The sequence below is a fragment of the Tyto alba genome, unplaced genomic scaffold (assembly GCF_018691265.1).
Source record: "Tyto alba isolate M040663 unplaced genomic scaffold, T.alba_DEE_v4.0 Super-Scaffold_5, whole genome shotgun sequence".
Lineage (NCBI taxonomy): Eukaryota > Metazoa > Chordata > Aves > Strigiformes > Tytonidae > Tyto > Tyto alba.
This window is the reverse complement of record NW_024881326.1, coordinates 23,053,773-23,197,951: the sequence shown is the minus strand read 5'-3', so window position 1 is coordinate 23,197,951 and position 144,179 is coordinate 23,053,773. Positions and strand designations below refer to the sequence as shown.

At 41.3% G+C, this 144,179-nt stretch overlaps 1 protein-coding gene across 11 annotated transcripts; it reads right to left on the bottom strand.

The window, feature by feature from the left end:
* Positions 1 to 56,989: 56,989 nt before the first annotated feature.
* KLHL13 (kelch like family member 13) lies at positions 56,990 to 142,736 on the bottom strand. 11 transcript variants are annotated; one of them, XM_042807152.1, is made up of 10 exons: positions 142,622 to 142,736; positions 132,559 to 132,623; positions 123,893 to 123,951; positions 114,104 to 114,175; positions 79,177 to 79,318; positions 77,099 to 77,231; positions 76,652 to 76,848; positions 68,290 to 69,085; positions 60,584 to 60,697; positions 56,990 to 58,581 (listed from the first exon to the last, which is right to left on the bottom strand). In XM_042807152.1, exons 3-10 carry the CDS (start codon positions 123,910 to 123,912, stop codon positions 58,094 to 58,096), a joined length of 1,962 nt encoding a protein of 653 aa, XP_042663086.1. In that variant the 5' UTR covers positions 123,913 to 123,951; positions 132,559 to 132,623; positions 142,622 to 142,736; the 3' UTR covers positions 56,990 to 58,093. The 11 variants fall into 11 exon arrangements, with proteins under 11 accessions (XP_042663086.1, XP_032847723.1, XP_032847725.1 ...); XM_032991832.2 differs by lacking the exon at positions 142,622 to 142,736 and adding an exon at positions 133,766 to 134,072 and having other exon boundaries at positions 132,528 to 132,623; XM_032991834.2 differs by lacking the exon at positions 142,622 to 142,736 and adding an exon at positions 133,766 to 134,072.
* Between the last annotated feature and the right edge of the window lie 1,443 nt (positions 142,737 to 144,179).

The following is a 144,179-nucleotide window of genomic DNA, read 5'->3' as shown; positions in this document are numbered from 1 at the left end:
CACAAGTGGCCTCCACTTTGCTGCTCTGGTGCCAAACCTAGTTTTTAAAACCAAAAGGAAAGCCAAGGCAGGGAGGGAGAATGAGCAACCCAGCTCTTGGTCTGAGCGAGCTGTGCAGCACAGCCGGCCTGCCCAGCCCTCGGCACTGTACTGGGGGCCACGGCTCCCCCCATGCCTGCTGGCTCACCGCCCTCCTTTAGAGGAGATTAGGTATCCAGAAACAGAAGAGACTTTTTATTTGCTACTTCTCTGGAGAGCTCTCGAGTTGCTCTCTGAGCAGCACTCATTTAAGAGCTGGCATGGCAGCCATTCGATTTTTTTTTTTTTTTTTTTAAGCAATCAGCAGTGGAGGCAATTTTAGAAAAGGAACGTAATTCTTGTAAGAATAATTTCTGCTTGGGCAAATGCTGCTGTCAGTAGTGGCACAAAGAAAACCAGGAAAAGAAACTTCTGCCTCTTGGGTGGGGTGGGAACAGCAACGGCTGTGCCAGCGTGCTCTGCCCCATGGCTTGTGATCTTCCCAGGACCACAGCCACGCTCACAGGACTAGTGAGCTACCCTGGGACATGGAGGTGGCATCTCATCCAACAAACCCCACTGCATGTCCCACACGTCCTTCCCCTCTCAGAAAGCAAGCAGATTATTTGGCTTTCTTTTCCACCTTTCTTTCATCGCCATTTCTTTCCTGGTTTTCTTTCCCCAGCAAGGAAGCAAAACCTTCACAGCAGTGCATCAGATCTGGGGGGGTTTTACCCTTTGCACCATGGGCCATTTTCAATCATGCTGATTGCTCAGACACCCCAGGGAATGACTGGGTTGCAGAGCCCCCAGGCTCCCTCCGAAGCACTTCTCTCGGGAACAAGAATCACACAGGGCAATACAGCACTGTTTCCACCCTAGTAGCACTTTCTTTCATGCTTTGACACAAACACACTGTTCCCTGTTTCACAGCCCTCTCATTCACTTGCCACATGCTGGTGGCTGAGAGTCCAGAAGAGCACCTTGCTGGTGGTACAGGTCTGGATGCAGCAAATAAAAAGGATTTTAGATGATTAAATTCTTGGCGGATTATGGGGAAATATATATAGATATAGTTATGCATTTTACTGATTCCTTCATATTATTTTTAATGAATATGTTGAAAGACAAGGAAAAGTAGAGAAATAAATGAAAACTGCAGGAAGAACTGGGTGTGGTATTGATGACACGAGAAGGGACTGTGCCATGCGGCACCAGGAGAGAAGCAATACCAAGAGCAGCATGAAGCCCAGCAAGCTCCTCCACTGGGGCCCCGCAACCTCCCGAACAAACAGCCACAACAGCCACTACTTGCAGGGATGGAGCCGGCACTGCAGCTTTCTGAGAGATTTGAATCAAGCCACTGCAGCTATCTTCTCCTAGAAACAGTGCAAAGAGATTTTTAATCAACACATCCGCCTGGGAAGGAACAGGGCAGGAAAGAAAAATTGCCCCTGTAGAATAGACGTTAATCCCCCAAGGGCATGGCCCCGGGGCCTGGAGAGACCTTCTGGCACTTGCAGAGACACCCTGACTAAGTAAGCTTTTGTCTTTGCTGTCCTTATTTTCTGCCTTCATGACAGAAATCCTTAAAGGACAGAAGGTAAGGGGAGAATGGAGGGGAGTTTGATAGAACCTTGATATGCAGAAGCCCCATCCTATTCCTTCTTTGGGTCCATTCTTATCCCTTCATCACTTGACAGCTTCTGGCTATTATCAAATTCAGCAGGTAAGAGGACAGATCCTCCCTCCCCCCTGTCCAAAAGCCTGACTTCTAAAAATCTGCATAACGAGCTGAGAAAATAAACCTCAAGACATCACATACCACTCTGATCTGGGCTATGCTGGAAGAGAGCTCTGCCAATGTCATAGTTTCTCCTAATAAAGTTTTGTAATGATGCAATTGCAACAAAAATATATCAGGCCCCAGGAAAGCACTAAAACTGCTTAAATCACTGAGTCTCAAACATCCACATTTTCAAGGCTAATAGCTCTGAGAAACAGAGCACACTGCACTGTAGAGCAGACAAAAATGCCTGACTCATGAAGCCCGACAATGAAAACCAGTTTGCAATTTCCCTTTCCAAAGGGATTTGGAGATCGCACTGCAGAAAGGCCAGGGGAGGAGGAAAAAAAAAAACAAAAAAAAAAAAAACCCTTTCTTTCCCCTTAAAATGCATGGCTCTGGGGATCTGACAGCGTCTGGATCCATCCAGCAACAACTGTGGCCACTTGGTGGTTTGTGAACCTGCCGGGGCTCAAGCCTTGCCCTGTTTGCAGTGACCACCAAGCTCTGAACCCTGTTTTGGTGTGTTCTGGTTGTGGAGATCTGCCCCCCATCCCCAGGCCCCCCACATTTAGCAGATATACTCCTAAAACCACATTGGAGATTTGGAGTTTGCATAGCGTTTCCTCTCCCAGACGTCTCTGTGAACAAGGAGGGCTTTGGCAGGGAGTCTGAGAGGGGCTTTGCCTCTGCTTAGTGCCCTCATTAAGCTTATCAGTGAGTCCAGGAAAGATCTGGTGTTCGCTTCGATCCTTCCCTTAGCACTCCGGGGGCCAAGGGAATTGGCATCTCACGCCAGGTTTGCACCAGGCTCTGCCAAGATCTACCAGTGGTGGAATTTTTTAAAAAAAATACACTTGCTTCTATCTGCCACATTTCTCTGCTGGCAAAACATGTAGCAGAGATGCGTAGCGCCAGCATGGATTGCATTTGCCAATTGAGCTTATTTTGCTCGCTAAAACAGCTTAGAAACTGTTTGTGTTTTGCTACAGTGGCCAAATTTCTCAGCACAAAGCTGAATTCCGGGCTCCCAGCTCTGCTGGGGTGCAGGAGTGGCGCTCACCCTGCAGACCCCGGGGCAGCCAGCGAGGCTCTCCCGCTCGTGCCCCCTTGCACAGCTCCTCTGGTTCCCAGCTTCCCTGCTCGTGCTGACAGGGAGAACAGACCTCAGATGGGTCCATTCAAGAGATGGCTTTTCACACCGTGTATTTCACCTTGTAGTTTTTATCAGCTAAAAGCTGACTTTCTAGCAATTTGGAGAACTAAAATATTACCCAGCAAAAAGCAAGCATGACTCTCTGTTAATACAATCGCAAACACATTATCTTTTTTAAGGAAGGCTTCGAAGTGAAGATGTATTTTAGTTATAGCAGCAAGGACAGTTTTAATCAACGTTGAACAGTTTGGTTTCTCCCCTAATCCTTGATTAATGAGCATGAAATACCATCTACCTTGTAACTACTCCCAAACACCTAAGTATGTTAAACAGCCTTTTGATTCTCTCCAGCTTTATGAGTGTGTGTGAAGCTTCAGTTGAATCCAATTTGTACCACCAGCAACTGGAGTTATTCTGCATTTGTCACTGTTGGCATTACATTCCTCTTAACCGTAATGAGGTGACACTGAATTATAAAACTTTTTATACTGTTCTAATACTGTGATCGTTTGAGTGTTATGCTCCTGTAGGAATGTTAAGGCAGTTAAGCTATACACCTGCCCGGATGAAAAGGCAATAGTGTTTCCAATGATTTTTTGACCAGATAAATTTAATCATAATTTAAGACAGAAATGGCTCTCCTGCACCTTCTCTGCAGGCAGCCGGGAGGGTGTCTTCTGAGGGACTTGCTAAAACTTCTCAAATAAATCTCAGCCATCAGTGGGAGCAAGACAGGCATATGGAAAACAGCTTTTGTCCAGAGACACTGATGTCTAGTGAAGCCATGCTTTCAGAGGGTGGCTAAAGACACCTCTCTGACAAATTTAGGATCCAAAGGCTTGCTGAAGGTGTAGACTGAAGCCTTGCTAAACCCCAATGATGGATGCCCCTGACCCTAATGGCAGCTACATCCTCCCACCCACCTCCTCCCAGCTTCTTTCACCCTTTGGGCTTGCAGCAGCCTTGGGTGCTCATCTTTCCTCTGGTCATCAACCTGTGACTCTCCTTTCCCTGGCACACAAGAAGGGTCAGGCATTTGGAAAGATTTCTCCAGTGCAATTACAGTCTGGGCTAAACACGGTGTGCCCGCAAAAGGGCTCTTGGCAAATTCCTGTCCTCTCCTGTGCTGTCCTGCACAGGAGGTAACATGCAGTACACCAGGTACACTTGAGCCAAAAACATCATGAGCACTGTATTTTGACAGTCGAGAGATGTTCCAGGATAGAGACAGAGTTAAACAGTGGACAGTCACAAACACCTGCATGAACCTCTGGCCACAAGCACAACACACCCTGCACATCCAATGTGCACACAGATGAATGGGGCATTTTTAAACTTTGTGGCAAGAAATAAATCTGCACTGTTGTTTTACCTAGAAGAGAATGCAAGCATTCATGATAAAGCATGAACAAAAAAAAATACTAAATATTTTAAATAACCCAGTCATCATATGAAACAGAAGTAATTTTCCCCTCTCGGGGCTGCATGGATGGGTGCACACTTGCTGCCTGATGTAGCAGTGATCATCTAGTTAGACTGTTTTAGCTTAATAGCTAAAATTCAGCTCTTTGACTTCCTGTGCTTAGGAAAGAAATTTATATATATTTTCTAAAACCTTGAAATAGAAAGAAGCTAGTAATTTCCACAGAGGGGGAAAAAGAAAAGCATTCTGTATAAAAAAGACAGACTAGGGTAATCCAGGATAGGTTTAAGAGTGTTTCCCCTCATATTGCCCATTTCTTTCACTCATTTAAAATCTCTCTTTGAAGATCTCCACAATCCTTCCCAAATCTTTGTGTTGTCTACATGATGGTTATGTTATTCCTTACCAAGATCATTAAAACAGCTGTTGAGCAGCGTGGTACCCAGGGCAGGACCTCAAGATCCTGGCTGCCAACCTTTGCCATGAGGAAAACCAGCTATTTCGTCTCAACCTTTGCTTGCCATTTCCTTGTAAATTTTGATGTGCATCTTCCACCCTGTGGGCTCTTTGTTTCTCCAGCACTCCCTTCCCAGCAGGGCTAAACACCAACCTCTGCCACAGTCCTTGTCCAACAGCAACTCAGGGACCACTGGTCCCTACCACCCCAGGTATTTTCCTCTGTAAATAAAAACATTAGAGCTCCTTCCCTAGCTTTTTGACTACTCTCATCTAGCTTTCTTTAATCTGTGCACGTATTTTCTAATATTTACTGTGTGCACATGAACAGTGTGAGCTCTGCTTTAAAAGCTTTAATCTTTCTGTTAATCTAACTTAATTTTTTTCTGTTCTCATCTGCCTACCTTTTCCCCTTATGTTGCCAAATAAAGAAAAGGAACAAGCAAGAACCTGCCACCCATTAAATGACCTTGACAGCAGAGAGCCTGAAAACAGTCAATCCAAACGCAAACTAGAGGACAATTCATTTTCATCATTACTAAAAAACAAATGAGGTTTACCAGTATGGTAAATCTTAACTATTAAATCCATGAAACTAGTTAAGCAATAGATGAGAGAGGGAAAGCAGAGATCCAGAAAACAGAGGAAAAAATGTATTTTCAGACGGAATACAAAAAAGGCATAGGATATTCCCTAACTTTGGACTGCTTTCAGACGTGGTGTATGCAGTGAAGCCATCTCAACCCAATTACTGCCCCACTGCCCCCCCCAGCTCCGGTGACACCTCCAATCAGCCCGTAACACTGCAGAAATAGTTGGCATCACTTTTCCCCTGTGCAAGGCACTGACTTGCACATTTAACTGGCTGCTGCCAAGTGGAAAGGCCAATGTGGGAAATGAGGGGCTTATCTAAGGAGAGGGTTTCCCTTTCATTTTAAAGACACACATCAGACTTTATGTTTTAGTTGCCAGGATGGTAAAAAATTCCACTGCAGAATCACAGCTGCCAACAGCCTGAAATGAGCTTAAACAGCCATGGGCAACTAGCAACCTTACATTCATTACCAGGTTTATGATTTGTCATATGACCTTTTTTTTAAATTTCCTCTTTATTAGTAAAGTCAAGTGAGATAACAAATGCAATGAAAACTAAAAAACAAAACAAAACAAAACAAAACAAAAACAAAACCAACAAAAAAAACCCCACTACAGGCTGCATTTAGAATAACCAGAAACTGGATTTTTAGATCTCCATTTAGACAAGAATTGTGCACAAATATTTGCCTGCATGAAGTGCACACAAACTTCCATCATCTTGCTTTGCTGAGGATAGGGAGAATGAGGATGTCACAGGATATATTTCAATTACATTCACCCAGAGCTCATGTATGTCTTACCATTATTACTTATTCAAACTTGCAGTATTATAACATAGATTGGAATAATAACTCAGACTGGAAAGTACTTTTGGAGTTCTCTAGTCCATCCCCTCCTCACAGCAGGGCAAATTCAGAGTTGGACAAGGTTTCTTGGGGTCACACACTCAGACAGAACATTTCCATTGGCATCCTTGTTTTTGGCCGTATTCAGACAACCATTTCCACGTTTCAGATCTGGCAGATGTATTACCAGTCCAAGCAGATTTTCCATCTCACTACTATGTTCTTAGCAAATTTCCATACAGGTTGAATAACAGAGCAGGAAGAAATGCAAGACTGTCACCAACCAAGATGCTTTTTGCAAAGATGAGAAAAAACCCTACCTGAAATGTGACTTCTCACAGAGCCTTTGGACAGCAGTCCAGAAGAGACTTAAATACCAGCAGGGAACTCGACTTAATGCCCATCTCCATGAAGATAAGTGAACCTGAAGATATAGAAAATTAACTTCCATGGAAATGAGATATAACAGCGGCAAATTTTGGTACAGTCTGCCTACTCCTGAAGTCAGTCAGTGCTTTGTCATTGGCTTCATTGGCAGCAGGACCCAGTTCTCAGTTTGATGTGAAACCCCATACCAACCCCGTGCCCCTGGGCTCTGGAGCTGTGCCCAAAGCAGTCTGAGCCCTGGTGTGGGGACGGGGGACAGTGCCACATGTAAATGCATGTCACAGATTGCTGGCCCTTTGCCCTGGTGCTCAGCATCACCTGGACTAGCTCAACCCCATCTCATGGGCTCTCCAAGGGGATTTACTGAGCCTCAGACAGAGGCCATGGAGTCCCTGCAACCCCCTGCCTGGGAACGCACCTTTTTTGGCACCTGCATGACAAATCCCAAAATGCAAAAATACCCAAAGCAAAGCCCTTCATCCTTCAGATGGAAAAAACAAACAAACAAACAAACAAACAAAAAAAAAAAAAAACCAAACAAAAAAAAACAAATGCATCACTTTTTCCTTATTTGTTTCCCATTTCCTTTGTACGTTTCTTCTTTGGCAATGTCTCCAAAGTCAGGCTTCCCTCTCAGATTTTGCAGCAGTCCCAGTTCCTGCCAACAGCAGCCAGACTGGCAGTCCACAAGGGAGGTGGGACTGAGAAGACTGAGCAAAAAGCACATTTAGGGCTGGCTGTGCCTAAAACTGGATGTTTCCCTGGTGACATGGAGAACTTGGTACATCTCGTGACTTGCAGAGTGCATGGATTTCCTCACTGTAACATCAGCCCAGAGAACTGCAGTGAACTACCTGGAAACAGTAATTTTTCCAGGTGCTGCAAGCATCCAAGCACCTCCAGCCCAGCGTGAGTCGAGGCTCACTGTTATGCACTCAACAGCACTTGGGGGGACACAGCCCCCTGCAGTGGCATGTGTCCTACAGAAGGGCAACACAAAAACCACAGTACTTGCAATGCTCTTCATCCCAGCACACAACAACGTCACAAAATCAAGAAAACATAGCAGCAGAGCACAGCTTAAATTAATTTCCATTTGAAAAAAAAAATTACATATAGTTTTATTTCAAGGACTTTGAAACCAACAAGCCACTTGGCTTTTAGTAGAGCAAAGCCTGTGAGAAACACAGACCCCAAATCCTAAAACTATACAAATGAAAAACTCAGGCATGTCCTTGCTAGGAAATTTTCTCTAATTCCCACAACACAGCTAGAAGTGGAACAACATCTCCTGACCCAAGACAAATTACACAGAGGCCTCGACCTTTGGTAATCAGTCCTGGCTTCCCAAGCTATAGCATCACAAGCAGTGGCAGTAAATGTGTATTTGGATTCAGTGTTTGTAGGGAAAAATGAATGTGGTACAACCAAATTGGTTAGAAAACATAAGAACTGACATAATGCTGTAAAAGAAATGTCCTGGGTTGAGTGAGTGGTGGAGTTTTTTGGTGGCAGGGGAGGGGGCTATCGGGGCGGCCCCCTGTGAGAAGCTTCTCGAAGCTCCCCCAGCTCCACGTCAGCTCCACTTCTGTTTGGGAAATTGAGCCAATCGGCTGCGCCTCTGCGATAACGTATTTAAGAAAGGACGTGGTGACGTGCAGTGGGACTGGTGAGGAGGAGTCGCTGCAGCTGTGTGAACACCAAGGTCAGTGGAGGAATGGAGGAAGAAAGGAGGGGGGAGGTGTGCCGGAGCAGAGACCCCCCTGTATCCTGTGGGGAGATGTCAGGGCGGCCCCCCCCGCCACCCATGGAGATCTATGGTGGAGCAGACACTGATTTATGGCCTGTTGCTCCTGCTCGGATAATCAAGGTTCTGTGCCCGAAGAAGGCCGGGGTCTCATAGGAAAAGGCAGCCCCGCTGCTGTAATTCAGTGCTGGGAGGATTGCAGCATGCGGGGGAGTCCCACGCCGGAGCAACTCGGGAAGGGCTGCAGCCGTGGGAGAGAATCCAGTCGGAGGAAGTTAGTGACCCATGACGGAGCAGTGTGGGGAACGCTGCGGCCCGTGGGAGGGACTCATGTCGGAGAAAGTTTGTGGAGGACTGTCTGCTGTGAGAGGGGGACCACGATGGAGCAGGAGGAACAAGTTTTGGACACTCCCCTCACCGAACATGAAGGAAGTGGCACCGCTGACTGCACCCCCCATTCCTTGCCCCTGCTCCACTGGGGGAGGAGGTAGAGATATCGGGAGCAGAGCTGAGCCCGGGAAGAAGGGAGGGGTGGGGGGAAGGTGTTCTCAAGATGTGGCAATGCTTCTCACTGTCTTACTCTGTTATGTGTTGTTAGTGTCTGTAATAAATGTATGTTCTTTTTTTCCTTCCCCTAACGAGTCTGCCTTTTGCTCGTGATCATAAAAGGGGGATTTTCCCCCATCCCAGTCCTATCTTGAACCCCAAGCCTGGCTCTCTGTCCCTTCTCATTGCCGGAGGGGAAGGGAGAGAGAGCTGCTGCATTGTGGTTGGCTGCCAATCAGGCCTAAACCACGACAAGAAATGAACAAAAAGGATCAAAAATCATCTCCTTTTCTGCTTCTTGCTGATGATATTTTAGTTCATTTTTCTTCAATACAACTCAAATTATCAGCTGATAGACCAATTATCTAACTAAAAGATTTAACCATGATTAAAGTCTAAACAATGTGCTGAACAAACACGTTCTCAGCCTCGCTTGAACTGAATTTCAATTCCCTGAACATTTAGTGCTTTACCTATGGATTTTTCTAGTGATCGGGCTAGCAGGGTACTAGGCAGCATCTCTTACCCTCTCACGCATAATTTACAATTCCTTGCATTACTGGGAGGACCAGCACACTGGTTGCATTTCTTTGGCCTGACCCAGTCCATGCCATTAGCTCATACCATGTTTCAGGTTCCCGTCTCTATGCAGTTCAATTCTCGCCCAGCACAAAATCCAGGGAAGCCTAAAACCACGTTGGTATGTACACAAGACATAAACTGCAACAAAACAACAGGGCACTCTAGCTATTTCTCTTAGAGGTATTGAAAAATCCCCTAACAACGCCTTTTTGACTATGTGTATCCAGTGGCTTGAAATGGAGGTAAAGAGCACTGAAATTCCATTTTCAGATAAACAGCAAGAGCAGACAGTAGGTGGGAAACAGGCAAAAAGGTGTGTTTATTGTGTTGGGGAGAGGCAGCACTGTCGGCCACACTTTAAGACCTGGGCAGCATCCCACAGCTGAGGGGATCCTGGCTCTTCCGTGCCCGGGGCTGTTACCTGCGCTTCCCTCATGATGCTGATGTAGCAGCACTGACCATTATTTCCATCTGCCCATATTTCACAGCTGGGTTTTGGGGTTGTTCTTTTCGTTATTTCTTTTTTTTTTTTTTTTTTTTTTCTGATAACTTGCAAATTAATGATACGTCAACAGAAAAGCCCGGGGAGTGCATGGAGAGAGGGAAGCAGGCTCACCTTTGCAATAGGGGAAGAAAAAGGGCACAAGGGCAATCAGCAGCACGGCAGGTGTCTTAGTTTGGGCTGAAATAGAGTTAATATTCCTTTTCAGGGACTAGATGAGTGCTGTGTTTTGGATTTAGCTTTGGGTTTGGTATGGGAAGAATGCTGATAGCACCCTGGTGTTTTCAGCTGCTGCCGAGACTTCAAGGACTCTCTGACTCCCCATGTCCTGCCCGTGCGCCAGGGCACAGGGAGCAGGGAGGGAGCACGGCCACAGCACCTGACCCACATTGGCCAGTGAAATATTCCATATCATGGCACGTCATGCTCACTATATAAAGGAGGGGTGGTTGGGAAGGAGCTCTCTCTCTCTCGCTTCCAGGATTGCGATTGTGGGATCTTGGTATCTCGGGGTCGCTGGCCGGGAACGGGCTGGGGATTGGTTAGCGGGTGGGGAGCAATTACGCTGTACATCGCCTGTTTATATATTTCTTTTTGTTTTCCCCCATCATCGTTATTGTTCTCATTTTATTGCCATTAATAAACTGTTCTTATCTCAGCCTGCGAGTCTCCCTTCACCCCTCTAATCCCTCCCCCATTCCCAGGTGGGGAGGGGGAAGGGAGGGTGACCAGCTGCGGGCGTTAGTTGCCGATCAGGCCCAAACCACAACAGCAGGGCATCCAGGGCTTGATGGGTCACTTAAAAGGATGTTTTAGGGACCCAGCCCTACTCTCACCACCTTCGTGATGCCAGTGGCACACCACGCACAGCAGGTCCCCTCCACAAAGCCCCAGAAGGTGGAGGGGTCTCAGCGGCAGCAGCAGGAAATTGTCCAGAAGGTTTTCATTTATGATCTGATGTTTAAATTGCTGTTTTCATTCATATAGAAATGGGGAGAGCAGTGTCCCGATTTCAGCCACACTCTCTTCAAGTTGGGATTTATTTTAAAAATAGTTTGTTTCAAGGAGCATGGAAGGGCCCAGTGTTTTCATATGGAATGTGGTAATCTTTTGTTTTAAGATGAAAAGTGCTTTTTTAATAAAAAAATTCTATAAATATTTAAAAATCTTGCAGTCACATGAAAAAATACTATTATCTTTTAAAGTTCATATCACAGAAAATTTAGAAGCTTTGATTTCATTCTGTTACAAGAAATTATGTATTTATTAATCAAAACTGAACAACAGTTAGTGAAAGTAACAGTTTTGGTTTCCTCTTATTAAGATCCTTAATAATCAAACCATGAATTCTGGTGACTTTAAAATTAGGTGGTGTAAACTGGATCCACTGCTCAGACTCAAAATCACTACGACCTCTTTACACAGTGCACATCTTAGGATTCTTTTGTTTCTTTGTTTGAAATTTTAACACCAACTCCATGTCTTGTAAATCCTACTTTGATTTGAGGTCATTCCAGCTGTTCATTTACCTGATATATCCACAACTCCTATGCGAGTGCTCTGCCATAATGACAGGAAGGAAGAAGGAGGATCGAAGATAAATTCTCCTATTGTTTGTACTCAGTAGTATCCAAACAATTAGATATATTGTCTACTGAATAAAAAACTGTTAAAATGTACTTGTTTCTTACTACTATAAACATGATAGAATATTAATTACCCTTATGTTAGTGCACTGATTCAAACAGGACACATCTGCAATAGTTGTAGGGAGGTATCGTGTTTAATACACACATCTAATTTTTTCTTTTTATTTCATTATCAATAAACAAATCATAGGATAAAACTCTTGTGAGTAGGCCAGTATCATACAGCAGTGAAAGATAAACCTGAAATGTATATGCAGTATATCAGTTGTGTAGACTTAATGGTATTACAATAGAAGTAGCATTTTCTAATTACACTTAATTTAGTGACAAAAGCAGCACTCATGATGGATCCATTAGCTCAGTGCAGAGGACATGTGCCCGCATGCATTTGGCTCTTTACAGTGCAGAAAATTTAATCAAATTAGAGGTCTATGAGTTGATAACAGGAATGGCTATCTTAGATTTTTAGCTAGGTGAACTCAAAGACTTCATTGTATTCTGATGGAGGTGCAAGAAAACAATCAGCTTAACTCCACTTTAATAAAGACATGCAGTAATTTTTGCAATTCTATTCAAAACTTGGTTTATAATGCTTTTAGATTATTTGATGAAAATATATAAGGAATACTATTAAATAAGAAATAAACTTCTGAAAATGCATGAATGCACTTATATAAAATTACATAATACTTCAGAAATTAAGCGAGAAAACTTCAAGCCCTCAAAATTTTCCTTTCATTAGTGATGGTGAAATCACGGTGAAGAGGTGAGAGCCACAAGGCAACCCACTGGGATAGAGAATGGTGATGAAAAATCTCCCAGTCCCATTATTGCTGAAGCAGCTAAAGCTGCCCTACACTTAAACCTTCAACTCTCTAGAAAATACAGACCTGCCTCCCAAAGCTAAGGCCCTGTGCTAAGGGGCTGTCAGCATGGAGGGGTACTTTCCAGCAGTCCAAGAAAAATCTGGAAAACTTTTTAGAGCTCCCATTATAAACCACAGCCCTCTGAGCTAGATCCAGATAATCACTGGTAGGTACCTAAACACCAGTGGCTCAGTTTATTATCTGAGTTTAAGCCAAAAGAAGACAAGCCACGCAGCAAGCCTTTCTTCAAACGTCTTTTCACAGAGCCATCATGAGAAATTTCAATGGAAACTTGTTCAGAGAGCAACAGAACTCAAATTTGGTGATGTCAACACAGCCGCACACCCCAGCAAAGGCAGGATGCTGGGAGCCACTCAGCACCCTCAGCGCCGTGCAGGGCACCCAGCTTGGCTGTCACAGCTGAAATGCTGCAAGGATGTCACCTGCGGCCGAGGTGACACTGTTCTTCCCATGGAGAGGCTGCAACGTTCCCTCTGTCCCAGCTAACAGCCCCCCACGGCAGCCGCCGCGTTCCATCACCTGTTCGCAGGGGTCCCGCAGAGCTCTGAGGATCCTTCTGGAAAGGACTATTGCATCTGGACGGGGGATTTCTGCAGAAAGGGCCAGCCTGCCCAGCTGCGGCCTGAAGCAGAAGACAACTGCATAACCCTGTGTAATAAACAGGATCCTACTCAGTGATGGCAGAAGGAGACAGCCAGCTCTCCTCCTCACCTTCCCCAGTGAGGCAGACGTGTCTGACCTTTCCATGGACAACAGGCAAATGAACCTATCAATTTGTCTGTGACAAATGACAGAATGTATTAAATTTAGAGTTTTACAGCAATGAAATGTCAATAAGCCAATAGGCACTGGTGGCTTTCTATATGACTGAACAACATGTTCACATCCAGAAAATGTCACTGTCTAGTGGCAAGATCCGACAGGCACTCAAAAGATGTTTATTTAGGGATCCATGCAGCCACACATCACCATACTCACCATTACCTGCCTCCACACACAGTTCAGCCTAGGAATACACCAGCAAAGAGCAGGGATAATCCCCTGCTGAGGGCAATAGGAAATACAAATGCAACCTGGGCCTATTGCAGCTGCTGGGCTAACTTTGAAGCATTTTAGAAAATGCTCAAGTGCTCATACCAACACAATATTATGCCATGGATACATCAGCTGAAAACAGAGAAGATTAAACTGACAGTCTATATTCTGATTTATGACATAAAAATGACAGGATCTTTACTCATTGGGCTTGATAAATAGTTATGCTGTTTGACTTTTTAATTAAATTGTGAAGACTATTTATTATATGACCATAAATTGTTTGTATAACTAGTTATGGTATTGAGGTATCCAAGAGCAAAGGCCAAATAAAATAAAAAGTAATAAAAATGTATTTTTATTATCATAAAATCAATAGTAATTTAAGCACGCTAGGGGTCACAATTCTATTTGAGAAAGATGGATCATCTCACAGGAAGAATTTTTAAATGTTTGGCAGGTTTCTTCCATTTTACTAGAATCACCTTCTTTTGGAGAACCAACAGCAAAATCATAGAAACCTAGAACGGTTTTGGTTGGAAGGGACCTTAAAGCCTCCCCAGTGGTACCCCCTGCCCCGGGCAGGGCCCCCTTCCCCCAGCCCAGGGGGCTCCCAGCCCCGTCCAACCTGGCCTTGAACCCTTCCAGGGAGGGGGCACCCACAGCTGCTCTGGGCACCCTGGGCCAGCGCCTCACCCCCCACACAGGGAACAATTTCTGCCTTCTATCCAATCTAAATCTGTCCTCTGTCAGTTGTTTTAAAAGTCACCCCTCATCCCATCCCCACCCCCTGACCCAGAGTCCCTCCCCACCTCTCCTGCCCCCCCTTTAAGCCCTGGGAGGCCGCTCGAAGGGCTCCCCGGAGCCTTCTCTTCTCCAGGCTGAACCCCCCCAACTCTCTCAGCCCGGCCCCCCAGGGGAGCTGCTCCAGCCCCCCCAGCATCTCCGTGGCCTCCTCTGGCCCCGCTCGAGCAGCTCCGGGTCCTTCTGCTGTTGGGGGCCCCCGAGCTGGCCCCAGCACTGCAGGACCTTGCCCTTGGCCTTGTTGAACCCCATGAGGTTTGCCCGGGCCCCCCTCTCCAGCCTGCCCAGGTCCCTCTGGGTGCCATCCCTGCCCTCCCGCCTGTCCCCCACCACACAGCTCGGGGGCGTGGGTGAACTTGCTGGGGGTGCATCGATCCCACTGTCCATGGCACCAACAAAGATGTTAATTATTGTTGGGCCCAACACCGACCCCAGAGGAACGCCACTTGTCACTGGTCTCCACTGGGACATCGAGCCGTTGACCACAACTCTCTGAGTGCGACCATCCAGCCAATTCCTCACCCACCGAGTGGTCCATCCACCAAATCCACGTCTCTCCGATTCAAAGACAAGGTTGTTGTGTGGGACAGTGTCAGACGCTTTGCACAAGTCCAGGTAGATGACCTCAGCTGCTCCCCCCTTATCCACCAGCGCTGTAACCCCCTCGCAGAAGATCAACCTCTTACTTTACATCTTACAAAATATTAGATATGCAAATCTAGGGACTAGAGCTTACACGGTCTCAGCTCATTTAGTCTTTGACAGGAGCATCTTAGAAAATGTTAAAACATGTTGATTTTAAAATGCTGGGCTTTGAAAACCACCCACATTTGTGCATATCAGGTAAGTGATGGGGAATATATAGCTAAAAAAACCTGCACTTAAGCTTGCTAAAAAAGGTGAAACACACCACAATGACATACTACATATTTACGTGCAGCAATAAAAGTAATTTATAATGCCTGTTTCCCCAGATATTAATTCAATGCCAGGTAATAAAAATCAATACATCATAGAAGAGGATCTACAGGCAAAATTACGGATCTTATTCTGTACCACTGGTATAAAAAAAAATCTATTAACTTCCAATAATGTTAGGAGTCTTTCATGCCAGTTGGATGACAGAAAACTGCAAGGAAAAACTACAGCTGAAGGAAGCTAATTATGGAAAATCCTGTAAAACATAACACTGAACACAGAAGTAAGGATAGTTTCCACACTTTTCTGCATTACAGATGTACAGATTTGTTTGGGTAGATATCTGAGAACAGGAAAGAGAAATGTGAGCATAAAAATATAAAATTCCTGTAAAGAAAATAAAAACTAGCAAGTTACCACTGGTTGGGAACACCTCCCTTTCCTTTAGCACATCCTGACACGTATCTTCCCCACAAGGACCACATCTTCACAGATACAACAGGTTCAATGTAATTTCTTATTTATGTGCACAAGTAAGTAGAAAGAGCCAGGGAAAACTTTATATCTTACGAAATATTAGCTATGCAAGTCTAGGGAGTGAAGCTTACAGGGTCTCAGCTCATTTAATCTTTGACAGGAACACTGAAATCATTACTGCAACTAAAGCCTGGAAGCTGTTATTTATGGGAACTGTATTTGAAAGCAAACCAGCTCAGAGCACTCACCTTTCCCTGGAAGCTATTTCTTGAGTTTGTCTAATACTTTCTATTAGAAATGATGCCTGCCACCTATTTCTGAGAAGGTCTTACACCTCTGCCATTTGCTGCCAGACACAGAAATTCAACAGGGAGAAAAGCCCCCAGCTAGACAAGTGCTTTTTCTTGGGTTTGTTCTGTTTGGGGCTGCTCGTGTTCCTTCTGCTCCTGGTGCCAACAGCAATATTTTTTTGCAGCCTGTCAAAACAGTGATTAAATCCAAGGCTGCAATCTAAACTCAGCCCTCGGTAGCCCCAGAGAGCCCCAGCAGAGGCAGCCGGGTCCTGCTTGCACCAAGAGTTTCAGCAGGCACCTTGCACAGGGAGGGATGGAAAAGAGGCAGGGACCAAACCCAGCAGCACGTCCCACCCCCCTCAGTGGGATTAATGTGGGATTAATGTGCTCCTGTAGCAAAACCCATCCAAGGGCTTTGCTTCTCCGTGGGCACTGAACCAGCAATGCTTTGTACCACAGCCTCGCTTCCCCTGTATGCCCCGCCATGTGTTGCGCTGCTTTTTACAGATTCCTGCCTGATCTATATTGCAACAGAGGAGCCCCAGCCATGCCCCAAGCAGTTTTCCCAGCTCACCCTTTGTGTGTGTGGGGGGTGTCTGAGATGTGAAGGGAGGTGGCAGGAAGGCAGCAGACCCCATGGGGGATGGAGGAAGGAACGCATTTGACAGCTGAACCTTCTTCAGAGCCGGGCAGAGGGTGCTGCTGGTAGTTCGGAGGAGGGCTGCGCAAGGCAGATGCAGAGACAGGAGTACTCAGAGGAATGTTAACTTACCAGCAGGCAGAGGCAATTATTATCTCTGCATGAAAAGGAGGGTCTGGAGATTGTAAACGTCTAAAACACACCTTAGTAACCTCTCAGGACGTGCCACCTGTGGCAAATTATTTGCCAAGAGCCCCAGCGCATGTTGTTGCCCGGCCCTGGGTGCTGAGCACACCCAGACCCCTTGGGCCCATGCATCAGCTCTGCACTGCTGCTCTTGTGCAGAGATGTACATGAAAGCAAATCCACCCGGAGCAGATACCTTTCCCAGGCCACAATGCTCAGACCCCCAGACCTACTCACTATCACTCCAAGGTGTTATCGCAGTAACAAAATAAAGCAGTAATGTGCTTTTGTGGAAAGCAAAATGAATTTTATTGCATCATCAGAAAGCATTGACTCCTTCAGATGAAAAAGCACCAACCTAACAGAAAGTGATGCTGTAACTTCCTGAGCTTCTCTAATATTTATGATTCCTCCGGTAGAACCTGGTGAGACAGCAAAGATTTTTCATTGTGCAGGCCATATTCTTTAACTAACACATCTCATTCAAAGGAAAGTGGATGTACTTCTAAATATTTTGAAGATATTTCTATATCCACAGTTGCATTATTGTTTATCCCTCTCCTTACAAACCTAATAATGTCAATTAAGTTTAAAGAGCTGTGCAAGCTGGATCAGTGAGGCTTAAAAATATTTTGGCTGATTAGGTTTGGAAAGACGCCTCACTTTAAAAATATTTTCCTTGTCCCTGTGGATAGAGCCAAAGGTGACACTGCTTTGCAGCATATTCCTGCTGAGCTCCAGGTAAGTGGGCTGCTGGTACAATAGGAGCTCCTAGAGAAGATGTGCATTCAGATACTTTCCTCCCAGACCCCGTTTCATGCTCCTTACACAGGCTAAGTCATGATTGTGCATGCATGAAGTCCCACAGAGGGACTTTTCAGCACAAGGTTTGCAGAATTTGCCCTTTGCTACCTGCTACTGATGTTTAAAAGGATATGTGCAAGCCAGAATTCTAAGGAAAATGGGTATAGAAACCCAGGACTCTCAGCATGCCAACAGGCAAAGCAACATGGAAGGGTCATAGATCTTGGCAAAAGTTCCATGAAACATGTCAGTGAATTGGCATTTTCAGAGGAGAAAATGCTTCATCAAGACATTCTCATTTAGCTGTAATGTGAAGCTACACCACAATAGTTTGATTTGCAACACATCCCTCAATAAAAAGTGCTGAGCTAGCAGGTCTGTTTGCCTGAAAGGTTATATGAAAGATTTGTACAAATGCCATCAAAGATGAAATAACATGTTAACTTCTAGATCACAACTAATCCCTCTGGAAATAATCATTCAGTCAGTCAACAAAATAAGATCAGTTACATTAACCTTGAAAGATCTAACAACTTTTCTCCAAGCTTCACGTACACCAATGATGAGGTTTAGCACCAACAGTTCCCAGAATCTGTTTCCTCACGCTATTTTCACCATAAAACAGAAAAATATCTTCAGGCCTTTTTACTGTTTTGCTTACATGGAATGAAATAACATGGAAGCTAATTTTCTTCTCCCATGCCCATGTTTATCTCAGGCTTGACTTCAGCAAAGTTGCTATACTTCATGTAAACATAAGTGGGAAAGCACACAGGGTTGCAATTTCTCCATGCAGCACTGTGGATTTTTAGGAAACCTAATTCAAAGACCCAGGAGTTGGGCCCTGTCTTAAGACACATGTACAATTTTACAGGCATTTGGGAGCTCTTCCCAGACTCACGCACCACCAGGTATCTCTGGTCAGACAACCAACACAGGTTTTGAGCTCCTTATGCCCCAAAAAACACCATGGAAAAGGGACTCACAGTATTTTCAGCATGTGCTGCTGATCTGCAGAGCATACAAACAGAAGTCTGGGAGAGGGACTTATTTTATTTTATTCTCCCTATCATCCATAATTTAATTGTACCATCCAGTGCAGTGTATTTCTGTCTCAGGGATAATTCTGACCGGAGATAGCGTCCTATGGAAAGTGTCACACTGTGGTGTCCTCTGATTCGTGTTGTGCTGCTGCTCCTGGGCAGGCAGTGCGGCACCTTCCCACACTGTGCCAAATGCCTGCAAAAGGAGAGGCTCTGCAGCAATCCCAAGCTCAGCACGACCATTTCTGGAGTGTGGCCATTCCTGGAGCTGGAGCACCCCATGAGCACCAAATGGATGGGCACTGAGATCTTGGATACAACCCGTCTTTATGTGAGCAGCATGCACGGCTCAGTGAGCTGGCCAGTGGGAGGGGCAAGGACATCCCCTCAGCCATCTCCTATTTCCAAGTCCTTGGGTTTTTTTTTCTCAGAAGGCAAATTCAGAACAAATGAAACAGAAAAGCTGATTCAGATCCCCTGGCAGGCAAAAACTACAGGAACATCAGAGCTTTTTGCAAAGCCAGGTCCATACCCTGCCAGAGCTCATGAGTGCTCTAGAGATATACACCAACAACAGAAATTGCCAAGAAAGGGTGGTTCAAGAGGAGCCAACAACCAACTGGAAGGCAGCACAAAACTGTGGAGTACTGCAGCCAGCTTTCAGCTACGCTCACAAAATTGCAAGAAGTCAGCTTTGCTCAGTATTCTTGTAAAGCAATGACATTTAGCTACTGGCTGTGAAGTGGCACCAGGGTGGCAAGGTTTCCTGGAGAGCTGGAATTAGCTGGGAAATGGTCACAAAAGTCCAGATGCATAGAAGGGTTTGAGTGCTGGTCTCCATTTTAAGCGTGGTACCTAGGGAGAGCAGGTTGCCACAGGGTGGTTTCCTCAAGTGCCACATGGTTACATACAGGAGCTGCCTGCAAAAGCGTGGAAGAAAAGCAGATGTCCCCTTTTGGCCAAGGCTTGGCCATAGCATTCAAATGTCCAAGTGCATACTGTAAATATTGAAAAACATTATAACTACGGACTGGCAGTTCCCCTGGAGATAGGCAGCAGCTGAACAGAGACCTGAATTCCAAGACTGAAGTCCAAGACCAAAGGCTCAGCTCCTTGGATGCTCAATCCAGCTCTGACTGAAGCCAAAAGGAAAGTTCATTCCAAGGCACTAAGGAGCAAGCTTTACTAGTGTTTATATTTATAAATATATTAATTATATTTTTATAAAAGATTCATTCGGGGCGCTCTGGAGAACAGCAACATCAGAAGAAAGCAGACTTGAAAAGAGAAAAGAGAGGTTGAGTCAATAACAGACTGTCTTTATCACCCATATATTTAATAACTGCACCTTTCTGTGTCATTTTTAAAAGAAATGACCCTCATCTGCTGTCTGTGCATTTGTGAAACACTCTTACTCTGTAATCCTCTAGGAAAATAATTAAATTTGATAGAATCCACTCACGTTTTAAAGCTGAGATGGAAAGTACTTATATTTAATAGAAACTACAGCTTCTAAATGATTATGGTATTCAATTTGCATTCTCTTTGCTATTTTAACTGCAGCTTTATTAGAATAGCATTGTTGGCTGCAGTGTTTATCTTTTACCACCATTGTCATGATAAGAAAAACACGGAAAGCAGATGAAAACCAGGGAAAAATATAAAAAGACAGAGCACGGGCAGAGTAGGCTGAATATTTGTGTTTGGGGAAAAAATATCTCAGATCTCTGCAAAGCTCAAATCCCCATTCACCCTCCCTGCGAATTTCCAGGAAGAGAATAGATGTAGGATGTTGCTGGCTCATTTCCATACCAATTAAACATCCTTTTGCTTCAGCGGAGAGGGGCAGACAGTCAGAAGGTGAAAATTCAGCCCCCCAGCCAGCTGTGCCCATTGGCACTGGTGGAAAAGGCTGTTCACAGCCTGCCCGTTTCCTCCATCCTTAGATCGTGGGACCAGAAATTCTCTTTTCTTACTCTGCTCTCCCTCTCAGGACCCGCTAAAGCTTTGTGGGTTGGACCCGGTGCCAGATGTCTGTGTTTCTCCACTTCAAATCCCCAGCCAGAAGATTACGCATGTCTGCACCGGCAGGATCATCCTGAATTTCTGTTAATGAAATCATCACAAACATCAAGAGACAAGGTTGTAACGCTGGGCCCAGCGCACCCAGAGTCTTTGGCAGAGGTGAATCGCGAATGGGGGAGAAGGGAGGTGGCTGATGGGGTGGGTGAGCCAGAGACCCCCTGCCCTCCTGAACCCCACAGCCCTGCTTCAGCCCCATCAGGTTCAACCGGAGGGTGATTAGGAATCAGCGGATAAATTGCAGAGGGGGAAAGGTGAGCAGCAAAGGTAACTTGATCACAGACCCCAATAATCACTTTCTGAGGTGGAACTGAAGTGGTGGATAATCACACAGGATGATAACGATGCTGTGCAAACTGAGCTGCAGCCTCAGCAGCCACATTCCCCTTTGCCACCTGTTCCGTACCCTTCCCCAAATATTTTTTAGAGCAGCTCTACCAGCTCCCCAGCATGTTCTTCCTCCCTGCTCAAGTGCAGATGCACCTCTGCCTGCTTCTGGCAGCGTAGCAGCACCAGCCCTGTGCAGGGCCTGTGGAGCTGCTAGGTAAGAAATATGGATGAGGCCGCTTCTCTAGAAATCAGCACAATCCGGTGCTAGGGAAAGGGCCATTATCAGTTGGTGTCCCCCAAGCCCTCCCCAGGCAGAGAGCAAGGAAGGGGTTTAAAGAGGGAAGTTGGGAAAACTCTAGCACTCAGAGCAGCACAAGACACTGGTGAAACCTGATATTTTTAAGAAACTGGAGCATCCACAGCTCAGTTACACAGGATGAACCACGTGCACGCACCAAAAAGATGGTCCCGGTCTTGAATCCCAGTACAGGATTCTGGTTAGAAAAGGAGGGAAATAAGAGGAAGGACCCTGGGGTTAATCAGCTCTTTGAATTTGAAGGAAACATCGATACTGAACAACAACAAAAAAATCATATAGGAGCCTTATCTGTGCTGATTCTGCAAAATAAGTCATTAAATTCTCCTTCAACTTTGTCCATAGGTAGGGGTTTGCTTGAATTCATTTAGTATTCTTCATCACTTGCCGGATGGAGCTCACCTCTTTATAGATGTCATTGAGTTTATGGCCCCATGAAACCATGCTAAGCAGGCAAGGCAAATGAATCTAAGTAATCAGATTCACACTAAAAAGTAATAAAACTATCATGATTTTTTTACCGGTTCTCTTTATAATAGGAAAAAGTTACTGCAGTGAGCTCTACTTCTGATGAATGACAGACTTATTATGAGAATAACATGTCCACTGATAAGATTTTAAGAAAAGGGACATGGGTTTTTTCGTTAACTGATGCTTTCCGAAGTGTCACCCTTTTGCTCACTTCAGTCATAAATTTAGACAAATTCCCACCAAAAAGCAAACTTTGATCCAGCATAACACTTACCAAGCCTGGAGCAGAGCCAAGGATGCCTCTGTCCTGGGGTTCCTGTGTTGCAATACATGCAAGACATTTCAGACACCATAATTCAGATAATATTTCAGGTAGAATAATTAATAACAATTTTTTTCACTAGCCCTTGTCAAACAATACAGAACAAAGCACCATAATACCAACCCACCAAGGCTGGTGCAGATTTTTTAAGATTTGCTCAAGCAGGTTGTCATCAGCAGCTCTGTCCTGGTAGAAAATTCAAAAAGAGGAGGATAACTGGAACATTTATTCAGAGACACATGAGCTTGCAGCTATTAAATGCAAACCTAACAAAGAGCTTACTAGAAAGGGCAACAGAGGTTCAAACCAGAATTAGCCCATATTGCCAACTGAGAACAGTTCTTCAACGGTTTCTCTGTGCCTGCTGAATGTCTCTCTTCAGCCCTTCTCTAAATATATTCCATGTCATCCTGGGAGATATATTAGAAAGGAAAAAAGACCTTCAGTACTTGTGCTCCTTCTTGTGAAAGGGCTGCTAACACCTTTACCCTCCTTCTTAGCTCTAACTACACAAATTGGGTCTGCTGAGGGGTTTTGCATAGCAAAATTTCTTAAGGTGATGATGCCAGAGCACAGAACGCAGCGGGCGCACCCCTGGCCTTGGCTTGCTAGCAAGAGAAAACAAGGTGCCTTCAGCTTTTGAAGTCAGTCAGTTCCTCTTTTTAAGCAGGTCGGTTCATCTGATCAGAGACAGGCTGGCTTCTTGGAAGTAGAGTTTGTAGGAGCTTATAATGGCAGAGAAATAACATTTAAATACCCCATTTCGATTTAATGAATTACGTGCAATTATCCAACATAATTCATCTGCAGTTCTGCCAGGATGGGACAGAGTGTACATTGGCACCGAGACAGACACGTGTGGCCTTAGGAGAGCCCACACCCGCCCCAGTCAGCCCCAGCAACCGAACTGGGAGCCTGTCCTGTCAGAACACAAACCCTGGGGAAATGCAAAAAGGTTCAAATCCTCATTGTGGCTCCTTTTCAGCATGGGGTGTGAACGCGAGGGGCCTTTCACAAAGGGGTGTGCGTGGTCAGGTTGGGCCCTACAGCCCATCTCTGATCTCTGGCAGCGCACCACATCACTCCACTGGCACGGATGAATGAGTCAAGCTGGGGGTTGCCATATGTGAAGATCATGTCTGGAAGGTGCCTTTCATCCAGAAGAAGTGTTACAATGCGAAAAGACCACATCCCATCGCACACCATTGCGCCAAGTCCTCGGATCATGACTGCATCTATCAGCCTCCAGCTGTACTTTGTTCTTTTCAAGCAGTGGCTCAACAGTTTGTGTTCCCTTCAAGGTGAGCTTTTCCTTCAGTTTTAATCTGACTGTGTCGGCATGTTTTTGTGCTCACATTCAAGTGAAGCTAATTTTACATGGCAATATGCCAGTTCAGGAAACCAATACGCGAATTCATAATTATTCATGCATAATTCAGGAATTATTTGCATACAGTAAACAGGCCATCATCCTGATGAAGTGTCAAATGATATAAAGTGCTAATGAAAGAAAAGAGAATAGACAAGAAGAGATCATGAGACCAAAAGACAGAGAAAGTGGGAGTGGAAATATATCCTCTAATGAACTTTTGAAAATCTCTGCAGGCACTTGCGCATGACGAGACACCCAAAACACCTTTAAGCACAGCCCCACATTTGTGTCCAGGACAGTACAAACATTTCCAGTTAGCAAAGACACATTTTCAGTCTGTCCCAGGGTTTATCTGGGTATAAATCAGATTTTTCCAATCAAACCATAAATTATTTCTTCCAAGACCTAGTAATTCAAAAGACCTGTCATTGTCAGAGGTGAAGTGTTTCATTATTAAAACGTTCCTCGGCTGTTTCAGGAGAGTACCTACACTCTTATTATGTACACTGAGATTATTTTAATCATTTCACTGCAAGAGCAAACATTTCCCAGCCTCATTTAAGTCTCTCTTTTGCTCTTATCATGATGTCTATGAGTGAGACAGAGTCCCCATCTCCAGCAACTGTGAAAATACCCTATAGTACTAGGAGTGCTTGTTAGAAACCTGTTATTCACTGAGGAAGAAAGGGAGAAATGGATTCACACTCTGATACTCCAGCATTGGATTCATTCACATTGTTTTACAGTGGAGAGAACTAACTCTTACTGAAAGCATGCCATTCACAAGGAAAAACAATCAAAGATTTTCACAGACAGTAAATTCTTCCTTTATAAGTATGCGGACTTCATTATTATTACTTTGAGCTTTAAAATGTAAATATTTCAGAAAAGGGCTTTTAGCTTTCAAGATTCAGAATAAATGTGCCTCATTTTTAATGTGTTTTTATGTAGATTAGTATTTCTACCAAACCGTAGGTATAAGTAGTTTCAACATTCATCTTAACAAAAACCTCTGAGAAAAATGTTTGGAAAATTGTTGAGAAAAGTATGCCTTTTACAGTAATTTTTCAATGTTTTTAAAAAAAAAAGGTTTTAAAATTAAACAGAATAGCTAACGAACAATTTGACAGTGCAAAAACAAATTAGAAAGCATGGTTCCTGTCCTGATTTACAGTGTATGACCCTGTTGCTTTGTGCATATTATAATCAGCACAAAAATAAATAGGAGTGATAATGTATCACACCTGGTAGTAACTCCTGCTAGACCGAATGAAGTCCAGCCAGACTGGCTTAGGCTCATGGGGGCTATTGCAGTTTCTAGCACTTTTTGTGTGTATGCCTTATTGGGTGGTTTATCATTGATTAAGTGTTATAAAAGACCTGACTTTGCTATCTGCTTCCATTGAAGTGGAAATCAGCGGTATCTACCCAGACTTGCTATAGATTTATTATACTTCCACTGAACTGAAAACATACCTATTATTAACGGAGGGGCAGTCGACATTGCCACTAAATACAGGTACCAAAACATTCATTATCTCTAAGCGTTTTGATTATATTACAGTTTGCTCATTTCTACTCTCACATCAAGAGCAGCCAGGCTGCATTCAGAGGACAAAAGGAGAGACAAGCTTTCTTTGTGTGCATTTTTGTTTGTTTGCTTGCTTTTTAAGCAGATAATATTGCCTCTCTGCAAAACCTATTTACAATCAAGGCTTCAGTCTTGCTTGCTTTTTTTTTTTTTTTTTTTTCTTCTTTTTTTTTTTTTTCCTGTGAATGGACTGCCAGGGGAGCTGAGATTGGGAGATAAATACATCGGCTGCAGGATCTCTTGAGAAGAGCTGACAATCAGCGCAGGTTTCTCTTTCACACTGCCGTATGCATGATAAAAAGGATCTTTTCTGGTGAAAATGCTCTAGGAGAAAATGTTCTAAGCATGGTGCACAGTGGAGAAAGAAGGAGGGAGACAAAGTCTGGAAAAAAAGGCAGGAGTACTTTGTGCCATAAGAAAAGATTTAAGCTTGTCAGAAGGAAAGACAGGCATTTTCAAAGTGCATAATTTTCAGAGAATTACATGGGACGTGGGTGGCTTCAAGGCTACAGTTCCTGCTCTGCCACAGATAGGTTTCAAGGTCAGAGTCTAATTTTATCCTGTGATATAACAGTCCGTATTACAAAGCTGCTGAGGCACGCCGGAATGCCTGTTGCCCAAAGTGATTAGCATCCCGGTTTCCTTATTTCTCTGAAGCTGCAGACAGCACGAGAACGGGTCACTTTGGGATCACTCCATGACTTTTCGCTTGTCATCCTCATGAAGTGCAGGAGTGACGTGGTCATAGCCACAAACACCGCTCTGAGCAGCAGCACACCACCATGGCTGCTGAGCTTCACATGAGCTGAAGGTGATGAAGAGGAAGGAATGAAAGCAGAAATTCCTGCAGTAGACACAAGCTATAGGAAGATGCCTTTTTTTTTTTTTTTTTTTTCATTATCCCAAAGAAGCCTCAGCTTGAAACTTAACCATTTCAGTGCAGGCACTAGAAGTGCAAGACAAGGAGACAACATTAGCAGTGATTTTGTGCTCACAAATTCAAGCGTTAGTCTCAAATGAGCTTGGCATTGCCCTAGGAGAAGCACTGGGATGAAATCTAATTTCAAGCAAACTTAACCAAAAAAAGAAAGCAAAAGAAAAAGCAAATTAAATGCCAACCAGACAGACCTTGAGGAAGCTGACAAGGATGAACACTTTTTTATGTCTGTTCCTTACAGAGGAAAAGAGGGACCAAAGGGCTGGATGGTTGTGACCTCTGGAAATTGGTCCATTAGGAATCCTGGGATGGGTTCCCTGAGATAAGGGCAGGCAGAGATCTTCATGTAGGTGGTTCCTGCCTTGGAGCAAGCACGGGACAAAATGACCTTCTGCATTTCCTGCCAATCCTGCTATTCAATCATTTCTTAATATCCATTAATTCCCTCTAATTTCTCTGGCATCTGCAATGCATCCCAACGAGACACAAGGAGCCCTGTGAAAGAAACTCTGGTTATGTTTTTTGGTGCTTAAAAGGTTTTGTCTGGTCCTCTGGAGTATCTCATGAGATAAATCATGTTATTGTTAATGTGGTTTCTGACAATGCGTTGACAATTCCTTGGGAGAAACTGGTCCTGTCAGCCCTCAGAATTTTAAAAACAACAAACACAAAAATATCTTGATTCTGGGAGACTTACTGAGCACCAGCAGAGAGATCAGCAAGGGGCTTGTGTTCACACACATTATGGATAGACCTAAATGAAAAGAAACAATCAATAATCCCCTTTACTCACATGAAAAATGACTGCTATCAGCACAGGAGCCAGGAGAGCTCTGTGGAGCAATTAGAAAAGGAAAAAAAAAAAAAAAGAAATAACTTCTCCCTTTGTTGCTGTTCCTATAAGAGACATATGTGCCAAAACTGAACATAATTCTTTTTTCTCTTCTTTTTTTTTCTTTTTTTTTTTTTTTTCTCCCCACAAAAATAAACCTACAGATTGCAGGGCTGTTCAGAAAATGCAGGAGATCTGAATACAACCCTGCAACCCACGGCTGCTGCTCTGCAATTGCCAGACAGAAAATGTCAGGTTTTGCTGTTACCACCACCACATTCCAGGACAGGATAAAAACACATGGTTAAACAGAAAGGCAAATTCTGGAAGGGTGATCCCTTCTCAGTGCAACTCAGCCCAGGGGGTGTGTGAGCACCCTTGGAGGGGTCTGCCCTGAGTACCCAGAGCTGCCTGCTCAGCCCTGGGCTCGCAGCCTCCAGACACACGTGGGTTTTTTCATACCTTGCAAGCCCTTTCTCTTCTGGGAGCTTACCCAGGCTCCTAATGACAAGCTCAGAGATTTTTTTCCTTGCCTACACAAGATCACTGGTGATTCCACCCACCAAAGCATTGACCACCACTGGGACGGGGTCATGCCTGGAGCAGTGAGACAACAGAGACCTGCAAACTGTAATAAAAGACAAATTAAGTCTCCATTGACAGTTCTGAGCACTACTACAAAGAGAGTTTTTTCTCCCAGCATAAGGCTTTGTAAAACTTTGCTAGACTGAAAAGAAAAACAACATATTGCAACAACCTTTGGGCAAAGAATGAGCCAAGGATGAAGCTGTTGCATCTGTAATGGCCGGAGATGGCACAGGATGATGCTGTGGGAGCAGCAATGGTGCTGGGAGCTGCACCGCCTCCTCTCACTTCTGAGACCACAGATCAGCTCAGTTTTTTGGCTCTAACCAAGCTGACACCGGCCACCAGCCCCAACAAGTTAGAGACCCAGGGCCATTGCAAACACTAAAGCATCTGACAATTATAAACCATAAACTCTCCTCTGAAACATTCTGTTAAAGCAAAAACTTCACTATCTTTCCAACACAGCCTACATTTATTTCACCTTATACCTCACCTTGTATTTAGATGTATTAAAATCATCATATTCTATACCAGTCCAGTGCTGACTATAAATTATGTTTCTGCTGATTATAAATTCTTCATGTTGTTGTTTTCAAAGTAGAAAAGATTCACAAGGTGGGAGAGTCTCTCCTATAATCTTTTTACCTTAATCAACTAAGCTTGTAAACTTATTATAAAGAAAACAATCAGAAAACCAGTACCAAATTTGTCTGACAAGGTTATCTTGCCCTCCTTTAATATTTTACTAGTTATGAAGTAGGATTTAAACTAAAGATGCCTTCAAGGTACCTTCATCCCTAGCAGATGGCAGAAGTCACAAGGCAAAAGCTGTAATTGAAAAATCAATAGCAGTCTCATCATTTACTGCCTCCTGCATCCGTGCTGGAAAGAAAAAGAGGGGTGTCCATTTGCTGGTGTCAAGTGCACCTGTTTTCCAGTTTGATGCTCCTCGCCCACGGCCTCTGCAGAGGATGCCCACATCCCACTGCAGTTTTGGATATCTCCAAACTGCTCATTTGTTTCCAGGACCAAAGCCAGGGGAAGATATGTCACTTTGCCTGCTAATGACTCCCTGATTGCTTTTCTTTAATGCCTTTGGAGCCGATTCATGAGGATTGGCAGGTCAAGGGCACTTATGCTGGGACTGTGCCTTTTGCATCTCCCCTGACATGTGACCAGGCTCAGCCCAGAATTTCCCTAACACTAAGGTGAGTGCATGCAGAAAACCTGAGTTCCAAGAAATGCTCCATGTGCATATGGGTTAAAACAATTTTAAGGCCATGCCTTCACACTATTTTTCTCCCCTGGATTTGTGTGCTGCAGGGCTGGCTCATGATCCACCCATTTAGGAGCTGTATTCATAAACCATAAGGATAAGGTCAGACCTGCATCCTCCCAGGCTGCTTCCTAAAATATCAAAGCTTTAGCAGCAACACGGAAATCTAAGGAATGAGTAGCACCTTGCCAAGATTTCTAGCAAAGGCTAAGACTAGCTGGTCTGGCTCAAAAAAGATGCAAAATTACCCAAAGCACTGGCTGCCCTTTGGCTGCAGTGTCCCCCCCAGACACGGGCTCCTGCATCTCTGCTTTTTGCAACCGAGTCCTGCCCTCTGGCAGGGTGGAAACCAGCCCCAGAAAAGGGGTACAGGCAAACAAAGAGAGTATCGTGCGGATGATAACAGGGCAAATAGTGCAGGGGTACAGGCAGCGTTCACTCAGGAGCAATTCTGGAAACGTCCCACAGAGTAGATAAATGCCAAGGAAAGGCATTTTCCTTTAATGGCTCCTTCATTTCTGTTTTATTGCATCTGAAGTATGCAATAAAATGAAAAACATTTGAAGCCATAAACAGCCACAAAGACACAGCCTGGCATCTCCTGAAATACTGTGCAGGCTTGGACCCATGCAATTTCTGGAGGGAGCAGGGTGTTGGTAGAAAGGAATAGTCTCAATGGCTCCATGCTAGGAGAAATCTGAATGAAAATCCCACACTGACTACTACTCCTCATCACTTGTTCTGCTCCAGGACACTCCCCCACAGGCTCCATGGCCATCACTGGGGACCACGATGCTACCTGGGGAAGCGGAGCTGGTGGATAGACACCGGGGTGCCTGCAGTGGGACAGCCCTGCAGCAGCACCACGCGTTGCAGCTCCCAGAGATGTGCCGAGAGGAGATGATCCAGGATAGGGTCTGTGCCACTGCACCAGCAAAATGAATAGTAATAATGTCAGAGCACCCCTAACTGAACTGCACCTCAGTAGCAAAATCTTGGCCCTATATCTGAAATACCAAGGAAAACTGTTGTTCGTTCCATTTTTTGGGTTTGGTTTTTTTTTTTAAAAAAAAAAAAAAAAAAAAAATAAGGTACCAAACCCCCAGACTGTGTGGGATGCTACAGGGCCCATCTAAGGGGTTAGGAAATCTGCTCCAAGCAGTACCTGGAGCAGAGCTGCAGGATGGGAGCAGAGCTCCAGATACTACAGCATGACACCGCTACAGCACAGTGGGACCAGAAAGCTCCAAAAGTGAAAGGTTTCAGATGAAACTCTCAGTTTCAGAAAGAGTCTGTGCTGATCTCACTAGCTGCTTGCAAGAACCTCATTTATAGGAAAGACATGATAAACAATTTCTCTGCCTATACACTTGGGACACTGCTGCGTGTAAGGCATACCTGCTCTCTCCAGCTCAGGCAGATACACCTTCTGGACAGATCATACACACTGCAGAGCTGAGAAAGGCTTTTGATTTGGGGAAATGGAAGCCTGGCTCTGCTGTGCTAATGAGCAGTCATTAATTGAAGATGCTAGCATCAAAGTCAAGAGAGAGAGATCCTGGAGCAGGGTGAAAGCACAAAGGTGTGTCAGGGAGAGGCACAACTGCTTTCCCTTCGGAAGGAGGGTGGTCTCACGCAAAGGCTGTGACAGTTTATCCTGAAAAGCAGCTAAAATGAAAGAAATGACCAGAGAAGGTAATGGGGAAGCAGCTGAGCTGAAGATGGAGCGGCTACGACCCAGCATTTGTAATTCTGTGGCTCAGCTCTGCCTTGAGCATGGAAGATGCTCACCGGCTCCAGGGAGGGGGAGCGGCTGCAGCCGGCTGAGCTGAGGACAGGGATTTGATCGGGGTGGCCCTGGGGCTGTGAAGTTTGATTTTCTCCCTCCTTCCAGCTGGACTCTCTCCTCATTTAGTCTGTGTAGGCCCACATTTCCCCCTTCCAGCAGCACTTTCAACAGAGGGCAAATATCTGTTACCCAAAACTCCTTCTCCCTCCTCCCCTTTATGCTAAGGGCTAGGGAAATCACAAGAAAATCAATCTGCAGCAAGCCAAAATGGAGCTGAAATCCTTGGTGAGAGGCAGGGGGTCTATGCCAGGAGCTCAGGTGGGATAGCCTCCAGCTCTTGGGCAAGCAAACAGGCAAGGAAGAGAAGGCAGGAGCAGGAGAGCCCTGGCCGAGGGGGACAGAGGGGGTTGAGGAGGAGGTGGGCACCTACACCAGGGATGGCTACGGAGAGGGCAGGTTACTCACTGGGGCTTTCTGGGAGAGCCCATCCACCCGGGTTATTCAATCCTACTGTTGTTTTGCTGTTAAAAGAGCATCATAAATCCAAGGAGAGAGCAAACAACATAATTAGCAAGCAAATTACACATTGCAACATGATGGAGAGTGAATAGGGGAGAGGTAACTCGCTGAGATCTATCTGCAAAAAAGTCTCCCGTTGGAGCAGGCTACATAAACAATTTCTCAGAAACTTATTACATCTGCATGAGTCAGAACTGGCTTGAAAGCAGGAAAAAAAGGTAAAAGTTCACCAAATCCTAATTGGCAACAAACATTTGTTCAGCCTCAGAGTTAGTATCATAAGTACAGTGACACAAACAATGCTGATTTTCCTATAAAGTGTGTAGAAAGATGTTAAATAACATCTACTGCGGTTTTCCATTTAGCTGGATGCTGTAAAATAATGCCAAAGTAGGGGCAAAAAAAAAAGAACAAAAAAAAACCCAAACACCAAACACCATCAACAACCCAAAAGACCAATTTCCAGTACTCAAGTGTCAGTAAGCATGGACATGAAAGAGTTTAAAAATAATATTTAATGTAGACATGCCTTATGCTATTGGTTGTCCAGCCAGCAATGCCTAATTGAACTAAAATTATTCACTCTGCATATCTAATCAGAAGGTACAATCTCAAGGCTGTGATACAATCAGTCACTCAATGTCAGGCTTTTATGCAGGACACAGCTGATGACACTGACTTGTGCGTGGCACGGAGGAAATGCCACTGCTGGAATTGCAGCTTTCATTTCCAGCAGATATTACTGTTTATGATAGCCTTGATCTTTTTGTCATAAATTTACGGATCCTACTGCTGTGCACAGATATCACACACTAAATCTATCAGAAAACATTACCCAGTATAACTCTTGGCAACACCAACTCCGCTATGTCAACCAGCCAAAACAGGGCTCTAAATGAGGAGAACAACTTGGATCATATGTTTTGCTAATTATGCACAAGAAGAAGATGTAAACAAGCTCCATTAAGATTATTATGCATGAGTTCATGTTTTTGCACAATTCACAAATTACCTATAACTGCTCTTCTCAGATAAATAATGTTGGAACAGTAAAGCTGACATTTTGTGCTGAAGACTATGACTTCATTGTGGCTTTCAGAGAAATTACCCTTAGATTTACGGTCTTATTAACCCATGACCGTGAAAAATGTCTGATGAGACTTGTTTATCAACCTAGTCTGGTGGCTGAAAACAGTCCTTTTCTTGATCCAGATGACTCAGTGCAGAAGCAGGATGGCTCTGAACTGAATCCTTAACAAGGTGATCTGAAAAAAAAAACAGCCCCAACTGTGTACAAGCACAGATGTCCCTGTTTTGCCTAGAGAAAAACTGTCTCAGAAGGATGAACACGTAGGATATCTTTCCTTTTCTGATTAAAATCAATCTTATACAAAATGGGAATGTTAAAAAAAGTAAAAGACAAAACTTCTAGAAAGCATTCGTCTAGCAGTATCCCCGGATCACACCAAGCTTGCGATGCTCCCGCAGAGGGGTGCCTGGAGAGCCTGCGGGGTCAGGACAAAGGGCTCCTGCAAGCAGCACCTCCACGTCCTGCACAAGCACAGCTCCAAATTCATAAAGCCACGGCCTCTCCCTGGGGCTTAGGTCACAACAAGCATGTTGCTTTGCAATATCATTCCCTATTTAAAGCCCTCCCTACTCAGCATTTCTGGCTTTCACACACAACTGCATGCTTGGTCAGGGTTTTCTGTTGAAAAATGTCGGGGAGCGACTGCACTCAATTTCTCAGTGCCTTTGTATTTTTTAACAGTGCCTAATCAAATCTGGGCAGACTTGTGACTTTTTAAATTAACCATATTACTATTTTGATATTATTTTCTCCTGGATTGTTAGATAACAGGAATGCCTTTCTAACCACATGTTACTCTGCAAATTGCTTTAATTTGTCCCTGCTAAGCACTGGCCCACTGTCCGACACTAGAAAGAATAAATTTGGTATGAAGAGACTGCCTGTTTTTCTTCAGTATCTCCTGGTAGAGCTAGAAGAAGGAAAATACCTCCCTTAGACGAGAATGATACAGGACAAGTACTTCATTTCAGCCAGCACTGCAGGCGGCTTTGTTGGAGGAGAGCAGTGGTCAGCAGGCTTCTTCCCATGGCTGGGCTTGTACACATGCAGGAAGGCTTAACTAACATTTGTTAGATCTGTAAATCCCTAAACGACCTTCATGTGTCTCTTTAAAATAGTTTTGAAGCACTGCCAGGTTCACTAACCTCGTGTCATTTCCAAAGTGATATGGAGACCGTTTGCTTAAAGGGGGAGTGGGGTAAGAACACCCTGTCCCAGCTGCTCTCGTCACACCTGAAAGGCTTTAGAAAGAGAATTTGAGGATTTCTGCAGAAATCTCATCCATTTTCCAAAACTGACCATCATGAGGGACACAACTGCTGTAAAACTGAGCACCCAAGGGACTGGAGGGCAGAGTGAGAGTCCAGATGAACCCAACACTAACCCACACTGATGAGCTGCCGCTAACGTCAAGTCAGAACTATCCTGGGCTTTCCTACGGATGCGTTCAGGCATTCGACTCTCAAATTCAGCTTGCTCAGGGGCTCCTGATCTGTGTAAAACTGTGCCCAGACCCTGAACATAAAGTTTGACATCCGTGTTCTCCTTGACTATGACATTCATAGCCTTTAACTACAGGTATTTTAGAATTATATGTCTCCTATATTATGTAAGGCAGATTAGACTTCTGTTCCATTTAATTTTGCTCATCCATCATTTATTTAACTTTGCACATTGTCATTCAAAGCAAGTATTTTAAAATCAAGGCTCCATTAAACCTATTCAATTATCTGTTGTTCTGGGTAACTGTTGTCACCAGGTGCAATAGCTTTTAATAACTGAAATAGAATGCTCTGAAAATAAAAATATGATTGTTAACCTTGCAGCATCCCCAGGTCCTCATTTTAAAGCAGCTCAGGCATTAATCCTACAACTTATAAATAAATGATTATTAAAAAAAGACTAGGAAAAGTTGTAGAAACAGACAACTAAGTGATATCTTCCACCATTGATTTTGCTTTTTTAAGCAGGTAGGTCTTTTTTCCATGCAGTACACAGAATGGCTTTGATGTTTTATGTAATGCTGTTGCTCACTGAAAGGCAACTTGGAGTTCAGCATAAAATTCAGACTGCAAGGCGAGTCTAACCTAGCAGTTCCTGCACTCCTATTTATGAAATGGTTTGTATTTAAGAGTATTAATACTTTTTGAAAACTATGTTCAGAAGAGACACAATTGTGGTGACTCAATTTTAATCACTTTGTAATTAGATGTGGGTTTGGTAACTTCAAAGTAAGGGGAAATATTGGTCTATTTCCTTACTATTCTTACTCGATGTCATGCTTGTAAAAGCTTCAAAGTGTTTAAAAAACCAGTCTGATTTCATACATAATTAGTTCTGGAACCCATACTTCCAAACAGAAGTCTAAGACAATAGCATCCCACTTTCTAGTATTTGGCAAGGAAGAAAACAGGCAGACAACAGCAAGGATTAAGTGATACCAGAAATCACCTTCTTGCTTTCCAGAGTGGGAAAGCTTAGGAGCAGACAAACCACATGGGCTTCTTTAGGCTTCTTGTTTGTACCAGGAGGTTAGCAAGGAAATCTAATGGACTGAAACATATGAAATGGTCAGAGATAGGTGGGTAAATCTAGAAACACATTTGAAAGGTGGAGGTGCAGGAGTAACATGCTTGAAGGGAAGATGCTCTCAGCCCAGCTTTCCAGAGACCGAGGGTACTTGGTACAGCATCACACAAAGTAGCTAATAACAAGGCAAAATTGTAAGACTGACTGTGAAAATTCATGATGCTTACAGCTGTGAGCTTTATCTGGGCAGAAGAATTAACCCAGGCCTCCTTGCTACCCTTGCTTTTCTTAATGCTGGTCAATCACTCAAAAAGCCCAAACCACTCTTCCACGGACAGCAGTGCTTGCACAGCACAGCCTACCATCACCTCAGCACTTCTCTGGTGCAAGAATCAATGCAAACTGCTACTGAGGCATATTTTTTTCCTGTCGTTCCTCCATCACAGTACAGAGAACAAAAAAAAATATCTTTGAAAAGATGTACTTACGAGATTAGATGAATTACAGGCAATATGAACAAGAGACGTACGTGGGTATTGACTAACCTTCTTGCTCAAAGTAATTATTGCAGGCTACAGCGAGGAAGCTGCAGTCTCACAAATACATTCAATCATATCTCATTGGCCTCCAGCCAGTTCAGCCTGCAAGAATCTTTTCAATCACACAATCCTATAAAAAACAATTTGGTTTCATGATGGTGATGAATCTGTCCTCTGACTAACCTTATTATTTGCTTGCTTGTTTTGAGAAGGCCCAGATCAGGCAGCTTCAGATTTATCCATACATTTTTGATATTTTGTTAATCACTTTGTTGCTTTATCAATGTTCCTATATCAGACAATTACGTCCGTTTGAGGAACACTTGCTAATTGCCAATACTTGGGAGGCTGGGCATTTGTGATAAATCTAATCAAGGGGGACGGCGTTTCTGTTGTTCTATCAGAATATAATAATCAGCTGTAATACAACAGGACAAAAACAAGTGGAAAACAGAATAAAATGCCGTGTGTTCTTATCCATGGGAAATCATGCCAGACCAACAGCACGTCATTTCTTGTGAGAAAACTACCTTGTTGGACTGGGGAAACAAACTTGTCCTCATCTGTCCAGAGCATGGCAGTTGGTGAAACCTCCCTGGGTGAGACATGCAGGGAGGTGGAGCGGTTGGGAATTACCAGCAGCAGGAGCCAGCTCCGTGGGGATTGCCAGCAGGCTGGGCTGAACCGGCGCTTCTCAGAGCAAGGACATTATCAGCGATGACAATCCTGTTCACCGTGGCTGTTAAGGATCCCGGTCCACGAAGCAGCTGTGATGTTCAAGGGACATGCCAGGCTCACGTTCAAGTCTTACAGAGGAAGAGGTAACATCAAACCTGTGTAAAGCTGCACTGTATTACCAAGCTTCTCTTTTCCTTTTTTTTTAAACCTTGAAACGGTCAGCCTGAGTCGGAGAAAAGGTGGTGGTATCAGAGGGACTAATACAGCTAAAGAGCAGAGTGCAGTGCAGACAGAGCTCGCCTCTGCTCTGCATCGGGCTGGTAATTACTGCCCCGGGGCCCCCGGGAAGGGAGGCCATAAGAACCGTGTTTCATCTCCTGAAGAATCAAGATCTGAAAAAAAAAAAAAAAAAACAACACAAAAAACCCCAACCCATGTAATCAACGGTGCAATTTGCTTCTAATTCAGAAACTTTCAAGGTCTGCTGCTGTGAAATAGTTTATAATGAAGCAATTTCTACCACCATGCTAAAGTGGAGAGGTGTATGGGCCAGGAACAAATCGAAAGCCACTCCACCAGAATCAACCCTCTTGAAGAGCCATCAGTATTGCTGCTGAAGTGTCTCCAGTGCACGTGACTTCGCATTTATTTATTACCCCTGCTGATGCTCTGCTAACCAGCCCCGTGCAGGCTGGTGTATCGCTGGCTCACGTCTCCCGTCCGTGCTGCGCTGAGCCTGGGGGCATTTGAGCTCCTCTGTGCAAGGAGATGTGCAGGGTCACCTCCCAGAAAAACTTCACGTCTCCGTAATCAAACGGTGGAGGAAAAAAGGGAATGCAAGTTTGCTGAAGGCTGTGTCTGCAAGGCCCCCGCCCCGTAGGGAGCACCAGCAAAGCCTCAGGGGTGCAAAGTTTTTAGTCCGCTCGGGGGTGACAGCAACTCCTGCACCAACCCCGGACCGTGGTCACCAAACCCCGGAAGGTTTGCAGGATTTCCTCAGCTCAGCTGGGACCATCAGGGCACAGGGGCGAGCAGGAGCCACAGCGCAGCCGGCCCCCGGGCCGCCGCTGGAGCACAGCATCGCGGTGAGGAGAGCCCAGCCCTCACCCTAATGAGCTACCAATTACATCAACAAACCGCATTAATTTTAATTCTCTCCCATTTATGCCAGAGTCATTATGCTTTTGCACTCCATTTACCCGACGGTGGCTGCCGAGACAACCAGCAGGTTGTTATTAAAGCAGCAGCATCTCCGAACCCCCCTGAGCCCCAGGCTGGAGGACCAAAGCTCATGCAGGACCTCACTGAGCACAGGGGATACAGGGGAGGGTGGTCAGGCACCTTGCTCGCTGCCACTGCTGCATTTCCCCAGGGAAGGAACAGTGCTTGGCTGAGAAGAGGCGACATTTCTGTATTCAAAAACATCCGGATCCCTCTGCAACTGCGAGGCGGCTGATAGACCTGAGCAGCATCCCAAGGGGCAGCTCTGGGCAATTCCATGGGCAGGCTGAGCCGCCCAGCCTCTCTCACCAAAGCACACATCTAATAGAGGATGTCTGCTCATCAGAAACTGCAGTTTTCACAAGGAGAAAAAAAAAAAAAAAAAACAACAACAACAACAAAAACTAAAAAAACACCCAGGTGGCATTTTTTACTCTTTCCCCATTGAATTTTTAAACTGAAAATACCCTGATTGTCAAAGATGACCAAAAAGAAAAAAAAAAATAAATTACAAGACAGTGCATAAACAGAAATTAGTAGAAGTATTTCCACAGGATTTTTAAGCATAAAAACGCTTTTATAAATATCTATGGAAAAATTACTGCTATTTTGGATGAGCTGTAGAGTCAGCATCAAGCAACAGACTTTGCTGAGCAACTGCTAGTCTAGAAATGCTTCCCAGGATAGAAAGCAAAACTCCCAGACTTCTCAGCACACTCAATTTGCTAATTTTGTCCAAGAAAATCTACCTACCAAACTGTTGCCTTCATGTTTTAGAAGGAATGGCCCCAAGGAAGACCAGCAGAGCCGCAGGCACTCTGGTCACCGATCAGCCCTTCGCGAGGCTGCACTGGACGTACAACACGGTGGACGTATGTTGGAGAATGGCTCAGAGACAAGGGTCCTGTGCCTTTAGCCAGTAGATTGCAAGCCTGCATGCCTAAGCTGTGCCTTGTCATGTATTAAGAAAATCTTTGAACGAACGTTGGCGCAGGCTCTGCTCATACAAAAAGAAAAAGGGGGAATTGTTGGAGAATGGCTCAGAGACAAGGGTCCTGAGCCCACCAAGCAATTGTATGATCAGAGCCTGCTCTAGCTGCTGATGCTGGGCCTCACTAGGGTTTGCCTGCAGCTGCTGATACAGGAGGAATGTCAAGGACGCTTCGGCCCTGTGTACCGTGGTGTGTCGAAAACAGGTTAAGGGGAATTAGGAATAGTGGTCTGAGAAACCTAGTGTTATGGTAACGGTGGTCTGAGAAACATTGTGTTACGGTACTGTCGTGTATCGAAAACAAGTCAACAGGAATCAGAAATAGTGGCATGAGAAACTTAGTGTTATGAGAAGCTTGTGCTGTAAGCTAACTGCAAGTAGGTGGACCGTGCGAATACGACCTTTAGAGCTTAAGCCAATCAGCTAGTGACTAGTAGGCATAATAATTATCATTGTCTGTATAAATATATGTACCCTGGATCAATAAACACACACGGTGATTGATGCACTATCTCCCACACTGAACCCGTCTCGGCGTGTCGTTCGTCCGCGGCTCCGCAGACATACAACGCAGCGTGTGTACAATGTGGTGTACATGGCCTGATCAGGGTCTGCCAGAGCCTTTCCTTGGCCAAATACCTATTTTTAACCATGTTAACATTGCTCCTCCCTGCAGCCCCCTAAGAGGTAAGAAGGGGCTGAAACACGGGCAAAGCGTGGACGGCGACAAAGCCGCTCAGAAGATGCTGGGGAGCGCTGAGCCCTCCCCAGGGGCCCCGGTGGGAGCTGAGCTCCTGCTTGGAACAAGCAACGGGAGTCAAACAGAGCGGGAGGAGTTTGGGGCGCTTCTTCCAGCTGCCCGGGGGTGTTCAGCATCACAGGCAGCTGCACTGAACTACAGCTCTCCTCAAAGAAAATCCGGCGGAGCATGGAGAACAAGACCCTTGAGAGAGGGTGGAACAAACTGCATGGCCATGGCTGTTGACTAATGAACAGCAGCTTATTATCCAGCTAATGATCAATTAGTGTTAAAGCACAAGGCCTGACCATTCCACAAGCCAGAGAGAAGCAGCAGCATTTTCCTCCAGAGCCTGCAGCACCCGCATACACGTGAAAAGGCCTTTCTTCATGGGAATTAGTAGCAAAACCAGCAACCGCTGCCACGCAGACAGAAGAGTAATAATTTTAAATAGTGGAACTAATGCAATTTGACCACATGTTTGGGTTTTTCCCCCTCCCCTGCATCGAGCCCTTGTATTATCATTTATTTATTAACATAAACCCTTACTGTAATTGTGATTAACCCCCTGCTTTGCACTGCTGGGAACTGAACAGACAGAGAGGACGTGGGTGCAGCACAGGGGACCCGTGTCCGAAGGTACCCGGCGTTTTGTGCAAGCTGCAGGGACTGGAAAAATTACCAAAATGGCACTGCCAGTCACTGGGAGAAAAACGGCATCAACGGTGTCCACGGATGGTGCTGGAGAGGTGCTGGCAGCCAGAGTTTCACTCCCGGGTTGGTGTTGCATCTTCTGGTAGAAGAGAAACGATGCTTCCCCCAAGGTGGGCACGATGCGCCGGGATCAGCCAGCATTTGTCCCGAGCAGCTCCTCCAGGCTCATCGTGGCCCACACATTCACCCACGTTTTCTGCCTACACCACAGTTAAAAACAACTGCACTGCTAAGAAACATCACCACATTGTTCACACACAGATGTGAACACAGGGGGAGGGCGCAGCTTCCAAAACCACAGCAGATTTGGGGCATAAAACCATTTTTGGGGACAGAGTACCTCAGTACACAGAGACAAATCTCCCCATCTACTGATAGAGTTTCTCTCCTGACAACATACAGTGTAGCAGAGGAGCATTCACTCTTAGTAATTCCAGTTAAATCAACGGAAAGAGCCAGAAAATAATTTAGTGCCAAGAGTTAGTTCATAGTCAGCCAGATGGGATGAACGACTGTGGCTCCTCACTTGTTTGGTTGGTTTTTAACAAATCTGGGTTTGAATAATAATCCACCGCCTCAATTCTTACTACAGTATTGATACATTTTTGGTCCAACCCTAAATCTGCTCAAGACAGAAAGACCGTTTTTGCTGACTTTGGGAGATGTTGGTCAGGGCTTCCCTCCTGGAGGCTGCGTTGCCCCAGGCACAAGGTGCAGGGAAGGGGTTTTGGTGCTCATCCACGTACCTTCCTGGACCGAAACCAGCACCCACCGGGCCCAGCTATTGTCCTGCAGAGCAGGAACTCCATTAAAAAAAAAAAAGAAAAAACAAAAAAATCATTAATTAGGGATTATACAAACATACTTATATTATTTTTTTCCATTTGCCAAAATTAACTCTGTAAACTGTCAATGTCACAGCAGAGGTCTGCAAGGCAGGATATTTGTAAAACTGTTTTAAAGATTTTAAAAATTTTGAAAGTGAGTAAAAAGAGTTCCAGCTGGAAACTTTAAAGCCAGTTCACCACCTAAATAATGCAAGGAAAACAAAAAATAATTAAAAATAAAGTTAGCAGGCCTTTAATACTTCATTTATCAGACAAGTTAGATATAGCAACATTAGACTAAAACACTGTCTTTAGCAGGCTTAAGTTTTCAACAATTTGCTATTTAGCATCTACACAAAATCACTCAGTACCTTGATTTTATGAAACAAAGACAAATAGTAAATTTTAATCTGTTTAAAGAAGCCCAAATCACGGTGGGCTAAATGTAGAAAAGGAGAGCAATACCGAAGAATGATGTAAAACCTAATTAAAGACCTTTGGCTGCCACAGAATTGAAAACCAATTAAAAACCTATTTTTGCCTAGAAAAGTCCCAGAAGAAATTCCTAAATCTTAATTTGCTTCTTTCCTTATCTCCATTGTGACAGGTCTCTGAATGCTCCTCTGCCAAGCCAGGAAGATAAGAGAGAAGCGAGCAGCGGAGCACCGGGTCTGCCTTCCCCCTCCGCAGGCAGAGCCGGCTGGACCGCGATCTCTAATAGGGTTTAAAAACCCTATTTACAATTTCATACGCAAGCCTGGGTACCTTCCTGCTAAGAATAGTCCTTGCAGACAATGAAGGATGATGTTCAGCCCAGGCCATGCCTCAATCGCACCTACTCCTGCCAGGAGTTTCAGCTGCTCTCAGCTCAAGACGCTCTGGGGACATCAAGGAGGCAAACCTGAAATTTTCAAGTTTATTCCACAAAAAAAAAATGACATAAGGATCAGCACACTTCTGTCTTGCAGCCTGGGGGTTGTGCCCCAACACTTTGCCAGGCACTTGATACCTTTTTTTGGTTTATTACTGCAGAGATTTACCAAGGAGACAGGCTGGGAACACTCAGAAAACCTTTTTACAGGTTTATATTTAATTTAAGAATCTAATCTAATTCCTTAGTAGCCTTTGCTTTTTGTTAAATTAATACTTAATTCCTTTCTTGCTATTTGAATGAATTCATATCTGTGGTCAACCAGAGAGGATGAAATTGGAAATTACAATTCTGGGAGTATCATGCTGCATATGAGTAATGAGAACTACGGGGTTTTTACGTGGATTTTGACATTTATTAATTTTCTTTAATACCACTTTTTGTTCTGTCTGACAATCTCGTTATAACCTGGGGTTTGAGATTCACAGCAAGCGCAGAGACCAGAGGGCTCAGCTCTGCTCCCGGTTCTACCCCCTGGGAAGACGCAGCCTGCCCCCGGTGTGCCCCCTGAGCACAGCCCTTGTCCTCCCGGGCATCACCAACACGAGGAGCAGAAATCCCAGGCCAGGGAGTCCCTCTGAAATACCATGTGGGAGCTGGTGCCGCGCCAGAGCGGGAGCATCGGGGGGCAGAGAGCGCACGGCGATGGAGGTGCCAGGGACCTGACGCACCCGTGCAGTGATACAACAGCATCTTTTCTCCTGCACATCTTCCCCTTTTGTCGAATGCTCCCTTACTCCTGTTATTGCACTCCTTTTTCCTTCTCTTTTTTTTGACTTCGAACACATTCTGTATTTTTATTCCCACCAATCCAGACTCAGTCTTCCCTACCTCTGCTGAGCCACGCAGCCGGGTCACCTTTCCCCGCCGCAGGCAGCCGGTGACCGTGCTCACACCGTCCTTCTGATGAGCTCTAGACTCACTTGGAGGAGGGGAATGAAACTTTTCTTAGCAAAACTACAAGATGATGGATGACTGACCACTGCGCTTTCCCCCTGGAGCTCCCACTGGCATTGCTGGAGCTGGCAGCTTGCTGGGATTTTCTTGTTTTAGTGTGTAGCCATGAGCTTCCCAAAGAGTGACTTGGGCAGTGCAGGCCCTTTGATTATTTTTCCTGCTGAAGCCCCTGGCTCCATCCAAGCCACCAGCTGCAGAGAAGCAGCCCGCACCTGTTCAGACACCAGGAAAAAAATAAAAAAATTAAAAACCACAGTGCTGGTATTTACCAGCAATTACGCAAAGCAGACTTTCCCCTTGAGAACATATTGACATTACTTAAAACTCATGCTGCGGGTGACTCTGCTCCCTTTGCTCGTGCACGCCGCCGCCGCGGCTGCAGCGGATCGCTGCCCAGAATGCGCCACATCACTGGCGCCCCGTTTTACTCCTGCTCCCAGCCCCAGGGCTCTTGCTCCCCACGGACAGGGCTCAGTGCTCTCCCCTCCACCCCTTTAGGACTTGCAGCTTCCAAAACAACTTACGCATTTGGTCGCTCGGCTCAAGACCCTCCAAAAGAGGGTCTTGCTTTCTCCCCTATGAGTACAACCTGCCAGGCCACGGTGGGCACCAAACCTGCTGGAAACGCTCCCTTTTGCCCAGGTGCCTTCCCCACGTCCAGGTTTCACAGCGCAGGTAAGAACCATCGGGGACTGTTTTGCCAGCACCCACCAAAGCCTCTGTGCGGGGTAAATGGCCCCCAGGCTTCCTGCAAGCTGCCACCCAGAGAAGGGACAGCCCCCCCCCCCCAGCAGGAAGGGATGGCAGCCATAACACAGTGGGGCACAGGGAAGATGAGCAGCAGGGCCCAAAGACCAGAGGCACTTCTATTACAGCTCACCTTGAGCAGCTAAAAATCTCTGCTGAGAACTGGATGCCAACCTGGGCTCTTCCCCTGCACACAAGGAGGAGGGTTTTCTGCTCATGCAGGTGTTCGTGGTCCCTGCTGTCATCGGGCATGCCCGGGGGGGGCCCGCCGTGCACGGGGACCTTGGTGCACACACGAGCCCAGCGACAACGGGGCTGCTGCTGCAGATGTTTGGGGGTGCAGGCTGCCCCCCTCCCCGCGCAGAGGGCAGGCAGCTACAGCTGCAAATGTTTACTCAGAGCCCAATTACTGAGCCAGAGGCAGCGATGTGCTGGCCATCAGCAACTCTCTTGCTCACTCATAGGTGTTACGCACCAAGGTGAGTCATGAGAGCTGAAAAACCAAACCTGCCCCTTGGGGGCCAGCTTTAATTGCAGCATCGTCCCTGCAAGAGAGCAGCCTCAGAGGGCAAAGCTTTTCCTCCTTCCCGGGGACCGGCTGTGATCCCGAGCTCTCACCCTCTGGCATGCTGGGCAACGTGCTCCGGGGCTCCGGTGGTCCTTTTGCTTCAGGTGGGTGCAACTGTCATCCCTTCGCATTTGCAACCAGCTCTCGAGGATCATTCCCAGGAACCAGCACAGTGAGTCATCTGGTCAGTTTGCTTACCATGCCAGGGGGCTTTGCTGCTTACTCCTTACGTGAAAAAAGCAGCTTTAATGCTGCTGGAGAAAAGCCATCAGGAGTCCACTGAGTGCCGTTCAGCAGGAGCTCTGCATGTTGGCTCTCACACCATCAGACACTTAGTAAGAGGCAACTCCAACTGACCCATTTTGCAGTTGCTGCTAAACCTCTGGGTTTAATTATCTTAAATAAAGTATTTTAATCCCCACTGCTGGTCTTTTCCAGACATCTCTCAGCCTCAAAGCAGGTTCCTTTCTACAGTGACAGCTTCAGGACCTTCTTGAAGGTCGGTTGGATCCAGAGCTCAAGGGACCCGATGGCATCAGACCCATCCAGGTATCCCAACACCATCAGCCTCAAGGGCTCTTCTACACATAGAAATAGGCTTTTGTTTGTTGGTTTGTTGGGTTTTTTTTCCCCCTCCCTCCACTGGTACAGCTAAACTTTATTTTCCTTTATGCTAAGCCTTTACTCCTGAAGAGACCGCCCTGAGAAGGATGGAGAGGGACTGTCTAGAGGTTTGTGTATTGTAAGGTCACAGCAGGCCTTCCCTGACGTAATTCTCTAATAGCATGGCTAGACACACTAAATGACATAAAAGTCTAGAGTGGACAATTAAATATAATTTCAAAGTGATACTTATCCTACTTGGAAAGAGCACTAGATTTACAACGTCTAATCCCTTGCAAAATGTCAGTATATTAAATAGCAATATTTAATGTGACCACGTATCCTCTTGGTGATCTCGTTAGTCTATCCCCTTGCTAAAAATACTCTTGGGAATACAGCAATTTTCTTTAGAAAATCATGGTTAGTCTCAACTAATACAACAGCACAGACTAATATACATGGAAAACACATCAAAGAAACTAAGTGATGGCTTTATGTCTTTCTGAGTGGTAAAAATAGCCAAAGAAATCAGTTATTTTCTTCTGAGATTATAACAGGAAAAAAGAAACCCAAACCACTGCATGCAGAAGCTAGCAATAATCCTGTGCATAAATGAATTAGACCGTGCACCTCACTGCGCTCAGACCATGCATCGTGGAAACACCACCACACCAAAGAGCTCTACATTTACACCAGGCTCATTTCAGTTTAAGTCGAAGCTTTCCATCGTTTCTTCATTACAAGAACTTGGCCCCTGAATTACAGGCAGTTTCTCGCTGAATTTCTCCCAAGTGGGTGTTGCTTTCACATCATCCCTGCAGAAGTACTCCTGTGTTGCCCTTTCACACAAAGGCCTGATTTGCAAAATAAATAAATAAATAAATAAATAATAAAAAAAATATTTTACAGAAGTGTTAAAGCAAGCAACTGGGAATTCTTGAGATTATACAAAGCACCTCTCACAAGCGTGCTTGGTCACAGGACTGGTTTGGGCTCAGTCGCTGCACAAATCTGGCTTTTCCTTCCTCCCTCCCTGCCTCTCGGTTTCCTTATTTATCAGCAACCAGGCTATTTGTTTAGATGACCTATAGGCAAGAGAAAGCACCTAGTTACCTTGCGAAATAGCATCGGGAAGATGAAAACAATCCCCGTCACTTTTTATTTTTATCATTGTAACAAAGATTAGCTACCCATCAGTGAAGGAATGTAATGAAGCTTTTTGAAATACAGGAAAGCTTTTTTTAGAGGGGTGGGGGTGTGTAAAAAAACCCCAGAAGTACTAATCCCTAAACCCCAGGTTTAGAGATTTTGTCTGGCAGTGGGACCTCTCTTGGGATCCGGTTAGACAGCAAATACCACTTTGCATGCAAGAGCTGGGTTTGCCTTCTCTGCTTCATTTAGCTTCTGTATTGAGGAAAAAGAAGTGACCGAAGTAATTCTCCTGTTCTCCAGAAGCCGACCAGGTTGGAGATCAGCCACTCCGGTAGCGCAGCTGAGCGAGGGGCAGCCCGGAATTGCCGGGCAGGCGGGCACTGACCTGGTCCCTCGGCAAAGCGGGGGGGCTGTGGCCGAGCGGAGCGTGCGGGGGCTGCAGGGGGGATGCTCCCTTGCCTGGAGGAGAGCGGGGAAGCTCTGGGGTACCAGGCAGCCTTGTAAAAAAAAAAAAAAAAAAAAAAAAAGGCACGCTCCCCTGGCCTCCACCACCTTTAAGCAGCAAAACCCTAACAACATATCAAAACAAGCTGAAAAGTAAGCAGCATTTTCACTAAAATTGCTTTAAAAATAAATAAATAAATAAATAAACATCACTGTAGCTTTCATAAAACTCTCATTTCACCAGTAATTTTATCATGTCTTTTTGGTAAAAAAAGCTCCCTCACTGCTTAGTGACAGTCACAAACAAAACTCGCACCACCCCGTGACTGTAGTAACGCAGGGAGAGCTCCCCACGGGTTTTTTTTCTGAGCCTAAAATTACTTGAAATAGCTTTTCATCAAGACACGTAAATCTGATCTGTGACCCACACACAAACATCTCACCTTGTTTCACATCGTTCAGTGGAGCTGGAAGGAAAATGGACCTTAAATGAACATAAAACATTGCATCTGAATATTTAGCATTGGATCTTTTTCAACTGAGGGAAACCAGTTCCCCTGTTACACCCTTCTTGTTTATCACTTTATTCAGCTGTGAACACACAATTATTGGTGATATTCTAATAAGTAAACAAAGTTACTTTTAATTAGTAACCAAAATTACTTTCACTGAACAAGAAAATTGTAAAGCTTTCTTGTGTGCCGACAGAATATATTTTCCCTTATATTGACTGCAATCATATTACCAGAGTCATCCTATTCTGCAAACCTGGTAAATGAAGCAAAAAAAAAAAAAAAAAAAAAAAAATCAGGCAATTTAAAAGGTCTGAATAGGATGAATGCTGCTGGCAAAATGGCTGATGGGGCTGCAGTTTCTAAGAACAAGTTGCCACGGTACTACCGCACCTCTTACCAGTGTCTTAATGATGGAAAGCAAGGGTGGGAGCTTGTTGGGAAGTGGTAAAGCACTTCCTACAGACAAGGAGAAAGAGAAGGGATGAAACTGTCATATATTTGCCACTGAAGTGGGCATTTTTACAACCAAATGTTGATGTGTAAACCATCATCCATCATCTGTGATGGAACAAGCACTAAAAAGGGAAGACAGAACCGTTAGCTGCTATTTAGACACTCAAGTTTTTTATTTAGCCATTCACGTGGTTTGATTTTTTGCCTTTTTTTTTTTTTTCTTTAACAATTCATCCCACTCCACCTTGATGGCTTGTTTGCGATTTGTTTCTAGGCGCAGACAGCTGACAGATGTGATGTGATTAGCAAGACAAGACAGCCTAAATACAGAGCAGACAGCACAGCAGAAGACACACAACAGGACTGCAGGATACTTTGCATGAATCAACATACCTACCAGCCTTCAAGTTTTCACCTGAAAATAGAGACGGGCATTAACCCCTACAATTCCAGGCAAGGTTAGGTTTCAAATCTGAACTCATTTAGGAGCGAGCTCAGTTTCTACTGAATTATAGAGAAAAAGCAGGTGGCTTTCTGTGGCTCGACTCTTTCAGACAGGAACATTTTCAGCTCAGCTCCACTATCGTTAGCAGAGTTACTAAGGTAATTATTGCGGTTCAGCTCACGCACTGGTGACCTTCTCCTTGATGTCCCCCCCACAGTGCTATGGAAAGAGGAGCCCGGGCAGCAGGCACTGCAGCGCCACAACTGCTCCGGTCTGCAGGGGCAGAGGTGCCTGTGGGGAAATACTTCCCCCCAATGTTCTGAGCTGTCAGACACGAAGTCATCTGTGTGTTTTCCAAGCGAAAGAGTAGGGACTGGGAGGAAGAGGAAAAACAAAGAAATTGCCTAACTCACTCAAATGAGTATCTCTGGGGTTAGTAAATCCAAATACCTGGGGTCTCGCTTGCTAGGGTCTTCATATCACAGGCTTTGGCTTCTCAAAAAAAAAAAAAACCCAAGGAAAAAAAAAAGACCCAACCCCAAATCTATCAACAAGTAACACGTCCAGAGAAGAAGCCACTTCGCTGCCTTTTGGCTGGGCACTTCCAAAACATTACTCTCCGATTTTGCAAGGCACACGGGGCTATCCCCATGTTCATACTCCGGCGTAACGCGCCCGAGAACGTGCTGCCCAGGACCCGCAGGCGACGAGGTCACGGGCCTGGTCACAACGCTTTGCTTACTAGTCTGGTTGAATGTTTTTCCTGAAGGCTGTCAAACCACGGGGATCGGGTCCACAGGTGGTGGGTAGACACCAGGAGCTGAGCGAGGGACAGAGCACCCCCCGCGAGAGCGGCGCAGGCCAGCGCGGCGTTTCGGCAGAGGCATTAACCGAGGGGGGGGACGGGCACGGCTTGACCCCGAATGCCGCCCGGCTGAGATGCCACCCCGCTTTCTGAGCGGTGACTCACGCGGAAGGCGGGGAAGCCCACTCACCCCACGCGTGGGCGTGCTCTTTCGGCGTGCCCGAAGCTCAGCAGAAGCCAAATGGGACACCCAGCCCGCTTGCGGCCACCTCCCACGCTCGAGCAGGAATGGCAACCTGTACCTTTAGGCATTTAATCTGTACCACACCAGATTTCCACTCACTCACTCCTGCAATGAGACCAGTTGCTTGTATCAGTTCAAGAACTGTTTTCATAGAACAACCAGCGCTCGCTCAGGAGATTCTCCTGCGCCTCCCGCGCGTGGTCAATAGAGCTATTTGACAGCATAGTCTTTGCTGTTGACATCAAAAAGGTCTGAACCTGACTCATCATCTACCTTCAGGCAGATCACAAGATGTTAAGGCTTTTGAGGGAGAAAAAAAAAAAAAAAAAAGAATCAATAAACAGTCAGAGAAATCAAGTCCTTCAAACCTTACATGATAACCAGCATCAAGAGAGTGTCGCAAATTACTTGCTCCCATTTCACGCATAAGGCAACACAGACTTTCCAGGTGGCTTTGAAAAGAAATAGGAAAGAGAAATGTCTTCCTTTCGCAAACAGAATTAGAAAAACAAAGCGGTACTACACCTTCCTAGCAAGACCCGGTTCCTGAACTCAGCTCATGGACAGCCGGGGCCAAGGGTGCCCCTGCTCCCCCCCAGACCTCCATCCAGAACCTGCCTGCAGAACGCGGACGAACAGCAGCGCTTGTTGCTGTGGAGCTGCAGAGCTGGGAGGTCCCGTCTCCTCCACGATGCTCCTGCTCTCAGGGCACTGGTTTTGCCCACCACTTGCAACGTTCCAGCTGTTCCCTCCCCCCGCTCCCCGTCGACATTGTGCCAGTTAACACAGAGGTTTCGCTTGCCTATCAGCTTTCCTCCTTGCATCTCGGGCATGGGGCGTTCCTCTGCTTAATTCTAACCCGTTTCCAACGGCCAAGTCGTAAGATGAACACAGGGTTTAATGGCTTGAAACTGCAAAGTCAGCTCCGTGCGGAGCATGGGGAAGAGAAGACTCAGAGCAGGTTCCGCTGTAACAAGAAACTCCTGTAATTTTTAATTTGTTTGCTAATCAATAGGCTGATTGCATAGTGCTCAAAATAGTAGTTGCCATTTCCCCTCAGCCAGTGGACTGTTACCGAAGCTGGAATTTGTCCCAGCAACCGTATGGCTCATATCGTCTCTATCAAGTTATCTCTAAATTCCAGAAAGTCCACGTTTGTAAGTGTATAAATATGGAAGAGGAAAATTAAATGTGATTCCTTAAGTAGCACATTTTCTGGAGCAACCCAAAGCTGCAAGATGCAGCTGTTTATTGAATGGCATAGTTTCTCATACCACATGGTGCTAACAGAAGACTAAAAAAATTCATCTTAATTTAGAATAGACAGCAAAAATGAGGAGTGAGATGAAGAATGAACGAGATCTTTTTAAAACCCCCAGAGCTGTGAAAATGTATGTTTACAAATAGGATGGGTTTTCTTCATGGATGAAGTAACAAGGGGGAGAGCAGAGAGCTGCAGCTTTTTTCTCATCAGCATCCCCAAGTACAGGACACATGCTTGGTGACACGAGGTCTCAGTCGCGTTCCTACTCAGCCTCTGCATGCCCCAACCTACCTGGAATCAGACACACAAAATGTGTGAGAAACACTGGCAGAAAATGAGGGGGGGGGGGGGGGGGGAGCCCTGACCCCCTCCAAAATGACAAGCACTAAAACTGAGTGATCTTGCCTAGACATCCTCTTACAGTGACCTCTACCCCCAATGACTGCAGCTCAAGTTTGCCCAATGCTCTGGAGAGCCGAGAGTCAAGTTATTCTAAGGAGCAACCAAGAATTAAAAAAAAAAAAACAAAAAAAAAAAACCAAAAACACAAACCACCACCAAAACCAAAACCCACCTTCTTCCATGCTGTCAGACGAAGAGATTTCCAGGGCTCCGCTGCCTGCCCAGGAGCCGCGCTGTGAGTCTTGCTCACCCCTGCTCAGACAGGCACAGCAACACCCCACCTTCACACCCCCGCTCCCCCGCTGACCCCCGGCCGGGCCACAGAACTGGAGTTTTGAGGCTCGGTGCAGACGAGTGCACTGTTATTCCCCTGCATATGACAGAAGTCACAGCTCGGGGAGTAACGCCAAGGCGTTTGATTTTTTTTTTCCTTTTCCTCAGTGCTGTGTCACTGCAGGCCGAATGCAAACCTCCTGGGTTATTAAATAAGGTAAATTCGACAGGATTGTAAATCAAAATTGTTCCAAATTGCAGAGATGCTGACAGCATACACTATAATCTGGCTGGCATCTGATATCTGATGCCTCCTTTTCTTTGTTTCTTCTTGCCACGGGAAGAAACATCCCCTCCTTAAATCTCTACAGTGAAAAGCAGCAGCAGCAATGCCCAAAAACTTGAATGCTGAACCAAAACCGGACATTTCATGTTGTGTCTGCCGGGTTCAAGTAAATGCAATAATGCTATAATAGATACAGAAAATAGCTTATAAAAATGTTTTTTTAAAAACCCAATAGTATATTCTCTAATATTCTATGTAACTTTAAAACATTATTCAGAATTGACTATAAAGAACACACTGACTCATGGGAACTCGGGCATCATTCATGTGACTGCAGCAGAAAAGTGAGGCAATCGTTATAAATGAGCATTTGAGACATCCCATATATACACAGAGGCAAATGTTAATGGTATTGCATACCAGTAGAAGCAACCTGTCTCTGTTTTGGAGACAGACAGGGGGATTTACTTAATTACCTTTATTTACAGCAACAATCCGTTCATTGCTAATACCCCGAGCTCCCGACAAACCATGCCTACGGGACAGCAACTCTCCCTCCTCCCTGCTCTAGAAACACAGGCTTTCAACTTGAGATGTTTTCTTTCTTAAATGCAATTAAGCTGCTGCTTTGATTTTCCATCCAAGTTCAGCTCTCCCGTCCCTGGTGCAGGTTCTTTAGTTACACAAGGTTTGTTCCTTTGAAGCTGGGAGAGCATCACCCTGAACAAGCTTTTGTGGGCAGAAAGGGAGCCTTGCAGGCAGGTGCCAAGTAAACCTCACAGGCCAGTGCTCTGTTCACCTATTAGCAAGACATACGCACTTTGTAGAAAAGCTACAGAAGCACTACTTGCAAAAATATATCTGAAAGAATATTCAAAATGGAAGTTAACAAGCACAGGCCAAAATAATCTGCATTTAAATGTCTGATCCAGGTCAGGTCTGTTCTCCAAAGCAAATTATTTTTTCAGGTGTATTCTACTCTTAAGAAAAGGGATGACCCCTCTTTACCATACCTAGCAATGCAGCACAGCAGCCTGCACCCACTAGCAGGAGTTATTGGACTTTGTAATGCTATTTATTGACAGATGCCAAAGGTTTGGGTAAAAATATGGCAAGACACACTGGCAGGCACTGCTTAAGAAACATGGGGAGGGGACTTGGGTGATCAGTGGTGTGTTTATTTCGGTGCATAAAACATGTAAGGAGAATTATTTCTGCACTTCTAAGAAAAGGTTACAAGCAGTGAAAAACAAATGAAAAAGAAACCAAGCAATTTTTTTACAGTGATGTTGAACAAGGGAGGTAAAGGCAAAGTTGCTGATTCACCAGAGGCCAAGTATTGCAGAACAATCCTGGATAGGGGGAACACGTGTTCAAATGGACCAATTTTATTTTTTTCCATCATTAATTGATACTGTTCTGGGAGTTAACAGTTTAACATCTGAAGCGTTCCTACAGGTCTTTTCCCCAGTGTTGTGCAGACAGATGGCAGTAAACAAACTTGTTCTCTGCAGGGATCTGGAAAGCACGACCAAACCCTGACCCCCCCTCCCGCCACTCCCATGCGGGCACAGAAGGAAGGGCAGAATCAGTGGCCAAGAAAGAAGCACTGGACGCCAAGGAGTTGCTGTCTTTACCTCTTTCCAGAGCACTCTGCAGCTCTGGAACACAACCCTCCTTGAAAAAAAAGGACAAGGAGACTCTGGTGGTCTTTAGATGTAATGAAAATTTTACATCAGCCTTAAAACATTTCCCTCCTGCACAGAGATTTTAGCTGGGTGTGGGGATATCTGCCTTCAGGGCAGCAAGGGGCTGGTGGCTAATTAGATGTCGAAGCCGTGGTCCTCATTCCCTAGCTCCACATGTTCTTCATCAGGCCAGAGCCATGACATACTTTAGATAGAAGAATCAAAGCTCAGATTTATTTCGGAACTCAACCACCAGGCAATACGGAAGCCAGGAGAGGTGGTTTCACACTTGCCCAGAGAAAACAGACCCCAGCCGACACAGAATGCTGCGGTCTAAGGGGAACACAGCGACAGGCCAGCCAAGAGTGCAAGCAGGTATGAACTGAGCTCAGGTTCACCTAAGTCAACTACAAATTATTAAATAAATATATATGTGTCACTCCAGACAGTCTGTGGGAGCTCAGTGTCCAAATAAACCTTCGAGCCATGCCAACAAAGTCTAAAAAATGCTTCTTTTCTGCCTAGAACTATAATTTTACTCTGAAAATTTACTAGCTCTGCATGTTTCCAGTCCCAAATGCATTTTCATCCGAGGTCTTTTCGCACTGCAAACTGAATTCTTCCAAATGCTTAGGAAACAGTCTAGAATAAAAATAAACTTTTTAATGAATGTGTGGATACCCTGACAGCATGTAACTAGCTCAGAAACAACCAACTGAACCTTTCACTCCCACTACAGATTCAGAGAGGTATTACTCATTCCATGAATAAAAAGTGAAAAACCCAACTAGCAGCAATAAACACTCCCAAAGGTGGGGGGAAAAAACAGCATTCAGGATCCAAAATAATACACAAAGAAGGAGGCAAATCCCCATTCCAGATCATCCCTTCTGGAAGGTCAACTGTGCCGGGCTCCTGCTGCAGCACCACTCCCAGGTTACCTGGGCTGCATCTTCTACAAATCGCCTGGGCATTAAATAAACTCCCGGAGGACTCCTGGGTATCACTGGTGCTAGAATTCCTGACAAAAACTAGACATGTTGCTTTACAGAGTAAGATATGCTGTGGAACAAATCCCACGATATTTTTTTCCCCAGAAGAGGTAATCAGCAGGTCCAACAGGGCTGGACATCAAAAGATAGAGACTACAGACTGAAAAAAAAAGTTCACTTAGTCATCTGCCAAAGGCTGTCAACAAGAACATATGAATTGGTGCAGCTCAAGTAAAGTCATTCTAATTCCCTAACTTGTTCTCAAAACTGCGATCACCTTTACATGGCTGAATGGGTTCTGCAATACTCCCGGGACCCAAACCTTTATCGTTATGCAAAGCATACATAACTCTGCATTTTAAGACTTTTTTTCTGACCACATCGCTACACAAAGACCTATCATTCACATTTTAGCTAAAATGGAAAAGAAAAAAGTACCTGCTACGTATGTTGTGCAAGTAAAGAACACCTTCCCAGAGCACGGAAAGCATAAAGTGCTACATAAGGGAGCTTGACTCACCCTCCAGATCTCTGGGTAATCTATCACTGCACACAATCTAAAACACCACGTGAGGTTCGAGCCAGGAGGAAATGGGACACACATTACTCCTTCAACACACACATAACTTTTAGTAGATTAAAATTGCTTATATATTTCCACGTATGTATAAGTTGAATTATGATTACATGTCTCAAAAGTATGTCACACACCAGCAGCAGGCTATTTTCTCCCTTGACGTGAGGCCCATGCCACTAGAAAAGCTGCAGCTTTATCAATTCTGATTTAAAAGCAGAGGAAGTAACAAATACATCAGCTGCAAAAGGAAGAATTAAAAAACTAGCAACCAGCAGTCAGACCCCAATGCAAAGATGAGGTGATTACCAGCTGGAGGATAAATTAAGAAGGAACAACAATTCTAGTAAGTAGAGCGAACTTCGCACGCAAAAAAAAAAAAAAAGTGCCTTGAACTTTCCAGATCAGATAATCCCCAAACCTTTGGCTATGAAATTCTCCAGACATTTGTATTCCACTTCCAGCTGTGGCACCAATCTATTTTTGGATGTCCAACCAATCCACCAGATTAAGACTAAGCCTTTTGAGGATAACTTTTTATTCACTTGTAGGCAAACTGCCCTAATCCAGGGTTTCCATTATTCCACTAAAGAATCTGACTATTGGTTTGACCGTTACTAGAATGCTACTCCTGGGAGATTCACCCAACACACACCTAGAAACAGAATGGAGAATTTGAAAATAGCATTGGCATGAGAAAGTGACTCATTTTTGTTCTGGGAACGGGTTAAGGCTGACAGTGATTCTTCAGCACAAGGGAACACCAGAGCTGCAGGTCAGGCCCTCAGGCTTCTGCTGCTCCAGTTCTCACCCCTTCATGACAATTCCATGATTCCAAGAATGTCAAGGCAACAAATGCCCTAAGATAGGTTGGGTCCTGCCATGAATCGTTTTCCCTCAGCCAGACTCTTATACTTTATGCAACTTTAAAAAGGAAGGGGAACCACGGCAAACAGGACATCTGCAAATCATCAGCTCCTACGTGAACAGGGCAAAAGAACTTGAAATAATCTGGGTTTTCCAAGGCCATCTCCCCCATCATTCTTGTTCTATATCAAAACACAGCACAAGGGAAACGCCATCCCAAGTGTCTTGAGTGGAGTGCTGTGTTTCTCGGCAGGGATATCAGCCACGCCTTTGGACAAAGCTGTACGTGGAACTGAACACCTGTGGCATTTCCTGCTAATTGGGCACCAAAAAAAGGCAAAGCCCAAACGAATTCTGAGATTGCAGCGTGGGTGTGCCATCGTCGGGAGAGGGCAGACAGCTCCCACAGCTCTCCCTGCTAGCACGCTAACATCGTCTTACTCGTGTTCAGGTCAAATATCTCCTAATTGCTTTTTGTCCAGATGCTTTTCTGATTTCGATACAACTGCAAAAATGAAAGCATTCAAGAGCTATGAAAAAAAAGAGGCAGCTGCTTAGCATCTGGACACCGCTGGCTCTAGATACTACGACAGGCTTACTCTTCATAAAAGCAGTCTTACTGAAAATGTAGACGGAGTATCTGCTGTATCTATATGTGCACTTCCAGCTGGGGATTCAGAGATGGACAGGCTTTGTTATGCTATGGTTAAGGAAGATGTAATGAGCATCAAGTCATTTTACACTGCATTACAGAAGAAAACAGCTTGCAGGTTTTGGCAAATCTTCTGATGTTTGCTTTTCGGTCCTGGTGAGTAGATGTTAACTAACGTCATTATGAACACTTCAATCCAGAGGGAGATACAAGAAAAAAACCTCAAAGATTAATTTGATTGAAGCACTACATTTAATCCACTATGCTATGTCCAACAGTGATTACAAAATGACATTCAAAAATAATTCTTCCACTTTAAGCAAAAGAGATAACGAGTCACTAAATAAAATAAATACATTGTGGCCATACACCAACTCCTAGGCTATTCTCAAGGCTCAGATACAAAACTTGGACATCCGGACTTGTAACCATCTCAGAATGGTTAGAACCCACCCTAAACTTCTTCCGAATGGAGAATACCTGTGAAGATACTCACTTTTAAACAGTGCATCTCCTCATCCCCAGCACACGGACAGCAGGATATATTTACATTACCCAAAAGGAGTTGCAACTACTTCAACTGCTTTTTAGTTTAATGAATAAAATTGAACTGGAATATGGATTTCAGGGGATTTAAACTCAAGCAGGCTCTAAACTCCGGTCTCTGAGCTGGAAAAAAAATTAGTAGCACGTGACACTTAAATGACTGACACCTATTTAAATGACAGAGCAACATTTTCCTATCTGGTGCTTTGCGTGGAATTAGAAGAGTATTCTTAAGGTAACGAGTCAATTCATCTCACCTGGCTGCTTTCCAAAAGTATCCGCTGGTGCCACTATTAACATCTGAAACAACCTTGCATGGCTATGCAAAATTATTTTTTAAAGAGGAAGAATTGCTTTTGATTTTAACCAAAACACTTATAAAACCTAAAGCTTACACATACATTTTGGTAGTGATCATTACTAGTAAACTGCATAAAGAATAAATATCAGTACTTCCAAAATTGACACCACAGTAATACTGCTGCTTGATGCATCAAGCAGGGACAAAATACATAATAGCATACCCCCCCCCCCAAAAAAAAAAGTCTATTAAGCTTTACATGGTTAATGATAATAGCCAGCACAATAAAATAAGCTGATTTAAACAGTTTTCCCCAGATGACGGCCCTCTGACTGTTCATTAGCAAAACCACTTGTAACATACGATGGGAGGTTCAGAACAAGCATGATGGTATTCGCCTTCTATAAGCACTCAGAGCTGCAATTTGTCAGCAGTGCACTGTACTGTGGAGCAGAGAAAGATTTCTGCAAATCGCATGGTGGTACACATAAGCAGTAGTTCTCCAAGGAAAAAAAAAAGAAAATTAAGACAGTTTGTTCTTTCGTCAGTCCTTAATAATAAAATGAACACATCAGGCCAAAATAGTTTCTTAAAAGTAGGTCGAAAATACCCATTCACGATCACTTCTGCATTGGTTTCCTAGCAAATTAATCTACCTACACAGATATACGTAATGTGTATCCTGGAGACAGTGAGGCAGAGGAAGAAAACCAAATACATTAATGAGGTAGCTTAGACTGAATAACTGCAGTTAAAAGTTTTATTGAACAAAAGAAGGTAAAACGTGGTAGTCCAAGTTCACTGAGCAAAAGCAGCTCTCTCACTGAAGCTGCACTTTGTGCTAAATAACCTTATTAACTGAGACTATACAGAGGACACATTATGCAAGTTATCTCAACAGCAAAGGAGAAAAGGTAGATTAAATTTGATCTGATGAAACAATTTGGTCAAATTCAGTGGCTTAAGTTAATGTTTCTAGCCCTTATCTACCTATATTCAGTGCAGGCATATAACAGAATATACAACTGCACTGAATTCCCATTTCTTAATAGTGTGTGCTCCCATGCAAGCGGAAGCCAATTCCTGAAAAAAACCCAAATTAAAAACCCCAAACATTTTAAATCTTCTGTTTGAAGCATCACTCAACCGACTCAGGAAAAACACTCAATACACATTATAAAAAACTCCCGGTCTCTACAAGGTCCGCTTCCTGTATAGTGCTAATATTTTACAATTATTTTATTTCTCCCCTCTGCCTAAGAAACTTCATCTGCTCTGAAAGCACCCACAAAGTCAGGTGGGTAAAGAGATTTTTTCAAAAATACTCTGTGAAAAGAGGGAGGTAGCTCAGGCCCCTTGGCAACCTCCTGTCATAGTTCACATTGATGTAGTCTACCTCCCCTTGTGATCGGCAGTCAAAAAATGGAACAAAAAAGGATTTCAACTATGAAATTTAGTGAATGAACGAGTTCAATACAAAGTCTTCAAATTTGACTCACTGGGCTTCCAAATGTAAGCTCTAAGGTACCTCACACCCAATACACAACATTAATAACGTACCTACTTCATACATTGTATAGACAATATCTTCTCATTTGTTAAACATTTGGCTCGGGTCAGTACACCTCTTTTTGTTAACCACTTGACAAACATTCTAGGCCAAACAAACAGCACAAATAATGTCAAAGTCTCTTTTGTTTGTTGTTTTTTTTGTTTGTTTTTTTTTTTTTCTCCCAGTAATTGTATGAAATGCTGTAGGCTAAGCCTAACAGAAACTACTGAAGAAAAATAATAGACTCCATGATGCAGTGCAAAGGTGTTACTACAACATCATAAGTCAAGGGATGTTTCTAAGGTGCTGAAAGAGGAGATTCTCTAGACGGTGACCCTGTATTGTCCTCTGGTGGGAAAACAGTAAGAGTGCAGGCTCGAATGCCACCAAGTGATTCTGGAAGGTCAAATACTTTATGCCACTCATCTTTTTCTGGATCATATTTCTGAACAATTTCCACCATACACCGATTATTCCAAGAATATCCTCCAACAACATAGATTTTATTTTCAAAGACAGCAACTCCAACATCACTTTGCCCACGTAACATGGCAGCGATTGGAGTCCACTGGTCTAGAGTTGGTGAGTAATATTCACAGCTTAGAACATCATCGTAATCACTCGTTCCTCTGAAGTGATTTCCACCAATAACATATAGCTTGTCTCCTACAGTACACATGCAATGCAGACCTCTGACCGTCGTCATCGGAGCTTTCTGAGTCCATTTGTCTGTGTCAGGGTCAAAACACATAAGTTCCTTTTGGAAGGTATCATGGGTAATTCCCCCTAGAGAAATAAAACACATGTTAGAGCAATACTCACCCTAATTTGAAATAAACAGCAGAAACGTACATTTTCATGACTGAATTCAGCTCTCCTAAAACCTTTTGATACTAGCTTAGATTACTATCACATATGTGCTCCATTTCAAATTATATTCTTAATGCACCTTGTGCCTTCAAATGTGATTATGGAAAGAAGCCGTGTCTCATACAGGACTTCATTACATAAAATGATACTGGCAGATTAAAAGAATAAAAAATTGTTACCTGTGCTTCATTTCTGCAAAATTATTTCTTTGCTTACATTGGTTCAGTTAGCTAGTTTTGTTTCTCACCATCAAGAAAAACAGGAATCCATTTCCCTTTCAAATTTTGAAATTTTGTGTTTTAAACAGTCCTATCACATAGCAGAATTTTCTTCAGAAAACTTTTTTCATCAACTTGAACTGAAGAGAGGGGACACACAGATTTCAAATAGTCGTCTGTTAATAGATGCCTATGGTTCTCTCTATTTTGACCTTCTCCATGGTTCCCTGCAAAAGCAGTTGGAGAGGCTTCAGGGGAAATCACAGGACTATTTCCCATCAGTGGATGAAATGTCCCACCTTTCCGCAAGGTCACTGGGCAGGTCACACCAATTTCAGGCACTGTAGGCTTATTAGCTATGGTTTAAGATCATAATGCAACTATATTTGAGGTGCTAGAAAATATGCAGATAATGCACTGCCACTGAACAACTCCCTGCTGGGCTAGCCACTCAACACTGAGTTATCACGCTTGGATTATGAGCAGAGATGGCATGGTGTCGACAGGAGTAATGCAAGAAAGTACTTAATTCTTCAGCTGGCCAGTAAGAATTAAATACAGAAAAAAATAGGAGGACTGTCCAGCCCTGAGACTTAGTGACAGCCATAGTAGAGACAGTGCTTGGGAGCCTGTCAGAGAGAAGAGGCTTTAATGACAAAGGAGCCAAATCTTCACACTTTCAACCCCAAAAGTGTCTAGGTTCATGGGAGGAAGAAAAGAAAAATCTGCAGGAAATACACAACATCTGTATGAAAAAACACAGCAGGGAGCATATACATGTGCCACCTGCAGTGAAAGAAGCCAAACGGGCAAAAAAGTACAAATAGCAGCACAATGATTAGAAGCTAGCTTAATGGACTTGCTCGTAGAAAAGTAAACTACCATATGGTAAAATTTTAAAACAAATCCCTCCTAGTCTACTGGCATAAGGCTGCCCTGTTTCAAAGTACCCCGAGGATCAATCTGCTCCAGTGCATTTCCCCACCAGTTCTTTACAGCTAAGCAGCCTTGTCCCACCTCCCACCCAGAATGCCAGCTTAGGTCTTAGAGGACAGGCCTTAAAATCACAGCAGGAGAACATATGGAGGTCTGTGATCTCTGTAGAGATCGCTGACAGAAATGGAATCTTTCAAAATTGAGCAGGTACCAGATTTTCAGAAAACCTATTGCCCCCAGTTTGGCATGGAATGAAACTGTAACCTCAGTGACATATAGGACTGAGCATTTTACAAATGAAAGACCAGTGAAAGTTCAGAAATCATTCATATATTGTGTTTAACATGAAAACTTAACCCTTTTCATTAGCTTAATGAAGGAAGACATTCTTCTTTAAAGTGTTAAAATTTCCAGTGCTTTCCAAAATGTATCGGAACAGATGTGTTTAACAATTATTGCTATATAAATGTTTATATGCGCTGTTGTCACAAAAAAACAAACAAACCTATCTTGACAGTTAGACTGAATAACTGCTTTGGAGTTCAGAGCTGTCTTTTACTATGTAAATGCATAATATTATCTAAAAATAATTTTCTCAGACTGCAGTATATACGCTATGTGACTGGCTTCACATGAATTTGCATCACTGCTTATACCGTGGCAAACCCATTGCAACCAGAAACTAATTTTGATTGTCTCCCACTGAAACAGGAAAAATTAGATAAGTAATTGTTTCGTAGAGAATGATCATATGAATTATTTACCTGAAATATACATTAATCCCCCATACACAGTTCCAGCATGACCATAGTGGGGTTCATTCATTTTTGCGACATAGCTCCATTCATTCATTCTGGGATTGTAACATTCCACAGTGGCTGTTTAAAACAAACGAGAATATAAAAATGTTGAAGCTAGCATGGCAGTTTGGTTTGGAGTACAGTCACAGTGGCAGTAATATATTCATAAACAGAGGAAGTATCAATGAGAAACATTGTTCAGCTGAGAAAGTGACAAAGGAATTATTGAGCATTATGTCTAGAGACAATACGGAAAAAACCTCGAGCGCTGTCCCAGAGGAACAAGGAGGAAGAAAAAACCCACTTGTGTTCTTGCCTTCCACCTGCCTCATTGCCATTCCCTCTTACCATACAACTGGCACCAGATCATGAACCCTGCCAGAGGTATGGCTACGGGGCATCACAGAAAAAGATGACAGAAGCTGGATGAACTCAGCTTTCCTACCCTTTCCTATTGTACAACTCCCTTCAGCATCTGCTGTAGAGAGATAGGGAATAAGCTTAAAACCTATCTCAGAGAGGATCAATACATCTGGCTACCAGAACATTTTTCTCAGATCCATGTGTTCAGCAATGTCCCATCCGTGCAGAAAGTCAGGGTACATTTTCTTCTTGGTATTCCGCACTGAAATGGTCCTATGCCCTCAAAAGGAGGCAGCAATTGTTGACTAATTTTCTATTGTCTTGCAATCTTTTCAGTACCTGCACAGCACCACACAGCACAGCATATGCAAGTCACTAAGTCAAACAGTTTACAAAAGTCAAGCTTTAAAAAAAAAAAAAACCCAAACCAAAATAAAAAAAACCTAAGCAAACAAACAAACAAACAAAAACAAAAACAAAAAACCCCCAACAAGATGAAACATCTTGTGATGAAACATTGAATCTCGAATGGAGAGAAGCAGCACCTGTGTCAATAGACAGGTCCATTTGTGCACTTTTCTTTGTGAATTCTAATGTTTAAATGATCAAAGGATTTATCAAATCAGAAATTGCAGAGGTTAGTACTAAAGTTACAAAGAAACCCAGAGCCCAGGTGTCCTAGAAAAAGCATTTCTGAGGAAGAATCCTCTCTTCGAAGTGGGATGGAAGAGACACGGGTTTGCAGGAAGAGGGCTGTGTGGTAAACACAGAGAATAAAAATAGAAAACAGATTTAATAATGGATCTAAGCAAGCTGTAGAGATTGTCAGCTTGAATAGTACAATATGACCAGATGAAAAACCCTGTAGTATAGTGACCTTATGATGCACAAAGCAATTATCAATAATTGTGTTGTCTTAAAGACAAATTAAATCTCATTTTAAATAATTAAGAATCAGATTCTAATGTTTGTTATACAATGCTTAATCTCTGAGGACAGAGGTTTATGTACTATGCGTACAAAATTTAATCTGTCTTTAAAAGCGGTATTTTACTTGCTCTAGAACAGGCTTTTTACTCAATCAAGGGTAGAAAATCTGAGCCAGCTCTATGGAATCGGTGATGTGACTTACAGTCCAGGATTACACAACTGAGAGTTAAAAAAAAAAAAAAGTAAAAAATTGGCAATTGAGAAGCTTTACGTTTTAAAGGCAGAAACTAGTTCATGTTAGTATAAACCTGCAGGACTAGCAGGACTGGCCAGGCCAGTAAACTACATCAATCAGCAACACTCATACTGTGATTATGAAGTACCTCACTCTAAACTCCAAATGACTCTCAAAAAAAAAAAAAAAAAAATGCTTTGAAGTATTTTGGAAGAGTAAGGTACATCTGTGGTCTCGGATTACCTCCAAAAGATCCCTAGTCAAGGAAAAATTTAGCAAAGAGCACGTTACATTGACTTTCTGAATTATCTTTTCGCTTCTGTAAAACACACAACCTCCTTATTGTTGCAAAATAGGGTGATATTTCATAATTCCATGCAATTACTGTCTCAAAACAGAAGTTGTCAGTTCCAATGTCAGGACTACTGTTTGACCACCAGTTCAGCATCATCTAAGGTTAAAATAAAACAATAATTAAAAAGAAAATTAATCTATATTGCACGTGAGAATTGCTAAATTGTTCGAGCTCACTGGATTTTCTTCAGCCTTTCCCCCTCCAGGAGCTGAAATTTAAATTTACAAAATACAGAAAATGGCTGGTCCGGAACATTAAGTTCTCGATATAAGGCAAACCCCACTAAATTCCTATTTCTTTCAAAACAAATTATATACATTGATTCATAAAGAAGAAGTGATTAATTTCACATTCTTGAAACTGTTTAAAAATAGTTATGACAGCCTGAAATGCTTCTAGTTTTGTAAGGGTGCCTGGCACACATCCTCTCAATCATGCCAGCCATCTCAGAGCTTTGCAAGATGGACAAAAAATAAAAAATTGCTGCAAAGTAATTGAAGTTATGTGTTTTTATACACTACTGTTGATATGCCAAATTTGTGATTTAAAAACCCTGCCCAACATGGGTGAGTTCCCAAGTTAATTCTAAGAGATCAGTCCTTCACTAAACACTTACCTACAATCTAGCCTCCTTGTTACTGCAATCCCCTACCTCAGCCATTTGAAAAGAGCCTCGAGCTGCCTTTCACATTATACACATGTACAGATAGATAAAAGTCTGGATAAAGAAAGGTATGAAAAGGCATTCAAGATTTCCTCTACAATGAAAATTTTTGAAATAAAGCCTGATTATTATTATTTTTTTAAAATCAAGTCAAAAAAAACTCTTAAAAAAATTTTGGTATTTCTCTTATTTGATATCCTGCAGATTTTGTATATCCATCAAGGACTTAGCTATAAAGCCAGTAAATACTGGAGACAGCCTCTTGCTCAAATAGAAGTATAGGCAGAAAGAACTGACTCCACAAATTACACCCAACATTAAATCTACGAGTTGTATTTCTGTGTACTGCCATCTTGACACCATGTGAAGTATTTGCCTAATTCCCGAATAAAACCGTGCTCTTTCTTGTATATATGTATTCAACCAGTCCAATATTCTTTTCTACTCAGCTCTATTTAGCAATCAGAAGACAAAGATGTGCAGAAATTTCATGAACAGAGAAAACCAGCTTTGACATGTGAGTAATTATAGCTGTCCCAGTTCTACCCTGACAGCAGACCCTTCCAACCTGCTGTTCGCTGCTATGCTGCACCGAAATCATCATTCTACTTGCTTTCACAAAAACAAAGGCACCCTCTTTCCCACAGCTTCCACTCCTTGCAGAGGTGAGGAACTTACATTTCTAACACACTGTAAGGACAGGAAGAGCAGAGTATGTACAAAGCAATCGCAAAGCCAGCGGCAACCAGATTAAGATGACATTCAGCACTGGACAACTATTTACTTCACTCTTCACTATGGATTGCATTTAAGAGAAACCATAGCCAAAAGATCACTTCAGCAAGAGAAGATAAATCATGCAGAAATTGGCACACACTGCTGCCATCACTATTTACCACACTGTAAAGGCATCAGTTATCTGAGAAATTATGATGTCAAGTCCAAGATCCGGCACCTTCTGATGTGGCTTCAAAATTCTTAAACATTACCAGTATGGCTGAAGTACTGTTTGACAGTATTTCAGACAAACCATCCCGACATAAATCCCAAATCTACAGGCTCTGAAACAAAGCTAACCACTTCCCAGCTGAAAAAACCCTAATGTTCTGTTTGGTTGTTCCACGGAGTTGTCTCCCTGTTCCCTTGCAAGGTCATTCCATTTCTCTCTTTTAACAAGATCTCTCTCTGCACTGAAAAGGAAAAAAAAACTGAAAATTCCAGCTGTTGATGGCACCCGTCAATTTAAGAGAGTCATCGAGATGCCTCATTTGCAGATGATACATCACCTCCAGACAGAGCACACTGAAAAGAACTGCTACTTCACTGAACTTAAGTATACATCCTATATAGCTTGAGACTGATGCACTCATTCTCCCAACAGCTTGAACTATTCAAATCAGGCTTTATTTATGTTTAACAGTGGAACTTCTGATCTGTTCATTACCATAATCCAAGGAAGACAGGCCTCATTTTAATAGAATTAAGCAATCTCAAAAATACACAAAGCTTTGGCAGTCCCAAGGGATGCTCAGTCTGCACTCATTTTATAGTGCCATCTGTGATGCTATTTGAGGAGTATACAGATATTTACCACTTCTCTGTCAGGAGCTTCTAATGTGTCTTGAGGTTTATTACAGCAGCACTTGGCAACTGTGTGTGATGGATGTCCCAAAACCCAGGATCTTCATTTTGTTTTAGTATTTCTATAATACAGCTTGCTTCTGCGCAACTCAGACCTGACCTGGTTAAATCAGAGCCCTGAGTAATTCTGTCCCTAGCATAGCAAGGAGCCACTTCAAAGTAAGTTCCTATGCACGAGGTCCTCCAGTTCACATTTGGTTTGATATTCACAGTACTACACTGACAGCAAACAGCCCAACTGGGTAATGAGGCATATTTTTCTTCTTAACCAACAATATTTAAAATATGTATTATATAGACTCATAAGAGAAGTTTTCACGTAAACGAGCAGTTGTTTGAATTGAGGGATAAGCATCAGAGAGAGCACCTAGAAAATAAGTGCCTTCCTACTTGTTGGCCAGGGGGTCAGAAGAACACTTAACTGTCCTGCCCTGGACTAGAAGTCTTCTCTTTCTTTGTCGCAACATGATGATGAAGGTATTGATGAATCTGTGGTTTAGTCACATCCCAACATCCCCTGAGGTGCTTAGGAAAAACTCATACATAAAAATCCCAAACTCGACTCAAGCCTGAAACAGCAGAACCTGAAATATCTGGGAAGTATCTAACTGCATCAGTTTTCTAATGCTTAAAGGCACGGCATCTGCCATCATCACCAACTCTTTCGAAAAGAGCTATAAAAAGCTACTTCTCTGAGAAAACCCTGCGCAACAGCACAGCTGGAAATTGCCAATGAACTCTGCTTCGTGAGTATCTGTGAACTGCACCTGGTTTCCCCTCTGTCTCCTTTTCCAAAAAGTCTTGTGTTTTGCACACCTGCCTTCTCCGGGCTGGTCTCCCCGTGCCAGCGTGCTGCTCTCTGCCTTCTGGCAGTACCTTTGGCAGGTGCCCGCTTTGCAACTGAAGAACCACCAACCAGAATTACACCCAATCCTTCTAGGAGCGGTGCATGCTTCTGCACAGTCTTAAATTGTCACAGGGTTGAAAAATCTGAATTAGAATTCCATAATTCAGTATGTTTCAAAGATACATTTACCATATACATGCAAATTCACTCGTCCTTCCCAATGAACGGAACTTTTCTCAGTGGCACTGTGAAAACAGCAGCTGCTTTTTACTGGTAAAAGCACATACTACTGAGGTAGCAAGCGGTGTTTACAAAGTTCTCCGAAAATTAAACATTTGAAAACTGGTTTGGAAAAGCTTGATAGAGTGCCTCAAAAAAGTGTAATTTTTATTCCAGTGAACATCAGGAAAAAAAAAAAAAAAAAAGAAAATTATTTCAGTAATTAATCCTTCAGCCCTTTTCCGTAAGAGCTGATCCTCTGGAAAGCTGGTTCAGGTTTGGGGAATTTTTCCTCTCTAACAACGGATTGAAATTAGTTTGAACCCAAAGGCAACTTCTTTAATACCTGTTCAATACACATTTGACCTGCTCTTCTATGAAAAGCTTGAGAGTTTTTCTCATCTGAAGAGAAGAGGAAGTTTAAGCTGGATTTCATCTTTCAGCTGTCAAGGTTTATGAAAGAAACATGAAAATGAAAAGTGACTTGCCTCACAATTAACAAGAAAAGCCCCAAATCAAAGCATCGGGCAGCTACAATATTTAGCATTTATACAGTGCTCTTTCCGCAGAATGCTCCAATGACATTTTTCAGGTCTGTGTGGAAATTGTTGCAGCATTTTAATGATACCTTTACAGAAGAATTTTAGACAGGTGATAGATTTTGTATTTTAATTAAAGCTGCAGAATTGTGGAGGTCAGCAGAACGATACTGCCTGCATCTCATTTCAGAAAAAACACTGTGCTTAAAGCTTGCTGTACGCACAGGTTGCACTGGCTTAGTGACAGTATTATTTCATATTGATTTTGTTAGACTTGCAGCTTTTTCACTGACATCCTTATAAACCCTGCTCTGTTTAGATGGTACAGTACACAAGGACAGCAATCTGATTATCTGCTATTAATTCATACCATTAGAAAACAGCTCAATGAAGGTCAGGTTTTCTGATACTCAAGATAAGGATCAATACATATTAGTTTGTATAATTGGTCTTTTGCAGGACATTAAGCTGGATTATAGTATATATTTTCAGCTAGATAAAGAGACATATGAAAAACTCAGAAAACCTCTGGATCTGCATCAGAAAATGGCTAAGGAAAACAAGTTACTGCAAAACAGCTTCCCATGTTGTTTGGGAGCAGGTGGCATTTTTAAATATCTCATGTCATCAAATATTGGAATTAATTTTAAACTTCTAGCAAAACCTGCCCAGTTTTGCATAGGGGAAGCAATGCACTGTATGTTTCCTAAGAAAGTCTGATCATGAAACAAAGTGTATATGTGAATGACCAAGATGCATTAATTAAAAAGTCACAGATGCTGTGGCACAAATTAGGTTTTGTGTTGTTTCAATTAACTATGTTTCTCACTGCACCTAAGGATATCAGCGCAGTTCTAAAGAGCAAATCTCAGCAGTATGAACTACTGCTACAAAGACTTGACAAGACACAGTTAAGCATTGGGCTGAAAGCAGCAAACAAAATAATGAAATATTATATCTAAACCAGACGTAACATTATGCAAAAATTCCAAGCATAAAAACTGTAACATTTCAATTTTAAAGCACGGACAAATTTACAATTAAATGTACACTCCCAGACTTCACTGCAAATGCTAACCAATATGGCTTTGGAAAATGCAGTGGATTAATACAGGCCATCCTCTACAGTCTTTTGTCAAATTGAAAGTTACCACATATTTATTCTTTGTTTCCAACCATCTTATTTCTCTGAAATCGTTCTTTTTCCTTTTTTTTTTAGTGATGTGAATGAATCATCGTTTGCAAAGGGGGAAAAAAAAAGGAGACAGCAGCACAGAGTCATTCGTATAAATAAGCTAGCTGTGTAGTCACAAGATCGCAGGCAAAAAGTAACATTTTTAGTAATTAAAAAGACTAGAATATCAGGACATCTGGATCTCACTGATCTGTGAGTGAAACGAATCACTCAGACATTAGCCTACCTTTTAATAAATATTACTAGCATTTCAAAATCACTATCCAAATTTGCATCTTTTTAAATGCAGCCTTCATTGAACACTAAGTTTCAGTTACAAAGTCACGTATTCCTTAAGAGTGAAAAGAGTTTGGTTTCTCAGCTTAAGTAATGATTTTTTTTAATATAGCTGCATCCGTATCTATATACACACATAAACTCACTTCATGTTTGACGCTAAAGGTGAAGACATTGGATATTACGTATCAATACACAAGACACGTGTATTTGGGAATTTTTTTGGGGCAGCCCTTCAGCTGCTGACACCACCCAGGCAAATTTCTGTATGCATCTGCAGTACTTGCAGAAAGAAGCTGCGTGCCAACAACTCACTTGTTTCCTCTCCACCCATCCACTGGGCAGCACAGTACTTCAAAGGCCTGAAAAGCGAGGCGAGAAGCCATGCTTCAGGGGAAACACTCACCCAGCTCACCCGCTGCATTTCGACCCCCGACTGCGTACAAATGTCCTTTGAGGGCACTTAGGTGGAAGAAGGTGCGCTTCTCATTTAAAGATGCGACTTGCATCCACTTGTTGTAGCGAGGATCAAACCTAAAGACCGTGTCAACCGCCGTCTTTCCTTTCGTGTCGTAATTGCTCTGGCCCCCAACTACGTAAAGGAAGTTTCCAATCACGGCGATGCCGTGCTGGTACCTGGGGGCATCCATGGGAGCTAAGGATTTCCATTCGTGGGCTTTTTCGTCGTACATCCGTAACTCCTTGCTGACAACCAGCTGCTGCCTCAGCACTCCCCCCAACGTCACCAAGTGAGTACTGTCCGACCGAATGGCAGTTCTCTCCGACTGCATAACCGGCTGCATGTATGGCATCATTTGGTAGTTGCTGGCTTCCAAAAGCAAGTTTACACAGGTGTTGTCAGTTCTCATGAAGTCCACTGTTTGAACGTAGTTAATAAGATCCTGGGGCGTCATCAGCGGAAACCTGATGTTCTTCATCAGCTTCGCAGCGTACTCCATCCGAGGCTCCTCGTACCGTAGCCAGCGACAAGCCGCCTTGAAGAGTTCAAGTTCAGTGCAGTGCTTAAGGCTATTACTTGAAAGCACAAAGGCAAGACGCTCAAAGGGGAGTTTCACAAATTCACCAGTACTTAATAATGCAGGGAAGTTCTTCAGGATGAAATTATTAACGTATTTATCCACTTCTGTGAGATTGTACGTGTTGGCAATTCGCCCAACCTCAACACAGTTTTCTAATGAAACCTATTAAGTAAACAGAAAGAGGAATCAAAACACGTTCGTAACTTGGTGTCTAAAGGATAATGCAGAATTTAATGAACACCGCAGAATCAGCAGTATTTCATCATTTCGCAATACTCAAGGTGATTTACACACGAGCAAATAAATATTCAATGTGATCTATATATTCATGACTCCAAGGGAAGACCCAAAGTATTCCTTACTTTGAAGGAAGAAATGAGAAGTAACAAGCGGATGGCATGTATTAATTATGCCAAACACATTATACAATGATGATACATAGCAATTATGCAGCACTTCCTCTTTGAATAGCTCTGCAAACATCTTTGCAAGACAGACATGTGGAAAGTACAGCTAAGGGAGAGGTGATCTGCCCAAGGTTACAGAGAATAATGAAAACATAGGTCTTGCCATGAGACATTTTCTAACATTATTAAAATTGCATTGTCATAATGCAGCCAAAGAGAATGGCACAGCTACCTCTCCAATGCCTCCTATTTCAGACAATTTATTTCCAGTGTTCAATCCCATGAATACATTCCTTCGAAACAAACAGAACTGGATCTTTGGTGAATCGAGGTGGTGCTCTTACAGAATATGTTCAAAATTAAGTACATGCCAAAATTAAGATAAAGGTAGTATATTATATATATAATTATATGGCATATAGTTGTTGGTTTGTTTTGTTTTAATAATAAACCTAGGAGGATTTCCCCTAGAAATACCCTGCAGTATGGAGCATACCCTAATTTAATTCAATACTTGAGTGAACATATCTTCATAACTGTCTCTCTTACGCTGCTGCTGCATCTACCTTTCTTACATCTTTGAGTCCTAACTTTCTGAGGTCACTTGGGATCCAACGCAGATGAAGCAAGAAAGATGGGAGGGGCAGGAGATAACTTCAAGTGGGTCTCCAGTGAACCCAACCGATTTATCCCAGCAAGCTCCATAGTACGTATACAAATCAAGCGGAGTTTACAAATGCTTCTCGCTGAGAATTGCAGCTTTTTTTGAATTCAGTCATTATTCTACTCCAAGCTTCATTTACACACTCTTTCTAGTTTTTGTGCATGTCAGTCCTACTCAATGAGTTTTGTGCATGTCAATGTTGACAATTTCCACAACTTTGTGATTCGCAATATATTTGTAATGCCAAAAGAATTTAGGCTTCCAAATGTCATGGTTATTTTTCAAAAAAGATTATGAAGATTGATGACTATGACCTGATTGCAGCCTAAAAATTCAAAAACCCTAAAATGACCTTTTGGTCATGTCAGAGCTTACAAGATTTTAATACTATATAACTCAATCTGATTGTTGCCCTTTAATACTAGACAACTCAAAAGTCTGATGAGTATGGGAATAGGAGATTTTTCTAATTCACTATGAACCAATCTAACTTGCCCTGAAGTTAAGATCTGCAGTCATCAAGTCTTCATTCACACATACTGAAACACCTTGATACAGTCAAAGGTTCCAAATCTCATTCTTCCTCTCAAGGAACACTAATCTTCTAATCAGGTTCTATCTAGAAGATGAATGTGTGGCAGACTGTCAGGAGTTCTATCATACAAAACCCATGCAAGATATATATGGAAATTATTTTTGTATTAGAAGTCAGACCACATAGTTCTATAGGTCTATTGCTAGCTGATGTGATTATATTTTGATATAAACATTCTCTGATGCTTAAGAAACATTTTTTCTTCTTTTGACTATTTCTGAGACAGTATCAAACTAATATATGTACATTTCCTTTTAGGATTTTCCCTTTACATAAATGAACTGCATAATGGAAGTAATAGCATACCTTAAATTAAGTAAATGAAACAGGGTATTCTTACTTCTAAAATTTCTTTTAAACTGTATAATAAAAATAAAACAATGGAAAAATCACCCTTTAAGCAGCTGACAGAGTATACCACAAATCTTAAGTCTTGCTATACAGATATTGTATTTAAAAACTACTTTGGAATTTATTTACTGGCATCAAACTACAGAGATGAAGCAATTTCTCCATATCAAGGTAAGCAGACAGAAAGATATTATTGCATACAGAAAAGGCATACCCAAACTCAAAAGATCAAAGCAAAAATGTACAGATTATGTACCACTGGTATGTGGTGTTCAGGTTGCAATTAAGTATTTAGAGCTACCACAGAATACATGTCAGTTACCAAGTGACCAGCATACATCCAGTTGACTTATTATCATAACTATGGTACACTGTAATTCTATGCAATTGAATATATTCCTGAAATGTTTACATTTGAGAAACTTATTGACGCTTTACACGCTGTTAGTGACTGATGAACATGACATCAGCGGTTTCCAGTCACCTCCTAAATCTCAGAAAATTTACCTTTTACTACCTTAGTTAGTCCACTGGAATGGTACTGCACTCAGGGTTGTGGTTTGTTTTGTTGGGGTTTTTTTGTTTTGTTTTGTTTTGTTTTAATATACTATGATTGTAAGTACTCCCCATTATGATTATGAAATGGTGCACTTTGGCTCACTAACAAATTCCACCACTCACCTCAAATCAGCATACCATATGAAATATTTTCTTAAAGGTTACTTTCCTTAGTAAAAGTACTATTATCAATTTTACTGGGCTCTAAGACTACAAACAATGTACTAGGCTAAATTATATTGCAAAGATTTCACAGTTATAAAAGTATACACTCTAGGGATTCTTAAGTCCTGAGACAAAAAGTAATCCTTCAACAGAATGGAATGCAACAGTCAATTCCACTTTAATATTAAAAATTGGACAGCATTAACATACAATAATGCTATTTAACTCAAGTGTTGATTTCGGAAAAAAAAAAATACAGTTTGACTTATGCTATGGTACTTATGAGAGTTGTGGAAACCGTTCTCTATGAAGTCAGTCAATCAGGAGCTCATCAACAGAAGGGACTGCTACTTCTGGAAATCCCACTGAAGCAAACGGGAGGAATGGAAATATCAACAAAAATGAGACTGGCTGTACAGTGAATCCAGTAACTAGTAAGATACTCACACAGAACCAGCTAAAAGCCATAATTGGTCAAACAGCTAAGCAACTTCCTAAGAAGTCAAGACTTTTAAATCCTATTTTACTTGGGCTTTGTCTACCGCACAGAGCTGCTCATTTCACATTACTCACTGTAATTGCTCATTACAAAGCAGAAGTTCCAGAAAATACTAAAAAGCTTTTCAAAAAAAAAAAAAAAAAAGGTCAAGCACAACACTACTATTATAGCCTGAAAAAACAAATGCAAAAGCCAAAGTACTTTCTCAAGAAAGCAGTTGACTTGATTCTTTGAACTTCTGAAGAAATCACTTCCCCAGCTCTGGTGAAAACTTAATTGACTATAAAATACCACAGAATTGGACACAGAGCAAAATGATTACAAGTATGAGGACCCTAGAGAACAACTCAGGAGAAAAAACATGCACAGAAAATCAAGCCCTCGAGCCCACTACCACTAAATATTTAGGCATCTAACTTCCTTTTGTTTTAATGACTATTAGACATGGAAGCACTTAACATGGTCTTTCAAAGGGTCTATGTTTAAAAGAGCTTACATTCTCCTGAAATCTCTAATTTTTCTGTGGGCTCGTATATACAAAAGTCCAGAAATAACAGCACAGAAATCTGACCAGGTCAGAAAACAAAAATCAGTAGTACTCCCACGTTAGAAAAGGTGGTTTCTGTTGCCTGGCAGGGCCCAGCGTTAGATCCCACGCTCCCACAAAACTGAGACTATCTTGCTCCACCCTCAGTTAAACAAGTCCTTGTGATAAGACAGACTTCCAAATATTGAGACCTCAATATTTGACAGTTTTCTAGTTGTTACAAAAACGTAAAGCACAGTTAAAGAAGGAATAAAATTTTCTTGTGCAGCCATATGAAAGGTACAGCCAAGACATAAATTTTCAGTGTTCTGGAATGATTTCTTTAATTAAAGTATAACATCTCCTTCCCCATTACACTGTGATTTTCCCGAGTGCTGTAATTTACTTGGATAGGCTTCTCATCTTTCTCGATTTTGTACATTGCTGCTACTTTCACAAAAACATCATTGCGAGTTCTCTAATACTCACTACCCTGAAAACATTTCCATGGCATTTTTATTAATTACATTATGGCTCATTTAGATGTGAACCTGGGAGTACTCCTAGTCTATAGTATAGCTATAAATATTTAAAACCAATACTAAAAGTAAGACTGAAAATATCTTCGGAGGTATTCCACTGTTTTTCTGGGAGTCTGTTCAGCTGCAGAATAAGGATTATCAGAGCAATGGGCTACTTGACAGGAGACATATAAATGCAGAACAAATAAAAGAACACTTACAAGACAGCTACAACATACACCATTCTTTTAAGATCTCATTATTTTTTTGTATGCAAATTAAGCTGTTACCTTAAGCTCATGTTCTTTATAAATATTTCCAATACCCTCTCATGAAGTGATAGTTACATTATGCTTTACATAAATTGACTTCTATAATCTCTTTAATAATGGACTCCCTAGAGAATTCAAAAACAATGAAGTATCTAAGAGTGGTTACATCAGCTCTCAGATGCTGCTCTCAGTCAGCTCATTTCAGCAGAAATAAACTCAAGACTTGCTCAGAAAATTCACTGAAACCACAGAAATGCTCCTTCAATAACAGTGAAACTAGTATAATGGGAAGTAAACTTTGTAATGCTAAAATATGGTAATTAAAGCAAAAAACCCAACCCATTTGCTTACCAACTCTTGTTCCTGTTCTAACAAATTAAAAAGTAAGTTAATTCAAAAATTCTTTATACAAGGAGGATGAGAACATAACTAGGTTAAACAGCAAAACTTAGTTTGTACTTCCTCTACGGTCACACAATGAATGAGATTATGTCCCCTTAGACATTAGTATAAATGCAAGTACTTCAGAAAAGAGAATCAATAAAATTAAGGAAATTAATAAAGTCTTTCAAAATGTAATATATATATATACACACTATATAAATGTATTAATATATAAATACATAAAGTATTTCAAAATGTGGCATCAAACAAGGTGTTTCTTGCTTGAACTAAAACAGTGACTGAGTCAACACTGTCAGTGAAGGAACCTTCAGAAAACAAGCCTTTAAGCATTTTAAACAATTACACAAATCCTTCCAAATAACACAATGTAAGATGAAAGAAGCTCTTTCCCCAAGAAAGTAAAATAAACAAGCAGCTGCCCTACCCAGAAAGGGGAAAGGGCACCACAGTGTCCCTGGGGCTCACCTCCCATCAAAGGGAGGCGGCTCCGAATCCCTGACTCAAAAGAACACCAAGACCTTATTCCAAGTTGGCATTTATAGCCATGTCAGCCCCAGAGAGGCAGACTGCATCATTTTGAAGATTAAAAAAAACCCCGAGCAATGTAAAATAGGTGGTGTAGGATTTAAGAGTATTAAGATTAATGAAACATTATCACAGCATTTTCAGAGAACCAGCCAATTAAAAAACATGCCAAAATTAAAAGCAAAACAGTAGCATTATAGAGCCTAAATGCCTCTAACACTTTTTTTTATGAAACAGATTGGTGCTATTAGCAGCTTGGTGTCCTCTTGTTTGCATAAATCCCAGTACAGGTCTTCATCAGGGAGGTCACATTTCTGAGCCTGTATTCTGAAGACCAACGGGAATAGCGGCTTCTTTATTTCTCATTACAGACTATCAGAAAGCTGAATTCCAAACAATATTATAATTCATGCAGAACACACCAGTTTCCCTGTTACAGGTAAAGTGAGAGTTATAGTATGGTATATAAGCAATTAAAACGAACATCAACATCAGAAAAACCCTAGGAAACATTAGAAATAATGCCAAAGTGTCTCTTCTAGACAGAACTGTTTTGACAGCACAGCCCTTACAGCACTCTCACTCTGCAGCCCCACAAAGTAGGCACTCCTTGTCATTGGCAGGACACAGAATTATACTGATACAAGACAGCAGGGCAAGAACTAGGAAAAGTATTGAAGTATCATACGTTGTCATTGCTTATATACTGTGTTTAAGTTAGAAAACAGATAACTGGACCCATATTCTGCTATTGCACTGTTTCAGCTATAGAAATAGAGCATCTACAACCAAAGCATACAAAATATATGCAGTAAGTAAACTGTAACACTAGAATGAGTGCATGCAGTGAGACCCTGAAACCTCTGCTATCTCACATTTAAGAAGCAAAGGATGTTGAAAAACCAAAATCTCTGAAAAACAACCATGTTGACCAAATGTGTACGTGAGCTATGCTTAATAGACAATAAGATTAAACAGAGGAGTATAAATTCAATGCGTTTAACAAGAGGTTGGAGCCAGATAAATGGAGTGTTTTCATGTCACATCCCTTCCCTTACATGCCTCTTCCCACCCATGGAGACAGACCCCAGGAAAAAGCTTACACAAGAAGTCAGTCACTCCTTGACAAGCTAAATCTTTTAACAGCTCTCTTGCTTTTGCAAAAACATAAGTTTGTTTTTAATACAGAGAAAACTGCAAAACTGTTTGACATTAAACTTGAAGGGAGCATGGCATTCTTCTCCAAAGCACAGCCTCAAAACAAAACAGGACACTAAGTCTGAAAAAGGGAAGGAAAGGACGAGGAAAAAAAGGTTGTCATCCAAGTTCCCCCTTCCTAAAGAGAAGGGTTCAGGACCTGAGATTTTAAACTCTATAATTAATAAAAATCAGCCGGGCAACTCTAAACCATAAATCAGCGGTACTGCATTGGAACTACAGCACCCTGTTTTACAGGGCAAACTTTTTATTTGTTCCAGTTGCACAAAAGCAACCATGCTACAGAAGTATTATTCTTTTAACTAACCATTATTGGTGGAAGAGGAGAGGGTTGCTACTGTGGGGACTGTCCCCTCCTTACAAAAGCATTTATTCTGGCGATTGTGAAAAAAATATTTCCTAGCAGGCATTCAAAGCCACATTTAGTTGTGCAAAATGTAAAATCACTGTAGCTACTTTTCTCATATAACCAACATTTCTGTAACATTCCTATTAGTAATCCCTTTAGAGGATATTTTATTCTGAAGGACTGTGACCAAGTTCACTGGTTTATAAAGAAGATGTAATAGTCTCTGATGATCACTACAATTGTAGGCTTCATTCCTCAAAACAAAAAGGTTTCAAGAAAGTATATTAGCAGCAACAGCAGCTCGCTCTTCTATTATTTTTTTCAGTTTAACTCACCAAGTAGCTTTCTTGTGGAAGAATACAGAGCGTGAGGGCGTGCACTAAGAAATCCAGTGAGGAATCTGAAAACTCTGATTATCATCACTGCTATCATCACTGCAGTACGCTCAGGAATTAGAAGAATTTTAGTGTGGGATAACATTTATATCAGGCTCACAGTGTACTTAATACTCAGGAAAAAAAAAAGTACAAAGCAAACTTGTTCTCTGTGGATGCAAATTATGAATAATGGCATGTTTTAGACCTAACTTTGACTATTACACAGTCATTGTTCTTATTAAAAAAAATACTAAGATGTTAATCATTGTCAATGTGAAACAAGTAGTAAGCCTTACCCCAGAGATAAGAAATACTTTACAGAAGTCCAAAACAGGTAAAATCTGCAAAAAACTGGCAGCTTCCAGAGTGTCCTGAAGGTTGTCCATATTAAGGGAGAGTTTTGCAGTATAAATGAAATCAATGATCTTCTTTAGGCCTATTTTGTTCACACCGTGAAGCTTAATACACATTAAATCCTGTTCCTTCATTCCTCCTGAAAAAGACATGTAGGTAAGTTCATATAATCATTTTGATTGGGTTGAAATAATTTCATAAACTTATACAAAATTAAAAGATTTTGAAGTCTCATTTAAAACCCCATAGGCAACTGCAGAGAGAGTACAACTACATAGAGTTGTTTGCAGTCCTGGGCTGATTCACACACAACACTGAACACGCGTCTGAGTGTCCAAACAATGGCAATTGGGAGGTAGCAGTATGCATTACGTTAACAAAAACACCACCTGTGAACATAGCCTTGAAGTAATCACTTGCAGAGGCCATCATGGCTCTGTGAACAGGAAACACTTCGTCACCATCTCCTGGAACAAGCGTCACATCACAAAGCAAACCTTCCACTCGCAGTTGGTCAAAGCCCTGCAAGAAGAGCACAATGGGAAGCATCCGTTTGATTTGGGAGGAGAGTAGGAATCTCTTCCATTGCCCTTATGTAAATACTCACTTTTATGTACATGTGACCTGTAGTTCCAAAAAGTCACTAAAAAATAATCTGTCATCTCACAACCATTATCTCTAATATATTCTACAATCATTATTAATTGGAAGCAGAATTATTATTATCCAGAAATGGCTGAAGAATGTAAAGTACACTGGGCCTTAGAAAGTAGCTTTATTCAACTAATTGAGTTATTTTCAGGAAGGAGTTTGTTTTGTAAGCTGGCACTCCAGCAACTGTTTCAGGTAGGGACTAATATCCTTTTTGGACGTACCCTTCTGGACACGTACACATTCTAGATCTATTTCTGTTCCACACCAGTTTCAGTGCTTTGCATCCCAAGAGGCTGCAAAATACAGGGAAAGGAAAGCTGTCACCTGGTTCCATGATTATCAAATTTATTACCAAAGTTTACATGGCAAAAACTCCAAAATAAGCTCACATTATATATTCGATCTTTTCTGAATTACTTATACTGGCTAAATGTAAGAAAAAAAGAAAGTAATCTACAGCAGCACTCTAGAGTAAGATTTTCCTCTGAAGATATGCCTGGTTGAGGATACTGGAGGATGGCTGGAATACTCGCCTCCTCCACACACCGCAGAAGAGAAGCTCAAACACAAAACCAGGCGTGTCTGACATTTTTCTAGTATTAATAAGAAAGTAAATACTCCTTTATAGATTTAACATTTACAAAAGTCTTGGCATCAGCCAACATTGTTTAAAATTTAAGATATCTTAAAGCAAGGCTATATTTTTAGAACTGCAAAGGTAAGTAGAAATTAATATTCAGATTTGTCACAGAAAAAACAGAACATAAAAGAATAAATGAGCTATTAGCTCCAATAAATCAGAAGCCAAAACATAGGATTATATAAAACTAAGGTATTTCAGTGACTCAACTTACCTGTAGTTCCTACAAACAAGGCTTTAAAACTACCAATTCTCCATTTGCTCAATTTTTGAAGAAAAAACTGAATGAGGAGGAAATAAGCTGAACACTTTGCCTAGTGTTCAAACAATAAAAGCTATGTGCAATCGCCCAAGCCTTTGAAACTAAAACAAATAATCACTAGCTTCTCAGAATTGAAGAGAGTCAAATTTTTGTCCCAAAACTTAGGCAATCTATTTAGGCAGCAAGTCGAAAAGGTGGCAGTTCTCCAAGGAATCATGTCATACAGAATTCATCTGCACTCCTGAGAAAGACTGCACTGGAAAGCAGTAACAGCTACACAAGCTGTAAGCATGACTCTGTATGGCATGTAAAAGCTCCAGCAGAAACGAGAAGATAAAATGACTTTACTTCTAAATTCTTAAAGCTTCAGAGAGGATAACATTTTTATCCATTAGAGGAATATTCTACCATATGGTAGTGCCATACAGTCAGACCCAGCACAGGGCGTTACACCAAAGCTGGCAGGGCTCTGCAATCTTTGGGATGTGAAGAAGGAGCATGGAGCTCTCCTCATCACACCCCTGTGGCAGCTTTCAGACAAGAGATGGTACGAGTGTTTGCCTAACATAACTACGCTGCTATATTCTTTGATACAGCCGCCACTTCATAGTTTAACCTCTTAGAAATACTACCTCTTAGAAATTGAGAGTGGGCAGGGATACAACCCAAAGAAAAGGCCAAGGTTTTTTTTCCAAGCTGTTGCTAAAAGTCAAACCTTTAACTTGCAGGAAAATAAATTATAAGCCATGCTTGCTCGTGGGCATTGTCAGCACAGCACACTAACATGCATTTTTTTTTTTTTAGGCTTTTTAGAAATTACTAATCTGGTAAAGTCTACTGAGCAGAGGCATTGTTTAGGGCAGCCAAAATTCCCCGTACAGATCAATACTGACACAAGAATATTTAATTACCTGTAATACCACAGAACTGTGAGTATTGCTGGTGAAAAATCTTGTGGTCCCTGTCTTAGAAGACTGTAGATGGGCAGAGATGCCCATATCGCTGCTACCAAGAGATACTTTCATATGAGGATCCTCCTCTTCCACCAGAGATCTAAGAAGATTAGAACAAATAAACCTTAAGACCAAACTCATTTTCTTTCAGTGCTCTTGTGTATTAAAACCCGAGTCTTCTGGGATGAAATGTAACAGCTATATATAGAGGCTATAGATCAAAAATCAGCAGATGACAGAATCAGTCCTTAGCGGTCCCCCTCAGCTAATGTAAGAGTGAAGCATTAATAGTCTCTAGAACAGCACAACTTAAAAAAAAAAAAAAAAAAAATCGCTAATGAATTTTTCCTTTTCCTTCCACCCCCACATCCCCGAATTAAGACACTTGCACACTATTTTATTTCTATATGTGCTTCCAGTATTGTAGGGTGCTTGCAGGGGGTTCATCCAGTTTTCAAAATCAAGTATCTTACCAGATTGCCAAGGAAAGCTAGGAGATTGGAACTCTAAATGTAAGATTAAAGTTCAGTAATTTCATTCTTACGGCTTCCACTATCTTCCTCAAGTATAAACATAATAATAGAAAATATACATAGTGGAGTTTCAAGCTGTAACTTTAAGATACCTTTAGAAACACACAACTAGAAGAATCCATTTAGGACATGATATCCAGTATTTTGCTACTGCAGGCAACCACTTCATAATTTTAATTTAAGATTTGTTAGTGTCAAGTCAATACTTATGCTTGTGATGCCAGGCAATTACTGTCCAAATCTAGATAGGAAGGGCTAATTTTAGGTAGAACTGTTAAAGAACTACTGCACTATTAATAGCCTTCCATTTTAATCTTGGGATGCAAATTAGGTTTACATAAAGAGATATGCATATGAGGTTCCAACTACCCTAACCTGTAATTATTATAAAATGTAAATAAATTTAATCTCCAGAAATATTAACAAAAACTAATTCCTGTAATTTCTGTGATCTAATGTACTACCTATTAGCACGCATAGCGCTATAATGCATATATACAAAATATTAATTAGCAAACATAAGATGTTAATTCATAGATGAGTGCATATTCATTATTAATAAAGATTCCATATTTCACAAAAAGATTAATAGCAGTTTGACATAATTGCTGCAAATCTCAAACACAAAAATTTTCCAGATTTTAAACATGCAGGTAAAAACACTGGCCTCCAAGCTAGTTTCAGAAATTACTTTAAATAAGTGACAAGAACGTGTTTAAATTCCCTTCCTCCCAAAGTTTAACTGCAATCACTACATAAGGTCAAGTTTGGGATTTGCAGATGAAAAATAATTTTAAATATTTTTTCCCCCCCCCCAAAAAAGGTTTTCTTTTTTTAAAAGTATTTACTCCCACCTTCTTTGGTACATGGACTATGTGGAGGTTTCTGAAACTCACACATTACTCTGACAGCACTGAGGTGCTCTGTTCAAACCCATGGGTACGTAAGGTCAGCCATGAAAACATATTCGAAACAAATTCACCATTCAACAGTGTACGTGGGTTTGAAACCCCTGAGATTTGATGCACACAGACATAACAACAGATTGTAGGAACAAGGGTACATCTAAACACCTTTGGCTTCTAACGTAGCAACCCAGTTCTCAGACATCTGAACAGAAGTTATAAATGTGGAGGTACTGCAGCATGCAACAATGGTGTCATTTCTGAAACAGAATTATCTCTATTTCATAAAACGTACCCAGAGTGTTATTTAAATTAAGTTTTACAGGGTGTATCTTTGAAAAGTGCTCTCCAAACTATCTTGGGCATCCAGCCATGTAACACAGCAGCAAAGCAGTTGCCAGCTCGCGACCCAAACCATTTTTGTTCACTTTGGTCTAGGGTGTTTTGCATTCGGGTTTATTTTGTGTGTTTTAGTTTTAATACAGTCACATCAAGGAAAGAGTCTAACACAAGTCCAAAGGAGACACGGTCTCTAAATCTGTACATGTCAAAGAACAAATGTAAAATAATGTGGGGAGACTTGTAAGCCTAAGTGGGAAGGAGCTGAAGATTCAACTAGTATGAATCTGACTATGTGCTCCAGAAAAAAGCTTCCTGAAATGTCAGATCAGATAGCCATTTTATGAAAGGGCTTTAAAAATACTTTTTCTAAACTCAGAAGAAAATAGAACATGTGCACATCAGTTAAAATCATTAGAAAAAGAAACGTACAAGCCAACTGCCTTGGCTGCTTGGAATGGGCATTTTACCATAATTGCCACATACCCCACACTACTTTATTTCCTGACAGCCAGCGTAACTCATAAGTTTCACAAATGAAGGGAAAGACCTTGATCATGATTCCTTCATTCCACAAACGGCAGCGATAATGGAAGCACTTTTCTGAACAGGCCACGCTGCACACAACTTCCCAAGCTTTGTCCTAAGAAGTCCTCTATAGCACAAGATGCCTTATTACAACTGCACAGTCAAAACATAGAATACAATATATTTCAAAATACTTGCAATCCTTAAAAAGTATGTATTCCACATGCCAGGTGTGGCTATAAGCAGCTGGTTCCCCTACCTGATTTTCAATACATAATGGGCAGTTGTCTAAACCCATATCACACATAGAAGCCCAACAGCTCACAACTTGACGCTCTTCTGCAGAAGAGATATTCACTATTTCTCTTCCACATTTGTTGTTAGGTATGTACAGAAACTTGCATACGAGAATTAGACATTAAATTTTAAAACTTCCACATTATAAAAATCCACTAGAAAATAAACATTACCATTCTAGTCTCAAACATTAACTTGGCCATGTATGACTCCATCAGAATAAACGTATTTAGAGATAACCAGATTATTCCTATACTGGTTTTTGCTTTATATCTAAGCAACTACGACAAATCAAAAAAAAAAAAAAAAAAAAAAGTAGTTTTGTTGAGGTGGTTGTTTTTTGGTTTTGTTTTTGGTTTTTGTTGGGTTGTTTTGGTTTGGGTTTGTTTTTTTTTCTTAAAAATACACCACCTTTTTTACCTACAGTTTAACAGTGTAGGCAGGCAGAGTGCCTCTCCCATCATGCAGAAAGTGCCATTCAGGAGCTGGTTTTGGCAGAAGTTACAATGCAAGTCAGCAATAAGAAAGTCACCAATAAGGCCTGGCAACTGCGCACTGATCCCCTGAATCCCAGCCTTGAGACACTCACCAAGAAGGAAAGAGCACTCCTGGAGCAACCAGAAATTATGAGTTTGTCACTGGCTTTATACCAGTTTCAGCATTTATCTTCATGCAACAAGAGAAACCCATCTTGGTAAGACAAAGTGAAAATGCAACAACTCTTACACACTGTGTTGATACTAATACAAAAAGGAACAGCAAAACCCAAACACTGTATCATTTACGAGAGTAATTTAAAACTACTCTGCAAAGAAATTTCAAACTATTTGGGATATAACTTCTGTCTGGGGGGCTACAAGTGATTATTCAGAATTAACTCTGCCATTCGCACCCAGAACAGATGGGTAACATGGTTTATATCCGAACAAATTCCCAACAAAAACACAGTAAGTACATCTGTCTTGTTTGGACACTTACCAAAGGCGTTATTTACATTCATTAACACAGGTCTGCTGAGCACTATAATTAATTAGATAATAATGAATGTAAACATATTGATTTTTTTACTTTAAGTACAGTACATTACAATTAAGCATACTACTACAGAAGAAAGCTAATACATTTTCTAATTAATTTTATTGTCCTGATCAATAGAAATCATTAAACAAGTGCAGCAGTAGCATTTTTAACCAGGGTTAAAAAAAAAAAAAGTTGGACAAGACAGCTAAAACTACAATAAGATGTAGCAATAATTCACAAGTTGCTCTAGATGCGGCTGTTAGCACCACTTTCAATGCATACACTTGGTCTGGAGGGAGTTGAACGTTATAGTGTTAAGAACAGGGGAATGTTGGAGTTTCTTGTGAAATGAATATTACCATTGCAATAGCAAGGCAGAGGAACTGCCTGACTCTTTCTGCAACCTCAAGGAAGCAGTGGCTCACAGTTCACAGAGAGGCACCAGAGGTTAATTAGTTGCTATCACAGAATAAGCTGTCACACTGAATTTTCTTTCTAACTCCATGTTGATTCTTTCAAGTACAGCATAGTTTCTTCCTAGCTACTGTAACCAAACTTGCTTTTCTCATGACTCCAAATTAATCCTCCAAGTACTTCCAACTGTTTTTTTTGTAGCTATGAAATATGGAGTGTACATTACATAACTATTAATGCTACATCTTAATTTCCTAACTTCCTGACAATTTTCATGGAAGGTCAATTTCTTCACTTTTTACCATCTAAAAAGATGTAAAAGCAAGTTTTCTTTCTGTAGCTGACTGCCCACTAGATTCTCTTTCATTTATTTTCTCTCTGAAGATATTTTTCCTCTTGTTCATCCGCTAAAAGGTACCTGAACACCCTCTTTGACAATCTATGCGATTAGCAGTTACTTTAGAACTAGAAAGGTGACCACAAGCCAAATGATGAGCTATGAAAAAAAGAATACAAACAATAGTTCCATAGTCTTGCAGAGCTAATGTGAAGCTACACTGACTTTTGGGGATTTTAGTTTGTTTGGGTTCAGGGGGGGGTTGGGGTTCTTTTTCCATAGCACAGTCAGAGGAAACCATAGCTAAGCACCAGCTCAGTGCAGAAAATAGAGTTCAGATTAGAACAATGCAGTAGTATTTTTTAATATTTCATTGATTTGAAAGATAAAAGTTCAGTGGCTTTTAAATATCATCAGGTATATAATTTCCTAAATCTTGTCACAACATAGGACAAAATGTGGTGGAGTAACAAGAACAGTTAACTTCTGTTAATGAAAAAAAAGACTGCAAATCTCCTCAATGGGTCTTCATGAGCCTCTAGGGTTAATTGCTAGCCCCTGCACATAGTGAAGTAGCACAAGTAAATATCTAGACTGGCACAAACACTAAAGAGCTTAGTATTCCGGGAGAATACTAAATAAGCAATTTGAAAACACACCGACTGCCTGAAGTATTTACAGGACTTGTGTCCATTACTGCTCCCAGTTCTGTCTACAAGCTCTATCGATTACCTGCAGTGAATTCTGGAATCTGTGAGCTGACTTTAAGGTGAAACTGAATTCTTCATGCAGCAGGAGAGCCACTAACCCTGTCACCAGGACAGGATGCAAGACCCTGTAGTTTGACCCAGAATCTGAACCTTACTCACTCAACCCTCATCTGCAGGCTTGCTGATGAACATAGGTGCCCACGTAGAATCACAGACTGGTTTGGGTCGGAAGGGACCCTAAAGCCCCCCCAGTGCCCCCCCCTGCCCCGGGCAGGGCCCCCTTCCCCCAGCCCAGGGGGCTCCCAGCCCCGTCCAACCTGGCCTTGAACCCTTCCAGGGAGGGGGCAGCCACAGCTGCTCTGGGCACCCTGGGCCAGCGCTTCACCATCTCTAGCATAATTGCTATTTGTACATTCCTTCAAAATATGCTTTAAGACCTGGAACTTTCCAGCAAATACTGACGCATATTTTTTAGCTGGCTGGCATTAGAACATGATTCACAGAAGCAAATTGCTTTCTAAAGCACTTAGCAAATACTAACCTGTTAAAACAGTGCAGAGGCATCCAGATGACCCATGATAAGCAGGGATCTGTGGAAACTGTTACAAGTTTTACTCTAAACTATTATATTCAAATTATGGTGCTGCCATTTTGTACAGAGCTCAGTGGCAGGAGTGAACTAAGACAATATTCTCTTATGATGTCTTCTTCAAAGGTAGTTGAACTCATTCTGATGCAACAGAAACAAGGTAACTATGAATATTATTGAGGATTTGTTCATTTACATGAGTAAACCATTGATCTGTTTGAAATTGTAAGAGCATAGCACGCAGTCTTTGAAAACAAAGTAAGGAGATCAGCCTACAGCTGCAGATATTTTAGAGAGCATGTTCTCTGATTTATTTAAAACCCACAGTCTTTACATAACTCCATAAAAGCTTGCCAAAGCCATATTGGCCAGACAGTGAATTCTTAATTTGGTGAAGCTCAATAGCTTGTTTTTGAAAGGATTATAAGCTTATTTTCTCTGTCAAATTACTGTTCAATGAACCATGACTGCAAGTGTTCTGGTCACTGGTAATTGGCATCTTCAGCAATCACTCCTAGCGTGTGCCCGTACTCTGGTATTTATCAGCAAAGAAAGAACCAGATTTCAGTTTCATATTAAGATGCTCTTATTACAAGACAAATCTTTACTATGTTATGATCAAAAAAATCTGGTACATTACATGGTTATCCTATACATGCAGCTATACATGTATTTTGCTGATGAACCTATTAATGCAAAGGCCAGTGAAATACAACGCAACTTTCACTTACAATTAGATGTAGAGTAATTCTCTACTTTGTATGCATAATCTGCCAAAAAAGTATTTTAGGATGCTTAGTCTGCCAAAAAATAATTTAAGTATTGACTATCTTACTGTCTTCCTATTATGAACAGATGTTCCAGCTTTGTGAGTAATGAATTTAGGAATTCCCCAACAAATTACATGGCCACCTAGGAGTTCAATAAGGATAAGTGATATGGTAGGACTGTATAAAAGAAAATCTCATAATGCTTCTATTAAGAAATTCAAGTATTAATATAATGTAGATGAACAAATTATACAATCATGGTATTTCACATTTCTTCAGTTCCGTATCTCTACCCATACAATTTCAGGGAATCCTTTATTCTGGCACAGAAATGACTTTAACACGTCCTCCCCTAAAATAACTTCTCATCTTTTTATTACTATTTTTTTAGCAGGAGTTTCTAACTTAATTCCTTTGTGGTATCAGTAACCCGATAAAACTTGGCAGTTTTATAATTTGTTAATGGTTTATTATTACAAAAATACAACAAAAGTTTCCATAGGAAACCTATACCTGTGTCACCTTTGTGATACACACAAAGCATTAGGAGTAGAAATCATGCCTTTTTTTACTTTCTCATTATGACCACTGGTCCCATGCTATCAGCCTCAGATGTCACTGTTTTTATTGAACAGTTTAAAAGCTGCATTTTTAATAGGTGAGCTAGAGGCTGGTAACATAATTAGAAACACTCTGCATTTATCAGGTTACTGCATTTCTTAAAAATGCGATTTTATTGCTGTTCTCTTGAAAGGGGCCACCATAACCAAAAGTCTGCAAAGCTTTACCTCAAGTGAATTAAAGCTACATTTTAACTACTGTGGGTGCAATTTTCAAAAGTAGCTACAGCAGCTAGTACAGAATACTGCTCACCTCCCGCAGGGATCTGATATTTATATTTGAGTATCTCACTTTTTACACCTAATCTTGTTTATAGGTTAGAAAGAAAGACAGCAGTAACAGCAGAACATTTAAACATTTATTTACTAACTTGACACTGAGCTCTTCTAAACCTGCACTCCAGGAGAAAGGCATAAAAAAAAGCTTACTGCTTCTTAAATTAAAAAACAAATAGATGTTCCCATATTCATTTTCCACCTTTCCTCTAAACTAAGGGTGTTCTATAGGAGAACAGAAAACCAGGCTCTATATAGCAGAGCAAACCAGTGAGAAGTAGCATTTTGCTCTCAGAAGGCTCTGGCCAAGGGCGACGGGAGAGGAGGATACAGTCCTTCCAAACGCCCAAAATCCGAGAAGGACAAAGATGGTTCCTGGACGCGGACTGAGGGCAGCAAGCAGAGGCAGGTAGCTCGCCAACTTTAACTGCCCTTCCGACACAGGTAGAGCACACGATGCTCATCGCAATGACCAGCTTAAGACAGTGTAAAGGGGAAATAAGCACCGAAGCAATGCAGCCTGAGCAGCTCTGCAAGCACCAGCACCACAGGTAGCAAGGCCACGAGAGGAACAACATGCACAAACAGCCTCAAAGCACAGGGACACTGAACCTTGTCCAACCAGAGTCAGGCCCAAGATAACCTACTTAAGCTATTCTAGAAGCAAAGTTTTGGAGACTAGTGCATAAATGTCAAGCCTCTAACTTTTTTTTTTTTTTTTTTTTTTTAATCCAGTCAAATCTCTTTGTACTTCAACACGCAATCATCATCTTGGCAAAAAGTTTCTGCCCAAGCAAGCCCACAATGTCAACAAAATAATGAACACTACTAGAAACACTCTGATGATAGAACACACACACACTGTTCCAAAGGCCAACAGATCTGGGTGGAAAGGAGGACAACGAAGAAATGACAATATTCCCAGCATCACTGGAACCTTTTTGTAGCACTTCCTAGCAAAGCCACACTCTGACCAAAGCCTGCACAAAATTAGGTCCCACATAACCAGCAGAAGAGGACTGCGCAACACCATCAACCGTTTCGGTATGATTTCCCAAGGATACGCGCACAGAAAACATTCTCCTCAAAATTCCTTCTTAAACAACTAAACTATCAGAGGTTTCAAGCTGTTTGTAGCATAATTACAGCCCGCTGGTTAATTCAAATTTGTTTTCCACAGAAACAAAGCAATATTTGGCTCAGTCATTGCTATAAAGCTTTTGTTCCTAACAGTATTTAGTCTCTCTGGGAGCCTTAGTATCACATCCACATTTATCTATTTGACAAAGGGTTTACATTCATTGAGCCATTTGTAGCTTAAATTTGCAGACTCAGATTGTTTAATGATGCTAAATTAGAAACGGTTCTCTAATGACTTTTTGCCAAAGTTGGTGTTAGTCTATTGATTCCTACTATCAAAACCAGAAAAAGCAAAGCAAATGCACATGCTTTGTAGCTCTTCTGCAGAACTACTTTATTTCCGTGACATTCAAAAAGGTAAAATACAACAGTCACTCGGAGGTTTCACAGTTTAGACTGGACTGGCACCGTACATCCCATTCCCTGACCTTTATATTTGGTCTTAAGTGTTCAAAAGGCAAGTCAGCATTTTAGCTAGGCAGCTTAGTACTTCCCAGGCATTACAAAACACGAAAAACATTTTGCATGCACCAACTGATTACAGTTCTACCTGATGTGTCTTTACACATATATTAGTTTTCATACATCTACAAATTGTTAAGTTTGCAGGATAGTTCCTTAGAGACAAAAACCTGTATATGTCTAAGGTGGCACGTGCACATTCAAGATTTGGCCACAGAACATACATCCCACTGTATTCCTACAACAGATTTGGGAACAACCCCTTTCCAGAATGTTGGCTCTTTTTTTTTTTTTTTTTTTTTTTTTTCTCCCCTATGTAGTGTACAGAATAATTTTGATAGATAAAAAGCCAGAAAAGAAATGTAAACAGATTCTGACTTTAGGGTTTGGTAATTAACTCCTGCTCTTTCTGCTGCCCAGGTCTGTTCTAACCATTCTTCTTGTTTTGTCACTTCTCACAGTTGTTTTAGAATTCCTTTATTACTATCTCCTGGGGAGAATGTTGGGGGGCATTAATTACTTTAAATTGTAAAGTAGTTTTCCCCTACATGATAAAGAGTTTAAGCATGTCAGACAACAGGTGTGGGTGCTTGTCCATCCCATGAAAAAGTACATTTCTGCAACTCAGATATTGCAACATTCTCAGTCACTGCTGGACTAAATATTAGAGCAATAATATAAATGTGCACTTCCACTTTAGTGTTATAGCTACACATTATTACACTACAATTCCCACTATTACTATTTAGAACAAGTGACTATCATTTTTAAATGCCAATATTCACCAAGTACTTTATGAAAATCCACAGGTATCCCCATCAACAGAAAATACTGCATAACACCCTGAAAAAGACAGTGGATAGAAAGTGATTGGACAACAAGATTCTTCCACAATAACAAGGAAATAAAGGGAAAAATGACAAACTGGCAGAACTGATGTTCTGGCAGAGTAGCCTGAGTAACATATTCAAGAGAATTCAATAAAGATGCTTTAGCATGTCACAACATTATGTCAATATTGCAACATCATGCTACATATGGAGGAGAATGTAATTTTGAGAACCTGTAAACCACAGCATCATCTCTAAAGGTCTGCACAGAAAAAACACTAGCACCAAGAAACTTCATGACAGCTAGGCTTAGATTTTTTTTTTTCCTTGTTTTTGACAGTTTCTTACTGCAATGAAATGTCACATTTCAAACTTGGAATAATCTATTGAAATACCTATTATCTAAAAAGCAAAAGGAAGATGATCAGCAGGCAGAAATGAGAACTCTGCATGCAACATTTCTGGGATCCAAAGCAGTATTCCATTTATAAGACACAAGCCCTTTCTATTCCCCACTCACCCAATTCATCTGTTTGCATGCATGGTCAGATCAGTTTAGAAAACATTTGGGGTGACCTGTACATTGACTTTCAACATATTGCAGTTTGAAATATCTATGAAGTAATTGCTTAAAAGGGAAATGTTGCCAAAAGACAAGCAAGTCTGTTTTGGGGTGAAGACCGTGTAATCTGTCAAATGCTCAAGAGCCCAAGAAAAGGGTTTATTTACTAAAATTGACCAATGAAGACAGTGGAGGCACATAGGGTGGTCTCACAGAAGAGAACTAATACAGATGGCCTGATGAATTATGCATACACACCTTTTTCAAGTATATATAACTGTATAGCATAAATTCAAAGAGCTCATTGTAGAGCAAATCAGCAATCTGAAGGAAGACACAAAAGCATTAACCTATATAACCTACATAAGCAGCTAAAACTAATGCTGATTACTCCAGAGTATTAAGAATTTATTCTACTTTTCTGCACAGTAACTGATTTCCATTACCACAAAGCATTTCCTGTTGGACAAATTTCACAACCACATGACTTGGGATATACAGACTGTATTGCAAAGCCTTTGATACAATACATTTGGAACATCACATTTGTTTATTTCTCCTAACACTAGTCAGTTATGTATGAAAACACATGCAAAGGATAGTTTCTACTTAAAATATCAACACAATATTCCGTGTAAAAGGATAGAAGGCACTAAGTTTACAGATGGATTATTCTGCATTAAGAATTTTTTAAATTTTATTTATTTTTAAACACGGCATGTTGGAGACTAAAAACACCTAAGTGAACATGTAACTTCTCAGAAAACAGCTAACAATCACTCTCAATCTTGTTATAACATTTCTGAAAATAGTATTTTTGCATTGAATTCTTTGTAGATGCCCATCTTAGTACTTTAATCTCCTGAATTTCCACAAACATTTCTTCTGTTCATGTTACTGGAAGATGTGCACAACTTAACAAAAAAATAAATGACACTGCTAGTGTGAATAAGAAAGAATTTGCCTCTTAGCTCTTAACGTATGAGACAACGTGACCCGTGAACAATAACCGGGATGCATATTCCTTTACACTTCAAAGCCGTTCTGTGCAACCAAAGGTTGAACCGTTCCTCACCCTCTCTGAAGTAGTGCTTCAATTCTTAACTTCTGCTTATGTCAGTCACTGGGGGTTTTTTTTGTTTTTAAGATGTGGCCATCAATGCACAGCTACGATGCCAAAAAATACCACTTTTCCAACTCAGTAGTATTCACTTTGTCCTTTCCTCTGATGCACTCACTGAAACTGCTCACCTGCCCATATAATGTACTAAGTCACCTAGGTCTGTCCCCACATAGTCGACAAATACAAATATTGATATGATTTCACTAGCAGATCATAAACTTGCCGTAACAGCTTTCACACTCATTTTGACAAAAGGAATCTATATTCTGAACCTCAATGTCATAAGTGTCATGAAAGAAAATGTAAAGCAGCTTAACAAAGGCACGTGTATGCCCACATATCTGCACATTCCTAACTCGTGCACTAAGCCAGTCTACATGACACCTACATATATTGATCACATGTCAGTGCTCCAATTCTAACACTATCTGATTTTCCCGGTGCAATGTCACTGGACCTCTCCATCAGTTTGGGGGAAAGCTCAAGCTACTCTGGACCAGTTCCACCAGAAGCCAGAGGTTGTCTGCATTCCCATTTAGAGGGACCCTTTGTCCTTCGTGCAACACGAAGAATTACCTCTTGCAGACAGGATCACCTGAAAATATCCTTAAAAAATAACTGGTGGTAAACAAAACCACTAGCCAAGAGGCAGTGATTCACTGCTGCTCCTTCCCATTGCCAGGAAGGCAGTACCACACCCAGCAGGCATCCCAGTAACAGAAGCACGTCCTCACCTACAAAGTCATCAGCTCAACTTCAGCAGGTCCTTTATTTCACGTACTACCCAGGCACCAGTTCCCCGCAGCAGAGAACACACTGGGACAAGCTCTTTGTGCTCATTCCCCACCTTGGGAGCTGCCACGAACTTTTCAAGCAGCGAGTGCAGCTGAAGCGCCCCGGTCGCACCGCTGGCAGTGAAGTTAACTGGTTTACAGTGAGACTTTGTGCGAAGATGCCTGCTTCATCCAGGGAGCCAAACGTGCTCGTAACCACCTGTCCCCACATCTCAATATAAGGAAACTAAGGCAGACTTCAGATATAGGCTATATAGACCAAAAAAAAACCCCCCAAAAAACAACAAAAAAACCCACCCCACACTGATAAAATCTGTGTGTCATGACAATCAGTTTAACCTCTAGATAAGTTACTTGTAAATCATAAACAGAATGAAGCTTTTAAACTTAAGGTCAGCTTTATTAGAAAAGCCTGAAAAACTGGAATTTCAAGTAAAAAAAAAAAAAATCACCTTTAAAACCTCTCAACATTCCAAATTGTACTACAAACCTATTTTATAAGATTAAGATGTCAAATATTAAAGGAATTAAATCAATTATACCCTTGTATGCTCTAGATCCAAAGTATCAAGGATATAAGTGTTCATCTGTGAATTAAAGTTTTATGGTAATTTATTTTACATCAATACATGTTCTATTTCATATGCTACTTCTTCCTGAATCTTTTACTCAAAACATAAGCCTTTTGCCAGTGTGCAGAGTACTACTTATGAAAGAAAACTTATAAATATGAATGTGAAAAACACCAGATCACGTAAAACATTAGCAGATTTACTGTAATCTCTGCAATGAATTCCATCACTTATTTTACTGGTCAACCTAAATTACAAGGTTGTTTTTATCAGTTGATATATACTGACTAATCAGATAGGTGCCATTTTGTAATGTTTCTCATTCTTTATTATAAAGTATAGGAATACCTTCACATTACATTTAAGAGTCCTGCTAATGTCAGGACTGTGTGCCAGTGAAGAAACATCTCCATAAACACTGGGATACACTGACTCATAATAAGATGATTAAGGCTGCTCAGCGCATATTTCTCATGCTCCAGATAAGCTTAGCATCCTATAGTTAAGCATGATCACTAAACCTGTTCACATACATTCAACACACTGAGATAATCAGCTACATGATCCCCATCATAAAAGCTGGCGCATACACAGAGCTAGATTAGCAGTTTTTTAGGCGACACACAAAAGAAATGCTCAGTTTCAGCAGCAGATAGATCAGACCAGGCTATTTCTGATTCTTCTGGCATTTAATAAGCACTATAATTTCACAAACAAAAGCATAACATACAACACTAAAAACACTGTTTCCCTGAAATAGGTTCAAAAGCCTCACAACCCTTCTTTCATCATTGCATCTTTGCATTTAGTCATATTTTTTAAAAACTCAGACTAAGTAGCCATTTATTGAGAACAGCTTATCTTCCAGTAACCTTAAGCAGATTTGATGCATCCAGTGAGTGAAAAAAGCTGAAGCACTTCCATAAAAATCAATGTTAAATTGAAGCATGCACAGCACCGGCTCTGAAGAGCCAGGTTAGCTCCTTAAACCCCAGCCTTTCTGACTGAGAACAATAGTGACCATGCATACGGGGTTGTATTGTTTCAGCTCCACTGCTTATGAAGGCAATTCTCAGCAACAACCAAAAAAGATGACATTAATAGGACTTGTAAATACCTATTTATTACAGTATGTCCTCCCTGTAGCAGCTGAAGCAAAAGCCTATCTTCAATAAGACAATACAAGCTTAAAAGTACTAAAAATGTAGGTATTAGACTGGGATACTATTGGTAAGTGATAGTCTTTATAGTAATGTCCAGACAGGGAAGTCATCTACATTGCTACTTGCATATTTTAAAGCAACTCTTACTCATTTTGAAAGAGCTGCTTCCCTAAATAAAAGCAGAAGCAATTCAGTACCCTACGCCTAGTTTTATTTTGCAGAAAGAAAAAAGCCACCTGTATATGCTAACACAGAACTCACAGCAACAAAAGGTGAACAAAAGCTCCATCAACATTTGGCAAGACAAAGGCATATTGTTTCCATGTGTACTGAAATATTCTTTTATGTGAAGCTGCTTTACATGGACAAACTGCATAACTACGTAAGTATTCAGATATGAATTATTTATATTTATGTTTTAAGCTTGTACTGTAACTTTGTAAAAAGATATTCAATTTCTATTAAGACTAAGACTTAAGAATAAAAGAAGACCGAAGCAGGATGATTTCTCTAATACAAGAAGTTACACGAACAAAAGTGCAGTACAATACAGCAGGTGATTTCATGTTTAATTTCCAAGTGTAATAGCCAGGGGGAGGAAATGTTAGCATATACATTATAAAGAAAACCTGCCTCAAAGCTTAACTTGTCAATTCAAAATCAGCTCTACAAATTAACAGCAACACAAACTTTTCAAATGAACATATATGGTATTATTATGAATATGGCTTAATCTGCACGATTTCTCTGTTTCAACAAAGAGGGAAACACTCGACACAACATCCATCATGAAACATCCAGGATAAAATCTAGGGGGTCTACATACAAAACAAGGTAAAATTCTGGTGCCAATGTCATTTCATATATAACAGGGTATTTTGCCACAGGGTAGTCTCACGAAAGCAATCCCACCTTTTTATCCTCATTTCTCTCACTTACATGTATGCTGGAGAAAGTGGCGATGACCTGGATGTTTTAAGCACAGGAACTGGGAATTTCCAGATAGCAGGAGAGCTCGTTTTCCATTTCAATGGCATGTTGTCACCACGGTACTACAATAACAGTAAACAGCGTTTCCATAACAGACTACCAACTAGGACTTCCATTCCACACACTACTGACACAGCAGTGGCTGCTGCTAAGAACGAGGAAATGATTCTGCCAATGCCCTTAAACTGATGCTTCCAATCTGTAAAACAGGGCTGCAAGGCATCTCCTTTTAAATCCTGCTGTCCCCTAAAGCGATATGATGATTCTATCCTTCTAACTCAACAATAGTGCCACCTCGTTAGGGAAGCGCTGACTGCAGTATATGTTTAAAAAAAAAAAAAGACTGCACTGTGCACACCAGCAAAATGCAGCTTTATTTAATAAAAGCAGCTAATTTTTAAAGATCTGTTTCTGATGCTATTGTTCTACCTTAACAGGGACACTGCAGCACTGTACTAATATTCTCTTCCTATTAACCTCATTTCTGACCAATGGAAGCAGAAAAAGAAATGGGTTTCTTATGAAAGTGAAACAACATACCTACTCAGAATACACTTGTCATCCTCTGAACATTCTTCTTTTGAGCTGCAACAATACAAATGGGATATAAATCTCAGCATAGCCTTAGGCCACGGCTAATAGAGATCAGTGACTAAATTCAGCAGCCTGTTTTCCTCCTGTGCAAGCTCTGACCAAACAATACAAGAATGCCATTATGGAAAAAGCCCATTGCAAAAAAACAGTCCTTCTAATCCATAGCTAGGAAGACAAAATAAAGCACAAATCACTGCAGGTTTCTGCATGCTCTTCTAATAGCTTCTGGTTCAGGATGCTCTCATTTTCCTATTCTCATTTCCAGGGAGGATGAGCAAAATCTCATGCATTTTACAACATGCTATGGGAACACAAATATCACTCTGTCTTCTGCAGTAGAGAAGCAGAGAGTAGCACGCTGTTAATAGCAGTCTTTGTAGGGACGCTATCAACTATCTAATTCTCAACGCCCCCCCCCCCCCCCCCAGGAGCTCACAAATTGCCTGAAGAACTGACGAAGCAGACGGTCACGCAGGTGTCCATCAGGGACCACTCCGCAACTCTGCGCTCCGCTCAGTGACCTCCTGGGGCTGATGGCAGCGTGGAGCATAGAAGGCAAGCTATTAAAAAGGGAACGGAGAATTTAAAAGCGTATTGTGCATAGGCAGAGCAGGTTTCTGGGGGAAAAAAAGGTAGAGCTTCAACTATATCGACTCCCTTACAGGGGAAAATAAATTAAAAAAAAAAAAAAAAAAATCACTTTTAATGTATTGCCACAGTAGACTGAATCAACACTAAGATGCTTAATCTACAGATTTAAGAATAGTCTTTGTTCAGCATGACTATTTTTCTGTTCGCCGGGACAGCTTAATCCTATCACAAAAAAGCCAACACCCTGTCACACTACTCAGCAATAAAGAAGAGAACCAGGAGCAGAATTTCTATAAATTTAAACATTTTAATAACACTTAATAACACTATAATAGGTTTTTCATAACGGTGAAACCTACATTGTTAAGTTTATTTTGGGGATGAAATCACTGAGGAATAATTGCTGCTTTTGATCATTATTATTTTAAATGTTTGCCCAAAATAGTTTTGGGCATTTGAAGCTGTTACCATAACCCCAGGCAAGGACCTAAAATAAGTCAGGATGATCAGAGTCAAGGACTAATTCAAAACCAGATGCACCTATCTGACAATCGAGGAGCGCTCTCCCACTTCTTCGAAGTTCTATATTACACATGAGCAGCATTAACACAGGGAACAAATTTCACAGAAACTGCTACTTGAATGCAGAACAGACATTTGCTGTGTAGGACAAGTGTTTGTATGTTATAAATATTAAGAAACACGAGCCCTGCAGAGAGCAAGTATGCCGTTTTAGCATAAAGAAGTCTTACTTTTAATAGAAGAATTCATGCGTTTACATGCCAACCACCATGCCTGTCTGCACACAATATTTACAATGTGTGCAACAGTCTCAGACATATACATAACACCAGACCAGATAAGACAGGTCATGCCTTAACTTTTAGGCCTTCAGTGCAGAGAAGGTGAAAGGTATCTTAGATAGCAGCTATTACAACCACAAAGAAAAAGATCATGATTTTGAATTCATACACTTGACTTCACTTTCGCGTTTGCCATCATAAAGGAACTGTCTTTAAAAATAATAATGATGTTACTCCCTTCCTCGTGTTGAGTGCACAGCCAGTGCAACCACCTGGTAACTGCTTCCAAATTCCGTTATCTCCCTGCTCTGCCACCCCCAAGGAGCTGATTACACATTTTCTTTACTGAGAGCAGCATTAGTAATACAAAAGAATGAGGCTAAGAACAACCAGTGGGCCACCTTTTCAAAAGTAACTCCTGAAATACCCTTTTGACTGGTAAAATAAAAGTCAACTCAAGCCATACAGTCATTCCCAAGCATTGACTGGCATTTAAGTCAATCAGTGCACATCCAGAAATTAGTTACTTCTCACTTCTGACCCCAACAAGATCCTTCACCCTACAGGGCAACACTAGTCCTCAAATACTTACTCTCCTTTGGGTGCTTCTGTTCCCATTTAATTTACAAGCAACCTAATTAAAACTGTTACAGGAAAAAAAAAAAAAATTCAAGCATATAAATCCCAACTACTGCCCAACTTCATCTCCTCCTAATGTCCAGCACACACTACTTAATCAAACGTCCAATGTACAAAATGCAGAACTGAAGGAAGTAGCAGAGCCAGGTACTCTAAAAATAGGCAAATGCTTTTCACTTGCAAAAGAACTTTCACATGAGAAATGAATCTGCACATAAGAAAAAAACTCAAATCAAATACCATTTTCTTCTTGACAGTAACAAATCGGTTATGTTTACCCAGGAAATGACTACCGAGATGTATTCTACGCTTTACATAAACTATTCCTAAGACAACAGAAAAATCACAGTATTTTATTCTGTTATTTTAATTTTTATTCAAAATAGTAGTTTAGTTACACATTTAAAAAATATGGGAAAAATAGTCTGGTTTCCTGGAGTGCACTGCACCCACCGAATATGCTTATGCTGCTTTGCCATTCATCCCCAAAATAACTGGTATTGAGGGCCAAAAGCAGCATTCCAACTCCGTACCTGTTGAGAAAACAGTTATTCCTAGACGGGTGCTATGAAAATGCACCAAACTGGAGACCAAACTGGAGATGTGCTTTTAAGTTTAAAACTCTTAAAATACTCAAGTCCCATGATAACAGCACAGATTCAACAGCTCAGGACCATTCAAGGGGCTTGTTTTCTGTGTTTTTCTCACAAGCATCTACCATTTATAACTTGCTTAAAGTTACATACTAATTATTATCTGAGCCTCTTAAGTGTCTTTCATTCTGTATAAAAAGATCATAAAGATAGCTTCTTTGGGTTTTAAGCACTCATTTCCACGCTACTATTTCCAAAGCTGCACTGAGCAAATGGACAGCTAAGTAACTGACAGGGTATCAAGCATTTCTGCACAAAACTCCTCCATAAAGATGTTGAAGAGGTGTCATTAGAAAAAAAAGAAAATAAAAAAGACCAAAGGCAAGTTCCCAAGCTGCCATTTTACAGACCTGAACCATTAGCAAGGCCAGAAACTACTGACTGAGGCTGTACAGCAGTGCAGCTCTGATCCCACAGAAAAAAGGCACACAGAGGAGTGGTTAACGGAGCAAGGCATTTCTTATCCCTCTTCCTCCATCCCCCACCCCAAATCGTTCTTCACTGTTGACCAACAAGCAAGACCTGACCCCAAATGAGAGGAGCAGGCAGGCAGCACCATACTCTGCAAGCACATGAGCAGATGACAGGCAGAACCAGCCCTTGCAGGTGTGCCAATCGCAGCATTTTTTCCTTCTGCAAACTCTTCGGGGTAGGAATGCAGCTGAAATCACTGTCCTTGTGATTCCCTTCCTTTTTCTCCCGATAGCCTCTTCCTTCCTTTGTACAATTTGAGCACTAAGTTGCCACCATGCTGTTTTGTACATACAGACTATCAGTACACATGCCTTTGCTGCCTTTTACCTGCATTCTAAAATACACGTTCCCCTCTTATGCACCAGTATGCTGACATTTCTGGTCTGCGTGTATCAATGTTGGCATGTGGACTTCCAGGAAAACTTTGGAACCATCTCTGCATTTCCCATGCGATTTCCCTTCATGGTTGTCCAAAGAAGAAGTCACAGGGAGAAAGATGCATCAGAACCCAATGACAACATAAAACTATACTGGTCTGAAAATATTTATTCTTAGCCTTGGAATACCACGTGTATTTTTGTAGGAAAACTAAGCAGAGTAAATACTAACTTCTAGACATGTCACTGGATTTTCATCAGTTTACACAGGCTGAGTTTAACTCCTTTTTTCAGTCCTTAAATTGTTAAATACAAAACCGAAGAAATATTTGCTCAGGCAAGTGATTTGCTGTGGTTAAACAATTTGCTGTTCCGCTCTAATAAGCTGCTTGCCTCTCTCATTTTATTCATCTACTAAGTATCAGAGGAACCAAAAGCACTAGGTGGAAATAGGGTTTTGAGGTATGAAAACTTTCTCAAGTCTTGCAAACACTTTCTAGCGTGACCTGAAAAGTCTTCTGCACTCCCAGAACTTCTTCCAGAATACTTCCAGAAGCCACTTCCAGGCTTCTTTTAGCTTTACGGAAAGAAAAATGTTCAAAGTTATAGTGACAGTGTGATTTACTTCTCCCATTTTCATCTAGAAATATAGACAACAGAAAGGTCTAAATATTTGTGTCACAAATATGTTTTCTCACATTGGACTATTTCCTATTCATAAAGTTTTTGCATATAAGAAAAGATGCCAGACTCAGCAACACAGAAAAATGGGTTAAAATGGTGACATTAAGACCAGTGAACATCTTCAAGTATTTAAGATTCTTTTCCCCAACACCTATGTTCTAAAAATTCATTGACACAAAGCCACATTTCTGTTTTAAAATGGATATTATTACATAAAACCTCTGGTTTATGATATTAGCACTAGCAAAGCTTGCTCCAAACTGAAGGCAGAACCTCAGTTTCACACTGGAAGGAACCGCTCTGATTTTTTACATACCTTACAACTACCAGCCCGCTGACCTGATGAATACTACTACACAAGACCATTCTGATACAGAAAAAAAAAACAGACCCTCCGAAGTCCAGTAAAATATTCACAAAGCCACAGAGCTCAGATGCAATAATAATTTCAACATCAAATCGTTTCAGCATTTTAAATATGGCTGTAAGGTCACAAATCTAGAAACAGAATAGGAGCAAATAAGGATGCGCAACATTTTTTCTTCAGGATCCCTTAAAAAATTGACAGTGTGATAATTTAATTGGCTTCCTTATTCAGCTCTTTCCCCTTCACATGGGTCCTCCTCATGCCTTCATGCCTCTACCTCTGGCTTTTCAATCTATTAAACTGCAGCTGTTCCAATCACTGGAAAAGAATAATTAAAAAATGGTGTTGACAGTACTGCCCTATATACAAGCCAGTTAATACAATTTCTTTGACCATACATCATGAAAATATCCACACCAAAAATCATATGAAGGGAAAATAAAACTCTGCCTAAAGAGGAATTCAAAGGAAATCAGTGCAGTTATGTTTGCAGTCCCCTCACAGCAGCACTGTAACATTCCCCAAATATTGACATACAGAAAGAAATTGGCAATATGCACCTGGCAATATTTTTATTGAAACTACAGCTTTTCTAGAAACCTCAAAGATCTATCTTACAAAGAAACAGTCCTTCAATTAGGTTTTTTAAGTAAACAAAGAAATAAGCTTTAAAATAGCTGCAGACGGTTCGAAGAATTACAGAAGTACTTTGACTTACTATATGCTATGCTGTATTAAAGAAATTTTATTTCTTTTTTTTTTTTTTTTTTTCTAAGTAACTGAGGAGGGGGAAAAGCCCTCAGACACCAAATATATGTTACAACATCTTTTGGAAGCAATTACATGGTAGACATCAGAATGCACGTAGCCTCATAAATGGAACAGAGTTGCTATCAAATACATTTAATTCTTTTAAATTGGGCTGACTGCTCAAGGAACAAGGAATAATCATAAATTGTAAAGCATAAAGAAGTCAGATAAACTAGGTTTGCAGCCAACCCCTCCTGCTGTCAAAATGCTGTAAGCAGTACAGGTTCCTGTCTCTATAGCAGTATGTGTGAGGCCATTTCTAAAACTGGAAAAAAAAAAAGTCCCCAAATCTTTAAACATTAAGTTAAGCAGTCAGGGCATGTACCACATGTTTAATAAGAAGTACTGCAGTTTTCCATCCACCCACTCAGCATTTTTTCCTGTATAAATGAGGAAATTGCTGCAATAACATTTTAGGATGCATCATTTCAACAAAAATTGTTTTTATACATAAATATACATATGCATACTATATATAGGTATGTGTTCATATATATTTATAACATGTATCTTTACACACACACACACACACTTACTTTTATATAGGTATATGACAAATATATATTACCCTGCATCTGACACAGATACTTCCCCTTCCCTCCCAGACACCTCAGGAAAGATTCAAGTTCTCACATGATTCTAAGACTACCAAAATGTACGTTCTTCAACAAACCAAAGAGGCAGCAGCTGCCTGACTGAGAAGTAACCATGATGAATAATGAGTTTCTCCATTTCGTATGTTCTTCAAAAACCCACAGTCCGGGTCTTCACAAGTATCATTCATCAATGAGAAAAATCTTTTGATAGTCTAAGTATGAAATTTCTGAAATTATTCACCACAGTAAACCCCACACCATTTCCAGTGCGATCAGGTCATAGTCAGATATTTTTAAAACAATTCAAAAAACATAACTTAGGTTAAATCTTAAGTCAGCTTCCCAGAAACAAACAGGAAAAGGGGGACGCAAAAGAACTGAATAAACCTAATACCTGTATTGTTCACACTTTCAATATTTAGAAGGGGTGATTTATTAAAACATTAAATACAGTTTCAGGTCTATTAAATAACTACACATAGTCTCAGAAATATCTCAAATGTGTTTCTCAGTGTGCGTTTCTGGCCGTGAAAGCAGTTTTTATTTTATGTCACTTAAGGATGCCTTGCATTTTCTTGTGTGCCATCTTGAAGAAGGCTTTTTTCTAAAATTGAGGTTAGATTTCTAGCAAAAAATCACTTCCAACAGTCAAGATGCACTGTTAAATTAATGACATGCTACAGGTTATAATAGGCAAAAAAATAAAAACTCATCTTTGCTTGAGCAAACTACTCTTACATAAAAGGCATTAGGTAAAATAAGGTCTTAAAACACTTAGTAGGAGGCAAAACCAAAATGAGTTAATGAAGGTTTCCAACTTGTGATCTAAACCAATGTTCTGTGCTGACAACATACCACTAAGAAGAAATGCTTTTGAATTAACACCAATTTATTCAGAAAACTGTGCTCATCTTCCCCAGGTGATTATATTTAATAAATCACCACAGAAATCTGAATGCACAGTCACAGCAGCCAGACTGACCCTGCTGAAAATAATTGGTCTGAAGCAACAGTTATTTTTATTAGGTCAAACTGAACTACAAAGAATTTATTTCTAAACAACTTCTCCACAGCTGTTATGGTCTGTTGGCTGTACAATTTATTTTAGTAAAGTATACCTAAACACACACTTACACATCTGACTCATATGATGCAAATATATTAAACAATGTACTAATTAAAAGGCTCGGATTGAGCACCAGCCACTAAAAACTTCAGTATTTCTTGCACCACAGACAGCAAACTGCAAATTACATTAGTCATGTGTTGACTCAAGTATTTTGAAAATGTTCTTAAAATAAAAGGTTTAGGCTTTTTCTTTCATTCTTCTATTATTTATATAGAATCGGTTAGTCATTTTGCACTCCCTAAACCTCGCTGCCTTTATCCACCAGAGTGAGTTTTTGTGGTCCTGCACACCTATGCAAAGCAGTCCCTACTGAAAAGAGCAGGCATGGGGAGGCGAGAATAAAGCACGTTGATCACTGCTTCTATTGTATGCTTCTGTAATGACTCAATTTCTTTAAAATACAACAAGATTAACTTTTTCTGAGCACAGGAATTCCCACTGCACTGTCACCTCTGGTGGATCCAGTCTGCTAACCCACAAGCCACAAAATTGCCAATGTGGGCAGTCTGACCTCTTTTCTGAAGGCCAGAATCCCTCGGGGAAGACTGACAGAGACCGAGATTGAAAAGATTTCAAGAAAGATGCTGATGCTTCCAGTTCAGGTTGTCAGAAATCCCTGTGTGCAACCTGGGAGCCAACAAACAGCCAGAATGCATCTTCTAGGAGAAGACCTGAAGCTGCTGCACCGTGCTGCCCATGGTCACTGCGCTGCTGCTGGCTGGATTCCCTTGAGGAGTCACAAAAAATATGATGCTTAGATTCAGTTCAATCAGCTCAAGGAAGATTTACACCCCAGTGATGATATCTGTAACCATCCTGGCAGTCCTAAGTGCATGGAAGAGCTCTAATTGCAGGATTTCTGCAGTTGGATGTCACCTCTTCAGAAGATATCTAGTCATCTTCTATGGCAAAAAGAGGTTTTCTGTAAATTCCCACTGTTGAGTGTTGTTACACAAAGGACCTTTAACATTCAGCTGAATGGGGCGTAGGGAGGCTGCGTAATCAGTATGTTCATGTCACAGAATTAGAACAATCTTAGTGGTTATTAGCATAAAAAAAAATGCATTACTTTCAAAATGTATATCTTGCTTACATTTAGATTTTTTCAGAGGGTAAAAAAAGAATCATCACAAAAATGACACTTCATATTAAACAGTTCCATTTCTGTGAAATACACCATTACGTTCCATCTCCTATTCAACAAATGTCAAAGTTCCCACGTAATCATTAAATTATAGAAAAAAAAATACAAACTGCCTTCTTCTCTAGCATCTATGAGAATATAAATTTAAAGAAAATTGTATGTTTCCCTAAGCAAAGTTTCAAAAGATGCAAGTTACTTATTTCATTCAAGTTTGTTATGGTGGGCAAATGTACCAGCAATTAATTAATTTCCAAAGCCAGATTTGAAGTGGCAGTTTTAAGATATTCACTTAGACTGGAACAACTTTGCAGTTACAACATCCCTATTTGATGACAACTATCTGCATAATTTAGGATCAAATCAGGACATAAATAAATTGCATAAAATAGCTGTGCATAGTGAGAAAAGTCTAAGCACAAGCTGTTTTTAAAGAGGCCCACAGAAGAATGCTAACCTTATTTAGATTTTTAAAAGCTATTAAATATTTAAATCAAAGTTTGAAGTCTTCTGATTATAAACCTTGATTTCATAAAACTTTAAACATCTGATTCCTAATAAAAACTGACATTCAGTGCTTTGAGAAATGTCTGTGTAGCAGCTTCTACAGGTCATTCCGCTGAGCCATTTTACCAGCACTAGCACACACCAAGGCAGTTTTCTACAGCTTTATAGTGTTGTACATGTAGCCACATCACTTCACCCTGGCAAACCGTCCTTCAGAAACACAGAACTGAAGCAGGGGAGGAAAAGTGTTTAAAAAAAAAAAAAAAAAGAAATCGGCAAAGCTCTGAGGAGAGGACTGCACAGAGGATGGTCAAAGGGCTCAACCCAGGTGCCACTTTCCTTCCACCCGCCCTCGCAACAGTTCAGTCAGCAAAAAATAGCCTACCAATTCTACAAATAGCACTAGACTTCTATGCAAAACAGTCACATCACTCATCTGTGCTGCTCTAGTGAATCGCAGCAGGCTCAGGAGAGACCACATTACGGGGGGGGGGGGGGGGAAAATCAATAGATGAACACCGTGTAGAGGTCCTTGGGGTGAAATAGCATTGCACAGCCCAGATGCACAAACAGTGTACAAAAGTCAGCTGGAAAGAAGTATTTCTGTTTCAACACCTTCTGCAGATGCAGTCATCTACTTTTCTACAGCTGAAAATCTTTCTGATGCATACATATGCAATGCCAAACAACTATGATCACTTCGAGCTGGGACAAGCCTTTCTCTGAAGTAGTTTAAAATAAAACAATTGCAATTCAGCTTTTTGCCTGCCAGAGGGAGCTAAAGGAAAGAAAAAAAAAATCTGTATTTCTCAACATTGCAGAAGTTTTGGCTTTATCCTACCAATTAATTTAACTATACAGACCAAAAAAGTTTAAATGCAAAGATCAACCCAGCAGTGTCAGCCACAGGACAGTCACAGCCTCATCCCACACCAGGCACCCCTGCACCAACACCCCCACTACCAAAACCTTGCCAATTATGCCCAATCCATTCACTCCACTAATAAATTCCCCTGGATCTCTGAATGGAAACAATACCTTCTTTTTAAGGTATATTTAAATACTTCTTGATCCACACCATAGTGGAGATGACTGTGCCAGATACAGGCTTCTCAAAGAAGGAAAGCATCACATGAGATGGTAACTAATGCTTTATTACATCAACTTGTCATTAAACGCATGGCAACACTGTGCAGACTAAATTTCCAGTTTGCCAGAAAGAAATACGTATTATGCTGAACAGAGATTTTCATTTAAATGCTTAGTGGTCTTTTTTGCACACTCTTTCCACTTACTGTTTCTAACACTTCGCATCGGTATAAATCTGTTTGTAGTTAAGAGTTGCTACAGCATAAAACTGTAAGTTACTATTTTTCTTCTTGCATAGCACCAGCTAACCTGAAGAGCTTAAAACAGGCAGGAATTGGTCTCATTTTGCAAACTGGTAAAGCAAAATATCAAAACAATGTGTTCATGGGAAACCGGGATTCATTAAAACAGCTCAGGAAAGAATTTCACTGCACGCATGATGAACAACCCTTTCTTTCCGTCCTGCACTCCAGTTAAACTACTTCCAACTTCAAAAACTTTAGTTATAAAAGCCTGCATGAATCCCATCAGGTTTCATGTTTTGAAAAAGAGCAGAATGAGTATGCCATCATATTAAGGGCTAAACTGACCCAAATTTCCTTGGATCAAAATTTGACCAACAGCTTTTAAAAAAGCTTAATAGCATCCTGTGTATTTCTTACAATCAAAACACTTTTAGAAAAATCAGTTATGCCATCTTCTGGTATTTGTAAGAACTGCTCTACAAGACATACTCATTTTTCAAAAAAACCAGCATAATCAGAAAACTCACTCCACGTAGGACACTGATACGAAATACATTTTTTTAAGCTTTGGTTGATCTGTACAACATTATTAGCTCAGACTAGCTTGTGTCCAACCTTAAAGTTCCTAAGTCTGTACTACCTGCTGACAAACACAGTATCATTCCCCAATATTACCCGGTTTGAGATAAGAACAATTCTGCTCTTTGCCCCATCCCACCAGCTATCGCAAAGGAACTGGAAAAGACAGAGAGTGAAAAGGATGAGCAAACTTACAAAATGGCTTCTGTACAAGGAACAAATTGTTGACTGAACTTAACAGCATGGAAGGCAGATAAGCATGAAGAAATACGTTAAGGGCCTATGGTGTCACAAAAAGCAAGGTAAAGGTGTACAAGGAAACATTATTCACCAGCTCTCCAACACAGGAAGGAAAAAGCTTCAAATGAAACTAGCAGATATCTGGTGACAAAAAAACAGTAGCAATTTCTTCACATAACATGCTTCAGCTATCACATCAGCTTTCCAGTAACCATTTCTTCTCATGACATAGATTCACAGAAGCAACTGTGAAAAGTAATAAAAAAGTGGTTTGTAGCAAGAAGCGGCTCAAGCAAAGTCACATGCAAGACCAGCAATCAAACTCCTCCACCTTATCTCCCACTACCAAAGCATCATTAATACTGTAATAGGACAAAGGTATGGATATGTAAGAACAACTACAAACACTCTTCCTTCTATTTTATACCTGGATCTATGCAAAATAATCTGTACTGGTAAGCACACAAGGAAGGATGAATTTAAACTACAGCTTCATATCAAGAAATTATTGATCATTTCCAACCTAAGCCTTCAATATAAAACCATTTCTAGATGACAAATTTCCACCAACAATTTCTCAAGCACAAAATGCAGTGCATCTTCAGTGAAGGAGGAAAGAAGGCATAGAATTTGGTATGAAATAACATTAATAAATTATGTGGATAAATGACTCCAAGTGATCCCCATAGATCTGATGCTCCAGTGTTCCCCACAGAACAAACATCTAGCGATTCTCCAACATTAGACAATCCTTCACGCACAAATTATGTATTTCTGGCTATCATTTTCCACTGTCACTTTGAATTTAAAATGTTATTAGGAATTTCAGTGTAGGTATCAGACAGATCCAAGACCATGCTCAGGTACTTGTGTACAACTAGCAGAACCAACATAAGACACAGCTGAAACACAAGGACATCTAGAAGCATCCCCACTTGCTCATCACACCTTCCCACAAGGCTCTGCATATTCTTTCAGCTATATATATTCAGCTTTTTGCAGTATGTGTCTCATTGTATAATAATTTTCTGGATCTCTAAACAAGGCAAAACTTACATTAAACAAAGCTTTGCTTCAATGACTTCTTACAATTAAGGTTCTTCACTCATTCTTAAGTTCAGCAGTTTGGTTTCTGGAGATGCTGTAATTATCATTTTGCGCACACAAGGCAGAATGATAATATGCAGAAGGGTATACACACATCATGAGTAGTGTAAAACATTACTTTCATCACAAACACCAGAAGCCATGCTGAAACACCACTTTATTTGCCTGAAAGAGTTCCCAAGAACCTCAGAAATAACTACTATAACACCAAAGTTGCACAATAATAATTCAGAAGAATTATGATAGTAACTCAGAACACACATGCGCCTGTAGCCACCTGAACAGCATTGCTGAGAAAATGCTATGCTATAATCCCACCTAATGAATTGGTAAAATAACCAAATTTAAAATAAAAAGAAAAAAAAAGAAGAGTCAAGCACTGACATCAGTCATGCCTGAACTGCTCCTGCCTGCCCATGTATCTACAGACACTTATAACTGCCACTGAACAGATTTTTGCAGTTTAGCAAAGCATTTATTCACTCACTTGGAACACCGATTCTAAATTTCAAACCTTAAACTGAAAACAGTGTTGGTGTCTAGCAATCCAAAGGCAATCTCAAATGAACTCAGTACTTTCACAACACTAAGATCCTTGAAAGCTGAAGCTTTTGATACCTTTGAATAGCATCTACTGGAAACATGAAAAGAAGGCAAGAATAATTCTGCGGGGCACCTGGTAAATCTCTGTTGAGCCAGCCATATGCTACTCCAAATCCAAAAGCACAGGATACAGCAGTCAGATTAGGAAGGGAGGAAGGCAAAACCAAAAGCCAGACATTTATTCAATAGGGTCAGTACTGAACTTGAAGCAAAATGAAGTTGGTAGCTCAAGATAAGATGAACATTTGCCACAAGAGTCTCTGTAAACACTGAAATAAAAAACTGTCCGGTGAATAATGATCCTATGCAGGGAAACCAACAGTTACAGCAACTACTGGACCACAGGAGTTTTACATAAACAGTATTAGAGAAAAATGTTCTTACTTTAGTGCTTCTCAAACTTCTGCAAACTTATGTTCTGGCTCACATCCTGCATCAAGCAACAACATGCACAAACATACCTCTTTAATTCTCTTACTTAAGTAGGAACATAAGCAGATTACCAACACCTTGCTGCACAAAAAGCAGCTGCTGGGGAGAAATTTTTTTATTTTTAAAACATGATGAAATTTTGCTCGGTCCTGAAATGGGTTTTCAGGGTTTGGTGAGGGGGGGAACAGGGACGAGGACAGACGGGACAATGGCAATACTCAATTAAAGCACAAAATACTGATTTATTAAAAAAAGAAGACCTCTTTGAAAACTATCAGGGATGTTAAATAATTACATTTAATACACAGTTAAGAAGTTGCTCAGGATTCTTAGCCATTGTATTAAGCACCTCAATGTAAAATACCTAAATCTTGTATTTGCAGATAAGCACTCTATTTATCTTTTATCAACACCCTAGAACAACGCACAAAGCACAGCGTGACTAAGATTTTACTTCATTGCTGTAATCTGATGAAAGCATACAGAACCCAAAGGGCAAAAGTAAAGTGAAGTAAAATTATTGAGCACTAGCTTTCCATTGTCGAATGTACATAATAAAATCTTTTTAACAGCAGATTCCAGTAATGTGATGCAGTTCATTTACCCTCCTCCCTCCTTCTGCTCCCAAGTTCTGCATTGTAAATGGTCTTATAGCCCAGTACATTAACTGTCCAGAACAAGGCCATTCTTGTTCTTAAACAACACTCCTCATTACTCCTAAATTGTGCATAGCAGAGAGGTGGCCAGTCCAACTTCAGATCCCGCCAGCATGCATCACGTAATTACTCCTCATCAACCGACGTCTTTGTCACACCCCACTAAACAGCAGCAACGAAAAGGATTTCCGGTGTACAATGACAGACCCGTGACGTCCTGGCAAAGCCCCTGAGCAAAACCCAAGGCAGACTACTATGGATTTTACTATATGGATCCAGCTCTTATTGTCTGAAAACAGAACTGAACACATTCACATTGCTGTGCTAACTACCGGGGAGACAGAATGAACAAGAGAGGGGAAAGCCTTGCTGTGAGAGCAAAGAGAAACCCAGACAACAGCCAAAGATGCTGCTCTAGCCAGGAGAAGAGAGCTTTACAAAGCCTGCAAACTCCTCTGCTTCAGTTCTCATGTTCTGCTTTACTCCCACACCGCTCTGACTCACTCAAGGCACGTCGATCCACATTTAAGCAACTGCAAACACGGCTTTGCTATCCTCGTCCAGCTGAGGTACTAAGGAACTTGCTGACTTGTTGATACATGACCTCTATGCTCTTTAGGACAACAGAAGTAAATTGAGAGCACCTGAAGATTTAAACATACTCACTTCAAATTAAGTTTCCTTCCAGATCCTTGGCTGATACACCTCCACTTACTTAGTTGTCAACTTTGATTCTACTAGCTTGTAACCGGTGAGCTGGAGCAGAAGAATGAACTAGAAGTCTGGAATTTGGAACAGGGCAGTTGCATGCTGAAAACGTTTGGACTCCTACATGATGGAGCTGGATGTGATAACACAGCTTGGGAAGATGGAAGAGGATTAGCAAGATGCTCAGGTTTCGGACATGTCATGGGAAGGTCCGGCATAAATATACACACAATATTGTAATAAAGCAGAATAGTAGTTGTTACAGCAAGTTTTCTGGGACAGACATACTGCATTTTAACAGTGCACCGTTATTTTCATTGGTTAAATTTACTATAACCTGCAGGAATCATACTGTATGTGGATTTCAGATTTCAGTGTGCCTCTATTTATGGGATTGGTAGTCACCAGGCAGTAGAAAAACATACTGTCTGAGAAGCTGAGTTGTTTCCCTCAACAGTCTTTGCTGGTCCTGCAAGATGCTTCAATAACACCTCTGAAGATCATGTGAGAACTTAATAGCTGCTTCAACTTTCACTGTCCAGGGCAGGACAGTAATGCAAATAACCTGGCACTTCTCATTTTTACAAGATATCCTTAACTACGTTAGCAAGCTTGAAGCGCAGCTCATTAAAACAAATCAGTTTAAGATGCAAAACCTACCGGTCTCCCTATACAGTGAACACCCAAGCAAGATTGGGTATCCTGTTTTTCCAGCATAGCCTCTACCACTGTGCAATTATTTTCTAAGAAATACCTTATTTTGCATCCAAGTGAACTAAAACCTGAACCACAGACACATCTCAGATGTCCAAAGACCATGGAATCATCAGAAGAAATGTGTTACCAAACTCCACACATGAACATGCATGCAGAACACCTCTGGAATTAAAAAAATTGAATATGCAAGTGGGGGTTTTTTTTGATTGTTTGGGTTTTATAATGCAAGGTTTTTTGTTGTTCGGGTAGGTTTTTTTCCTCTTCATGTAAGGCACAAGTGTTATGCACATCCTTCAGTTGTTTGGGGGTGGGGGATGGTGTCCATTTGTTTTTAAATGTAGGAAGTACCAAGAAACATTTATCGCCCAGAAAGAAAGGTATACTTCCCTTTTCAAAATTAGGTGATGACTTTTCCTATCAACTAAATGAAATGAAATCAATCAGATGCACCAACAGAAAAGTTTTTCTTTCTTCCCCTTCCCTTTATGAATAAAGAACAGTGTAACTCCTCCATATTTGACTATACTGCAGGACATGGATTACAGCTGAAAGTTAGCACCAAAAAGTATGTTCTAGAGTATGGAATTTAAAGATAGCATGGTTGCTTCTCAAGATGACTACTTTAATTTCAAAAGTGTTTATTCAGATGATCAACTGCTGGCTAAAGCAGATTAAACTGCCTATTAAAACGATTCATTTTTGAAGCAGCAGGAGTTATTTAAGTGTTTGAACATGCTATACATTATCCATTTAAGAATTATGCCAGTCTGTAACCAAAAGTGATATGCCCAGTTTAACTATAGTGTCACAATGCACAAATTAATTACGTGCAGGAAAAAAAAAAATCCCATTCTCTCTCAAAGGGAGAACACTATACATGCTACTTGAGTAGTTTATTTTAGATTTAGGACTCTACAGCACTTTATCATGAGCATAAAGTCACTTTGAATAAAGTCTATCTTTTTTAACTTGATGCACTCAAACACCAAACTGAGCAGGGAAACAATTACTCATAACACTACACCCACCACTTGCCATGAAGAGAACAGTCATAACCAATATACATCCACCCAAGTGACAGAAGACAGAGATATGAAAATAAAAGGGAAAATTACCATCAGCATGAGATTACATTACACTAACAACATGTCACCAGCTGGAGAACTTTCCAGACATGTATTTTTTCAGCAAAAACTGCTCATGCAGTATTGAACACAATACTAACTATCGAGATATTCCACACAGCTAGCTTGCAAACTTACCCATCCCATTAAAAGCAGGGGCCTTGCTTCCTTCAGAGAGACAATAAAAACTCTTGTAGATCCAAACCTATTTGTTGCACAGATCAAGTTGCAAACATTTCATGTGTCAAGAGCACTGTATTACAAACAATACACAACTACTACATTTGGACAGATGTTAGCATCCAGAAGCCACGTATAGAAGAAGTTTAATTGCAACTAACCCAGAAACGTGCCTAAACCGAAACCAGAAACCAGCTTTTAAATATGCAAGAGGGTATTACTACTTTGAACTACCATTCCTTTCTTCATGCAAAAAAAAAAATATATATATATATATATGTTAACAGAGTTAAACGCTACCACTTTACTCATCAAGCCTGCACATAAATTTCTAGTCATTCAAGATCAACTTTGGTTGGTTTTTTATCAAATACTGCATCATCACAAAGAAAACATTACCCTTACCTAGTCAAAATTGAAAAAAACTTCAGAGATTTTATTTAAATGTAAGTAACACGAAAGCTGTGAGATTTTGATTTATTAAACTTTGAGTCATTTGGAATAGTTGGTTAAGAAAAAAGTAATTTGGAACGCTAAAAGTATTTATTGGAGATACAAACTTTTTACTGAAGAGGTTAACTCTTCTATTGAGGTTAAAAAAAATCATTTCCTCCTAAACAAGCACAAACACTGTCATACACACCATACTGAGACCAGATGTGACCAACACAAGAGTCTAATAAATAAGAAACTTCTAATCTCCTCAAATCCAGTTCCTCATCTTCCAACTTTAGCTCTCACATGAATATATTCAAAAGGCTTCACGTGAAAATGCCAACATTCACATTTCAAATGAAAACATACTACTACTGAAATATTGAAGTGCACATGTGTAAGAACGAAGACATAAATTCATGAACCTAATGAGGAGAGAAAATACTTGTAATGTCACTGCTACAGACAGAGATGTATGACTGCTAAATAAAATGACGTACAACAGAATAACTAGAGAGAAATAGAATGGAGTAAAGAGTTACTGTTTGGGATTACTAAAGACTGGAAGCTTTTGAAGATGGAGAGAACGCATACATAATAACTCTGCTCTAAGGAAGGCTTTTACAATTTCTTCTTCAAGTTTTTTTTCTTCAAGTTTTACAGCATTATTCATTAAACTGCCACTCTTTATGCTAAGCAGAAATGACTGACCAAAGCACTGCTAAAAGGCTGTATGCATTCACTGAGAGACAGCAGTATACAAGAATTTCACTCATATGGAAGTCTGAAAAGTGAAACTTGAGACTGAATATGCTCAAGTCACCATAAACGCATCCAGCAGACAAAAGGGACTTGTGTGCCTGTTTTGAAAAAAGCAGAGAAGCTCTTTCCTCTAATTTGAGATCAAACAACCAGTGAAAAATCCCCCCGGAAGCAGAGCGCAGCATACTGATGAATTGGATCATTCTTCAAGAATGATTTAGCTACTGCCAAAACATAACTTCCATAATTTAAACTGTTGTCCCATGAATTATCTGTTTAGACTGAGATCAAAGTACACAAGATCAGTCAATGAAACTACAGAAACAGTTTTATTAGATTTCTTTAGTCTAAAATTGCTGAAAAATAAGGTTGCTTAATGTCAATACAACCTTTGGAACAGAAATAACTGAACATTTATTCTTAAGAACAATGCTCAAATCAGTTTTTTAAATATATTAAACCAGTTAAATGAAAGGTTTAAATGTCATTAACAATCAAAATGAAGAATGTGGAAGTCTTAAATGGCATTAGCAAAAAATTGCTAGTCATGAACAACTCCATTTGATGCAGCAATATTTTCAACCACCTACATGGGAAAACAAATCCTACCAACCTAGTTTTCCTCCTGAAACACTCTTATTCATCAATAGATCCCTGTCTCATACTCAGAAAAAAACTGAATTAAACCTAACCCTCTTGGCTTGATGAAGCTCCTTTACAAAGGAGTGCCAGAAACTTTTATAACAGCAGCTATTTCATTATAGAGTCAAGGCATCTAAGCTTACATGAAAAAGAAAGTAAGTATGAAGTTCTTAATTCAACTACAAAAAGCATGACAACCAGCAAAGGCAGAGTATGCCTTCAGAGATTTTCAACAGAAAGATACTGCACTAGAAACATACTGATTTTTCTAGTTTCTTTGAAAAAAATGAAACCAGTCACTTATTAATCGGGTCAGACAAAACTACCATTACAGGTGTGCAAAGTATAGCACAATATAAAACTGCCAACAATTTTATGGCTTCCTGAAATCAGGTTCAGTTAGTTAAAACACAATTGTTCCTTTATCAAAAACTTTATTTCAAGTAATAAGGTTAATATAATCTGGAATTTCTTCCAGGACAAGGCAATTGTCTCTACTCTTGCCCTAAATTTGTTGTTTTGCTTTCTAAAAAAAAAGAATAAGCACAAAAAGATGAAATAGCAGGTACAGTGTAATCAAGACAGACAGAATGGCTGATTTCAGTATATTTTAAGACAGAAATCCCTCCCCAGCCATATCAGGAATGTTTTTAGCACACTGTGAGATTTTATAAGTAAGTCTTCTGGCCTCCTTGTTCCAAAATTGGTCTTTGGATACCTAAAAGCAGATGCAAGGGCAGCTGGATCAACTAAATCAGAAAAATCCACAGAAATCTTGGATTAGAGAATCATTAAGACTAAAGCCAGGGGGTTTTCTGCTTTGTTTGAAAAATCACATAGTCCGTTATTTGAGGAACAAATTAGCTTACAGCTCACTGACTAGGTCCTTGCATTTCTTAAAGTCATTTGCTAATGAGCTCTTCCAGAATTCCTGTCTTCCAGATGGAGGAAAAAGGCTTCCAGGCTGCCATCCTGAAAAAAAAACCCCACTGACACCTCTGCAGGAATTCAGGCACTTCCAACATACCTGTCATGAAGCACTGCTGACACTTCCCCTCTGAGCACAGAACGATCCATGCCGCCCAGGTTAGTAACTCCCCTGTTGACCAAAGAATATAAAATGTAATACATGACTTTAGGTGAGAGTAGCCACACCGAAGTACACTTAACATGGTAGAACACATGAAGTTGCAGCGAATCGCTGCCAAAGATCTGTGAAGTCTAACTTTTGGTTTTGATAAGAAAATTAAGTTTTTTGTTTGAAGAAATAAAAATGCGTCACAGAAAGCCACAAAGCAGATGAGCCACATCCTAAAATCTGTTCAGGCACAACAGTATCTGCGAGCTGGCCATCTCCATATTACCTTTTGAGGTTTTTACAGAAATATGTCAAGGCTATCAACAGCAAAAGAGAGAAAACTAACTCGAGAATAAATTCCATCAACTGGAAAACCTGATGTTAAAAAAGAGGAAAAAAAAAAGTGTGACAGTATAAAAAGTGCAAATCTCAATGAAAAGCCTTTATCCTGATCCTCCCCAAACCTAGTGCACGCAAAATCTTTCTGCATGAATTTACACTCCACTGCTCAGCTGCCTTGCCTGTATTTCTGCTACTCCCTTGACTACCATAAGCTTCAATTAGTCCTCTTTTGGCTTGCAAAATCAGGATCTAATCTAAGATGCTAATTTCTAATTAACTTGTCTTGCATTCATGTGTTCTTTTAAACACAAGGAGAACATCTAGGAGGAAATATAATCATAGTATTCCATTGCAATGCAAGGACCAAAGCTTCAGTGCACCAAAGCTTTGCTGCTCCTCAACTGTTAACAATCTGAACAGAAATTATAGCAGACTTGGGCCTAATTTGAAGCACAAACGTGAATTAAATGAGAAAATGGAATTGATCTCTTATTTAATTACTCATCTCTGTTCAACTTCAAGAAGAAAACGTTGAGAAGGATTCCACCACAGGTTTCAAATACCTAAAATGTAGTTGCAGGGAAGATGGAGGTACTCCCTTTACAAGGATGCACTTATGTTTTCCTTTTTTCTTCATTAAAAATCGTTCTTGAAAGTGTGTTACAAAGTGAAATACTTTCCAATCAACATTAAGTCACTTTTGCTACTACAAAGCATTCCAGACAATGAAAACATTTTCTATTAAAAAAATATTAAAATAACTTTACTAGTAGTTCTTTTTGAGAACAAAGCATCAAGCATGAAAATGAAATTCAAAAGTTGAACGAGGTCTTCATTTTAATATTATAAACCCTTGGGTGAATGTGACAATATTTATATCAAATTCTTCTCTTCTACCCACATACTATTTTGACTCTTTGGACAGATCTACATTTATGCTTTTTATCTTGACTGCAGTATTACATCATTAAGGATGTGCAATTTTGCCTGACTGGTAATTTGTTTGCTGGGGGGAATAAAGAGAGTGTTTTGTTTGCAGGATCTCTCCCTTGGCAAGAGATTGAAGCTATAGGAAACACAAAGGGTGTTGTTTCTCTAAATAACTTACACATTCAGGCTAGCAAGAGCCTTAAACAAATGCAGTTACACAGAGAAATTACTGTTAACAATTTATGTCATCAAATCTATTTGGATAAACTGCAAAAAAAGCCATCTTTCACAAGTGTGTGCTGCCTGTATAAAGAGTTACTGTCAAATATACAATTTTTTCCAGAACTACTTCTCCAACATCTTCAAGATGCAACCTCTTCTCCCTCATTATCTACTCAGGTAAAATCCATCTTTCACAAAATTAGATTATTCTGGTTTCAGACAGGCTCCACAATTCTTTAACCTTTAAAACTTCTGAAATGTCATCCTGCCTTATCCCTTCAGCCACGTTAAGTTACTATAGTGCACCCATCCAACACTCCTGCTTCTCTCACCAAATCAAGCGTGAGAAGCTGCTTTCTAATGCCTTTCAGAGCTCAGCTTTGCTGCTTTTGCAACATTTGTTCCCCTTAATTAAATCAACCTTTGGCAAACTGTCAAACAAGCACCTCTGTTCTCTTTCATGTGATCCCTTACACACAAATATGCCTTAAAAAAAAAAAAGCAACAATAATTTCTCCTTCAAAAAAACCACCAAGTCAGCAATGACACATGGCACTTGATCATCAGCAGTGCTGATATATTGCAAGTGTTCCCTCTTAGTCACTCGGTTTGATTTTCCATAGATCCTCATCTGCACCTGCTCTCCTTTTGCACTGCAAGTTGTAACCACCTTGGATCAAAGATATTTTGGTTTACCTTTGTACACCAGCATTGCTTGTCAGGTAAGTATTCAACCAAAGTATTATCTAAGGAGAGTTTCTGCAAGCTAGATACTAAGCTGTACTTTTCACAGTATTTTCACATATACAAAAAACTAAAAGCACAGCATCTTTAAATTCAAAAGAATAAAAGATCTAAACTTATCACAGAGGCAGTTTTTCACATGGATGAAGTAAAAAATGAGAAATCTGATTCATAGGAAAATTTATAAATTTCTTCAATTTTTTTTTTTTTTTTTTTTTTAATTTAAAACACATGACTGCCTCCAGTAAGGTAGACTATCTGTGAGCCTTTTCAGCAAGAAGCAAGAGCTTGAGGTTGACATAGTACAGTTGATGGGATCACAATGACAAATGGCATTCCTCAGGGATCAGTATTGGGCCCAACAATAATTAACATCTTTGTTGGTGCCATGGACAGTGGGATTGATGCACCCCCAGCAAGTTCACCCACGCCCCCGAGCTGTGTGGTGGGGGACAGGCGGGAGGGCAGGGATGGCACCCAGAGGGACCTGGGCAGGCTGGAGAGGGGGGCCCGGGCAAACCTCATGGGGTTCAACAAGGCCAAGGGCAAGGGCCTGCAGTGCTGGGGCCAGCTCGGGGGCCCCCAACAGCAGAAGGACCCGGAGCTGCTCGAGCGGGGCCAGAGGAGGCCACGGAGATGCTGGGGGGGCTGGAGCAGCTCCCCTGGGGGGCCGGGCTGAGAGAGTTGGGGGGGTTCAGCCTGGAGAAGAGAAGGCTCCGGGGAGCCCTTCGAGCGGCCTCCCAGGGCTTAAAGGGGGGGCAGGAGAGGTGGGGGGGACTCTGGGTCAGGGGGTGGGGATGGGACGAGGGGTGATGGTTTTAAACTGACAGAGGGGAGATTTAGATGAGATCTAAGGCAGAAATCCCTCCCTGTGCGGGGGGTGAGGCGCTGGCCCAGGGTGCCCAGAGCAGCTGTGGCTGCCCCCTCCCTGGAAGGGTTCAAGGCCAGGTTGGACGGGGCTGGGAGCCCCCTGGGCTGGGGGAAGGGGGCCCTGCCCGGGGCAGGGGGGTGGGTCTTTAAAGGTCCCTTCCAACCAAAACCATTCTATGATAACACAGGTAAGCATTACAAGTGCAAGTAATTAGCAATTGTTAAGGTAGCACTAGACTCTTCCAAACCCAGTACAAAAAGTTTATTACCTCTGATTAAAAGTCACCAAAACTGAACCCAACAAGAGGTTCGAGCTGATTGCTGAGCACTCTGCTAGCATGGTAACAGCAGAGACTCAGGCCTTTCCATCAGAGACTAATCTGATCCAGCTGCAAACACCCAGATGCAACATCTGTTGAGTCAGGGTTGCTTAGAAGCAAGCATTAAAGAGGACAGCGGGCAAACATTTAAAAAATATTCCCTGTGGATTTTTCTCTTCAATTGAAAAGACTACTACACTGTTGCTTACTACATATTCGTGGAAAAAAAAAAAATAAAAAAAATAAAAAATCAACATACTATTTCCAAAGCTATTCACTTTGGGTCCTTGAAGCAAAAGCTAGAGATCATCATTAAAAACAAAAGTTGTGTCAAACTGTCCAAAGTCTAAGGAAGCTTTGACACTAAAAAACCAACACACTTCATATTGCACACAGGAGTTCATTAAAATTCTGCAGTAGGCATATGCTGGATCAGTTCAGATTTCCTGAAAAGCCATTTACAAGCAGTGTAATTTCAGGTAAGCCACATACACTAAAAAGGAAGTGAGACTGTTTAATAGAACAGGATCCACTACACTGCACTCCATAATACAAATCCGTATTTAAAGTCAGTGCAAGTAATTCTTGTTTTATGTAAACCATTCTTCTGCAAAACTAGCTTGTACAGCACACGGAGCACTATTAAAGCAATGTAAACATCTGGCTTGTGAAAAATACACTCTAACATGCAGGATGCAAGCTGGCAATGAAAACGTCACCGATGTGCAGAGTGTAAAGCTCCATAAGATCTGCTGCTTTGCCCTCATCATCCTATAACATGTCCCAAAATCGTCCAGGATGCCTGCACCAAATCAGAATATACAAACTGTTTCACTACATAGCTACAGCAACCTTTAACGACACATTGTACAGACAGCAAAATAAACCCCTAGAGCTGTTACATGGGGAAAGAAAAACCTTTACACAGTCTCAATGCCATGAAATGTGTAATCTCAAAATCATTCAGCAATTTCAACCTCTGCATAACATTTGCAGGAACACAATCATGCTTCTGTGCTCCCTAGCTAAAACAGGATTATTTCACTGTCTACGTACACCAGCATCTGTGCCATAACAGATCTGGGCTCTCAAGTCAATCCATGTTTTGGCAGTTATGAGCTTCCTAACTTGAACTCTAAGAGTAACAAGTCTGACAATACCAGAGTCACTGTTAAATTTCAAAGTAAACACAGAGTGGCATCTCATATAAATCTTTATGTAGCTGAAGTTTATAACCAGACCTGTCTGCTAATACACTCGTTAAGTGACATGTAGGACAATACACAGCTGGAGAACGCTTTTACTGAAACTCTAATGCACTAGTTTGTGTCTGCCACAAAGCAGAGGCCCCTCCTCTCTTCGTACGCTATTCCTAAAGTTTCTCTGTTTCAAATGAGCTTCTCTTTCCACACCAATAACTCTGAAGACGACACTGCCTCCGACCTCTTCCTTGTGTCTCAACTAACACCTCAGACTGCCTGCTACAGCTTTGCAGCCAACAGCCTCATTGAGAGTAGAGACAGACAGCTCTTCCCACCAATTCTTCACATCCAGCAGACCCCACAGACACATCTCTCCAAACTCTAATGGAAGGGGCACCTCTTGCCACATCCATGATTTCAGGCCGTATTTCAGGTTTTGGACAGTAAGCTGTGAAGCACCAGGCTGGTGAGTCCCATGCACCTAACATGCATTACAGGTGGCTGAAGGGTTCTCCCTTGCCCCCCCTCCCTCCCATTCTGCAATGCCCTTATTTTGCTGTCGGCAAAGTTAGCTTTTATCTGAAGTTTTCCGAAAACTACCATGTTACACAGCATCACATCTTCCCCACAAATGGGGCAGGAACCTCAAACTCACCCATTTCCACAAGCAGCTGCATGTGACAACAGGTTCACAGCAAGTAAAGTAGCAGAAAGCACAATTTTTGCAATGCCAAGGTGTGTGTATCAAAACACTGTTTCAAATGAAATATTCTTTTGCATTTTAAGTCAGCTGATCAACTGTTTCATGCCTGGATTTGCACAATGAACCACAAAATGAATCAAAATATTAGGAAGCTTATTAGTTGGACCAACAACATCTAATCAATTTGATGTAGAAGTGTTCTTAAAATGTTTGAGTCCTTACAGATTTATGGTATATTTGGTGTTCTGTAAAGGACTTGCATTTCACTTGCACTGTCCATCCCTCATAAAATCTCTCTCCAATGTAAGACACCTATGGCTACAATTTCAGCATAAAGCTCATTTATCACCACCCATACTTAATAAATCCACACTGGTGAAAGAGATTCCACTGACAGAGGTTTGATTAGGTAAGCACTGCATTAAAAAAAAAAAAAAAAAAAAAAAACAAAAAAAAAACAAGGCACACAGCAACAATCCACCAAATACAAGGAAAACGTGTATTATCTCCAGGAAGACAACAGGACATTTGGATCCCACTTTCGCCTCACTAGCAGTGAAAAAAACCCTGGTAAGAAAGCAGCTGCCTACTGTCAGTTATTTTAAGAGCATAAAGCTTTATGTGGTTACTAAGATCAGGGAAGGCCAACGGAACATATTAGTCCATTCATGAGGAAACTGAATAGCTTAGATACAGCATGTCCCTTCAGTGTCCAGCTTGTCACATACACCCCTAATCTACTGATTACCGGGGGCACTGCTCAAGTACCTATTAGTATTGTGCAAATTAAGACTTAGTCAGACACAGGCAGATGTCAAGTAGAACAAGGCACCCTCATTCAGCCTGTCAGGAAAAAAATCAGTATAGGTAATGGCTGTGCATCTCTGTGTTTTTGTTGAAGTACTTTATTTCTATAATTCTAAGTTAAATATTGCTCACTATACTTAGGAATTAATATTTTTGAATTTTATGAATGTCAATACTACTAAAAGAAAATGCTTTTATTGTACGTTCTCACTTTAAAATCAAAGCCACTTTTTAACTTATTGGACTAAGTTGCAGTATATATTTTAAGCCCGTTAAAGCTTGCTGCTTGAGCATTCAAGAAGTGAAACATTTTTCCACTTTTAATCAGTAATTCTGCACATTAAGTGCACAGTAATAACCACAATAACAACAAAAGTAACAGGTAAATAACAATTTCCATTACACATCCCACAAACTTTATGTAAACTGTATAAATACCACTCACAGAAAGAGATATTACAGCACAGAAGTTAAAGCCCAGGTTATGATCAGGTAGAACTGGGAAAAGAAACCAGTTCCTGCAGCTCCATGCTGCAACAAGGACTAAACTCCATTCAATTCACAAACTATCCCGTTACACCTGACACAGTCACCCTCGCAATAATCCCAAAAGAACTAATGAAACCAGCAGATAGATATTACCTGTTATTGCATCTGCTAATGCTGACACAGAGGAGTCTTAATGTAGGCAAATCCAGAAACACAGCTCACGGTGGGTGTCACTTGCTATAAGCCTTATCCGCTCTCCTAAGTACCAGAATACAACCTGACCCAGCCATACACTGAAGACCACGAAAAGCTGACTGGTATGCAACTAAAAGGTCCTTAACAGCAACCGTCTGTGTGAAATAAATGCTAGGCTCACAAAATAACTGTTGTCTCATAGCGCCTTTTCTGAAAATTACCACACTAAAATATACTCAACATCTATAAACACACTCAAAGAAAAATGCATGTATTATCGGTAACTGCGTCATCACTACAAAAATATTTTAAAGTATGCAGACTGATACTTGGAACATTTACACCTCAGCTTTTTTTTTTTTTTTTTAACAAGAAATAAGAGATCAATCAAGTTCCTGTTTTCTTAAACTGATAATAAAGAAGATATTTTATTAAAAAAAATAGTTATTTCTCAACTGCAAACTTTTCCAAGATCTGCAGAGTGACAATCAGCTGGCACGTAAATACAACTGTACTTGTCTAATACACTGTACCTGTCTACAGCACATCAGACTTACGGAAGCCTGTACAGATCAGATGGCCACACAACTTCTACTTCCCTCATTCACCCTTATACCTTCTAGAAAGCTACAACAAGAGTTTAAAGAACTTTTTTTTTTTTTTTTTTTCCCCAAGGATAAATATTTTTAGTTTCTGAAAAAGGAATTTTCATCTTAAGGAAGCAGCTTAGAAAGTTGAAACAAAACAAAACAAAAGAATATGAACCAAACCAAGCCTTTGGTCATATCCTCTCACCTCATTACTAACAGCAATCTCTCTTGTCAAGTTTGCGGAATTTAAATAGAGACACTTTTAAGAACAGTGTTATCATGAAGGAAGCAGCAAACCCCTGAGCAAGTCTTACATGATGTACTGGGTCAGAGGCGGGACTGCCAAAAGGTGACTGCCCCAGGGGCAGACCAGAGCAGTTGGAGGAGCTGCAGAAGAATGCTGCCCACAAAATCTAATCCAGGGACTCTGCTTGAGCCCTGACCAGAATCTGAAAACAAGGAGACCAACATGTGCCATGACCAAGGAATCAAATAATCCATTACTCTGGTTATTCACAAAAGGTATCACAGAACGTAATATTTTTATTTAAAATAATAATTACTACTCTTAAAAGTTATATTATTATTAAATAATATTCCATATTATCACTGCTACTCAGCGAACTGTGGCAATCTCTTCATGGAGTCTGGCCACAAGACAGTGATCTCAAGGTCACAGAGTAAATCAAACCAACGTTATCTCCGGGGCAAGTCAGCTGGATCAGCAAAAGAATCTCTCCTGCTGCTTCATGAAGAATCCAGCACCTGGCCCAGACACTGTTATAAAGAAATCCTCCCGCAACTTCCTGAACTGGCAAGCAGAGCCTGGAAGAAGCCAGGGAAAGATGACTACAAGCCAATATTATCTTGAAGCAGATTTTCTCTTGACTGAAAGCAAGAAAGACTACCAGCCACTATTAGCAGAAGCTGAACCTCATGCCAGAATGAGGAAATTAAACACTAATGACAATTTTTTAAAAGTAGTACTAAACTACAAATCACAAAAATATATCTATGAAAATATGCAAAAGGCTCCAGGATTAGGAAAGCCTATAAACCATTTAAAAAACCTTTTCCTTAGATCTAGGTAACAAAAAAGGCAAATCCCATATAAGAACCCAAACTGGTTCCTACCTAGGAGTTTAAGCAATTACTAGTCTATCATAATAAAAGGATATTTTTCAATTTAAGAACAAGATTTTCATGGTGTAGCATTAATACTACAAATGCAAAAGTATTCAGAAGTCGAGGTGCCTGAGGTAACAGCAGTTCTAACTTGAGCTCTTCAGTGCCAAGGAAAGCACTTAAGAAGTCCACAATGTTGTGGCACCATTCTCCTACATAATTATCATTAGAATAAAGCAGTAGCTCCAGAGTATCAAAGCTTACGGTTTAAAATAAAGCTCTCAAGACCACATTACTTGTATTATACTTAAAACAACTGGAAAAAAAAAAAGGCACAAAGACTATCACAGAAAATCCTAAAATAACATTTTGCTTTAATTCTCAACTGTTACTGGAAATTTGGCAAAAAAAAAAAAAAAAAATACTGGGACTAATTGTCCCAAAGGAAAGAGCTGGCTGATTAGTCTACAGCACTAGAAACATAGCCTATTTATGGTGTCCATCTGAGAAACAAGCCATTGCATCACGTAATTGTGATCGTAAAAAGTTACCTCATTTCCACAAAAGTAAATCCTGTAGGTACTTATTTATGTACAGTTATATTGTGTCATAGAGGTTCTTCCTTTCCTGTAATATTTTGAGAGTATAGTTTAGCTGCATGCTCCCAGTATATTGCTGTGCTCCAGAAAGACAAGAACTGAAAACTTTCAGGAAAGCTGCTGTTGACTTCTACTATTCCCACTTGTTTTACGGCAAATACATGAGACTTCCAATCAAAATTAGACCAGGACAATAAAGCATTAAATGATCTTTCATGTACAGCAGGTAGCTCCTATAAACTCAACAGAAGAACTTCTGTAAGTACCGAGTTAACTCTGCTAGAGGTTACACATATACCCAATGTCAAGGCTTTTTACTGATCTCTAGAACACATTCAGCAGTCAACAGTGCAAGTCTTTGGTAGACTGATCACTGTAGCAGAGTTAGGCATCGTGGTTAATCATTTATGAAACCATACCTATTCTATTCCTCTGTCTTCCAGCTCTTTATTTCAATCATCAGCTTTGTCTGTGGTTTCCATGAAGAGCTCTATATTCACAGCTTTCCAGAACCAAAGGAAAATGTTGGGCAAATGGCACAGTTATTAATTCCCACATTAGCATTTTAGGCTTTTTAGAAAACACACGTCCGTTACTCACAAAGTGTCTCTCCACATCATCTCTGATAAGCGGAAATATCTCCTGTGTTCTTCATGCACCTGTAGTCAAACAGAAAAGAAATGAAGCAGAGTTACAGACATCCCAAAATAGCATCCGCCTCTCAGATCCCATGGATTTTCACAACACAAACCAAGATTCATTCTAAACATTCACACACAATATGACTTCTTCCCCATTTCACTAACTTTCTCCAGTAAAATAACAGAGATAAAGGAGCACAGAAGAAATAAAACTGCTTCTTTGCATCTGTTACAATGCTCTTTGCTGTGGAAACAAGGATGAATTATGAAAACTAATCAACTGAAGAGGGAAAGCACATGCCCTAGATTTTTCAAATAATCTCTCAGCTTAACCCCATTGTTCCTGAGCCTGCCTACCCTATAAACAATTCACTATAATGGGAGCTGTGACTTAAAGTCACCTTTTATTTTAAGCAGGAGAGAAACAGCTCAAATTATCTGTGTGCAAGATATAATCGCATTAGTTTGTTCAGAAGAGGCCAAAATTTTAATGAGTTCCATTTTTAAGATCTAATATAGTTGATAAAAAACACCTTGTTCAATTTTTTTTTTTTATGTCTCAAGAGTATAAGATCTTACAGCCATTAATCAAAATGAAAGACTACAGACTACATTCAAGATTGTGAACTCATACTTCCACTTGAAGGGACAGTGAAAAAATTGTAACATTTCAATTTGCTGACATCATTTAGAAGCAAGCATTGAAAAATAGAAACTACGCAATACCTCTGAGAAAAGCCACACTTCTGCTTTTTGGTCTTTTATATATTTTACATTGATAAACATAAGTGAATGATTAAAAAAAAAAAATAATAGCTGCATGAATTAGATATTTATTTAAAGAAATTTATTATTAATTCACAGCCCAAAGCAGAAATTCCTATTTTCTAATTAATACTTTTAACATACAGAAGTAAATTAGTATTTTTAGATATGGTAACAAAACAGTAAGTCAACATAAGAGATTTGAAATGACAGGTCAGTTATATATAAACAGAAAACAAACTTCTGCAGATCATCCTCTCCCCTCCAATTGCTCTGTACCATTACAAGTAAAATCCTGACTTCAGAGAGTAGGTCACAAGCAACGCTAGTTTAAGAGCCTGTCTGAAATTGTATTTTGTTAAAGCAGGTTTAAACATTTAGTGGAAGGAAATCACACACAATATTTGTAAGCATTAATTATAAATTCAGTGTGTGCTTTGAAAATACTCTAAATGTGCCATAATGGAGACGGCATCAAACAGAATTGCTTAACAGCATCTAACTTGCCCACTCCCTTCCACTGCTGCTAGAGCAGCTGGTCCAATAAGGTAGCTCTTAACTCCTGGTATTGCTGCACCTTGGGACACACCCTCTTGTTTCTAATAAACTTCAGGTTTTCCTCTATTAAAGACATCTGCTGAGTGAATATGGTATGTTTTATCTATCCTCCACCACAAAACATGCTCAAAAAGTACCATGTACATCTGAACTGCTTTCCTACCATCATACTCAAAAATAGTTATTTGCAAATTCCTGTGTGATGTGCAGTGTGGCTAATGAAATTAGGATGGATACTGCAGTCTCACTCCTTTTTCCACCATCCTGTGGGCGTTGCACAAGCTCCTCTGATGAGGCAAACACACTACATAACAGTATGAAGGGATCAAAAGACAGGTGGCAATCCATTTTGCAAAACTCTAAGGTTGCAATTAAATTAATTCTGAGAAATAAATTAAGCTGGCCTCCTCTTGGGCAAGCATACACTACAGGTGGGTTTCTGTATACAGTTAAGCATCTTCTTTCCATACACCTGCTCAGTGAGGTCAAAACCACGTGCGTTTGATGTGGTCTTCCACAGGGCTGCTTATCTGTACGTACCGACTATACTGCTCACCCAGCTTGCTTAAACATTGGGAAGAAAACCTAAGCTTTCTATTACTGACTACAAATAAAAGCAATTTTTTTTAATCCTTCCATTTTATATAATTTCCCTAAGCAGGTCACTCCAAGTCAACTTAGCTACAATATTGTTCAAGTTTTTGGAGGAATAGGTATTAGTAGCACACAGTAAATTTGTACTGTTCCTGAGAAAATTAGACCTGAATTCCTTAAAAGATCAGTTTCACCTTCTTCCAGAGACTATTTAACACATTAGACTGACCAAACTATTTACATCCAGTCAGTACTACTTTCAGTAACTTTAACCCTGTTGCCTAGTTTCAAATAAAAAGCTAATACAGTGACTTCAAAAATGAAATCCCTTCTATCCTTAACTCCTCCCTGAAGGTTTCTCTGGGATGATGTTTTAGCAGACCAGCTTATGTTATCTGCTCATGAAAGAAAGCTGAGCCAATTATACTGCAAGGTGAAAGTTGAACTTTTTTTTTTTTTTTAATTTGGGGCATTTTTTTAGAAACCACTGCTGATGGGGCAAAAGAAGCTCCCTCTGGAGCTGCATGGCTGGTTTGCAGTTGACAATCATGAGAAATGCTACAGGTTTGGGTTGTTTTTCCTGTATATAGAAGAGAACTAAAGATTATAAAAATTAATAGTGCAGGATGGGCAGGCTGATGCACACAAGATCTAAAACTGGCAACTGATGAGTTTTCTTCCAACAAAGTACAAAATTCAGTAGGTGCATGAGGAATACTTACTAAGTCTCATTACCACAGAAATTCAGACAGTTCAAATTCCATGTTAAAAATAAAATTTTTCATCCTCATTAAAGTTTTAGCTAACTTTCAACTGTAATGATAAAGATGATATCAACTTTTCCATCCTCACCATTGACTCTACATGCCCAACAAACAAATATGAGAAATTCACACCTCCCACTTACAACTGTACAGCCACTGATTACGTCCACAGAAAGGACAAATCTCATCACCAGCACTAACTTGCCTGCCCCTGCCAGGACCTGGGGGCTGAATTTCTCACTGGTGTGCAAGTTCCTCGGCTCTCTTTGGGTTGTGGTGTTTATTCTTGTTGTTGCTGTTATATTTTGCAGTCATTATTTCAGATATGCAAAAGCAAGTACACATATTTATGAATAATGATTCATTTCCTTTATAACCCATTATATTTGTTTTAACGACCTTCAGCATTACTTTAGGAAGACAACTTAAAGGGGTGTGGTTAAGATTTGTGTAAAATTGATTACCATTTCACAGAGAAGTTAAACTATTCCTAATTCCAATTCCATAAAATACAAACATTACATGTGTTGGTCATATGCCAGTACACACAACTCACATAGCAGACACCCTGTGAAAGTAACTGGTTTATTTTTACGCCTGTATTTCATCTTTTATCAGAACGCTCTGGATTTTTCCAGAGTTAATAGACTATGCACACTGCTTATGTAGGTTACTTGTATCAGTTACAGTCAAGTCTTCAGAAAAAACAGCAAATTAGTGACACAAGACATGTCAAAGTGTACGATAAAGTGTGTGGGGCACATTCTAGGAAGCCATTAAATGAACAAGCCCATGCATCCTTAGTGGCAAACATATGAACATACAGTGAACACAAAAAATAAACTTGTCAGGTCAGAGGACAGACCTCGGCAAACACATCATTTCTACAGGAGGCAAGTTTTTTTCAAATGATGCTCAGAAACCAAAAAGCTGGAAGATGCTGTGACTTAGCCTGACCTACAACATTAACGCAGTGCTTTCTCTAGCACAGTAGCCAGTGAAAATTAAAACCGTAACAAAACAGAACTGCTGAAAAACAGACTGTCGATTAAATCCACAGGGAGAAGGAGGCTAAATTCTAGCCTGGGAACATAAACGAAGGACACAGTTCCACATTACACTTCGTTTGACCTACCACTTGCCTACCTTGTGCGGAACCTATCGAACGAAGCAGCTGCAGGATTCGAGAGCAGACGGCTGCCGCAGGGCCCGCAGTGCCAGCACAGCTACGTGCCTCCCACCAGACAAGCCTGGCGGCACCCGCACAGCCCTGGCACCCCCCAAAACAAGCAGCACCGTCCCTTTGAGCAGGACCTGATTAACTCTGGCATTGAGCGATACCCTTAAAAGAACTGCTTTAATCTCTAAATAAGTTGTAACCACAAAAGAGTCTCTCTCTAAATACAGAGAAGTATATGCCTAAAAAGGCATTTCTATCTGAAAAGTAGGATGCAGAACAGCCTGATGTAGGCAGTTTTCAACGTGAACTTCATACACGTCTCTGGGCATTAGCATAGCCTCCCAGTTTTTATAACAGGCACCAGAGTCACATTCCCCGAGAGCTGCATTAACATGTATCAAATATCACCTGATAATCAATAATTAACAAGCAGAACCGTTACTATTTTCCACCTAGTAACTAGAATTATGTAATTATTTAAACATTTTTCAATAGAAGTCCGTGCACAAAAGAAACCCTGTATCTTAAACCACAGAAGATACAACTGAAGCTGCCGACTTGCTCCGGTCAGCCAAGGTACTGCATTTTAAAAAACTCAGTGTCATAAAGGAAGCCAATAAACTGCTGAAATACAACTCTAGGTAACAGAGCAGATCTTATCCTAAGGGAAATTTAGTAACTGTGTTAAGTGAAGAAGTTTTACCCACCAAAAGCAATACCACCATGCTCATTAACTGCAATTACATAATATCCTTTCTTAATGTGCTTTTGAAATATGTTAAATAAAAATTTTATTCGACCTACTTTAGGAACACAAAATAAACGAAGCTTCAGCATGTTCACACAAGCTTAGAAGTCTTCAGTAACATTTTATTTATAAAAAAACCCAAGCCTCTCAGTATAGTATTTCACTCATACAGCAAGAGAAAACAGTTCTCTGAAGAAGACTGAACTATTATACACTGCTTATAAATCACATCCAAGTAAAACACCTGCAGTTTAAAACGGCACCATAAGCAGCAGGAAAATGCTATACTATATTGGATGCCGCTATATTATGCTCTCCAAGTCAGGGGCTTCATCAATTACAGCATAGCATAGTCCAACCCCAGGAAACGAATGGACTTTTCTTCCATTAGGTTGAATCCTACCAAGACCAGCTCCACACACAGCACTCCCAGCCTGGAACCAAACAAAGGGGGACAAGGAGGAGGCTGAAGATAACACACCACAGTGACAGTGAGTTTAAGGTGCCAGCACAAGGAGGGGACAAGGAGGCAGCGGGGACCCATGTCCCAAGACACAGGAAAGCCCAAGTGAGCCAAGCCAGCTCCCTGCCAGAGCCACGCAGACCGGACAGGTTAGTAACTCTCCTGGGTTCACATCAGCTTTGTCACTTGGATAGCAGCACTGCTCCGTCTCCCCCGCCCTTGGCCCAAACATTTGCGTCACCTCTTCAGCCACAGCTGCAGCTCCAAGCATCCTTCAGAGCTGTACACAGCACCCAGATGGTCTGGCAGTAGCAGCTGCCTAAAATGCCGTTGTCCTCCTACTGCTATCCCTACACCCACCATCCAGAGCAGGTCCCTACCAGTGACGATGCCCATACTCCTGTTTGTCCATGTCCAGATTATAAAGCAAGCATCTTCCAAGCCATTCCTCTATTAAAGGCAATGTGGGCTTCTGCCTCTGCAGTTATGACAGGAGGAAGGCTTTTAATCGCTCGCTCTCAAGAGCTCTGGAAGTACCAAGTTATAACTCATCCTACATGGATTGCTTTCATTTGTCAGGAGTTCCACTCTGGGGAATGTATGCCTCAGCTTTAGAGGAATCAGCTAAATACCACTCTGGGAGGGTTAATGAAAGGGCCAGTTCACATCAGACTGAAAACAAGTGATAACAATAGGAGGTGAAATCCTGCGAAACTTCCTAGTAAAATAACGTACACTTCAGTAGACTGAAATCTTCCAGTCTTCAGAAGTGACTTGTGGATAGCCAGCATACATTATCTGACAATAAAAGCAAAAAAGGCTCAGAACATTAAAGCCTATACTTCCCCATTTCATGCTGTAAAACCTTTTGGTACTCCTCTCCTGTATCACAGACCAGAGTATCAGAGCCACCCGCTTCACCGAGAAATTAAATCCATGGTATTTCCTTAAGCTACCATTCAAGTATCCATGTGACATGCCACCTTGAAATCACTTTCCACTAAACTCTGAGCCTTCTCATCTGCTGTTACTTTCGTCAGCCACATCCTTTACCTGCAGGCTTCATCTAAACCACATCCTTAGAATAATAATAAAAAAAAAATAAATAAATAAAAAAATATGCAAATAAAGGCCTGGGAAAAATGCTTCTAGATCAGGTTAGTCAGCATGATTTCAAATATCAATCACTTTCAACAAATTCACTAATTTTGGAGTGTTATTAATGGGTGAAGGTAGAAGCTAAGGGAACACCATGTTGCAGGTTAACTTAAAGGCATTAGTTTTCCTTAGTTTTCTGACAGCTATTTTGAACATGCTTTAAAAAGACACAACCACTGAACTGATAATTAAGGAAACACTAGTTCCTAAGGCTATCCATATCACAACACAGCACACACCACTCACTGGCTTATCATAAGCCAAACAGATGACATGAGAGTTGAATAAGATGTGTTTCACATGTTGGTAATTTAGCTTATTACTTAATAGCATGTGGACATTTTCTAACACTATAGGATTAATAGCCAAGATGAGATTTGGATTTCTAATTCTCCTTGCCCTAGAAAGGGACATTAAGAACCTCCCAAACATGAGGACTTTGAACAGCAGTACAACAGTCCAGCTCTCTGGGCTCCAATAATCGCCTCAAAAGAAGAGCCAGGGAAGCCACACAACTTTGAGATAACAGATTGGCAGGGAACAAAAAACCCAAAATCATTCTAGATGCCCCAACTTGTATCAAGAATCATTTCCATCCTTAAAATTCCTCTTAACTACACTGCATGAGTGATTATTCTCTGACATTATATACATTTGCTCTCAACTCCACAAGAAATCATAAGGTTTTGTCAAAGCAAACCAGCAAAGTTCTCTGCCTTACCTTTCAAACTGTGAAGCTTGCTAAATAGGACAGTTTAAAATGCATGAATGTTTTATCTCCAAACAGCACAGCTTAAATTGTTAGCTCATTCTATCCATGATCAGAAGCAGCAAGCTGAAGATTTAGCTGCATTCTAGTAAGATTTCAAAACTATTTAATAATCTACAAAAATATACATTTATCTGTTTCTACTAAACTAAACAAGCTTCTCAAAAAGCAGAAAGCAATCAGCCGTAACTATCTCCTTCTGTTACATACACTATTTTGTACAAAGAACTAAACAGCTTCCTGTGCCTTTATCAATTATTCTAATAAATGACCTAAGGCTACATAATTTGTCCACAACAATTTAATAATTACAGTATTTTCATCAAAGGAGAGTTCTGAGATGTTTAACATATTAACAGCGCCTAACATTTCAAGCATACCAACCAGCTTTTGAAAACCCTGGGTGAAACACTGCTCCCATGGAAGAATTAAACATGACATGGTCAGAGAGTTCTACAAAAGAAAATTAAATATTTTTCATTTGAACATTTGCACGTGAAGCATTTCAACTGCTGTAAAGAATTTAGATCCAGGAGTTTCCAAGAGCTGTTCATTTCCAATAGACTATATCCAAATCATGATATTTAACAATACAAAAGCCTTCTAATTTCTGTCCCAGTGAAAGCTGACAAATAGCATCAATAGCGTCTGCTGAAAATTTACACTTTACAAGCATGCTACTCACCCACACAGTCTCTCATAAGTCATCTATTTTGTACTGGGAAAATTCATCAGAATAATTTTCAGTGCATCAATTTAAGGATGCCTACTGCAACATCTGGAAAAAGCTATATAAAGAATACAGAGCACGTACATACATGAATATTTATCTATATATCCTTCAAATTAGAAAGTTTCAGGCTACCAACAACACAAAAACATCTGAGCATTTTGATCAACATAAGAATATCTTTAAAGGTGCCTGCTTCCTTGGATGCATAAACCATTTAATCAACACCCAGTAAATGGCAAGTTTCATATAAGGAAAACACCACACACGCGCCAGATAGGAAAGGTCAGGCTGAAGACCTGTTTAGCCAAGCTACCTGTCTCAGAGCAGCCAATTCAGGAGTGATGGCAGTAACAGGACACTGTACTCCGGCAGGTTCCCTCAGCCAGCGTTTCAGGGACTTCCCACAAACTGCATCCAGAATGCAGTCTTTACCACTCTGCAATGCACTTTTTTTTTTTTTTTCTTCCACTAATTTGTCTAATCACATTTCAAACTTATTTGTGCTCAAGATAACCCGTGACAATGGAGTCTTAATATAATTATACACTAGATAACAGTGGAGTCTCACAATATAATTACACATTACAGGAAAGTGTTCTTCAGCTACTACCTCAATAATTCCATAACGCACCACCCCTAGTTGTCTTCCCACCTCCGGTGTCATACTGGCTGCAGGCTTCCCCAGAACTGTTTTCCAAAGAGTGCTTCCCTCCCGAGCCACCCCTCTGACTTACTGTACCGCCTCTTAACCGCATAAAGAGCTGGCAGCACATCCACATTGAACTACACAATGTGTTGTCTAGTTATGTTAATTGAACAGGAACAGTTTCACTGGGGTTTAGCCATTAAAAAAAATAATTACTTGCATACACAAAGCATCTCAACTCTCTTACTGTTCATGGCAGGATCCCAGGGCTATGTTTCGCCATTCCCAAGTAGTCCAGGTTAATTTTGACATCTAGAACAAGGTTCAGGGAGAGAAAAAAAATTGTCACACACGTTTGCAAACTATTATTCACTGTAGATGTTATTTTAAAGAACTGCAGGGTACAACATCTCCAACAGAGTTAACTATTGGCTTCTGCAGCTTTTTGAGCTCTGTCTCTACTGTGAATGGAAAATTGGATAGCCCCACTTCTTGCCTGGAGCGAAAGTTCACATCACTCAAAACAAATCTGTGGCATCCCACTCTTTTTTCCACGTATACAGAGTACTTCAAAGACAATTCTGCAAGACCACAGCTTCAAATAAAAATCAATTTCAACAATAGCATGGAAAAAAAAGAGCCAGAGCTAATTTTTACTGTTAAACTAGTCAGTGTCTCTGTGTATCTCAGAAGTAAAGCCACCATTTTATGTAAATCACTAAATGCATATAACTCACAGAAGGTACAGAAGTCTTAACAGAAGTAACACCTTGCATCGTGATACCAAGCTAAACACACTCTTCATAAATTAACCCCACAGTTGGTATTACAGCAAGAAGCTATCAGGCTGGGCTTGCAAAAAGAGCACCAGTCACAAGGGAGTTGAAATGGCACCGTTACAGCAAAAGGTTCCATAGCCACTTGGAAATCGTCCTACTGGCCAGCATGAACAACTGAAGAGCAGGAGCTGGAGACACTGCTTTTCTTTTTAATCCTGAAGAGATAACACATCCAATTGAAAAGGAGAAAAGCAGCAAGCTACCCCAAAATGCAAAGAGCAATTAGCAGTATTGTCATTTGCAATGGCAGTCTTTTTTTTTTTTTATTCATTCTAATGCAAAGCAGAGTAAGGAAACGCCAGCAACAACACCGGCGGCTTTTGCTTCCTCTCCGTTTCCTCTCAGAAAAAAAAAAAAATCGAAACATTACACTTGGCAACTCATATTCTCACATTCAGTTAGCAACAGTAAGTGACGGTCACTTCTACAATACAATGAACGAACATTTTCTTCATTTACAAGCCCTTGCTAACCTGAAGTTTTTCATCCAGTTAAAACAATGAAACAATACTAACAACAAAATCACATAGGAAACCGCAAGTTAACCAACAGTAACAGAAAATAAATTAAACACGATGGGACATTCAAACTTCGTAACCAAAACAAAGGAGTTACCTGAAGATTTGAGAGGTTACCGCAGTCTTACTTCTTCTATCTTTTGATATTCCTCCTTAAAATGCGTCAAATTATTTTGCTTTTAATAGATGCATATCTATGTACGCCAACCATCAGCAAGACACATGCTCCATAATTAAAAGAATATTAATGTGTCAGGGACGACACAAACAAGTCATCAGGAAGCCTCTAGGGACATTTTGGTGAAGCAAGCCAGAAAGACAAGAAGTTAGAAAGCAGTTCCTGGGGGCAAGAAACCCTCTAAAACTGGGAGCAAGATCCAGGCTTCCCACCATCCCCTTCAGAGCGTTTTGCATAACCTGCATCTCTGCAAAGCCACGTCAGGCGACTCCAGTGACACACACAAGCATTACAGCGGAGGGCCTTATGAAAGGCCCTCAGTAATGAAAATCTCAAACAATGTCAGACTTGTTAGACACATCTGGGATGGCACTGAAACAATGAAGTCAATACAAAGATAGCGATTTTCCTCCAACCCACTCATTTTTTCCCTCCTCCATTTTCTTTTTCCACCATTATTGATTCTTAACCCCACGTTCAAGACTGTAAAGTGTTGCCATGCAACCTCATCTCTTGAATATTCGCATTTTCCAGCCCAACTCCCTCCTACCATTAATTTCACTAATGAGTAAACAATCTAAAGTAGTAATGGGAGCACAGACTTTTCTGTACACACGTGCAGAAGACAGGATGCTGCTGCACAGCAGCCCCGCACCACGTCCCACGGTGCCCCCCAGCCTGGCAGCAATGGCAGAACAGGGATAGCACTCCAGCCACCCCCTGCACCCCCATAAACCATGCCTACGTTCAACCACTTCTTTCACTCCACACCAGCAGATCACTACAGCCTAACGAGAAAATACATTCATTCCCTATGAGGACAATGACCTGGGGATTCTCTGGCTTCACGTGTATTCACAGGGTTGTTTGCAGGACAGAGGTTCACGTTTCTGCCTGTCAGGCAGCCTGTGAACCTCTGCCCTGGGTTTGGATGTCCTCTAGATACATCTGTGTGGTGGAAGAGCTCAGCACCCTCAGCTGCTTGTCCCTGCTCTCTGCCAGAAGGCTGCCAGCTGAGCTGCTCGTAGGTACTTTCTAAATTATTTACTCAGGATCAACCAATACAAAGAGTGATTATTTAGGCTGCTTAAACCACCCCAGCTTATTTTGGTTGGCATTCCGCGGAAGAGCTCACGTAATTGTCTCAGCTGCCAGAGGTAAGGTTTACAAGCCCCCCTCACTGAAATACTTGCTCCTTCTACAAACCAAGAATGATGGCCAACAGCAAAACCAGACAAGAAACCCCTGCCGGCATCCAAAAGAAACTAGGGCTCTTGGCACACTTACCACCCAAGGAATGAGTTTTAAGAGGAGGGACAATCTTGCTTGCATTTGCTCAGCCCTTTCCAGAGAAGTAATTTCCCCTCGCTCTCAGAGCAGATACAACTCACCGAGCTGCACAAGGCAGGACAGCCACGTGAGCACCTGCAGCAGCACCGCATGTAAGCCTCTGCCCTTGAAGAGAGGCAAGAGACCCTGGTAAAAATCTATCAAGTTGCCTTAAGGCTACAAGTTTGGAAAGAGAAAAATGCTGCCACCATAGGCTAAAGTTAGACTGCAAGCTTGCTAAGACATTGCCTACGATGTTAACTGCTTTGCTGTTCTGCTGGACTCACCCCACCCACCACACACAAACCCCACAAAAATAACAGGTGAAAGACAGACTACAACAGCATAACAAATTTTGAGAACAGAAACTGCCTTTTTGGTCTGTGCATGCAAAAAACTATGACACCAAGATCTTGGTCCATCGCTGTGGCTCTTAAACAGTACCATCAATTTTAGAGGGAAAAAAAAATTAAGACAATTGACTAGATAGGATAGTATTAACATCAGTTAATGTACTCAGAGTTTATACAATATAGTTTCTTATTAATTATTATCATTTTCTTTAAAAAAAAAGGAGTTAAGTATTAAATCCTTAAACTTAGTATCAACTGAAAATAGCAAACTTTCTAGAAGTCCATGACATCAGGTATATAGATCAGCAAAGCCATTTTATTAATAAAGAAAAAAAATAATAAAATTAAGGTATTGTGGTAGAAAAACACAAGTAAAACCAAAAAACACTACACACAAACCACCTCTGAATCTCTTGGTAAAAGGAGATACTAGGGAGTTGTATTGTGGTGCACTTAGAGCCCCATTGCAAACTCCTCCATGTCGTCAGCCTTTACATTAAAATAAACTACTAAACCACTCCCGACAAATTAGCCTACTTGCAAAGATGTGGGCCAGGCTCTCTCATGGGAAGCGATACCACCAACATCACTAAGGTGAGAAGCTGCGTTAACGACCCTTCCACCAATTCCAAGACAGCCAATAACATGATCATCTCATTACTGCTCTCCTTTAAATAACAAAACTCCCTGTTTGAAAATGTTGTCCTTGATGTCCAAACTCTGGCGAGAGATATGGTACCAAGTCTCACCTGCATTACAAAACTCCCCACATTAGCCCTTCTCCCATTAAAGATGGCAGTGGTTTGTATTGCCCAAGTCTAATGAAGAACGGAGACAGTGAATGATTACGGATTTACCGTTACGCCTCCGTGACAAATGTGAGCAGCCGCAAGAGACTGGTCTGCTTTGCATAGCCACCAAGGGAGCAGCATAAGGCAACTCGAGCAATCTAGTAAATTCAGATTCAGTATTGCTGAATTATCGAGATTGATCCTTTGATTCTTTTGTATCTCAAGAGTTTAGTTCATGATTTCCAGTTTGAAGATGTAAGCTTGCCAAGTCTTTAGTTTATATAAAACGTATTTCATAGAGTATATACCCTGATGGAAATACTTTAATTCCACTGTATAAAAATAAACTCAGAAAAGCAAACACAAAATCCCAGCTTAAATTATCTCGATGTAACATCATCGCTGTTAAATTACAATTTAACATTAGACAACAAAACTGGTTACATACGCTTTCTGTTAAAAGCTTCCAACACAGACAAGAAATAAAATACAGTTTCTAATAAGTGACAGCAATGTAACTGCGTACATATTTTGTATCTTCTAGTTGCTACTACTTAAAGTTACTCACTAGCAGGGAGCGGAAAGATGATCAGTGAGGGGAGGCGGGGAGGGGATAAACTATTAATACAAGTCTGCTATGACTGCCCCCCGTGGTGGATAATCAGCTTCTAAAAAAATATACATACAGAATACATGCCAACGTCTGTAGGATTCTAGTGCCACTCGTGAATTGCTTTAAATAACGGGTGTGCTACTCACTTCCTCTGTTCTATTCAAAATCTGTGGGCAGCCATAAACTTGCCCAGAACCATGCCTGTTTCGCAACGCTGAAGCTACTTGAGAATCAGGCACCGAGAAGCCAAAAGTTGACACGGCAGAAGAGGAGCCCACTTCTCCCTCCTGGCTTCCTTCAGGAGCCAAATAACATCGGTGAGCAGGATGCATGCCAGTGCCTGGATTCCTCCAGAGCAGACACAAAAGCTTTCCCCCTCCCTTACTGTAGTGCAGAATTCATGCTTTCGTGTAAAGATTTTACTGAAAGCATTAATTTATGCAGATCGTTCGGCTCCTGCACAGGTGGAAAACTAGCTGGAGAACAGCAGTCCCAGGAACGTATCTTCAAAGGCACCTGGAAACACGACTGGTTTGAAGTGAGAGCACTGCCTCAGTCCTGCAGTGCTGAGGTTGATGCTCCATTCCCAGCACCCGCTGGGAGAAGCAATCCTGCTTTCCCTCCGCTCTACCTGTGAGAGCGCTACCAAGGTGTAGCCACAGGGTGAGTTAGCAAACTGATAAAAACCTTCCCGAGTGGGTTAGTTTCCCATGAGATAAGCAGCATGAAAGAAATAACACAAGCGTTAGCTCTGCCAAGGGAGCTGCAGCGGGAAATCAGGGCACAAGACAGGACCACCCAGAGATGCATCAGATGAGGTACCTGCAGCACCAAACTGCCTCCAAAGCCTCTAGCATCAGATTTTGCTCCACAAGTGAAAATCTGTTGGTTGATTTTCAATCCACAACAGGTTTATGAACAAGCTTAAAATAAATCTTTCACATTTATTTCTTAAAAAATTATTTAAATCTGTAGAAAATATACTAAAACAACGTATAACATGAGCAGAGCTTCAACTTTAGAGAGCTGGGTTTTGTGCCAGTAGAGTAAAAACCTGCTGGATATTTCAGATCATCATCTTAACATACTGCTGGTTATTTCATATTAGCATTATCAGATAAGGTCAGTTATTCAAAAGAATCAAAGTTCCCACGATGCTAAATGAAGCACATGTGGAACACATTCAGCTCGACACTAGAACAGACCACTCGCATGGAGATCCCAAAAAACAATCAGGAAAAAGGAACTGGGTTGAAATTCAGACGTTTATTTTTGCGTTCTTCAACCTACATGATTCTCTAATAATTAATCATTATCACTTGTACACCTCAAAAATTCTGCTTTATTTTTTTTGTCACATGGAACCTCACCTTCCTTGTAAGAACAGTTTGCACTTGACCCGGAGATGTACTCAAGCTCGTTTACAACTTATCGCGGTTTTCATTTGTCATGCTGCTAAATCCTGGTTTGCAATTCCTGAATGCTATAGACTGTCAAAATTGCCCTTTCCGTTTATTTTTCTCACCAAAAATAAAAGAAGAAAGTTCTTCCCTCACTTCCCTGCAAAGATGGAAATTTACATTCATAACCATTGTGATGCTGAGCACTGCAATACCTGTTAAAACATTTACTTTGAAGTCCTCAGAGTTAGGACAGGCACGAAAATCATTGCATCCCTGGTATTAACCATGAGACTTGTGCACCCATTCCCACACGATTCATACCAACTGTTTTTCTACTAGCAAGGGGGAACAGCTTGGACAGGACCTTGGTCCTGAAGCAGCTTATACCTCCCACCTTGAGGCAAATTAAGCGACTTCCAAGATGCAGGACAGACAAGTACATATGCCAGCAGGCAGGAGCCAACGGAAGGTGCCTGACATCATGATCATGTGTAAAAAGTCCTGCTGCTTTGACTGCTGACAGCCAGTTCCGCTTCTGGTCCCATCCACATCTGCACATCAGCAGTTTTGCCCTGTCGATAGCACCATTGTCCAGGCACCCCTCCAGAGCAAGGTCCCTTGGAAAGGAGCAGCAGAACACATAACCTGACAGTTCAGGCAGACATGGGGCACCTGGTAAGACTGATGTCCTTTAGTATAGAAACAGAAAAAGGTTTTAAGTCTTCCCTAAAATTTAAGCAACCTCAAGTCGGAGCAAAAGCTTTGAGAACTTCTTTGAAAGCAACACTTCTGTTCACAATCTATTTTCATTTCTACTCTCACCTGTACGTAAGCCTTCTCATATCATAGATATTTCCTATTAAAGAAACCAAGAAGAATAGCTTTAAAAACAGAGAGTGTGTTGGCATTGCCAAATATATCTCACACATTTCACAACTATAGAACACATCACCAAGCAGCTGCATCAATCACAAAGAAGTTAAAACAAAAGCCCCGAGAAATCATATGACCAGTGTCATTAGTATTTACAACAAAGCACTGTTTCCACAAAAGGAAACAGAACTACGTATTTCCCACAGCAAGTTTAAAGCAAAAATACTGAAAACATAAATCAGTGCCTTCTTCAAAATATTAGTACACCTGATTCACTTCAAAATAAGCATGGAAGACATCAAATTCACTTAGGACACTGAACATGGAAAGACCTCTGAATTTTCTTACTGTTAGTCTTCTGAAACACACAGGCTAATTAAAGGAGTCAGAATTAAATTTTGTTCCAGCTTGCAAGCTCCTCTTGGGTTCAAACAGATCCCTTCTTACCTCATAATACAAAAGATATCTTCAAGAAATCCACTTCTGACACACTCTTGTCAGGAACACCAAGTCACACATGGCAATTTCCTGTATCTCCCATCTCAAGGCACTTACAACTTTCCCTTGTTGGATCCTTCTGACACAGGATACAGGCTCTCTGCACTACATGGTATAGGTGTGATTTCACCCCAGAACACTTACTACTGTGTAAAACCCTTAGAGACAAAGTCCTATGAAAATAATTCAGATGAAACCAGCAAATTTACCAATTAACCTGAATGCGCACTGAAAGCATGCCTTTTCTTCCAGAAACTACTACACTGAAAAACTAGGATGTAATTAAACAAAGGCACTTTGCTTAGGGATAGCAAATACACTAAGAAAAGTTTCTTCCACACTAGCATTTTTAATTTATCCATAAAGTTCTCATCTCCCAATTTTAAGAAACCTGTTGCATCACAAACCATTAAAAAGAAAACCGTAAAAAAATTTCCATCCAGTATTCTGACAATGCAATACAGGTGTGAGAATTTTTAAAAGCTCAAAGCAGAGAACCTTGAAAGGAAAGCAGAACATATGTTGCCCCATCTATTTAAGCTTTTACCTCCCACTCACACTGACACCCCGATACACAATGCCAGATTTGTGACAAAGGCATCCATCCCTGTGAACCTAGCCCGAGGCCATCAAAGTCAACTTTCATATTGAGTCATTAGAAAAGTTTTGTACTATTGATACAGTGAAACTGCCAAACAACCAACGCTTCCTCTGAGACTGCTAGCTCTTAAAACAAATGCTTCATAATTGTTCAATTTTTGCCAATAGTGCAGCTTCTCAGAAAGTTTTGACAGCATAGATATATCAACTAAAAGAGTAAAGAAAAAAAAAAGCCATGTGCTAAGCATCACAGCTACTTCTACAACGTAACAGCCATGAAAAAGCAGAGTGTTTCTGACAGCTTTTGTTGTGGTGTTTGTGGAGGTGAGACAGTAGTGCCAGCTGAAACACTCCTAGCAGAACACACTGCAAATTCATTTGGAGTCTCTAGAACATGTTTCTTTGTAGTGAGAACTAATTACCCCTTTCTAATAGCTGGACCACACTAATGAAGGATTCATCATCAATCTCACACTCTGCCTCTGCAGCCATATCAGCTGGACATACTCCCTTCTCTGCTTCACCCCACTCAGCCCTCCTTTGAGCGAGCCAAATCCTCAGAGGCTGTTTAAGATGATCCCCAAGCTCATCATCTCCCCAGACGTGCTCTGCTGTCCTTCGTGGGACTGCACTGCAAACTGGATCAGGGAGTCTGTGCGTGACCCTTTTTTTCTGGCTGAGTAAGTTTGCTGATCTGCTTCATGCTTAGCATCACCATAAGTTGTGCCAGTGATATCACAAGTCGCAGAAGTCCCCAACCCACCATTACTGCTATAGATCAGGTACAGTTGAACTACAGCCTCAGACGACTTCCACTTTAGTGAATCTTTTACAGAAGAGCAGAAGAAACTCTTTAAAAGAATTTTTTAAAATGCTGGCTGGGGCAAAGTCACTTTAATTCATTTTTGACACCTGGTATCAAGCCAAGGCTCACTAGAAACAGTCTTGCTTCCTTGAAGCAGAGCAGCATGCTAATTTGTGCTGGCAGCTCACTACAATTTTTTGAACTTCAGAAGTGAAAGATGATGTTGAAAAGCACAATTTTGAAAATCACAGAATCTACGTGCATTTAGGATGGCATTTAATCCTAGTTACTACACAATTTTTTTTTTTACTATCAACACTCTTCAGCGTATTCTAGCATTAAACCGGATTGCTGAACAGGCTTTAAGATGAAATCAGAGAAGTGGGGAGAGTGCCCTGAAGGTTTGGTCATTAGCATTATCTCTGTGTGTAGCTCACTGGGTAAAGAATAAGGAAGACTCCTCTGTGGCATTCTATTCAAATGTATGAGCCATATTTAAATGGATAAGGAACATATTTCTGATGCAGATTTCACAGCAGGTCCAAGTCAGCATCTGTTTCATTAACACTCAGAACGCCCAAGCTAAAGAGCCCTTTGCCATACAAAGCTGAAATAGATGTGCACCTTGCACATCCTGAATTATACACAGGACCCGAGCCAAGACTCCAAGGGCTCTCAAGTTGGTATCGCACTTTTCATATGGAGGCAAAAAGTCCCGAACAGTACCTAGTAAAAACAGAGCTTGGCCTAAATTTTATGCAAAGAGGGAGAAGAGGAAACCGTCAAGTTAATTACAACCCACAAGTACATCCCCATTTCTAATGGCTGCATCCCAGAACTGATCCCCAAAACTCCTTCCTGCACCCAGACCCCGACCAGCCTATTTAAAGACCAGGGAACAATAAACACTGATGAGCAGAACTGGTCGGGGGAAGGAAAAAAAAAAAAAAAACAACTCTTACAGTGACTGCAAAACAATGCCTGGAAAAGGAGCCTGGAAGACGCTGTCTCAGAGAGGCACAAAGCACAGCAGCCGGGTCCCGAACCAAACCCCCAGCGGGGTCAGGCCCTGCACTGCTCCCCGCTATTCCTTCCCGGGACCCCCGTCCTGCAGGACCCCTGTGCCTGTCCTCGCTAACCTGCCCCCCCCCAGCACCCCCAGAGGCACGGTACCCCTTCTTCTCTCCCTCTTGCCCCCAGCGCACCCCTCCGCCTTCCCCCTCGCAGGGCACCCCCTATTTTCCTCCCTCACAAACCGGGTTTCCCCTCACAGAGGGGCATGAAGGGGGTGGAGAGGTGTGTGTATCCCCCTACATGCGCAACCGGGACACCCCCCCGCCCCCTCACGCAGGGATTGCAAGGAGCGATCCCCTCAGGGCAGGACCCCCCCCCCCGCCGTCGCCCCGGCCCCGCGCTGCTCACCGAGGGCGGCCCCGCTGCCCGCCGGGCGACCCCCCCCCCCCCCGCCCTCGGCTGCACAGGCCCCGTGGGGACCCAACCCCCACCTCACCTGCGGAGCGCGGCCGCCCGCCCGGCCCCGGCCGCGGGCCCCGCTCCGGAGCGTCCCCGAAGTCCCGAGCGCGGCCCCGCCGCGCGCGCGCGCGCCCACCCGGCCCCGCCTCCCGGCCCCGCGCGTCACCGCCGCGCCAACACAGCCGGCGGGCCTGCGCGCATGCGCACTGGGGAGGTGGCGGGCAACGCGCGGCAAGGGGGGTGGGGCTGGCGGAGTGGGAGGGGCGGGAGCGGGAGGGGGCGGGGTTATAGGAAAGGGGTGTGGCCTTTGTGCCCGAGGGGCGGGGCGGGGCGGGAGGGAAGGAGGGATGGGTGGACAGATAGACGGGTGGACAGATGGACAGACGGACAGATGGAGGGGTGGACGAACAGACAGACGGATGGAGGGATGGATGGATGGATGGATGGATGGATGGATGGATGGATGGATGGATGGATGGATGGATGGATGGATGGATGGAGGGATGGATGGATGGATGGATGGATGGAGGGAGGGATGGAGGGATGGATGGATGGATGGATGGATGGAGGGAGACATGGAGGGAGGCATGGAGGGATGGAGGGATGGATGGAGGAAGGGATGGATGGGTGGACAGATGGATGGAGGGAGGGAGAGAGGAATGGACGAATGGACACACGGACAGATGGATGGGTGGAGGGAGGGATGGGTGGATGCGGAGCGAGCGAAGGAACAAAATGCCGAGATGGACTCAATGTGGGTGATAAAGCATAGATCACTTTATTGGTCCAGGGTACATATATTTATACAGACAATGATAATTATTATGCCTACTAGTCACTAGCTGATTGGCTTAAGCTCGAAAGGTCGTTTTCGCACGGTCCACCTACTTGCAGTTAGCTAACAGCACAAGCTCCTCATTACACTAAGTTTCTCAGGCCACTATTTCTAATTCCTCTTAACTTGTTTTCGATACACAACGGTACCATAACACTACGTTTCTCAGGGCACTATTTCTAATTCCTCTTAACCTGTTTTCTACACACCACGGTACACAAGGACGAAGCGTCCTTGACATTCTTCATGTATCAGCAGCTGCAAGCAGCTGCAGGCAAACCCTAGTGGGACCCAGCATCAGCGAGGCAGCATCAGCCCCTAGAACAGGCTCTGATCATACAATTGCTCAGTGGGCTCAGGACCCTTGTCTCTGAGCCATTCTCCAACAGGTGGATAGATGGATGGACAAACAGATGGAGGGAGGGAGGGAGGGAGGGAGGGAGGGAGGGAGGGAGGGAGGGAGGGAGGGAGGGAGGGAGGGAGGGAGGGAGGGAGGGAGGGAGGGAGGGGTGGGTGGATGGATAGATGGATGCATGGATGGACGGACAGACGGATAGATGGATGGACAGATAGATGGACGGATGGAGGGATGAAGAAAAGGAGGAAGGGAGGAACTGGCTGGGGTGCGCAGGGACAGGAGCTCCACCAGTGAGGGCTCCTCTACAGGAGCACAGTGCATCAGGAGAGCTGCTGGCAGAACAGGGAAGACAGAAAGAGGCAACAGCAGTCCTTGGTGACTGAGCAAATGCGAGAGATAGAT

What these genes read in the sequence shown, in the direction of transcription:
- KLHL13 (XM_032991832.2), bottom strand. An exon ending in ATGATGTGGAGAGACACTTT is followed by an intron (nt 114,176 to 123,892) that starts GTGAGTAACGGA and finishes TTTGGTCAACAG; the next exon opens with GGGAGTTACTAACCTGGGCG. An exon ending in CTTCAAGGCTATGTTCACAG is followed by an intron (nt 76,849 to 77,098) that starts GTGGTGTTTTTG and finishes TGTCTTTTTCAG; the next exon opens with GAGGAATGAAGGAACAGGAT.